Below are 144,179 nucleotides of genomic sequence, written 5' to 3' on the forward strand. Positions count from 1 at the left end.
AAATAAACATCTTGAATCTTGAATTGGCAATAGGTCATTAACATGACTGGGTATAAAAAGAGCATCTTGGAGTGGCAGCGGCTCTCAGAAGTAAAGATGGGAAGAGGATCACCAATCCCCCTAATTCTGCGCCGACAAATAGTGGAGCAATATCAGAAAGGAGTTCGACAGTGTAAAATTGCAAAGAGTTTGAACATATCATCATCTACAGTGCATAATATCATCAAAAGATTCAGAGAATCTGGAAGAATCTCTGTGCGTAAGGGTCAAGGCCGGAAAACCATACTGGGTGCCCGTGATCTTCGGGCCCTTAGACGGCACTGCATCACATACAGGCATGCTTCTGTATTGGAAATCACAAAATGGGCTCAGGAATATTTCCAGAGAACATTATCTGTGAACACAATTCACCGTACCATCCGCCGTTGCCAGTGAAAACTCTATAGTTCAAAGAAGAAGCCGTATCTAAACATGATCCAGAAGCGCAGACGTCTTCTCTGGGCCAAGGCTCATTTAAAATGGACTGTGGCAAAGTGGAAAACTGTTCTGTGGTCAGACAAATCAAAATTTGAAGTTCTTTATGGAAATCAGGGACGCCGTGTCATTCGGACTAAAGAGAAGGACAACCCAAGTTGTTATCAGTGCTCAGTTCAGAAGCCTGCATCTCTGATGGTATGGGGTTGCATTAGTGCATGTGGCATGGGCAGCTTACACATCTGGAAAGACACCATCAATGCTGAAAGGTATATCCAGGTTCTAGAGCAACATATGCTCCCATCCAGACGACGTCTCTTTCAGGGAAGACCTTGCATTTTCCAACATGACAATGCCAAACCACATACTGCATCAATTACAGCATCATGGCTGCGTAGAAGAAGGGTCCGGGTACTGAACTGGCCAGCCTGCAGTCCAGATCTTTCACCCATAGAAAACATTTGGCGCATCATAAAACGGAAGATACGACAAAAAAGACCTAAGACAGTTGAGCAACTAGAATCCTACATTAGACAAGAATGGGTTAACATTCCTATCCCTAAACTTGAGCAACTTGTCTCCTCAGTCCCCAGACGTTTACAGACTGTTGTAAAGAGAAAAGGGGATGTCTCACAGTGGGAAACATGGCCTTGTCCCAACTTTTTTGAGATGTGTTGTTGTCATGAAATTTAAAATCACCTAATTTTTCTCTTTAAATGATACATTTTCTCAATTTAAACATTTGATATGTCATCTATGTTCTATTCTGAATAAATGGAATTTTGAAAATTCCCCATCACTGCATTCTGTTTTTATTTACAATTTGTACTTTGTCCCAACTTTTTTGGAATCGGGGTTGTAGAAGTAGGGCGTGAGGATGGATTAGGCAGGTCTGAAAAGTAGAAGAGGTCAGCATCACTGGTGTCTCAAGATTGACATGTAACTCAACGGAGAAAGAGAAAAACACGGGTTGTTCGGTCCACCCATTGTCACCTAATGGTTAAGAACACTATACATTTTCTGCTGAGTGTAATCAGGGACTCTGGCAAAACCAACTATGACAGCATAACTAAAAGGGGTGAGCCAGAAGGTAACACAGTCATGAGGGAGCCCCGGAACATAAAGCAGCCAACCACCACACCGTCAACAAACCGAGGGATAGCATCCATACAGTGGTGCTTGAAAGTTTGTGAACCCTTTTGAATTTTCTATATTTCTGCATAAATATGACCTAAAACATCATCAGATTTTCACACAAGTCCTAAAAGTAGATAAAGAGAACCCAGTTAAACAAATGAGACAAAAATATTATACTTGGTCATTTATTTATTGAGAAAAATGATCCAATATTGCATATCTGTGAGTGGCAAAAGTATGTGAACCTTTGCTTTCAGTATCTGGTGCAGCAATAACTGCAACTAAATGTTTGATCAGTCCTGCACACCGGCTTGGAGGAATTTTAGCCCGTTCCTCCGTACAGAACAGCTTCAACTCTGGGATGTTGGTGGGTTTCCTCACATGAACTGCTCGCTTCAGGTCCTTCCACAACATTTTGATTGGATTAAGGTCAGGAATTTGACTTGGCCATTCCAAAACATTCACTTTATTCTTCTTTAACCATTCTTTGGTAGAATGACTTGTGTGCTTAGGGTCGTTGTCTTGCTGCATGACCCGCCTTCTCTTGAGATTCAGTTCATGAACAGATATCCTGACATTTTCCTTTAGAATTCACTGGTATAATTCAGAATTCATTGTTCCATCAATGATGGCAAGCCGTCCTGGCCCAGATGCAGCAAAACAGGCCCAAACCATGATACTACCACCACCATGTTTCACAGATGGGATAAGGTTCTTATGCTGAAATGCAGTGTTTTCCTTTCTCCAAACATAACGCTTCTCATTTAAACCAAAAAGTTCTATTTTGGTCTCATCCGTCCACAAAACATTTTTCCAATAACCTTCTGGCTTGTCCACGTGATCTTTAGCAAACTGCAGACGAGCAGCAATGTTCTTTTTGGAGAGCAGTGGCTTTCTCCTTGCAACCCTGCCATGCACACCATTGTTGTTCAGTGTTCTCCTGATGGTGGACTCATGAACATTAACATTAGCCAATGTGAGAGAGGCCTTCAGTTGCTTAGAAGTTACCCTGGGGTCCTTTGTGGCCTCGCCGACTATTACACGCCTTGCTCTTGGAGTGATCTTTATTGGTCGACCACTCCTAGGGAGGGTAACAATGGTCTTGAATTTCCTCCATTTGTACACAATCTGTCTGACTGTAGATTGGTGGAGTCCAAACTCTTTAAAGATGGTTTTGTAACCTTTTCCAGCCTGATGAGCATCAACAACGCTTTTTCTGAGGTCCTCAGAAATCTCCTTTGTTCGTGCCATGTTACACTTCCACAAACATGTGTTGTGAAGATCAGACTTTTATAGATCCCTGTTCTTTAAATAAAACAGGGCACCCACTCACACCTGATTGTCATCCCATTGATTGAAAACACCTGACTCTAATTTCACCTTCAAATTAACTGCTAATCCTAGAGGTTCACATACTTTTGCCACTCATAGATATGTAATAGTCGATCATTTTCCTCAATAAATAAATGACCAAGTATAATATTTTTGTCTCATTTGTTTAACTGGGTTCTCTTTATCTACTTTTAGGACTTATGTGAAAATCTGATGATGTTTTAGGTCATATTTATGCAGAAATATAGACAATTCTAAAGGGTTCACAAACTTTCAAGCACCACTGTACCGGTATATCCTAGTTTACCAAAACACTCTATCCCCAAGGACCCTCCAGATCTACTCCTTTACCTCATTAAAAACTATTAACAAAAGGCTTATGCATGGATTTGAATATACGGTGGAGTTTAACTTGCTTTCTTTTATTACGTTTACAGCACGGAGCCTAGCGGACACCCTGATCCAGAGCGACTGATAGAAAGTTTGGAGACTTGATCAAAAACACATCCTGGTGCTAGTTCACTAGGTCAGGGTGGAAATGTGAAATTGAGTGAAAATAGATTTTTGACAAGTTACATATCAAGCTCTTGGGAACACTGGGTGTGGTGGATAAAATTCAGCCTAAATGGGAAACCAGTCAACTGTAAGGCACAACACACACACAGAGTCACAAATAGGGGCAATTTAGTGTATCTGATCTGCCGAACAGCATGTGTGTGTGTGTGTGTGGGTGGGGGGGGGGGGCTTGGAAAACCCAGAGGAAACCAACATGAAATGGAAAAACCCTGAAAAAAAATCTGCATGGACTATAACCTGAGCTCAGGATTACACCGAGAACTCTGGAGCTGTACCGTCATGAACATACACCAAATTAAACTCGACATAACAAACTCTATTAATGTTTTGCTAGTGTAAACTTTGTCCTGAGCAGCAGTATGAACACATGTAATGGTGTTAAAACCACATCCAACCTGAAACCAAACTATCCTTTGTGTTCATTTTTTACAAAAATAGCTTCAAACAATAATGAACAAATATGACAAACCCAAGTACACGGTTTCATTTAGTTTCTTTTTGAATGGGTGACCAACCTCACAGAGGTAAAGTCAGACTAAGCACGATGGCACAGCGAGCAGCACTTATGAGCCTGTGCTTGGGTTACAGTCTGTGAGCAGTTTCCGTCTATGTTCTCACCATGTCCATTTGGGTTCCTTCCAAATTTTATGGCACATTTGTGCTGTGATGGACTGGCATTCCATCCAAGATGCACTGGATCTAGGGTTCGGGTTCCTGGAACAGATTCTGGACCCGTTGCAACCCATACCGGGATTAAACACGTACTGAAAATGCATGAATGAGAATACTGGATGTGCTGGTTTAGTTTTTGAGTCATCATGATGTCACAATGCTTTAATCTACATTTATATTCCAATCAAACCACAAATGTAACCTAAATGAAAACAGGCTGGGGCTGGTAGTTGACACCCACCGTGAATCCAGTGGGACACCAGTTTTAATGTGATGTTTTGAGATAATTATTACATGTCCAAATCAGTGTAGCTTCTTGGCTACCCATTGAAAGGAATTTCACTCTTCTTCTTCTTCTTCTTCCATCCATCCATTACCTATAGTTTTTTTTTTTAAAGATATTTTTTGGGCTTTTTTTCACCTTTATTGGATAGGACAGTGTAGAGACAGGACAGGAAATGAGTGGGAGAGAGAGACGGGGAGGGATCGGGAAATGACCTCGGGTCGGAATCGAACCCGGGTCCCCGGATTTATGGTATGGCGCCTTAGCCACCTGAGCCATGACGCCCCCGTACCTATAGTTTTTTGTAAAGGCTTTACCCCGTTTAAAACAAAACAAAACAAAAAACAAACAACAAAGAAAAAAACTCTCATCTATACTAACCCTGATTAACCTGTATACCCTGTATGCCCCCACATTTTGTATGCTGCTGAATCTGTCCTTTTTTCAGTAGCTTTGTATAAACAATAACCGCTAAATGTAATGCAATGTTATGTAAGGTGATCGCCGAGGCATTCTCATTGTGAAAAGTAAGTCACATGTACATGGACTGGCAGTTAATGTTGTATTTGTTCCTTTCTATTTGTTTTTTGTCTGTTCATATTCTTTTTGGGGGAGTAAAGTCGGTTTAAAAATGCCGTTAAATGCATAGGCCTATAGGCCAAGTTTAATGACCTTGAGGTTATCAGAGGTCATATGTTGTTTTACAAATGAAAAATGAATTCAGCACCCAAACATTTAACAAACAAGGCCATTTGCTAACGTCATTAATCATTTTAGTACATTTCATTCCTTAGAAAGCTGAGAAACTGGGTTCAGCTGAGGCGTTTACAGGCCCAAAGTTCAATGACCTCTAGAGGTCAGATAGAGCTCGGCATATTGCAGATTTGAATTCGGCACACCCAAATTGACAAAATAAGACTGTTTGCCGACTTTGTCTCAAAAATGCCTTTGGGTGTCACAATTCTGGATTTTGGTACCAGTCGATAGCCACTTATCCTGTCCTACAGGGCCGCAGGCAAGCTGGAGCCTATCCCAGCTGATTATGAGTGAGAGGCGGGGTACACCCTGGACAAGTCGCCAGTTTATCGCAGGGCTGAGACAAACAACCATTCACACTCACATTCACACCTACGGTCAATTTAGAGTCACCAGTTAACCTAACCTGCATGTCTTTGGACTGTGGGGGAAACCGGAGCACCCGGAGGAAACCCACGCGGACACGGGGAGAACATGCAAACTCCACACAGAAAGACCCTCGCCGGCCACGGGGCTTGAACCTAGACCTTCTTGCTGTGAGGTGACAGTGCTAACCACTACACCACTGTGCCACCCCTCTAATTTCATTCATTATCCATTATCCAACGCTTATCCATTGTGGGTTGGGAGGAGCTGGAGTCAATCTCAGCTGATATCAGGTGAGAGGCAGGGGGGGTTCATCCTGGGCAGTTTGTGGGCGGTATGGTGGTGTAGTGGTTAGCATGGTCGCCTCACAGCAAGAAGGTTCCGGGTTCGAGCCCCGTGGCCGGCGAGGGCCTTTCTGTGTGGAGTTTGCATGTTCTCCCCGTGTCTGCATGGGTTTCCTCCAGGTGCTCCGGTTTCCCCCACAATCCATAGACATGCAGTTAGGTTGACGTGGGGTGGTCTTGGGCTGAGGTGCCCTTGAGCAAGGTACCTAACCCCTGACTGCTCCCCGGGCACTCTGGTGTGGCTGCCCACTGCTCTGGGTGTGTGTGTGTGTGCATGTGTTCACTGCTTCAGATGGGTTAAATGCAGAGGATGAATTTCACTGTGCTTGAAGTGTGCATGTGACAAATAAAGGCTTCTTCTTCTTCGCCTACCACACTCATATTCACCCTCTGGGCAATTTTGTGTAGCCAGTTGACTTAATCCACATATCTTTGGACTGTCGGAGGAAACCGGATCACCCTGACAAAACTCACACAGGTACGATACGAAGAGAACATACAAATTCCACACAGAAACACCCCAGTCAGCTCTGAGGTTCGAACCCAGAACCCTCTTGCCATGAGACCGTTCTGACCAATAATTGCTTAACAGTAATCTTTACACCAATTATAAAACACACACAGTGGTGCTTCACTTCACTCTATGTGGTTGACCAACAAACCACGCAGACATGTCTGATAGGTGGCACGGTGGTGTAGTGGTTAGCACGGTCGCCTCACAGCAAGAAGGTTCTGGGTTTGAACCCAGCAGCCGGCGAGGGCCTTTCTGTGTGGAGTTTGCATGTTCTCCCCGTGTCTGCGTGGGTTTCCTCCAGGTGTTCCGGTTTCCCCCACAATCCAAAGACATGCAGTTAGGTTGATGTGGGGCGGCCTTGGGCTGAGGTGCCCTTGAGCAAGGTACCGAACCCCTGACTGCTCCCCGGGCGCTCTGGCGTGTGTGCGTGTGTTCACTGTTTCAGATGGGTTAAATGCAGAGGATGAATTTCACTGTGCTTGAACTGTGCATGTGACAAATAAAGGTTTCTTCTTCTTCTAGATCAGATTCCCGGATGGTGATTCAAATGAATCAAAACTCGCAGCTCGACTCACTCAAGCGCGTTTGTTCGAAAGAGTCGGTTCAGTGAAATGATTCATCATGGAGGGGTGCGGTAAACGGGAAGTGGTGCTGATTCACTTCGCAGTCATTTCCAGTGTGTGTGTGTGTGAGAGAGAGAGCTTTAGGGAAATTATTGCATGGGCTTGAAGTTTGTTTGATACTTATTCTAAAGTTTCTGCACAGTGTCGGTTCATTTTTACTGAGGGACTCGTTTGTTTTTGTTTTCTCCAGTAACATCACCTACATTAAAGTTCTCCACTTGGTGAGTTCAACTTTATTCCAGCTGCAGCTTTAAAGGCTTCTTAGTGATGTTCTGATGTGCTTGTGAATCATCTCTAAAGATTTATTCCTGAGATAAAACACATTCATTAATGAATCTTTTAAAAAGAAAAGAAGAAAGAGAGAGAGAGAGAGAGATACTTTGTATCCTTGTTTTTCCGGATGTAAAAGTTACAATGATGGGCGGAAGAGTAAAACTATTTCTCACTAATTATCAGGGCAGTTAAAGGTTCAAGTAATTCAGTGATGGAGCTCAGGCTTCTTCATCATCATCATCTTCATCATCATCATCATCCACGTGGCCCTCTTTCCTTATCTTCTTTGCCGTATGGTATCACGATTAATCGATTTTCAACACAATTAATCCAAGTCAAGACTTTTCAACAAGTTAAAATACCAAACAATATTCTTTCACACTTTTTAACCTACACTCTGCACTAATAATGCCGGCTGTGTCAGGAATAAAACGCACAATGTCGTGCTGTTTTAGAAAACTAACCAGTGATGTGTTTTGTGATGAAGCAGAGTTACTGAAGTTGATTAGTTTCCTCTAACAGCACACCTTAGAGGGTTTTATTCCCCTTATCGGTTATTTATGATGTCTTGGATATACTGTATAATTCTATCCACAATCACTGGATAGGAGCAATCGCGTGCTCTGATTGGCTACTCTGCTACTAGGATATCAGCTCATATACCATGAGTCGAGAAAAACAAAATGGTGGTGCGTCTTGCTGAACCAACCGAGGACAGAATGGATATATATATATATATATATATATATATATATATTAGGGCTGTCAAAAGATTAATTTTCTTGATCGCAACTAATCTCAGAAATTTCATAGTTAATCGCGATTAATCTTGATTTACTTTGCATGTGTAAAATTGATATTTTGCAGTAAGACCGTTCGAATCTAAAGTTAAACCCACAATGCAAAGTATTTCTGACCATTGTGTCTTAAATTGGAATAAAATGAAGACAGAGACAAAAGCAGAATTTATCTTTTGGCCTTTTTTTATTTCAAAAAGAGTGTAGAGAAAGGAAAACAAGTATTAAGAATGAATGACTGGCTACTGCTTGACACAGGATGCATTTTACTCTCGTCTTGTCGACTTGTCCATCTGGATGTTTTTTAAATTCAAACAAACCATTCAGAGGTCCAGAAAACCGTTGCTTATCCATCACAAAAGAGGACTAAACTGAAGACAACAGCGTGTCCTTCCATGCCAATGCCAACGACTCGATGGAAACCACACGCTTCCGCTCGAGCTGCCTACGGATGCGTAGAAGGAACAAAAGACTAGCAAACTTGAAATGGCGCGTTTAACCGAAAATGAGTTTAATTAATACAACCAGAGGAGCTGCATGTGGATGGTAGAAGTGCGGAAAATGCTGGTAAACTCTGATCGCGATTAAAAAAAAATATTCGCGATCACAATTTACATTAATCTAATCGCGATTAACGTGTTAATATTCCCAGCCCTAATATATATATACTGTACTATTCTATCCATAATCACTGGATAGGAGCAGTCACGTGCTCTGATTGCTACTAGGATATCCGCTCATATACCATGAGTAGAAAAAAACAAAATGGCGGTGCGTCTTGCTGAACCAACCGAGGACAGAATGGATATAGATATATATACTGTACTATTCTATCCACAATCACTGGATAGGAGCAGTCTCGTGCTCTGATTGGCTACTCTGCTACTAGGATATCAGCTCGTATACCATAAGTAGAGAAAAACAAAATGGCGGTGCGTCTTGCTGAACCAACCGAGGACAGAATGGATATAGATATATATACTGTACTATTTTATCCACAATCACTGGATAGGAGCAATCGTATGCTCTGATTGGCTACTCTGCTACTAGGATATCAGCTCATATACCATGAGTAGAGAAAAACAAAATGGCGGTGCGTCTTGCTGAACCAACCGAGGACAAACTAAAAACTACTCGAAAATAAAATCCCATAAAAATTAAGTATTTAAAAGAAACAGAAATGGCTAAAAGAATATAGTTTTGTTTGTTCCCCCCCCCCCCAATATCTCCTGTTCCACACTCCAGCCCAGTCGGTGGCAGTAATGCACCTTTAAGTTGGTTTGCCAACCACCAAAAGACCTTGAAGAAGAAGAAGAAAACCCCAAAAATACAAAAAAAGCAACGAAATCACTCACTTGTTCACTACTCCCTGCTCCCTATATAGGGAATTACTCTATAGAGGACTATATATTGAGCTCATTGGTAAAATGAACAAACGCTTTCGGACACTACTCCGTCGTGCTGGTATTTGCGTCATTACTGTCGCACAATTAAAACGTGCCAGATCAGTCGGCTGGTGGGTTTTAAAATAATAAATACATGCGTGTTTTTGAGATAAATCCATATTGTACTGAGCGCATTTCCAACATTAATCAACACAAAGTACCTGCAGCTTTCAGTTCTTTTAAATCAAGGCTGAATCCTTTCTTCTTCGCCGCTGCCTTTTATTAAATCACATTTCAGACTTTTAATTTGATTTCTTTCATCGCGACCACAATGCATGATGGGATATATTGCTTTGGTTAGTGACCGTCGTTGTACGCTACTTTTCCTGATGCATTGTGGGATACTTTGAGTGCAGTATACAGGGTGTAAATAATCCTCACTAAGGTTTCGGACAGCACTACAAAATGGCGTCCCCACTATATAGTGCCCTGTATAGTTTTCGTACACGGAATATGGAATAAAAGTATTTGATGGTAAAAGCGTTTTTTTTTTTTTCTTAAGAATTATTGCATTTTTCACAAATTACTCCTGTCATTTCGCCGGTTTGTTTACATTCTAAGCGGAAATGATTTTGTCGGACGTTTTGGATAAAGTTTTTATTTATTGAATTTGGAAAAAAAACGCTCGCTCAAAATCCAGTGAATGTGGATAGAATAAAACAGTTATTCCACTTAATCTCATCATACATACTCGGTGCTACGTGCCTTGTCGGATATCAGCTCACGTACGACTCGATTTCGTGGAATGACTGTTAAATATAGGCTCTCTACACTCGGGGAGAGTGGGGAGGCTTGGGACTGGGGCAAGTTTTCATCTTTTGTAGATTGTGTGAAATTCTTTGCAGGTCGTGTCACATTCATATTGTATTAGAGAGTATTTATGATACCCTTTTACCACTACGTTAGTTTCTCAGCTTGAGACATATACTGGCCTTGAAGCTTCACTTTTTCTGCCTTTATTTCTTGAGGAGAGATTTGAGACATTGAGGGGAGACATAGGACATTATTGGCCCTTTTCCACTACCCTTTTTCAGCTCGCTTCAGCTCACTTCAGCCCGACACAGCTCGCGTTTCGACTATCTAAGAACAGCACGACTCAGGTCGCTTCAGCCCTGCTCAGCCCCCAAAACTCGCACGGTTTTGGAGTGGGGCTGAAGCGAGCCAAACCGAGCCGAGTGGGGCTAGGGGCGTGAGCAGACACTCCCCTGTGCACTGATTGGTGAGGAGGAGTGTCCTCACATGCCCATACACGCCCCGCGAGCATTCTGGGATCTGTAAACACCGTAAACCCGGAAGAAGAATAATTACGAATTACGAGAATTATGAAGCCTTATGCGCCTCGCCTCATCTGTACGCTCTTGCCAGTATCTGTTGGCGTTGTCGGTGACAACAAGCCACAGCACCAAGACCAGCAACACTAACGACTCCATGTTTATTGTTTACTATCCGGGTCGTGAGACTACCGCTTAAAAGGTCACTGATGTCACTGTTTGCACCGCCTAACGACATCACGTGACGTCCACCCACTTTCGCTAACTCCACCCAATGTGTCCACCCACTTCCAGCCAGCACGGTTCAGCGCGGTTGTAGTTGAAATGCAACTCCAACAGCCCCGCTCAGCCCGACTCAGCCCAACTCAGCACGGCACGGCTCAGCCCAACTCGGCCGCGTTGGTAGTGGAAAAGCAGCATTAGTTGAGAGACGGAGACCAAAAATAAAACCCCTAGCTTAATCCTACATGTTAAATTTTTTATTCATCTTGTAAACTTGTCCCGTATGAACTGTGTGAACATGCAGTGCTGGTCCAGCGATAGAGAAATGTCAGTTTACCCAAAACCTGACTCAACAAAACAACAGTTCCATTTTCAAGAAGGAAGGAAATAAGATTAACCCTCATGTAGGGACACGCCCACATTTTTAAACCGTTTTGTATTTGTAAACCACAAGAAAAAAAAAAACCTGTAAAATGATGAACTGTCCCAACTCTCCCCATTTTGAAAAAGAAAAAAAAAATCCTTAAGTTTTTTTTCACCAGAATTTAAGTTTGATAAATAATACTATATCTGGTAACTTGAGCTACCTGTAATTCCTAACAAATCTCAAATTCACCAGTGTACATGACGCCATAGAATGGACATGGAGGCGAAGTAGAAAATACTTTTAAATTTTAGTTGATAAAATATCGAACCACACAAACCTTACTGCAATGTCCAGCTTCGGCTCCAAAGGTATGGAATCAATTTTGTGCCAAAATGTTCATACAATACTTTTGAAATATCAAACAAAAACGACAAATCAAAATACAAAAAAACAAAAAAAAAGTCAATTTTTTTAGACTGGCAAACAAATTATTCGTGTAATCGTGCAAAATATCAGTCTATTACTCTTCAGAAACCTTTTATTTTTGTTCCGCGTCTTTCTCAGTTTTGTTTGACGTAATTTATTTTGGTTGCGATTCCAGCTTTCTCGTTTGCGCTCCCTGACTTTTTGCTTGCAGTTTTGGCACAAACTTCCTGTGTGGGCGGGCTGTCCAGGAATGCATTCCCATTGGCTAACTTGTGTTTGACTGACAGCTACGCTCAGCCATTCCCTACTCGGATTCTGGCGGACTGTTTGACGAGTGACCGATCCATTGATGGTAAACAAGGATGGAGTGGACTTCAGTGGCGACTATGATATTGAATTTACACTTTGTTGAATTAATTCAATATCATAGTCGCCACTGAAGTCCACTCCATCCTTGTTTACCGTCAATGGATCGGTCACTCGTCAAACAGTCCGCCAGAATCCGAGTAGGGAATGGCTGAGCGTAGCTGTCAGTCAAACACAAGTTAGCCAATGGGAATGCATTCCTGGACAGCCCGCCCACACGTCAAGTTTGTGCCAAAACTGCAAGCAAAAAGTCAGGGAGCGCAAACGAGAAAACTGGAATCGCAACCAAAATAAATTACGGCAAACAAAACTGAGAAAGATGCGGAACAAAAATAAAAGGTTTCTGAAGAGTAATAGACTGATATTTTGCACGATTACACCAATAATTTGTTTGCCAGTCTAAAAAAAATTGACTTGTTTTTTTTGTATTTTTTGTCGTTTTTGTTTGATATTTCAAAAGTATTGTATGAACATTTTGGCACAAAATTGATTCCATACAAAGGCAGTCAATTACTCTTAACGGCAACATCGAACTCCTGATGTCATCGAAAACCTGATTGGGTGAAATTGATTTACAGGAATACAAACCGTCCTGAGTGTCCTCGCTCTCCCCTAATTACAAACAAGTTAGTTCCTGTTCTCGCTTACGTCATAGTAAGTTTAAAGTCACTCCCTCCACCATCAGCCTTTCTCTTTCTTTTCTCTTGCTCGAAGTTAATCAGACAAAGAAAATCCCAGCGTGTCATGATCTCAAGAAACACGTCTGTTCTGAATATGACAGGAAAAAAAAAATCCAGCTACACCTTTACCTCTGACAACGGAGACACGTTCCAGAAACGTCTCCTTACAGGAAACTTCACAGATTACGCATCGTTTTTAATCTGTTTATGTAGCACGTTTGCTGTGAGTGACGTAGAAACCGTAACGTATCAGGTTAACGTGCTGCTTTCGAAAACGAATCACCTTCTGACCAATCGGAATCCAGAATTCGACGGCTGTCCTGCTATAAGAAACCTAAACACTGTATTACTGAGTCGTTTTTATTTATTTATTGTACTTGTCACGTCTATATAAACTCACTGCCGCTACTTCTACTACGTAATAGATTAGCCTTTTTTCAGAAAGTAAGAGCTTCTTTGTGGTGTTGCTTTTCATTTTCCAAAATAAACATTGCTGCCTGATATCGCTAATTAGCTCAAATTAGCAATACGGGAATTTGTCTTGGTGCACACACTTAATAATTAAAAAAAAAAAACTTCATACAAGAGTAAAATTACTCAGTAAGCTTATAGCCACACTGTAAATCTGTTGCCATAGTGACCTGTGAGAATGAGACGGTTAAGATTAGCATTAGCTAGTCAGTTAGCATTGCTAAAACGCCCACTCCTCTGTAAATCAGCCCAAACTAACTGAGTTAAGCCAGTATCTCACTGGGCTGCGACAGCCTGCGAATGTCATTCTCGAGAGAGTTTCGAAAGTGTCTTGAAACATTCGCGGGGCTTCTCAGTTTCCTCGCACGAGTCGCAAAGTGCCGCTCCTTCGTCGCTGAAATTTCGAACGTGTTCAAAAAATTCGTGCGACAAAATTTCTCTCAAAATAGCCGCAAATGTGTCGCCGGTGTCGCAAAGCCGCCACGAACCCTTCTCAAGTCCGTTTCCATGAGACAGGAAGTGCGAGTGTATCTCACTGGGCTGCGACAGCCTGCGAACCTCATTCGCGAGAGAGTTTTGAAAGTGTCTTGAAACATTCGCGGGGCTTCTCAGTTTCCTCGCACGAGTCGCAAAGTGCCGCTCCTTCGTCGCTGAAATTTCGAACGTGTTCAAAAAATTCGTGCGACAAAATTTCTCTCAAAATAGCCGCAAATGTGTCGCCGGTGTCGCAAAGCCGCCACGAACCCTTCTCAAGTCCGTTTCCATGAGACAGGAAGTGCGAGTGTATCTCACTGGGCTGCGACAGCCTGCGAACCTCATTCGCGAGAGAGTTTTGAAAGTGTCTTGAAACATTCGCGGGGCTTCTCAGTTTCCTCGCACGAGTCGCGAAGTGTCGCTCCTTTGTCGCTGAAATTTCAAACGTTCAAAAAATTAGTGCGACAAAATTTCTCTCAAAATAGCCGCAAATGCGCCGCCGGTGTCGCAAAGCCGTCACGAACCCTTCTCAAGTCCGTTTCCGTGAGACAGGAAGTGCGAGTGTATCTCACTGGGCTGCGACAGCCTGCGAACGTCATTCTCGAGAGAGTTTCGAAAGTGTCTTGAAACATTCGCGGGGCTTCTCAGTTTCCTCGCACGAGTCGCAAAGTGCCGCTCCTTCGTCGCTGAAATTTCGAACATGTTCAAAAAATTAGTGCGACAAAATTTCTCTCAAAATAGCCGCAAATGCGTCGCCGGTGTCGCAAAGCCGTCGCGAACCCTTCTCAAGTCCGTTTCCGTGAGACAGGAAGTGCGAGTGTATCTCACTGGGCTGCGACAGCCTGCGACTAGTTGGAGGTTCAACAATTGTGATAAAATATGTGAATATCAATTCAGTGTGATTCCAAGTGAAAATTGTCGCTAATTCGCATGTTTTATCGCAATTGTTGTGTCTCCAACTTGTCGCAGGCTGTCGCAACCCAGTGAGATACTGGCTTTATAGCAGAACTCATTTAAACATGTTGTCCCAGGGCTATTTTCCAGCGTGTGCAGTGTGATTTAAAATAGCTCACTTGACTGAGGAAAGTGCTTAATCGCTTCATCTCCATTAGCATGCCAGCTTCCTGGAAGTGACAGACTTTTCTTTTGTGATGGTTCGTTCTTTCGTTCTTTCTTTCGTTCTTTCTTTCGTTCTTTCTTTCGTTCTTTCTTTCTTTCTTTCTTGTGTAACATGTTCAGGAAAGTGTTTTGAAGTTCTTGTGATGGATATTCACAAGATATATCTGCAAGATATTGATATCGCAAAGATTTTTTTCTTTAGGTTGTGCTTATCACATGGTTTTGCTTGCTCTTGTGATTTGAATGTTCTGGAAAAAGTGAGCAGATTCCGAATGAACTGTTTATAAAGGTCCTAAACTGGACGTTGTGTGTAAAATCGGCGTGCGTTTTTATGCACGTTAAGGCCTCTGCATGCTCTTGCGACAAGGCTTTCGCAGATAGCTTTTCGCAGACAGTTGTAATTTATCGTTGAGCGGGGAGTAATAGGCGTGCGCGATGTTATTCACCGCCACAACGCAAGGGGGCGCGAAGTCGCGAAATCGCTAGGAGTAGTTGGTGGGTGTGGTTAGTGGAGTGTTTATCCTCCGGTTACTTATAATGACTAGAACTGGAGTCGTATAGATGTCCGTACTTCCTCACTTCCTCGATCAACCGCTCTTCGTGCTGCTCCATCTTCGCTCGTGTTTTTAAAAATGGCGGTCGTGAACACAAACCAAACCGGGAAAGTTGGGAAGCGGAAGTGCGTGTACAGCGGATGTAGAGTGGACCAATCAGAGCCCTCTTGTCTGCGGCGCTGTCTGCGAGGCTTCTGCGGTGGTCACAATTTTTGGGAGGTGCGCGCAGAGCATCTGCGAAGGTGGGCGGGCTACGCAGACACTGTCTGCGACGCTATCTGCGAGGACTGGGTTGTCAGCATAAATTGGCCTTTACTTGTAACGTGATCCAAATTTCATGGGGTGAGGTTCAGCATCATCATCAGAACGAAAAGTGTTTGTGGGGGGAGGAGCTTTTTAAATGAATTTTTAATTATTAATGTCAGCAAAACGTTATCCGAGGTTGATTGATAAATGGATAACGCAAGAAAGGTTTTTGACCACATATTCGCCTGAGGTTCAGGAGCAAGTTAGCGAAAATGACGTGCAGTTTATCCATTGCAATTTAATGATCAATGTTAAAGCTTTAAAAAAAAAAAAAAAGTTTTCCTCTCAAATGTTCCACATCTTTGTTGAATATCCGAAGGAATAACCTATCACACACCGAGCTGACTTTACCCAGGTTAATTCCTGTCCTGCATCTGCCTCAAAATATTAGTAACTACTTGTTAAAGTTAGACTTCCTTTCAGGTTTTTCAAGTGTCGGTCATGTAAGAATTTTCCCGACACCCAATTATTTTTGTTTAGTGACTGAAAGCTACTGAATTCGAATCAGACTTCCAATTTTATTAGTTTAAAAAAAAATTAATCTCCACATGGCTCTAAATTCTCCGCTATTTTTTCCTGCTTCACCATGACGCAATACAAGATACTACGTCATGCATGACATCACATGGTGGGCTTTCCCCATTTACGCAAGGCATTGTGGGATACAAATTTGAAACAGGAGAGAAAAATGGAGGACGTGAGTGTGCGAACGAAACGTGAAAGACTGACTACAGTAACGGAAAGAAAGCGAGAAGAAAAGACGTTATGTTATATATGAAGGAAAGGAAACGCAGGACCAAACTAATAAATATGGGCGCTCAGCGAGCACCTCGGTGTGATCAGCTGTTCGTTTAGCGACAGAATGATGGAACTGTCAGTGCACGCTCAAAGGTAAACCTGTAGATGGCAGTAATGTAACACTGTGGATGCCAGCTGCTGTAAAACCCAAAAGGAGGTGGTAAACCCGCGCATGCTCACATGGACTTCCTCGGTCTGCTTGACTGCGCGAAGCGAGCGATTTCATTTCGTGCACGTTATTTGCTTTAATCTGCTCAAATTAAATAACTTCCCAGCCACAGAATGGCCTGATATTTTGAGATATTACAGAAATAAACATATATCACAAAGACCACATTTCACAGATTTTATGAAATCGAAAGGCCGTCTACTTTTAACTGAGTGCAAGGTCTTTACGGCAAAATATCAGATCGAAGTATTGACCGTACGGTCTGTACAAAAAGACCTCAGTCTGATATTTTCCCGTAAAGACGAGCAAGCGAGGTTAAACAGGAGTTTATTATCTGGCTTTTTTGTTTGTAAGATTAAAATGGACAGTTATTATAATGAGGTGTGACACTTCTTTCAGTCACGTCGTATTTGTAACGTCGTTGAGTCACGCATGCAAAATAAACGGCTAGCGGTTTCAAAACTGAATTGCGGTTAGCGGTTTCTGAATGATCTTTTTTGCTCATTTCTTGAGTGACTTGTTTTGTCTTTTTGTTTTTCAGTCGTTTTTTTCAGTTTTGCTTTCCAGTTCATCTGTTTTTTGTCATTTTGTTTGTTTTCTGCGATATTGAAAGCAGGCGCCTTGGAAAGAAAGTCCATCATCACCCACGGGCATTATGGGAAAATTCTGCCCGTCAAGGAACCAATCAGAGTGCATGATTTTACCGGAAGTAGCTTGTATCATATAATAATAATTTCTTTTTTCGGGATGTGGTTTCCATCAAATCCTGCGCTCTGATTGGCTGGCGAGTTACGGCCCTCTGGCGACTCGCTCGTTCACAACAACAACAAACACAGTAGAATTTTTTGTCAACATTTTCTTTAATAAGATTTATTTGTAAGTATCAAAAATCTTATAAATGTTTGCCAGCATTTCTCAGGAGAATAGCATTAATTTTACAGCGTGGATAGCGATAACGACAGTGTTCACAGTGAAAGCGAGTTTTACTACCCTGAGGAAGAAGAAATAAAAGAAAACATTTCAGGAGGAAGCTAAAAACCTGTAACTGTTGCTAACGCCGAGCAAAAACATGGCTGAATCCTGAATGACTCAGTTTTGTATAAATAGGGGACTACATAGGCGGCAAAATGTAGTTGTTTTCCTGCCATGGAAGTGCACTTGTATACCGAGGAGGAACCCATTTGCATTACAGCCGTGAATGAGGATTCAAAGTGGCGGCTCGGGTCGGTTTTCCCTTTCGGGCGCTCTCGTTTTCTGTTAGAATTTGGTAAAGAAAAAAATAAATATATTATTTACCAGCTTATGGTCGGTCCGTATGGTGAAATACCGTGACCTCGGCCTTGAATACTGACCTCGGCCCAGAGGGCCTCGCTCAGTACTTTCAAGACCTCGGTCACGGTATTTCACCATACGGACCTCCCAGCTGGTAAATAACATATATATTACCACATCCAACTTCATGAAATTAATTAAAATGCATAAAGTGAAAAGTTTCTCCTTGAATTCATCTCATCTCTAGCCGCTTTATCCTGTTCTACAGGGTCGCAGGCGAGCTGGAGCCTATCCCAGCTGACTACGGGCGAAAGGCGGGGTACACCCTGGACAAGTCGCCAGGTCATCACAGGGCTGACACATAGACACAGACAACCATTCACACTCACATTCACACCTACGCTCAATTTAGAGTCACCAGTTAACCTAACCTGCATGTCTTTGGACTGTGGGGGAAACCGGAGCACCCGGAGGAAACCCACGCGGACACGGGGAGAACATGCAAACTCCACACAGAAAGGCCCTCGCCGGCCACGGGGCTCGAACCCGGACCTTCTTGCTGTGAGGCGACAACGCTAACCACTACACCACCGTGCCGCCCTTCTCCTTGAACTATTAGAACTTTTTTCACCTGGAACACATCATGACTCACACAGACACTTGTGCAGATTCTGATAGTGAAAATAATCGTGCAAATGTTTACGCAGATATTATTCTGCTAAGAAACACAATATAAATTAACAATTTTAAAGATTCTGTTAAAAAAAAAAGTTTAACAGATCACCTGCTTCTAATCAGAGCTGTAATTGTTTTTATTTAAAAAATGTGAGAGAAATTTCATGACGATAATTGTAATTGCGGTATCACAACTGATCTGTTTATCACCGTATCTATTTTATAATCGTCATGCTGCCCAGCGGTTTTACAGGTAAATGTTTCAGTTTATAGAAAATCTCGCGCTCTGATTGGTCGAGAAATTCGGGCTATTTCTCGATAATCACGTCGAGCGACTCGGCAAAATGGCGGCCAATCGCTTTGTCACCGTAAGCGAGGAAGAATTACAAACGATGAAAGAAAATGCTGCTGTTAAACTAAAAAAGCGCTAAAGATGCTCCGAAGTTTGGTCTAAAACTATTCAGAGGTACGGTGGGATTGTGATTTATTTTATCGATTTCGAAACAAAGTATTTTATGTGACGCAAGTCTGCGCCGCAAAGTTTTTACATTCTGCTTTTGAAGTTTGAAATTATTTTTAACGCGATTTAAAAAATATATACTTTTTTTTTTTTAAAAGATATTTTTTGGGCTTTTTTCACCTTTTATTATTGGATAGGACAGTGTAGAGACAGGAAATGAGTGAGAGAGAGACGGGGAGGGCTCGGGAAATGACCTCGGGCTGGAATCGAACCCGGGTCCCTGGATTTATGGTATGGCGCCTTATCCACCTGAGCCACTACGTCCCCAAAATATATACATTTTTTAATAATCACGTGTGTTTATATTAAAACCGTTATCCGCCTCAGGCTCAGTGAATGAATATTAATCATTCCGATTGAACATTCAGTCAGGTTATTAGAACATGATGATTGTGAGGCTGTATGTAGAGGACGAGCGATGTGAAGAAAAAAATAATCATCTCTACGATACACGATAGGTATCACAACGAGACCGTCGATGACTGCGCAGCTCACTCCGGCCCCGTCTAGTCCAGAAGGAACGATCTAAAGTGGGCCACCTTGCACAGTTCTACTCTCAGCCAGTCCACTTTAGATCGTTCCTTCTGGACTTCACGGGGCCCGAGTGGGTAGAAATTATATGCACCCTAGGTTCCCGTACCTTCATGCTAGAAAGAATCAAAATCGGTGAAGAATTGACGAAGAAGCAGCGATTAGGAATTGATTAATTAGTCCATATCTTCATTATTAATTGCAGTTATGCAAATTTGGGTAGAAGCTATCTATATGCACCCCGGGCAGACTGACCTTCCTGCCAAAAAGAAATAAAAATCAGTGAAGATTTGAGAGAGAAGAAGCGATTTATATATATATATTTTTTTTTGGTGAAATGTAGACGACGACGACGCCGGTGGACAGACGATGGACAACGCATGATGGTATAAACTCATCACCTGTCGGCCGGATGAGCTAATAATGTTTCCTTAGACAGCAGTGTTGCAGTAGAGAGAGCCTGTTTGATGATCAGAACTTATTGGAAACAAAAAAAAGCAATGAAAAGGAGAAAATTTTAAAAATATATATATATATATATATATATATATATATATATATATATATATATAGATTAAGTGTAAAATTTTGACATCACATTGGCTACTCGTTATGACTTGGTAATTATTTTTTTTTTAAAATAGACACCACGATATCGACGATGTCTTTTAAAAGGAATATCATGTCATGATTAATCAGGGTATGGGCATCGAGCAGTTGTATTGCCCAGCCCTGTGTGCGTGTCGGCGTACAGTAGCTCGTGTTCCTCCAGGTGAAAACCAGTCTGCTGCTTTGACGTTTTCTGAAGCTAATTTTAGCTCCTGGCTTTCTGATGACGTTCTTATCTGCTGCTATTTCTCAGGTGTGAAACCTCCGTCACTTCATTTGTAAACTCCTATCAGATCTTCCCACGTTAGTCTTTTATTCCCCCTGTATTGTGTTGTAAATGTGCGTCTGAACCTTTTAGTCCTGAACGTTCGTCTTTGTTAGGAATCTCGGGTCACGTGACCCAGAGCACATGAGGAGCAGCTGAGGGATATTAAGACGCCAGAGCTTGGTTTATTGTGTTCGCGTTCTATCCCTGCCTAAGCACATTACGCCCTAAATGATCTGCTTGGAGAGGTTTTACACTGACCCGGTGTGTAATTTTACGCTGACGTTAATTCGCATGAAAACAGCAGCGAGGCATTGTGGGTAATCAGTGGGTCTGGATCGGTCACGCCACCAAGCAGGACATTATTAGAATAGATTAATAGGTAAAAATCCTAAACCTTTCTATTAAATAAGCAAACGTTGTGGGGTTTTTTTTGTGCATTTTGTTCACAATTTTTCTGATTTCCAGTTTTCTACTCACCCAAAATGCTCCGAGTAGAGCTGGGCTCACTGGCCACTTTATTAGGAACACCCATCCATCCACCTGCAGCGCTTCGATGCGGTTCTCTAATCAGCCGATTCCTCGACAGCAGCACGATGCGTCAAGTCACGCAGATACAAATCAAGAGCTTCAGCTAATTAATGTTCAGACATCCGAACGGGAACAATTGTGATCTCACGGTGAAGTGTGACTTAGGCTACGTTCACACTGCAGGCTGAAGTGACTCAAATCCGATCTTTTCGCCCATATGTGACCTGTATCCGATCTTTTATTGACAATATGAACGACACAGATCCGATTTTTTCAAATCCGACCCAGGCCGTTTGGATATGTGGTCCTAATTCCGATTCCTATCCGCTCTTTTCATATGCGACTTCAGTCTGAACCGCCAGGTCGCATTCATCCGACTTACACGTCATCAACAAGCCACAAACGTCACTATTCTGCGCTGAAGTAGGCGGCGGGTCTCTCAAAAAAAGTTACAACAACATGGCGCATAATCACGGGCGCAGATAGAGGGGGGGACGAGTCATATTTAAATTCACCTCGTTCGGTCCCCCCCACTTATAGGGAGGAAAAAACGTCTATGCTGTCTTTCTTTGCATAAGGCAAACCTCACGGAAAAATCAAAAGACTGATTACCATTCGGTTTATTGAGGTGCACAGCAGTGTATACATAGTTGCAACAACTCACATAAAACAAAACAAAGACTGATATTCGGTTGGTTGAGCTGCGCAGACTGCACAGGTTGCGAGCTCGAGCTTGGTTGCTATGGTTACTAACAACAAGTTTGACAGGCATATCGGGGTTGGGGTTGGTTTGCTGGTAGCTTTGTCCCCCCCAGTTCAAAAAACGTATCTGCGCCCCTGCGCATGACATCAGTGCGAGGGACGCTTCGGGCTGTGAAGGTTCTGAATCTTCTCAATGGAAGGACGCAGAGGTTAGGGAGCTGATTTCCATTTGGGGGGATGCAGCTATTCAAGCTAGATTGGATGAGTCATACCGCAACCGGGCGGTTTTACTTCCGTAAACACTGGCCATGCTCACTGCGTGTGACGTCGTCGTATCCTGCAGTGCGCATGCGGAACACTTTTAGGTCGCTTTTCGTTCATACTGAGGATCACATACAAGTCGCATATATTTGTTAATGTGAACGACCTCACAAAAAAATCGGATTTCACAAAAAAATCGGAATTGAGCATTAAGCCTTGCAGTGTGAACGTAGCGTTACTTTCGCTGCGGTACGGGTGTTGGCTTGAGCCGGATGAGCATGAAGGTTTGAGTATTTCAGAAACTGATGAACTCCTGGGGTTTTCACACACAACACTCTCTAGAGTTTACACGTGAGTGACAGTTCTGTCTTGATGAGAGAGGTCAGAGATCAGAAAATGGACAGATCTGAGGTGGTTCGAGCTTCTTTTTTAGCCAGGAAGGATATAGAATTCATATAATCACTCTTTACAGCCGTGGTGAGCAGAAAAGCATCTCGGCATGCAACAGAAAACAGAACACCACGCTGGGTTCCAGTCCTGCGAAGAACAGGGATTTTAGAATCAAGAACACGTTGCTGTTAAAGCGGCAGATTGAGATTTTAAATCTATATTATTCTCATTACTCGCCCGTATGGTTTCTGAAATGCATTACGCCTGTTTTACTGGCAGTTTGTTCACTGCGTGTCAGAAACGTCTTGTGGTGTGATATATTTTTGATGTTTCGCTCGCGTGTACAGCCTTGTTTCTGACGTTTGCTTGGTGGGTTTTGATCTGATAATGGAAGGCGATCTCACACTGAAATCTGGACTTCAAACCACATCCAGTTCATCAGTGATGTCGCACAGATGCGCCGATGTAGATTCGATTCGATTGAACTTTATTGATCCCTTTGGGAGGGTTCCCTCAGGGAAATTAAAATTCCAGGATAAACAGAGAATAGAAAATAGAACTTCTAGATAAATTAAATTAAGTATTTACATATACAAATATACAAAAGAACAAGATATGGGAGGGAAATGTAGTTTAAGAAAGCTAGAACTTCCTGTCATTTGTAAACGCAAACCAAACTTTTTATATTGCAGTTAAACGCTGGACCGAAGCGCAGTATCAAATCAAATCAAGTTTATTCGTATAGCGCTTTTAACAATAAACATTGTCGCAAAGCAGCTTTACAGAATTTGAACGACTTAAAACATGAGCTAATTTTATCCCTAATCTATCCCCAATGAGCAAGCCTGTGGCGATGGTGGCAAGGAAAAACTCCCTCAGACGACATGAGGAAGAAACCTCGAGAGGAACCAGACTCAAAAGGGAACCCATCCTCATTTGGGCACCAACAGACAGCCTGACTATAACATTAACAGTTTTAACAGGTATAACCATCAACTGTCCTCATGGGGCCGTCCTTCACAGGAGCGGTGTGATAAAACTCCGACCAGACACAGGGCACCAGGATGGATCAAGCAGGTCCGAGGGGCAGAAGAGGCCAGCATCTCAATCCCAGGATCAACATGTAACTCAGAGGGACAGATTGGGGGGGGAGGGGGAGAAAGAAAACACGTTGTTAGGTATGCCCTAAAAATGACACAAGTATTAAATCTGTGTGGTAGACTCGCAGAGACAAGTCTCTTGACATCAGGCATAACACACAACAATGGCATGTTAATATGGTAAAATATATCATGACCTGCTGTGGCTGGATGCTTGATTGGGTGATGGGAGCACACTCCTCAGCAATGATGAGATGCAGATGGGACCCTTAGGGCTGGCCAAGACAATTCAGTTACATTTCACCGGGTCTGGGACATGCGACAGAATGTCTGACGGCCGAGTCCCTGCAGGCTACGATAGCCAGTCGAGGTCTCCACCCTCTCCACCAAAAGATTTCCTGTTGACTCCATGTAACTCAGAGGGACAGATTTGGGGTGGGGGGGAGGGAAAGAAAACACAGGTTGTTAGGTATGCCCAATGTCACCTGAATAAGTAGGAACAGTATACATATTGCACCGAGTACAAGCAGGGACTCTGGCAACTAACTATGACAGCATAACTAAAAGGAGAGAGCCAGAAGGTAACACAGGCATGAGGGAGCCTGTACTCCTGCTTAAGAGAACTGGAACTCCTTTTTACCCCCTTTAGTGCAGTTTCATGTCCTATTCCCCCCATAGGCCCCAAAATGTCTGAAAGCTGGAAGTAGTTCCACTGTGAAACCTAAACTCTGTTATTAAAATTAAATTTGTCATATAAGGTCTAAAGGGTATGAGACAATGAGCGTCAAATCCCTGCGTCCGATATTAAACCTGTATTGTGTTCTTATATCTCTGATAAATGGCAATCTGAATGGGATGAATGTCTTAATAATGAATTTAATTTTTTTCGCGTTCCAAATCCTGCGCTCTGATTGGCTGGCAAGTGGGTCCGTATCCTACGGTACGGACCCCGGTTACGGACCTCTGGCAACTCGCTTGTTCACAGCAACAACAAACATCGTAGCATTTTTTTTTTTGTCAACGTTTATTTTTTTTTTAATAAGATTTATTTATAAGATTATCAAAAATCTTATAAATGTTTGCCAGCATTTCTCAGGAGAATAGCATTAATTTCACATCATGGATAGCGATAACGACAGTGTTCACAGCGAAAGTGAGTTTTACTACCCTGAGGAAGAAGAAATAAAAGAAAACATTTCAGGAGAAAGCTAAAAACCTGTAACTGTTGCTAACGCCGAGCAAAAACATGGCTGAATCCGGAATGACTCAATTTTGTATAAATAGGGGACTACATAGGCAGCAAAATGTAGTTTTTTTTTTTTCTTCCTGCCATGGAAGTGCACTTGTGTACCGAGGAGGAAACCATTTGCATTACAGCCGTGAATGAGGATTCAAAATGGCGGCTCGGCTCGGTTTTCCCTTTCAAGCGCTCTCGTTTTCTGTTAGAATTTGGTAAAGAAAAAAAAAATTATTTACCAGCTTAAGGTCGGTCCGTATGGTGAAATACTGTGACCTCGGCCTTGAATACTGACCTCGGCCCAGAGGGCCTCGCTCAGTACTTTCAGGACCTTGGTCACGGTATTTCACCATACGGACCTCCCAGCTGGTAAATAATATGAGAAATGTCACACTGTTAAGAAGAAACTAATATTTTCTTTTTCATCTAGACATGATCAAGTAGTCTATACAAGATGTAGAATTAGACATTCTAGACTCGCACGTTTTTTTGTTGACTGGAGGTGAACTTCCACTGTCGTTTTTGCAACAGGCCTTTATCAATTAAACACATTTTATCATCATGTTCTGTCCTGAGAATTAAAAGGCAGCAGTTTTATAAAGAAGCTAATGCTGTAAACATCTTTTCTAAGGTCCCACCTTTAAAATTTTTAAACTTTAACTTGTATTGATGTAAAAAAACTTATTTATTTGTTTGATTGTTTTTTTTTTTTTTTAAATTGTGTAATATTTATTTTTACCTGCTTTGGCCATAAAATAGCCACAGATGCTAAAATGGCCAATTAAAAAACCAATAAACAAAACATGAGACTGTGGGATAAACAGAGAAATATGTGTAGGAGTGTGAGGTGTAATGCTGACGGACGTGTGCTGTGTGGTAATATCATTTGGAATCTGCACCCTATTGTGTAAAGACACAGGGCTTTACCCGCATGGGCGTTTACTGCAATTCTGTTCCAACACTGGCACAAAGAGGGAAGTGGACTCAACTTCAACCTGCCAAGACGAGAGTGTGTGTGTCTCTCTCTCTCTCTCTCTGGTGTGTTATCGCACCCAGTTCAGTTGTGTGCTTGTTTAAGTTGTAGCAGGATCTGCATATCCACCTGCCTCATTGCCCGTCCTTCTGTGTTAGTTAGTTCTCTTGTGGGTTTTTTATGGATTGTGTCCCAACAAACTTTCAGAAGGATTTGGACATTCTTCTGCACCACTTTATCCATCTCGCTTCGATTTAGAGATGGCAGATTACAGCTGGCTGGAGAGGATGGTTTCCTATAAATCTGTTTTTATACACAGGCTGAAATGTTTGTATCCGGAGCAAATTCTAGCAAAGCAGCCCTGTTACAGTGTCAATTCTGTTACACTGTTCATTGTTCCTGTAGTAACATGACCGACCGGTGGTCATCCCTGTTACTAGTGTCTACACTGGTCAGCCCTGTTACACTAGTCAGCCCTGTTATAATGTCAGTTCTGTTACATTGTTCCTGTAGTAACATAACCAACCGGTGGTCAGCCCCATTACCAGTGTCTACACTGGTCAGCCCTGTTACAGTGTCAATTCTGTTTACACTGTTCATTGTTCCTATAGTAACGTGACCGACTGGTGGTCATCCCCGTTACTGGTGTCTACACTGGCCAGCCTTGTTACCAGTGTCAGTTCTGTTACACTGTTCCTGTAGTAACATAACCGACCGGTGGTCAGTCTTGTTACCGGTGTCTACACTGGTCAGCCCTGTTACAATGTCAGTTCTGTTACACTGTTCCTGTAGTAAAGCCTCGGTAACAACCGGCCGTACGTGCTCCTACGGCCGGTCTACGGTACTTGCAAAAAACGTGTGAAACGCACGGAGGGCGCGCGCGCGCGCGTGACGTGCTGATTTTCGAGCCGTAGACTGGCCGCAGAGGTTCTTTGTCATGTCAAACAAACTCTGCAGGCGCTTACGTTTTTTTTCAGGTTGCAAGACAAACTTAGGCCAACGCACGTCTTTCTCCATGAACAAAAAAAACGCAGTGATTTGGGAAGCGCCAAAAATCGCACGGCCAAAAAAATCGTACGTCCGGTTGTGACCTAGGCTTAACATAACCAACCGATGGTCATCCCCGTTACTGGTGTCTACGCTGGTCAGCCCTGTTACAGTGTCCGTTCTGTTACACTGTTCCTGTAGTAATATAACCGACTGGTGGTCAGTCTTGTTACCGGTGTCTACACTGGTCAGCCCTGTTACAGTGTCAGTTCTGTTACACTGTTCCTGTAGTAACATAACCAACTGGTGGTCATCCCCGTTACTGGTGTCTACACTGGTCAGCCCTGTTACAGTGTCAGTTCTGTTGCACTGTTCCTGTAGTAACATAACCAACCGGTGGTCAGACCCGTTACTGGTGTCTACACTGGTCAGCCTTGTTACCAGTGTCAGTTCTGTTACACTGTTCATTGTTCCTGTAGTAACATAACCGACCGGTGGTCAGTCTTGTTACCGGTGTCTACACTGGTCAGCCCTGTTACAATGTCAATTCTGTTACACTGTTCATTGTTCTTGTAGTAACGTAACCGACCGGTGGTCGGCCCTATTCCCAGTGTCTACGGTGGTCGGCCCTGTTACAATGTCAATTCTGTTACGTTGTTCATTGCTGATCCTGTAGTAACATAACTGTCCGGTGGTCAGCCCTGTTACTGGTGTCTACACTGGTCAGTCTTCTTGCTGGTGTCCACACGTGTCATCCCGTTACAATGTCAATTCTGTTAGATTTTTCATTGTTAATCTTGTAGTAACATAACCGACTGGTGCACAACATTATAAGCTGAACAGCGGAGTAAGATTGACACTATGGTACCTGTACTGACCAGTGTAACAGAGTTGACATTTTGTCAAAAAAAAGGTGTGTGTGTGTGTGGGGGCGGGGGTTGCACACTTGTCTCTAATAAGTCAATAATCTGAATTATGGTTTGTTAAGGAGTTGGTGTTACTTTAGCAAAAATTAAATTTTCGTAATTTTCTGTTTCTTTGAGGAAGTTTGATAATGGTAACCTTTAAAAATGAACCTCCGTCTGTTTGTTATTACTACTACTGCTACTACACATTGCATTGATCATTGTTATTGCGAAAGTGAAAATACCTTTTCATGGCTTGGTCCTCTGAAACTGCTTTTGTTTTCTCAGAACTCTGAGTGTTAAATGTGAGCGACCTTTTCAGTTTGAAAAGTTATAAAGCTGCTTTGACCATGTCTGTAGTAAAACCGTCTTTAGTGTGGGAGGAAATGGGCCTGCTTTGATTTTTAAAGGCTGGTGAAGGTGAGATGACCCAGATTGTACAAGATTACTTTACGGGCATTTATCAGACACTCTTATTCAGAGTGGCGTACAACAAGTTCAACAATTTTTACCTAATCTGCATGTCTTTGAAGTGGGAAGAAACTCCTGCAGACACGGGGAGAACACGCAGACTCCGTGCAGAAAGGCCCTCGTCGGCCGTGAGGTTCGAACCCAGAACCTTGCTGTGAGGCGACGGTGATGACCACTGCACCATTGTGTATCAAATAACGTACGATTGGATGAGGCAGTCCTAATAATCAAACATTAGATTAGCTAATGCAGTGTACTAGTTTAAGCTAGAGAGAAGTAAATGGTTAAAGATAATTGTAAAAAAATTACAATTATCTTTAACCATTTACTTCTCTCTAGTTTAAACTAGTACACTTGATTAGCTCATATCATCTCATTATCTCTAGCCGCTTTATCCTTCTACAGGGTCGCAGGCAAGCTGGAGCCTATCCCAGCTGACTACGGGCGAAAGGCGGGGTACACCCTGGACAAGTCGCCAGGTCATCACAGGGCTGACACATAGACACAGACAACCATTCACACTCACATTCACACCTACGCTCAATTTATGGCCCTTTTCCACTACCCTTTTTCAGCTCACTTCAGCCCGACACGGCTCGCGTTTCGACTACCTCAGAGCAGCACGACTCAGCTCGCTTCAGCCCTGCTCAGCCCCCAAAACTCGCACGGTTTTGGAGTGGGGCTGAAGCGAGCCAAACCGAGCCGAGTGGGGCTGGGGGCGTGAGCAGACACTCCCCTGTGCACTGATTGGTGAGGAGGAGTGTCCTCACATGCCCACACACGCCCCGCGAGCGCGCTGGGATCTGTAAACCCGGAAGAAGAATAATTACGAATTACGAGAATTTCTGAAGCCTTATGCGCCTCGCCTCATCTATACGCTCTTGCCAGTATCTGTTGGCGTTGTCGGTGACAACAAGCCACAGCACCAAGACCAGCAACACTAACAACTCCATGTTTATTGTTTACTATCCGGGTCGTGAGACTCCCGCTTAAAAGGTCACTGATGTCACTGTTTGCGCTGCTTAACGGCATCACGTGACGTCCACCCACTTTCGCTAACTCCACCCAATGTGTCCACCCACTTCCAGCCAGCACGGTTCAGCGCGGTTGTAGTCGAAATGCAACTCCAACAGCCCCACTCAGCTTGACTCAGCACCGCACGGCTCAGCCCAACTCAGCCGCGTTGGTAGTGGAAAAGCGGCATTAGAGTCACCAGTTAACCTAACCTGCATGTCTTTGGACTGTGGGGGAAACCGGAGCACCCGGAGGAAACCCACGCGGACACGGGGAGAACATGCAAACTCCACACAGAAAGGCCCTCGCCGGCCACGGGGCTCGAACCCAGGACCTTCTTGCTGTGAGGCGACAGCGCTAACCACTACACCACCGTGCCACCCATTAGCTAATCTAATGTTTGATAAAAAAATTACAGACATGAAATTGTCTCAGCTGTGTTTTGTGGCTTTTATTTTATCTCGTGCTACTGTCGGTCTTTCCTTCCAACTGTCGGAGATTTTCACAGTATCTCAAGTGAGTGGTTGGATGTTTGTAGCGTTTATAAGGAGTGATCAGTGAAACCGGCAGATGAACTGATTAGATTTTGGACTTGATCCAGACAGGGTCAAGGTCACAGCAAGGTCAGATGTGTGAAAGTTTTCTTTGAGGTGAAGTATATTTTCACGGTATCTAAAGCAGGTGTACAAATTAGCAATAAGACGGACCAGACATGTTAACGGCAAGGGTTGAACTTGTTGACACACTGTTGTCTCGTCAGAATATACCATGGCTGATTTTGCAAAGCGAGCGAGTCAGAATTCATCATTATGAAGATGAACAAAGACACGAGAAAGCGTCCCTGTAGTGCTTTAGTCGTGCTCTATGAGGAGCTCAGTACTGTGACCACTTTGGGCCAAACGCACATCATGTTTAAAGCGAGACGGCCTTTCGATTTCATAAAATCGGTGAAATTTAGTTCCGTCTTAAATGTGGTCACTGTGAGATCTGTTTATTTCTGTAATGTCTCACAAAATATCAGGCCGTTCTGTGGCTGGGAAGTTATTTAATTTGAGGGGATTAAAGCAAATAATGTGCATGAAATTGCGCAATCAAGCAGACCGAGGAAGTCCGTGTGCGCGCGCACAAGTTTACCTTTTTCTTTTGCGTTTTCCGGCAGCTGGCATCCACAGTGTCTCATTACTGCCATCTACAGGTTTCCCTTTGAGCGTGCACTGATGGTTCCATCATTCTGTCGCTAAACGAACAGCTGATCACACCGAGGTGCTCGCTGAGCGCTGATATTTATTAGGTTGGTCCTGCGTTTCCTTTCCTTCATATATAACATAACGTCTTTTATTTTTTTTGCGCGGTCCAAATCCTGCGCTCTGATTGGCTGGTGAGCGGGTCTGTATCCTACGGTACAGACCCCGGTTACAGACCTCTGGCGACTCGCTCGTTCACAACATTTTTTTTGTCAACATTTTTTTTTTTTTTATAAGATTCTCAAAAATCTTATAAATGTTTGCCAGCATTTCTCAGGAGAATAGCGTTAATTTTACAGCATGGATAGCGATAACGACAGTGTTCACAGCAAAAGCGAGTTTTACTACCCTGAGGAAGAAGAAATAAAAGAAAACATTTCAGGAGAAAGCTAAAAACCTCTAACTGTTGCTAACGCTGAGCAAAAACATGGCTGAATCCTGAATGACTCAATTTTGTATAAATAGGGGACTACATAGGCGGCAAAATGTAGTTTTTTTTTTTCCCCTGCCATGGAAGTGCACTTGTATACCGAGGAGGAAGCCATTTGCATTACAGCCGTGAATGAGGATTCAAAATGGCGGCTCGGCTCGGTTTTCCCTTTCGGGCGCTCTCGTTTTCTGTTAGAATTTGGTAAAGAAAAAAATAAATATATTATTTACCAGCTTAAAGTCAGTCTGTATGGTGAAATACCGTGACCTCGGCCTTGAATACTGACCTCGGCCCAGAGGGCCTCGCTCAGTACTTTCAAGACCTTGGTCACGGTATTTCACCATAGGGACCTTCCAGCCGGTACATAACATACATTTTTTTTCGCGGTCTGGTTTCCATCAAATCCTGTGCTCTGATTGGCTGGCGATCGGGTCTGTATCCTATGATACGAACCCGAGTTACGGACCTCTGGCGACTCACTCATTCAGAACAACAACAAACAACATGGTAGCAATTTTTGTCAACATTTATTTTCGCATTTCTCAGGAGAATAGCGTTAATTTTACAGCATGGATAGCGATAACGACAGTGTTCACAGCGAAAGCGAGTTTTACTACCCTGAGGAAGAAGAAATAAAAGAAAACATTTCAGGAGAAAGATAAAAACCTCTAACTGTTGCTAACGCCGAGCAAAAACATGGCTGAATCCTGAATGACTCCTATTTGTATAAATAGGGGACTACATAGGCGGCAAAATGTAGTTTTTTTTTTTTTTCCTGCCATGGAAGTGCACTTGTATACCGAGGAGGAAGCCATTTGCATTACAGCCATGAATGAGGATTCAAAATGGCGGCTCGGCTCGGTTTTCCCTTTCGGGCGCTCTCGTTTTCTGTTAGAATTTGGTAAAGAAAAAAATATATTATTTACCAGCTTAAGGTCGGTCCGTATGGTGAAATACCGTGACCTCGGCCTTGAATACTGACCTCGGCCCAGAGGGCCTCGCTCAGTACTTTCAAGACCTCGGTCACGGTATTTCACCATACGGACCTCCCAGCTGGTAAATAACACATACATTTCTTCTTGCTTTTCTTTCCGTTACTGTAGTCGGTCTTTGACGTTTCATTCGCACACTCGCGTCCTCCGTTTTTCTCTCCTGTTTCAAATTTGTATCCCACAATGCCTTGCGTGAACGGGGAAAGCCCATCACGTGATGTGATGCATGACGTAGTATCTTGAATTGGGTCATGGTGAAGCAGGAAAAAATAGCGGAGAATTTACAGCCATGTGGAGATAAATTCATTAATTTTTCTCTTAACTAATAAAATTGGAAGTCTGTGATTCGGATTCAGTAGCTTTCAGTCCCTAAACAAAAATAATTAGGTGTCGCGGGGGGATTCTTTTTATGACCTTCACTTGAAAAATCTGAAAGGCAGTACAGCTTTAATCTTTCGTTGCAAGAAAAGACCTGAGGCAAAAACACATCCTCGGAAATGGCACGTGTTTTGGTTTTGTGAAGATTTTTCTTTTTTAAAATGACCATAGCTCATTGTGTGACCTGTTATGTTAATGGTAATAAATTGAACTAACATTTCCGACTATTATTGTAGCTCTGTTCTCTTCAGTCGTCTGCTGGTGTTAAGCTCAACTCTGTGACCGCTCTCACGCTGCTGTATTTTGCTCAGTTTCATGAGGTGAACACGTCCACCGATTTTGCTTTTCTAGGCTTTATCTGTGTTAGTACAGCGTGCTGGAGTGTATGCACTCATTGTGTACGCTTTGACCTGATGCTGACTTTATAAACCTTGGTGTGCTTTTACATGTACAGGGTGTAGTGTGTCGGTTGGCGTGTGTTCCCGCGCGAGAACACCGCAATCGGGTTCAGAATCTCCTGAACGAGTCAAAATGATTCAGCTCGACAGCAGGAAGTGAATCAAACCTACCATCTGTCGTCTGTTTATTTATTTTTGAATTATGTATTACATATGAGGCCATTTATTAAAAAATGTTCTGTTTCCGGTCCACCGGCCGGGTGAGTGCCGTTTGTGCGGTTGAAATTTTTTTTAACGCCGTTTTTTTTTTTTTTTTTTACATTTTTTTTCGGGTTCGTAAATCTAAAATTGAACTTGACATTTCCGCATTCCCAGAGCTTTCCACTAAGGCTCATACTAGCCAGCCATGACAAATAAGTAGCCAGCCGGGGGGGAGTAAGCACAAAATAAACTCCTGTGCATGCAGTTCCCAGGATTAAATGCATTTTCCACAGACCATTTATTTATTCACTTTACTCAAATACAAAGTAAAATGGCAGCAAATCTTCTTTCTTTTCTTGCGTATTGCATCATGAGGCATTCCTGGCTTGTAAATCTCTTCTTTTCGGTGCATGACACATTCACGCAGCTGAGCATGCTATAAATTAACAACGACAACGGTCTGCAGTGCGGCTACACAAACACTCAGCAAACATTTCTCCATTTGTGTATGAAAATACACTCCAACCACTCAGTTTGGTTTCATTTACAACCAACGGTGTCTTTTGATGCCAGCACGTAATTGAACGAGAGAAGACTGGTTTATGGCGTACTAACACCTTCTGCGCGCTTCGACAGCGCATTGATACGGAGCTCAGATATCAATGCGCTGCCGAAGCGCACAGAAGGTGTTAGTACGCCTGTCATTATAGTGCGGACTTTCCATAGCATAGAAAATCGCCACGTTTCAATTTGTGTAACTGAACTTGTTTCATATCACTGGTCATGTAAACCTATGTAAACAGGAAAAACGCGGAAGAGTTTGGTCGCATCTAACTACAGCCCCAAAAAATACCATTGGCCATGCTGAGCCTAGCTACATTGCTAACTGAAGTAACAGCGCGTCTGACTGCCTGGGAGGTTGCACAAAGCTCGGAGAGGTACGGAGCAGCTCGTCTCAATTCAGATACCCTGGTGCAAATCCTGGCCAGGATCCTACCAGGATCCTAACCAAGATCTTGTACAGGATCTGAAATATAATCCTAAAGGATCTTGTCCAAGATCCTACAAGATCCTGTAGGATCCTACAGGATCTTGAACAGGATCCTGTAGGATCTTGGACAAGATCCTGTAGGATCCTAACCGGGATCTTGGACAAGATCCTGTAGGATCCTAACCAGGATCTTGTACAGGATCCTATAGGATCCTGGTAATATCCTACAGGATCTTGTACAGGATCCTACAATATCCTACAGGATCCTGTAGGATCTTGGACAAGATCCTTTAAGATTATATTTCAGATCCTGTACAAGATCCTGGTAAGATCCTGCTAGGATCCTGGCCAGGATTTGCACCAGGGCTTTTAGATGAATCACATTATTATGAAGGTTATTTTTCAACCAAACATGCGGTTGATTGTACTAGGTTTCATAGTTGAATAAATATGGAACACTGCTCTTTATAACTTTATTCAAGCAAACTCATGAAAACTGTAACTCTGAAATATCATGGAATAGTTAAAATTGTCTTCCATATTCACATTATTATGGTTTGTTGAAATAAAGGTCATCATATTTAGCTATATTTAAACCCTAAATCACATATAGTATGTGTGAGCCCTCTTCTGCTCTTGTACAGAAGAATATTTTATTTAAGTTTAAAAAAACGTCACAAAAAAACTTTAAATGCACCATCTATTCAAGAATTTAGGGCTAGCAAGCCTTGTTTCCATGTGTAACGTTCACTAGGTGTGGGTGGAGCACAGAGGACGGCAGGACAGAGACCGAGTCCGCAAAAACTCTTATTTTCACTTTTCAGTGGAATAGCTTTCTCTCTCAGCCACGCACGCGCACACATTCCAGTTTCTGGTTGTGGAGAGAGCTCTCCTCCGCTCTCGCTCTCCCTCCTTATATAGGGCGCGGTCACTGGGAAGACACACAAACAGGTTAATTGCTCTCAGGTGTAGTGATTCTGCCACTTACCTTCCCTGACTCCGCCCTCCTGTCACAGACCGGCGCTTGACCACACCCCCGCTGCCACACCATGCTACCCTGAGTTTGCTGAATCAGAGTACTGGGAATTCGTTTGGCAAGAACCTACTCAGGATCCTGTTGGTATCCAGTTAGGATCTTATTCAGGATCCTACTTAGGATCTTGTTAAGATCCTACAAGAACATACCCAGGATCCTGTTCGTATCCAGTTAGGATCCTGTTCAAGATCTTGTTTAAGATCCTACAAGATCCTACTCAGGATCCTGCTGCAGTTGAGTTAGGATCTTATTCAGGATCCTGTTCAAGATCTTGTTTAAGATCCTACAAGATCCTACTCAGGATCCTGAAGCATTCGAGTTAGGATCTTATTCAGGATTCTGTTCAAGGTCTTGTTTAAGATCCTACAAGATCCTACTCAGGATCCTGCTGCAGTTGAGTTAGGATCTTATTCAGGATTCTGTTCAAGGTCTTGTTTAAGATCCTACAAGATCCTACTCAGGATGCTGCTGCAATTGAGTTAGGATCTTATTCAGGATCCCACTCAAGATCTTGTTTAAGATCCTACAAGATCCTACTTAGGATCCTGAAGCATATGAGCTAGGATCTTATTCAGGATCCTACTTAGGATCTTTTACAGGATCCTGATACTTTTTCAAGATCTTATACAGGATCCTGTTCAAGATCCTATCACTTCCAAGATTTTGGCTCCTTCTAGGATCCTATTTAGGATCCTGCACAGGATCTTATATAGGATCCTATTTCTACTTAGGATCTTAAATAGGAATGTAATCCTGTGCAGGATCCTATTTCTACATAGGATCCTATTCAGGATCTTAAATAGGATCCTGTTCCTATTTAGGATCCTATTCAGGATCCCATTCCTAAATAAGATCCTACAGGATCTTACAGGATCCTGTGTAGGATTTGCACCAGGGTAAGAGCATATTTCATTATGGAAGTATGGTGGACTGTTCCTTTAAAATGCTAACTTAAAGTTTTTGTACAAGTTTCAGTTGATTAAACCGTCATGTTTTATTAAATGTGTCTGCTTTTGTAATAAAGTACTGAAAGAAAAAGCAAACACAGCATTGCGATTTCTTATCCATCCATATTGTAAAAAAAAAAAAAATCCCTCCCTCCCGACTGAAAATTTTTTTTGCTCACCCGGTGGACAGGAAACAGATTTTTTTTAAGGATGGCCTGAGCTGCTAAACTGAGCCAAAGGACAGAGCTGTAGTACTGCAGAACGAGAACTTAATACGCTGGATGGGACACATGGAAATGTTTTAATCAGCTGTAATTATTGATGATATTGCACGGAATTGTTTAAGTGCTTTCTCGATGCGTGGATGGTTTTTGTGAAGTGTTAGATATCACTAGGTTGGTTTATGAACTTCAGCGTTTTACAGAGGCGTCTAGAAGATTCCACCGCCCCGGGGTTGAGGTTGACTCGTGTGCGTCTGTGATATCTTGCTAGCTCGACTAGCTTTGGGCAATGTCGATGAATCATGAGTGAGTGCAGGTCCCAACAGCCTTCCTGAAAGAGACTCGGTGATGTGTTCTTGAGCTTTCCTGGCAGCTTTCATTAGCTGCTGTGAGGAAAGATGGCTGTCCTGCTTCAGCCTACTCTACATAATCTTAAAGGGGAACTGAAGTCATTTTTAAACTTGCTTTATTTCTTAATTAACGTGTTGTTCAATTACGTTTTCGCTTTTAGTAACCTTATATCGTGACTCGTATTGGCATATTACGTCACGCTTATCGGCCTGTTCGGTTTTTAGCCGTGTTGAATTTAGTTCGTTTGGTCCACGGCAGGCGTCGCTTATCTGCACGATCTTCACGAGACTTGTGCGAGACTTCGAAACGTGAAGAAGTGTCAGCCAGGTGTCGGCGCCGCCATTTTGAAAACTGTTTTCCAAACGAAATGTCGCACAAAAAACGAGTTTAAATGACGATTACCGCTGACTTTTTTCAAACTTTCCTGATCTCTGTCAAAGCAAACAAAACTTCCGGCTTGATTACGTCAGCATTCGAAAGAGGCCGTGCTCATCTTTTGACGACCCCTGCGTCTGAAATCGCTCCCTACTCACTATATAGCGAGGACGCCATTTTGTAGCGCTGTCCAAAACCTTAGTGAGGATTATTTACACCCTATATACTAGTGCACTCAAAGTATCCCACAATGCATCATGAAAAGAAGTGGACAACGATGGTCACTAGCCAAAGCAATTCTGAACCTTCACCAGCAATAAAACCCTCTCCGAAACCTAAGCTGCTTAGAGTGTGAGGGTAAATCCAAACACACACACACTTCAAACTGATCATATATCCAAAAATAAGGAACTTTCAAAGATATAACCTGGTCAACCAGGCAGCTTCCTCCCAAATGACACCACTTTAGATAGCAATATGTAGAAATATTAGGATATTTCCATAATTACAGATTAAACAATGAATTTAGGGATACACTCGGGGGGAACGCATCACAAACAAACAGTTCTTCAGTTCCCTCTTGAGAAACCCTTCAATAACGTTCAATCAAGAATCCCAGAACAGAGGGTTTAACTTTCTCACAAAAACGTGTGTTAAGTTTACATGCTAAAGCCTAGGTCACAACCGGACGTACGATTTTTTGGCCGTGCGATTTTTGGCGTTTCCCAAATCGCTGCGTTTTTTTTTTTTTTTGTTCATGGAGAAAGACGCACGTTGGCCGTAAGTTTGTCTTGCCACCTGAAAAAAACGTAAGCGCCTGTAGAGTTTGTTTGACATGACAAAGAACCTCTGTGGCCGGTCTACGGCTCGAAAATCAGCACGTCACGCGCGCCCTCCGTGTGTTTCTTGCACGTACGGCCGGTTGTGACCGAGGCTTAAAGGAGATTCGGCCCTGAGAGCTCGGTTAAAGAGGAACTGAAGGCAAACTTTTTTTTATTTTTATCATGAAAATTCTATTTCTCTCATTTTATTGAATACAAGTGTATTTTTGGTAGCTATTTTGTCACTGCTATTAGGCCATTGCTTTGACATATGGACCGATGTATTACATAGCATATTTCAAACACTCGTATCCCATCATGCATTGCGGTCGCACTGAAAGAAATCAAATTCAAGTCTCAAATTTGATTTAATAAAAGGCAGCGCCGGTGGCTGCACGGTGGTGTAGTGGTTAGCGCTGTCGCCTCACAGCAAGAAGGTCCGGGTTCGAGCCCCGTGGTCGGCGAGGGCCTTTCTGTGCGGAGTTTGCATGTGCTCCCCGTGTCCGCGTGGGTTTCCTCTGGGTGCTCCGGTTTCCCCCACAGTCCAAAGACATGCAGGTTAGGTTAACTGGTGACTCTAAATTGACCGTAGGTGTGAATGTGAGTGTGAATGGTTGTCTGTGTCTATGTGTCAGCCCTGTGATGATCTGGCGACTTGTCCAGGGTGTACCCCGCCTTTCGCCCGTAGTCAGCTGGGATAGGCTCCAGCTTGCCTGCGACCCTGTAGAACAGGATAAAACGGCTAGAGATAATGAGATGAGATGAGATGGGAGAAAAGGCAGCGGCAAAGAAGAGAGTATTCAGCCTTGATTAAAAAAAAAAAAAGAACTGAAAGGTGCAGGCACTTTGTATTGATTGTGGGAAATGCGCTCAGTATAATATGGATTTCTCTCAAAAACACATGCATGTATTTATTATTTTGAAACCCACCAGCCGACTGATCTGGCACGTTTTAATTGTGCGACAGTAATGACATAAATACCAGTACAACGGACTAATGTCCGAAAATGTTTTTTCATTTTACCAATGAGCTCAATGTATAGTCCTCTATAGAGTAATTCCCTATATAGTGAGTAGGGAGTAGCGAACGAGCGAGCGATTTCGGACACAGAACTTTGGCAGATGTTGATCGCTTTGATTTCCACTGTAAGTTTTACTTCCGTCCTACGATGTGTCGCACAGGTCTGAACGAATCTCGTTTACGGCCGTTGCTTTGACAATATTACAGAGCATATTTCAAACGCTCATGACTTGCTATAGCAGCAACAAAATAACGATCAAAAATACATTCCGATATTCAATAAAATGAGAGAAATAGAATTTTGATGATGATAAACTGAAGAAGTGTTTGTTTGTGATGCGTTCCCCCCCGAGTGTATCCCTAATTCATTGTTTAATCTGTAATTATGGAAATATCCTAATATTTCTACATATTGCTATCTAAAGTGGTGTCATTTGGGAGGAAGCTGCCTGTTTGACCAGGTTATATCTTTGAAAGTTCCTTATTTTTGGATATATGATCAGTTTGAAGTGTGTGCGTGTTTGGATTTACCCTCACACTCTAAGCAGCTTAGATTTCGGAGAGGGTTTTATTGCTGGTGAAGGTTCAGAATCACACCACAGTCATATGACTCTCTCTCAGGCTTAACATCGTTAAGAATCGGCCGAGGCCGCAGTCTCACTCCGCCGTCGCTCCGTACACATCACATCATATCGGAGTCGTGCTTCTGCCCGAGTTTCCCACACTTCCTGTGTCTCTTCTTGTCCTGACAGCACACTGGGGGCATAAAACCATCAAAGCATTATCGTGAGCAATAAACCCGTAACATACCCCCTCCCCCCGTTCTCCATGGATGAGCGAAATGTGTGATGAAACTCCTATTAAGTGTTCCAGGTGTCGGAGAAAAACAAGCCTGAACCAAAATGTAATGGTTCACATGCCTTCTAGACACACACCTTAAAAAAAAAAAAGTGAAACGCCACGCACAGTTTTAGTTCAACAAAAGTTGCGTTTGAATTTTAATTTGGCGTAAATGTTTTACTTCCACAGAGGAATATTGGCAGCACTTATACCATATTCATATTGTTTCATCAACCATAGAAGCCATGTTTGGGTTGTTTTACAATCAGGGTACGCAAGCTAAACATCACATTTAACGCTTATTATCTTCAATATCAAAAGGCTTGACTAAATAAGCTTGGTTGTTTATTGTAGCCCTGTGATAGCTCTATTTACCATGCAAAAAAAAAATTGGTGATAATGTTATTTTTGGTGAATGTATGGCAGTATATGTCATATATTTTTTTGTTTCTGTTTCCGGTTGAGAGTACGTTGTGCGCGTTCTGGCTGCCGCTTCTCACCGGAGCTCTTATTTTATTTCTTTTTCTATTTTTTTTCTGTGTGTTTGTGTAGTTTGGGGTTTGTTTGAGTGTTTTGTCCGCCGGTTGTGGTGTAGCTCCGGACCCAGTTTTGGGCGTCGGTTCCCTCCAGGCTTTGGTTCGCTGTGGGCGATGCCTGCGCTCCCAGCTATGGACTGCAGTGAGCCTGTTGCTCATTTTACATCGTGGTTGTCCAGCGCTCTGCGCTTTAACGCTTGGCGTGATGTTCCGAGCGATGTTGCTCGGTGGCGTCGCGGCGGCTGTGCAGGCGGTTTGGGACACACCAGCGCTCTGCGTGGCGGAGCTTCTCTGCTCGCTGTGTGGATCCACGGCGTGGTGTTCGAGCGATGTTGCTGACGGCGTCACGGCGGCGGTGCTGGAGATGTGGGACTTGTTTTCGTGCGCCTTTTGGTGGGACTGTGGCTGCTACACCACGGGAATTACATCCTGACCCCTACTTGGTGGACTTTTTATTATATTTTTATTTTCTTTTTTCTTTCCTTGTCTATAATTGTAAAGCGTCCTTGGGTTTTTTGAAAGGCGCTATATAAATTTAACTTATTATTATTATTATTATTATTATATTTAGCAAAATTACTCGTGTCATTTAGAAAAAGTGCTTTTTTGACCACAAGTAGCTCCAAAAGGGATGCACTTACATCATTCTTTATACCATAAAACACATATTTGGTTCCATATCATTGGAAACATAGTTAAGTTTTAATGTTGAATGCCAGTAAGTTTTCAGACTATTTTGATCAAATTAGTATGGAATTGTGTCAAAAAAATGTCCTCTGCGACACCCCTTTTCCACCAAATCAGTTCCAGGGCTGGTTCGGGGCCAGTGCTGGTGCTGGTTCACAACTCATTCAACTTGCGAGCCAGCTGAGAACCAGTTTGCTTTTCCATAGCTCGCGGTGCTAAGGGGAGCCACGTCATTACGTCGCTGTATACGTCAGTTACGTCGCTACGTTTGCATAAACCTTGGCGCGAACATCGAAGCAAAAACAACACGGAAGAAGCAGCAACAACAACAATAATAATGGATGACTAAGCGTTTGTACAGCTGCGGCTTCTCGTCACTTAAAAATGGCGATCTTTAGCGGTCTTGTTATTGTTGTTGGTCTTAACAACTCCGCCCCCCCGCTGACATAAGCGGTTCTTTCCTCTGGCCCAGCAGAGAGTTGGTGCTAGCCTGGAACCGGTTTTTCTGGCCCCAGAGCCAGTTCTTTGTCAGTGGAAACAGAAAACCCGGTTCCAAACTAAGCACTGGCCCCGAACCAGCCCTGGAACTGCTTTGGTGGAAAAGGGGCACGAGACAGCTAATTTTTCAATATAAAATAACATATCTAAAATGATTATTTTCATCCTAAAATGTGGTCAAGATATTGGGACATAAATATTAGAGACAACTAACACAAAGCTTACAGCCTTGTATTTAAAAGCTCTATGGAAGTAGTGGATTCTGAATTGTCCAAAAAAAAAAAAGTCCTCTCCGAGAATCACTTCATTTGTTTCTCCCAGCCCTGCTTAAAGCTACACTTCGTCTTCATCTTATAGCAGATTACACAAAACTACCATACACGCGTCAAAAAATTACCTGAAATCTGTTCTTTAACTTGTCCTTCACTTAAAAACTGGTACAAGAACCAGTTTGAATCAATTTGAATTTTGGACCCCTGCGACACAAACTTTGTACCCTGATTGTAAAACGACCCGTTATGAAGTCACCAAATCGTAAAGTTTTAAAAGACCACTTTGTAATTTCAGAGCCCCCTGCTGCCGGGAAAGTAAACTGCAACCTCAATCAATTTAAAAAAAAAAAATTAAATGAGAACTGAAGGCAAATTTTTTTTTTTTAATCATCAAAATTCTATTTATCTCATTTTATTAAATATAGGAAATATAGCTATTTTGTCGCTGCTATAGCGAGTTCTGAGTGTTTGAAATATGCTGTGTAATACATCAGTCCATATGTCAAAGCAATGGCCGTAAACGAGATTCGTTCAGACCTGTGTGAGACATCGTAAGACAGAAGTAAAACGTACAGCGGAAATCAAAGCGACCAGCATCTGCCAACGTTGTCAAAAGACGCGCGCACCCTCTTTCGAATGCTGACGTAATCAAGCCGGAAGTTTTCCCTGTGTCCGAAATCGCTCCCTACTCACTATATAGGGCACTATATAGTGGGGATGCCATTTTGTAGTGCTGTCCGTTACCTTAGTGAGGATTATGTGGGAAATGCGCTCCGTATAATATGGATTTATTACAAAAATACATGCATGTATTTATTATTTTGAAAACCCACCACCTGCCTAATTGTGCGACAGTAATGACGTAAATACCAGCGTGACGGACTGGTCCTTATCCGGTCGTCTTTCTAACTCTTCTCAGTTGGTTCGAAGTCGTATGGAATAATCTCCATGTCGTGTACGCGAGGGAGGCGGATGTATGTGCAGAAGTATACAGTTTAATAAAGTGCAGAATATATAGACAGTGAGGCAAAAGGTCCAAAACGGCAGGCGAGATAAAAAACGAGAAACAGGCAGAAGGATCGTGAAACAGGAAATCAAGACACCGGGTAGAAAGGCTTGGTAATGCATACATGCGTATCGTAATACTTCGCGATGCAAATGCATCAGTACAGTCCTTAAATGGAGCACTTGCATGTGATGTCACAGCCGATCCAGATTGTGACAGACGCCATCTTGTTGGTCAAACGCCATATTTCCGCCTTCTGGTTCTCCTTCTGCTTTTACTTCTACCTTTTCTTCTGGAAAACCCTACTATATACAATTCTACTACAACGGCTGCGGCTACAAGCTCTCCCTACCTGTGCACGTTTTTTGTGTGTATTTTTGTGTGTTGTTCGTCTGTACCGGACTTCAATATCCACTACAACCGTATGAACTTGCTGGACATTGGTTTCCAGCAGAAAATGACGGTTTGTAGCGATTTCCATCGCATGCACAACATTCCGGACGAGAGAAAAAAAAAATTCCGGACGAGATAGCAAGACCAGCGGGGTCTCCGTGGATTGTTATCGGAAGCAAAGCGAAGGAGGCGGCGTCGGGAGAGGAAGCAAAAGCGAGGCTGCAGAGCCGGCCTGTTGACTAAGCTCAGAAAACAGTTACTCAAATCTCCACTGCCAAGCCTCTACCTCTCCAACGCCAGATCCATGTAAACAAGACGGACGATTTGGAATTACAGCTGGAATTACCTTATTCTATTCTATAATCGGCTGGTCAGTGCTATACTCAATACTTAAGTGACTTACCCATCCAATGAGGATTCTTGTTTACAAGATGCCACATCTGAGTCGCTGACAAATCCTGAATTTCTGTAAAGATAACTGTCCAGAGATTTATAAGCATGCAGTGCTTCACCACTGAACAGCGAGGGAAAGTTAATGAGGTAATTATACACGTCCGGGTATTCCGCTGGCAGTTCAAAATCCGGTCGTGAAAACTCCGTCCGGTAAGCCATAAGGGTCACAAATCTGTAGATCGTTTATTTTAGACATATATCTAGTTATCTGTTCATTAGAAAAATGAGCCGTGTAGTCCGTCGGTTGAAATGGATCCATTCTGTACACGAGTGCAGCAGTATTCAGCGGTGTTTTTGACCGACAAGATGGCGGTTGTGTACTTTCCGGTCACGTGACTGCAAGATCTCTATAGGCAAACGCAGCTCCTTAATTGAGCTCCGGTGCGCCTTGTTCACGGTGCGCGTGCTGGAGTCCACTCAGCGCCTTCAGGTGCACGCGCTACACCGCACAGGACTGACACTCCATCACTGATGAAGCTGGCAAATCTCGAAATGAATCTAAATTGGAACGGGATGGCGAGCTGGCTGCTGTGTAAACAGTTTTCAAAATGGCGGCGCTGACACTTCACGTTTCAAGTCTCGTGAAGATCGCGCGGATACGGTAAGCGACGCCTGCCGTGGACCAAAAGAACTCCATTCGGCATGGTTAAAAACCGAAACGGCTGATAAATGTAATATAATATGCCAATACGAGTCACGATATAAGGTTAATAAAACGTTATATCAATATATAAGGTGAATAACATGTTAATTAAGAAATAAAGCAAGTTTAAAAATGACTGACTTCAGTTCCCCTTTAAAGCGCGTCAAGGAGCCAAACAAAACGTCAGCAAATAGTAAAATCCTAAATGAATGAATATCTAAAGTAGTTCTCCGTCTCAAATCTGCCTGGAGATTAACTCTCTCTTTTTCCTTCATTATCAATAAAGTTCGTTTTGCCAAAACGTTTCAGAATCGCATGTTTGCAAAGGGTACGAGAGTCGATTTTGAAGGCATTTCTACAGTGATATATTCAAGTTATTCCACGAAATCGAGTCGTACATGAGCTGATAGCTGACGAGGTGCGTAGCACTGAGTTGTCTATAATCCATGTACGACGAGATTGAGTGGAATAACTATTTTATTCTATCCACATTCACTGGATTTTGAGAAACGGAGCTTTTTTTTTTTGCAAATTCGATAAATAACTTCATGCAAAACGTCTAACAAAATCATTTCCGCCTAGAATGTAAACAAACCGGTGAAACGACAGGAGCAATTTGTGAAAAATGCAATGATAATTCTTGAAAAAAATGTTCTTTCCATCAAATACTTTCATTCCATATTTTGTTGCCTTTTTTTTTTTTTTTTTTAAGATTTTGTTTTTGATTACTGTGTTTATTTCATCTTCGGTTGGTTCAGCAACACGCTCCGCCATTTTCTTCTTTGTTTTGGTGGTTGGCAAACCAACTTAAAGGTGCATTACCGCCACTGACTGGGCTGGAGTGTGGAACAGGAGATACTTGGGGGGGGAATATATTCTTTTATTTAGCTATTTCCGTTTCTTATAAATATTTGATAAAGTGATTTATATCTGACCTGATGTGCGTCACCATTTTGTTTTCCTCTCCTCACGGTATATGAGTGGATATCTTAGTCGTAGGGTGTATTCAGACCAGGATAGTTTGATAGTTCACTTGCTTTGGTCCGAACCAAATGTTTTTATTTTTTCGTTTTGGTTTTAGTAAGCGGACCAAAATCTGTCAACAAAGCCACGCGGCCTGAGGTCGTTCAGCTATTGGTCAGAGACGACACGCGCACAAAGCGTTAAGTTCAAAAGTAGTCACGGAGGCTTTCCGTGCTGTTATTCTTTTTAATGTCATCAAAGCTATACGTTTTTTCCAGTTTTTACTGTTTTCACAATTGTGCGATTACTATGCTGTTGTACAAGTAATTTATCAACGACGACTTCAAAGGGCAAGGCGGCTACGGAGGATAGCGCTGATGAGCGCACAGCATGTTGTGACAGTTCTGGCTCTTCACGCAAGACGGAGGAGGTATGTGTCGGGATATTCGCCTTATCCATCGTAATAGCTGAATTTCTTTTTTGTGTCGCTAGTGCCGCCACTTTTTGAAAGAATGTCCCTGATTTTAATGTAGGTCTGACGGAGTTTCTTCACTTTTAGCCGACATTGTTCTGGGGAGCGCGTGAACCCCTTCTCCTTCATTTTCTCACTGAATACAGCAAACACGTCGGCATTTTTGTGTGTTCTCTCCAAAAGCTCAGATATGTGGACATCTGCCCATATATCCACAAGGGTGCGCGTTTCTTCCTCGGCCCACGTCTGCCCCTACTCATTTTTTGTACTCTGTAGTCTAGCCTACCACTGGTCTGAATGACTGAGCGACTGTTGTAAGGTTCCTTTGACAACCGAAACAGTGTTTGCACTTTGCGGTGGAGTGTCAAGACTCTGTTTCCCATAATGCTCGACAAACGACGGAAGCTCCCGAGGTACAAAAAAGCAAAACTGTCGGATTAGGTCCGGTCTGCTTTCACACCTCCAAAAGGTCCGCACCAGGGTTCCTTTGGTCCGGACCGAGTCCGACCTTGCAGCTCGGTCTCGGTCCGCTTGTTTGGTCCGGACCAGAGTTCGGTGGTTTGTATTCAGACCAACCCAAAAGGTCCGAGCCAAGGGAAATTTGGGTCGTTTGGTCGTTTGGTCCGGACCAAACAACGTAGGTGTGAATACGCCCTTAAATTGTCTTAAATTTCAAACCCCGTGGTCTTAAATTTTCAATCTTACATTTATGGAGATTTTACTCAGTCATATCGTTAAAGTGGTACACTTTGGATGGGGAAAAAAGTTTAATCGTTTTTGATGCTCACAATTATACCGCGCAGGCTCCGAATCCACCGGTTGCTAGACACGCGTGCTTGACAACCACTCAGTGCCTGATCTGTTGATGGAGGGTAGTCCGAGCCACAATGGGTAAATGTAAATTTAATGATAACTGGCTGCAAGATGCAAAATACTCGTGGTGGCTGAAAGCTGTACCCAAAGATGCCAACGAGGCATACTGTGTAGCATGCTGGAAGACTTTTAAGTTGGGCACAATGGGGATAAGCGCAGCAGACTCTCGTATGAAGAGCGCCAAGCATGTTGCTTTTGCTAAAGGCCGCGAGCATCAGCCTCGAATATCCGACTTCAGCGCTGCCACCACTAACGGTCGTGGAGAAGAGGATAGATCTGCGAGATGGAAGAGAATATTGTGTGTGTGTGAGAGAGAGAGAGAGAGAATATATTCTATTGCGTGCATGTGAGAGAATAGTATTGTTTGCGTGCGGGTATCGTTCCAAGTGTTTTAAGAAGTGCAAGTGAGCATACCTTTCAAGTGAGCGAGCCGGAGTTTCAGGTGTGTGTGCATTCACATTGTTTAACTGTTGTTGTCTGCATTGTTGTTTGACCAAAGATGGAATTGAACAATTCTGCTTACAATGTGACTCCCCAAGCAGAGAAAATAATCATTAAAAAAAAAACCTGTTGCATTGGATTCTGTATATGTGACTTCATTCACATTTTCACATTGGATTCAAACGTTGTGACCGCATTCTGATTGTCGCATAGTTAAAGTTTATCCGATCCTTATATTGCGTTCTGAGTGTGTGAATGCCTGTCAAGGAAAAGAAATGAAGTACTTCTACTAGAATAGTGTTTTCTGGTGAACGTTTACAAGAACAATAAGTTACATTAAATTATATAGTTTTTTTTTTTTTCCCCTCAAAAGAGTACGTTTTTGCATGACTTTAGATTTGGTCTTTAATTTTTTTTGGAACATGGTATGAAAAAGTCTTAAATTTAACTTGGACAAACCTGTAGACACCCTGATCAAAATCTAGCTTGTTGTGGTTGGTTTCTCCAAAATGACGACCTCTAGCTTTAAAGGACATGGGACATGAAACATAAAAGCACGCTATATCAGTTTCTTTCCATTAAAAATATGAATTAATTGCATCAACAAATACAAAATCATCTATTAAATTCAGCAAAATCGTTATATTCGTGATGATTATATGGCATTTCTGCCCGACTTCCGATATGCATTTTTTGCAACCGGAAGAGCCGCTGTCACGTGATCATACGTCACAAAAACTTTCGGGCACAGCACAAGCGGGTAGATGAATGGAGAAGTGGATGACAAGAAAATTGTTTTTATAGTCTTTAACGTACATTGGACAGCATACATTGGACATCATGGTGTATTGTGCTGCTTATGGTTGCAATAATTCCAATGGGAAATGCCCTGGAGTAAGTTTTTTTGCATTCCCCAAGGACCCGAAGCTGAGGAAAGTGTGGGCTCACCTGCGCATGCGCAGTAGGCTTCGCGCATGCGCAGTAGGCTTGGTAGGACAAATCCAAGAGGTAGGATAACTTTACAGAACACCTGTTGAAAAAACTTTGCACCTACTGTTTCCCACAAACTGTGTTCGGACCATTTCACTGAGGATTCTTTCAACATTAATACTCAGGTACTGAGCGATATTAATTCATGAAACAGGAAACATAAGGATGAGAAAAAAAAACAGTTCAAATCAGGAAGCCGCGCACACCTGCGCCAGGCTGCACAAATGCGCGCAGCTTCCCGACCCAAACCGCCTCTCTCTCATCCTTACACTTCATGCCTCATGAACCAACATCGCTATTTTTTTTTTAAAAATCGGATCTGCGCGATTCAGCCGTGAAAAAGGCGGCATCCGCCGAAAGGCGCGCTGTTTGCATCCCTGCACGGAGGCCAGGGGACAGGGCAGGAATATTTTTGTTGATATGAGTGATCCGGTGCGATTTCGCGACCCCCCTGTTGAAGACCTCTGCGCTAAGCGACTGAAAGCCGAGGTAAGGATTAGTATTATAATTTTGGGTGTATCAATTATTGATTATCATAATTCTGACTTGTTTCGCCATTTTGAATGTTTTCATCTCGGACTCTGGAAGCATTGTATCTCAATCAATCTCGAAAAATATCAGCAAAAAAAAAAAACTAGCTTGCAACGGACTTTAGCTAGATCTATGATGAACTTTCAACGTATGATACAAAAATAATACTTCTTTCAACAGATCATTAGCCTTTGAGCAGAATTGTTTTTAACTTACCAGGAAGTGTTATCGAGCCGACTGCTTTCAGTTTCATGGGGATTGAATGAACTCTCACTCTCAGAATCATCTGACCCGTCAGAGTAAAGACAAGATCCATGTTCATGTGAATTTCCAGCTATCGGTTCGAATTGATAGGGTCTAACTTCACACCTCTGTGAAACATCGGGAATGTCACTGTCAATGGTGTCCATTTCGGTAACCTGTTTACATTAGATTCCCAAGCGCTGGCTCCTTGGAAAGTTTTTGTTGCGTCATGGGTCACGTGACCACCTAGCTCATTAACGAATCCTTGTTTTACGCTGATGTATAAAAAAACTTGAATAATGTGGTGATTTTCACATTTTTGACGCCCTGCAGTGATTTAGATGGCATTTCTTATGTCCTTTATACATAATTATACCCAGGTAAAAATCCATGTCCCATATCCTTTAAGCCAGTACTTTCTCATGTTGTAAATGCGCTTCCACGTAACTTGTGCTAGAAAGAAATGTAAAAATGGACTATTGTACCTTTTTAAGATAGTTTTAACACTGAAAAGAAGAAACGTTTAGAAAAATGTTTTAATCCAATCAGTATGTAGTTGTTAGTAATGAATTGTTACTGCCGATACCAATATCACCTCTCAAAGTATTGTAGCATTATTTATCATGATACTAATACTATATACTGTCATTGCCCAGCTTTAATGTTCTCATACACTCCTGTTAAACAACTAAATTTAAAACATCTGATCGTAAACATTTATTTTTTTGCTCTAATGATGAATAGGATTAAATAATAAATCATTAATAGTATTTTAACAGGTATTTTTGTTCTGAGCTTCAGGGCTCCTGTCTCTGTACACAAAACAGTAAATTATTGATGGGCTGTTATTAAATATTCATATTGCGACAATCGCCATCCCTTTTCTCGCAGTTTTATGATTGAATCCCGTTTGTTTTAATGCATTAAATAAATGTCCTGACCTGGTAACCTGATGAAAAAGATGCGCTCCAGGTCGCTTTTAATTTAAATAAGCCAAAATTAAACTTAAAAAAAAATAGAACGATGGTGTCGTCAGGGATGGAGAACAGGTACGATCCTTTCCGTTCAGTTTCGAATCAAGTGTTCAGTAATTTCACTCATAATACTAGCGTGTTCATTTTTTCCTGGACAGGTTTTTTTTTTTTTTTTTAAATGAGGGCCTGAATGATCTGAGTAAAGCTTTAAATTGCTGTAATCATGCAGGGTTCCTGTCGAGGCATGACTGCACACAATTGCAGGAGACTAGTTGTGTCATTTTATTTCCTCATTCCTCCAGTTAACTCGCTGTTACACATAAGGACGGAGGGGGAAAAAAAAGCACAGCAACAAGTACGTACATGTAAAAACAAAAACCACAACAGCATTCTAAGACACTGCGTTTATTCTCATCACTAATCCTGATGTGTGTTCATGAGGAGTCTGTCTGTCTAGACAGGATTATTACAGTCAGAAAACGTTGGGACGGTATAGAAAATGCAAATAAAATAAAGAAACCAATGATTTCTAAATGCACTTTGATTTGTATTTCATTGCAGGTGGAACGAACCCAAGATATTTCAGATTTTGCTGGTCAGTTTCATTTGTTAATATATCGTACATCCATTCCTGCATTTCAGACCTGCAACACATTCCAAAACAACTGGTAACTAGACAGGGACACACTAACGAGTGCAAACCCCGCCTTTTCCCTATTAAAATACATTGGGCGAAAATTTCGAAGTTCTGCCATGACCTTGACCTTTGACCTCCAAAATTTAATGGTTTCCTTCCTGGGTGATTGGCAACACATGTACAAAATTTGGTCCAAATCGATCCATTGGTTCTTGAGATATCTTGCAGACAGACAGACAGATACACACACACACACAGACTGACGCAGGTGAAAATAATAACCCCTCCGACTACTGTCGGCGGGGTTAATTAAGGAAATTTAGGGCGACTAATGAGAACAATTAAATAATGATGTGATTTGAAACAGGTGAAGTCAACAGACGATTGACTGTAACCAATATTTGGTCCAAAATCAGTATCCAGGAAAGCCAGAGTCTTTGAGGAATAAAAATGGGCCGAGAATCTCCAGTTCGTCAACAAATGCGTGAGAAAATGATTTAAATATTTTCAAACAATGTTCCTCAACGAAAGACAGGAAGTGATTTTGGATATTTCACCCTCTATGGTGCAGAATACAGATCATTAAACAATTCAAGGAATCTGGAGGAGTTTTGGTGTGCAAAGGGCAAAGGGCTCAAGCCTAATCTGAACCCCCCGTGATCTATGATCCCTCACCGCATTAAGAATCACATGGGTTTGGGATTACTTTGGAAAACCTTTATCAAGCTACAATACAGAGTTACATCCACAAACACCAGTTAAAACTTTACTGTACAAAAAGGAAGCCTTGTGTTAACTGTGTCTAGAAGCGCCGTCAACTTCTCTAGGCTCGGAGGCGTCTGGGATGGACCCTCACACGGTGGAAACATGTATTGTGGTCAGATGAAACAGTATTCCAGGTCTTTTTTTTTTTTTTTGGAAAAAAATGGACCATCCAGACTGTTACCAGGAACAAGTCCGAAAGCTCTCTGATTTCAGTTCCGATCGATGTTTTGGGTCGATCTTCACTCGGGGAACAAAGTTTAGTCCTTTTGTTGATCCTGTAGTAAACAGTTTGTCGTGGAGGTTGGTCCTGTCGCATTTCAGTTCTGTTTGATGTTTTGGTCGCCATGGTTGTTTTGATGGCAGGCCAGATGAGTGACTACGTCCTTGACGTTCTGGTTGTGAAACTGCCTGGTTGAGGGGAAAGTTGTGGAAAGTGTCGTTCACGCTGCGGCGTGAATGGTGTAGGGAAATGAATCGGTCGCAAAAGGTTTCTCATGAATAAGAATGCGATTAACTTTTTGCCGTGGGGCTGAACGAGTTTTTCACTGCTGAATAGAGAGCAGAAAATATTCATGTCAAAGACTGTTGTTGCTCAGCGGTTGTTTCTCAAGCAAAGAAAATCCTAGTTGGCTGAGAGGGGGAAAAAAAAATTGTACCACAAAACCCCAAGCGCATATCTTGTATCTGTGGACGGCTCTGTGCCAAGCGCGTCGATGATAAAATGTGTGTTTATCTTTAAAGGAGAACTGAAGTCATTTTTAAACTTGCTTTATTTCTTAATTAACGTGTTATTCAATTACGCTTTCGGTTTTAGTAACCTTATATCGTGACTCGTATCGGCAACTAATCGCAATTAAGTATAATACTTACCGGCCTATTCTGTTTTTAGCCGTGTTGAATTTAGTTCGTTTGGTCAACGGCAGGCATCGCTTATCCGCGCGATCTTCACGAGACTTGCGCGAGACTTCGAAACGTGAAGAAGTGTCAGCCAGGTGTCAGTGCTGCCATTTTGAAAACTGTTTTCCAAACGAAGTATTGCACAAAAACGAGTTTAAATGGCGATTACTGCCGACTTTTTTCAAACTTTCCTGATCGCTATCAAAACAAACAAAACTTCCGGCTTGATTATGTCAGCATTCGAAAGAGGGCGTGTGCGTCTTTTGATAACGTTGGCAGATGTCGGTCACTTTGATTTCCGCTGTACGTTTTACTTCCGTCCTATGATGTCTCGCACAGGTCTCAACGAATCTCGTTTACGGCCGTTGCTTTGACATATGGACTGATGTATTACAGAGCATATTTCAAACACTCAGAACTCGCTATAGCAGCGACAAAATAGCGATCAGAAATGCATTCTGATATTTAATAAAATGAGAGGAATAGAATTTTGATGATAAAATTTGCCTTCAGTTCTCCTTTAATGAATGAATGTTGTGAACTTTAATACTGTTGGTCAGTTATTATCCCGTGCCCAAATGAAGTTTGGCGGGGGATATACTGTAGAAACGGGGTCCGTCCGGTCACGTTTTCACTTCCGGGCCATATCTTTAAAACTACTGAAGATATCTTCATGAAACTTTGTATACATATCAAGCAACATGTGACCTGGTACCTTTTGCTATTTTGGATTTTTTGAGGGGAAAAAGTGTTTTTTCAAATTTTTACATAAGAAATAGATTTTGATTTAGTTTCTAAGAGCAATGTTTGTTTCCGGAGCATATATCCAAAACTATTCATGATATGGATTTGAAACTTGGTAGACACGTTAACAAGGTGATGTAGATGTGCCTTTTCATACTAAGAAATTTGAGAAATTTAAATTTTCCATGTTTCCATGGAAACAATTTCAGACTCAGTCTCTCAGGTTAGTCTTTAGGGGTAGGTTTTGTTTCCGGAGCAGAACTTGAAAACTATGAGTGGTACGGTCTTGAAAGTTGGTATACGTGTTGATTACATTATGTATATTTGCCTTTTGATACTAAAATGTGAGATTTAAATTTTTAGCTCACCTGGACCAAAGGTCTGGTGGACTTATGCCATGGGCTGCTGAGGTCAGTGTAAAGAGGTTGGGTTGGTTTCCTGCAGCACAACTTGAAACATGTGACAGATAATATCTTGAAACTTGGTATAGAGTTGGTATATTGGGGGGGGGAGTATAGACGACGACTGTCTTCTGTGGTTAAAGTTTGTTCAGTTTGTTTTGCTTGTTCTATGTGATAAGACGTTTTCACAAATTCTGTGTTTTAGTGTTTCCTGTTACCATGTCAGCATCTTCACGCTTTTGCACAACACCTTTTTTTTTTTTCTCCATGTGTTTGTCTCTGGCCCGCTGTACATGCAACATGTAGAAGCGTGTGTGGCTCTAAACCGAGCTGCTCACATGCTTTAGTGATAAACACTAATTCCATCTTCAGCATGTTTTTCCAGCTTCGCTTTTAATTAGTTTTCTCTGTCCGTTTCAGGACAGGAGCTTTCCTCTGCTTCCTCTTCACATCTGTCAGTGATGTGTAATGTAATAATTACCACGAGGACTCTTCACCCAGCAGTGTAATGGCATTTAACTAAAATCCAATTAGAGTTATTTCATTTCAGTTCTCGCCATTGTGTCGTTCAGATCACTTTGTCCTTACGTTGCGTCGTATTGCACCCGACAGTCTCAGAACAAAAAAAAAAGCCTTCATCTATGGAATCAATTTTGTGCCAAAATGTTCATACAATACGTTTGAAATATCAAACAAAAACGACAAATCAAAATTAAAAAAAGTCAATTTTTTTTTTAGGCTGGCAAACAAATTATTCGTGTAATCGTGCAAAATATCAGTCTATTACTCTTCAGAAACCTTTTATTTTTGTTCCGTGTCTTTCTCGGTTTTGTTTGACGTAATTTATTTTGGTTGCGATTCCAGCTTTCTCGTTTGCGCTCCCTGACTTTTTGCTTGCAGTTTTGGCACAAACGTCCCGTGTGGGTGGGCTGTCCAGGAATGCATTCCCATTGGCTAACTTGTGTTTGACTGACAGCTACGCTCAGCCATTCCCTACTCGGATTCTGGCGGACTGTTTGGCGAGTGACCGATCCATTGACGGTAAACAAGGATGGAGTGGACTTCAGTGGCGACTATGATATTGAATTTACACTTTGTTGAATTAATTCAGTATCATAGTCGCCACTGAAGTCCACTCCATCCTTGTTTACCGTCAATGGATCGGTCACTCGTCAAACAGTCCGCCAGAATCCGAGTAGGGAATGGCTGAGCGTAGCTGTCAGTCAAACACAAGTTAGCCAATGGGAATGCGTTCCTGGACAGCCCACCCACACGTGACGTTTGTGCCAAAACTGCAAGCAAAAAGTCAGGGAGCGCAAACGAGAAAGCTGGAATCGCAACCAAAATAAATTACGCCAAACAAAACTGAGAAAGACGCGGAACAAAAATAAAAGGTTTCTGAAGAGTAATGGACTGATATTTTGCACGATTACACGAATAATTTGTTTGCCAGCCTAAAAAAATTGACTTTAAAAAAATTTTTTTTTGAATTTTGATTTATCGTTTTTGTTTGATATTTCAAAAGTATTGTATAAAGCACTCACCTTTAGAGTGCTTGGTCTAGACGCTGTTGAAAAATCCCGTCTTGGCTGCGGCTCAATAAAAATCGGGCAGGTTTGGAGGTGTAAACTAGACACAGGTGATGCATACTGAAAATGAGTTTAAGCCGGTGTGTAACCTGATTCTGAACACGCACAACTTTCCCTGTGTAAATGTTGTACCTGTTTTTTTTTTTTTTTTCTTCATTGTTTTTATTGCAGTTTTGTTTCCATTCAACAAACAGTGCCTACAAAACTAGACCCGACACGACACGACAGCTCTTACATGAGAGATAAACATATGGCATGATACAAGAGGTGGTGAATCAGTCTTGCAGTACACGAATGTCGTTCAAGTCCGCAGCAGTCCTTTTAATAGGGTGGAGGAAAGGTCTGGACCAATATAATCCAGAAATGGGCGCCATACTCTGTAGAACTGATCTACACTGTGATGTATGACGTTGGTAAGATATTCTAAAGGTATCAGCTCAAACGTTATTTTGCGCCAACCACAGACAGAAGGAACCTTGTCACGGACCCACTGCAAAAGAATATTTTTCCTAGCTGCAAACGTTAGAATATTATACGATCTTTTGTTGACTGCTGTTTTCAAATAGTCACTTGGAAGACCTAGAATCAGGGACACAGGGTCCATTTCTATATTAATATGAAAAATTCTCTCCATTTCATGTATAATTTCAACCTTTGAAGTTTATGACAAGACCAGAAACAATGCGTTCAAGTTCCCACATCCGTTTCTTCATCTATGGTCACAGACAACTCCTTCTCCCACACACCTCTGATCCCCTGCGCAGCAGTAGTAGAAAAACCATTAAGTACATCAGGGTTTTTTCTAGAAAAATTTAGTATGAGGGCGCTCACCATGGTGAGGGAGCGAAGCGGGGGGGAAGATGGTGCCGGTTGTCCCCCCCCGCCGTGCAAAGCCTTTGAAAAATGCTCCAATGGGACATTCTGAGGCTATCTGAGAGGGAAATTGTAACAAATTGTCTGTCAACATTGAAAAAGAAAGAAGTAATCATCTTCTGCCCCGGACAGTCTTTGGCTTTCTTCTGTTTCGTGCCGCGGGATGACATCTTTAAATGCCCAAGTGTCAACAAAAACAACTCGCGAGCTACTTCTGTCAAAAGCTCCCGCGCTGGTGGGTGAAAGGTCATTCAGTCTTGAGAAATCTTGCGCTACAAGTCAGCTGACCTTGTATGTAACCCATGTCAAATCTCGCGAGAGCAGCCGCGACAAGTAAACAACTAAACAACATGGCGCTTCCATCTGGAAACCGCCAATTCGGATTGTTTTTGCACCGTCTGGCGGTGTATCTGCTATGATTGGAATATTTTTGGAGCAATTATAACGTATTTGATGATCAGACACATTGTCACGTAGTGTTGCTGGGATGTTTTCACGGAGTCGGTAAGGGGGCACACGCCGAGAGTAAGAGGGCGCAGCGCCCCTGTTCCCCCGTTTAGACGAAAGCCTGTACATGGTAAAATGAGCTCAGAGATACTTTCAATTGTTGATGAAACAGAATTTTCTCAACAACGGATATTTCAGGGCGATCAATAAGGGTTGTGCTATGCCTTATTCGCAAAAAGCGAAAGAAATCTTGTTTGGACAATTTGTAATTGTTAGTAAGCTGTTCAAATGACATAAGCTTATCCTCTAAGAATAGGTCACTGAGGGATTTAATATTCTTATTAGACCATTGTCGAAAACCACGGTCCCAAGAACCTGGGGGAAAAGCAGGATTATTTATTATTGGGGTGAAAATGGATGTTATATTTGATCTTCCCTCAAGACAGCAGACAAGCCGCCATGCTTTTAGAGCAGGGCTTTTCAAAGTGTGGGGCGCGCCTCCCCTAGGGGGCGCCAGAGTTCTTCAGGGGGGGCGCAACGTGAGGAAAAATAAACCAGAATAAGTTACTATTGCGGACATTTAGCGAACTTCAGCTAGCCTTTGCCAGAGACAAAATGGATCGATTTTTAGTACCTAAAGCTACAGTGAGTGAGGAGACAGAGTCTGAGCCAAGTAAAAAAAAGAAGGAAGTATGAGCACGATTATTTAAAGTTTGGATTTTCATGGACTGGATCTGAAGATGCTCCACTGCCGCAGTGTGTTGTCTGCTAAGAGGTGCTAGCTAACGATGCTATGAGATGTTTAAAATGTGTAAAACAAGATGTTTTAAAAAGCACAGATGTATAAAATGTGTAAAAAAGAGGTTTTAAAAAGCACAGATGTTTAAAATGTGTAAAAAAGGTTTTAAAAAGCACAGATGTTTAAAATGTGTAAAAAGAGGTTTTAAAAAGCACAGATGTTTAAAATGTGTAAAAAAGGTTTTAAAAAAGCACAGATGTTTACAATGTGTAAAAAAGAGGTTTTAAAAAAGCACAGATGTTTAAAATGTGTAAAAAAGAGGTTTTAAAAAGCACAGATGTTTAAAATGTGTAAAAAAGGTTTTAAAAGCAGATATTTAAAATGTGTAAAAGAGGTTTTAAAAAGCACATGTATAAAATGTGTAAAAAGGAGGTTTTAAAAAAGCACAGATGTTTAAAATGTGTAAAAAAGAGGTTTTAAAAAGCACAGATGTTTAAAATGTGTAAAAAGAGGTTTTAAAAAGCACAGATGTTTAAAATGTGTAAAAAGAGGTTTTAAAAAGCACAGATGTTTAAAATGTGTAAAAAAGATGTTTTAAAAAAGCACAGATGTTTAAAATGTGTAAAAAAAAGCTTTTAAAAAAAGCTCATGTTTAAAATGTGTAAAAGAAAAAAATGTGTACAACAACCATTTTTTAAAAAATACGAATGGAACATGTATAGCAACAATAAAAATTGTAAGGGGGGGGGGGGGGGGGGTGCTGTTGTTTATTTGCTCTCGGGGGGGCGCGGACTCTCCCACACTTTGAAAACCCCCGTTTTATTGTATTGATTGTTACAGGATTTGCACAAAAAGCTTTATCTTTAAAATTATTTAAAAAATAATAGGTCACTTAGTCTGCACTGTGATGATGCTGTCTCAATATCCATCCAGATTGACGTTTTACCCTTAACCCAGTCGTTTACAAATCTTAAATGGTCACAAAGTTGGTAAATTTTAATATTAGGTAAGTCCAGGCCACCCATCGAACTTGGTAGATGTAATACTGCCATCTTAAGCCTGGGTCTACGCTTGTTCCAAATAAAAGCTGAGCCATCCATTTATATCCTTCAACACCCTTTTAGAAAACAAAACAGGAATCATTTGGATGGGATACAATAACCGAGGCAACACGTTCATTTTGACCAGGGCAATGCGTCCTAACCAGGAAACAGGAAGTGACATCCATCGCTCTAGGTCCTGCTTAATTTTACAAAATAAGGGTGCAAAGTTGGCTTGATATAGTTGATCAAAGGATGGGGTGATGAAGATTCCTAAATACACAAACCCATTGGGAGACCATTTGAAAGGAAAGGAAGGTACAGCAGTTGGTATTGTTGAAAGAGTACCAAGGGGCATAGCCTCTGATTTAGCCAGGTTGATCTTATAACCAGAGAAACAACTAAATCTGTCCATCACATCAGTAAGACCTGGTACAGATGTTTCAGGGTCGGTCAGAAGGATTAAAACATCCTCCGCGTATAAGGTTATTTTATGACACAGCTGTCCAATCTCTAAACCACGTATTGTGGGTGTCACTCTTATGGCCTCAGCAAGTGGCTCTATGGCCAAAGCGAATAGGAGGGCGATAAAGGGCAACCCTGCATCACCCCTCTTGGGCCTTTTCCACTACCCTTTTTCAGCTCACTTCAGCCCAACACAGCTTGCGTTTCGACTACCTCAGAGCAGCACGACTGAGCTCACTTCAGCCCTACTCAGCACCCAAAACTCGCACGGTTTTGCAGTGGAGCTGAAGTGAGCCCAACCGAGCCGAGTGGGGCTAGGGGCGTGAGGAGACACTCCCCTGTGCACTGATTGGTGAGGAGGCGTGTCCTCACATGCCCCGCGAGCACGCTGGGAACCACCATCTGTAAACACCGTAAACCCGGAAGAAGAAGAATTACGACAAATTATGCGCCTCGCCTCATCTATACGCTCTTGCCAGTATCTGTTGGCGTTGTCGGTGACAACAAGCCACAGCACCAAGACCAGCAACACTAACGACTCCATGTCCTCCATGTTTATTGTTTACTATCCGGGTCGTGAGACTACTGCTTAAAAGGTCACTGATGTCACTGTTTGCGCCGCCTAACGACATCACGTGACTCCACCCACTTTCACTAACTCCACCCAATGTGTCCACCCACTTCCAGCCAGCACGGTTCAGCGCGGTTGTAGTCGAAATGCAACTCCAACAGCCCCACTCAGCTCGACTCAGCCCAACTCAGCACGGCATGGCTCAGCCCAACTCGGCCGCGTTGGTAGTGGAAAAGCACCATCTGTGAATATTGAAGTATTCAGACCCGAGTCCATTAGTCAAGACTGCTGCCTGTGGTCTAGTGTATATATAATTTTGACCCATTTTATAAAGTTCTCCCCCAACCCAAATTTACCCAGGGTATACAGTAAGAAAGACCATTCAATTCGGTCGAATGCTTTCTCTGCGTCGAGAGAAAGCACCAGACCATTAATAGACTTTTGCTTAAAAACTAGGATAGAATTCAACAAACGTCTAACATTGGTAGCTGAATTCCGACCCCTTACAAAACCTGTCTGGTCTTCCTTCACCAGTATTGGTAAGAAATTTTCTAAACGAGAGGCCAAGATTTTAGAAAGCAGCTTCCTATCCAGATTTAGGAGGGCTATGGGCCTGTAGGATCCGCAAGAGTCCGAGCACTTCCCCTTCTTTAAAAAATTAAGGATATATTGGCCTCCTTCAGTGTCTGTGGGAATTCTCCTGTAGTGAAGGAGTGATTGAACATATCAAGAAGAGGATCGACAAGAATATTTTGGAACCGTTTATAAAATTCACAACAGAAGCCGTCAGGTCCTGGTGACTTTCCATTTTGTAATGTTTTAATAGCTTTGATCACTTCAGTTTTAGTTATGGGACTATTAAGGGCAGTCTTATGCTCTTTGGCAAATCCAGTTGAGCAAAGAAATTGTCCATTAGTTGCTCTCCCCTGGAGCTTGTTCGGAAGAGTACAGGTTTTTGTAAAAATTCTTAAAACAGTTAGGTGGCACGGTGGTGTAGTGGTTAGCGCTGTCTCCTCACAGCAAGAAGGTCCGGGTTCGAGCCCCGTGGCTGGCGAGGGCCTTTCTGTGTGGAGTTTGCATGTTCTCCCCGTGTCCGCGTGGGTTTCCTCCGGGTGCTCCGGTTTCCCCCACAGTCCAAAGACATGCAGGTTAGGTTAACTGGTGACTCTAAATTGACCGTAGGTGTGAATGTGAGTGTGAATGGTTGTCTGTGTCTATGTGTCAGCCCTGTGATGACCTGGCGACTTGTCCAGGGTGTACCCCGCCTTTCGCCTGTAGTCAGCTGGGATAGGCTCCAGCTTGCCTGCGACCGTGTAGAACAGGATAAAGTGGCTACAGATAACGAGATGAGATATTTATCGGTTTATTTTCGTATACCTTGTGGCCATCTTTATCAGATACAGCTGCAATAGTTTGGGATTCTGCACGCTTCTTAACATAATGGGGCCAGACATTTGCCTGCTTTATCTCCATGCTCATAAAACCTCTGTCTAGTATATTTCATTTTCTTCTCTGCATCCCTGGTAAGAAGGCAATTTAGAGCTGTTCTGATTGCCGTGATTTCTTGCCACAATGGTGGTGATGGAGCGGCAATATATGCTTTTTTCTTTATCCATCAATTCACTCTCTAAAGATTTTTGTTTCTCCTGTCTTTGTTGCAGAGTACGAAATAATTAATCCTCTGGCATAAGCTTTGCACGTTTCCCATAAGACGAAGGCGTTGCTGGCCGACGAAGTATTGATTTCCAGAAATGCTCCAAGTTCAGTCGAGAAGTTGGAAGTAAATTCTTCATCTGTAAGAATAATGGTATTAAGTCTCCAGTGACGAGACTGATGTAACGCTGTTTTGAGATTAAAGTCCATAATTACTCTTGCGTGGTCGGAGATAATTGTCACATGATAAAACTAAATACAAGTCAGTTCTTGGCAGAAAAAAATAATCAATCCTGGTTTGACACTTGTGCAGGGCCGAGAAAAATGTATATTGTTTATCAGAGGAGTGGGTGCACCTCCAAGCATCAATAAGCCCAAACTCCTCACATGGAGCATGGAGCGTGTTGGCCTGAGGAGAGGGGGGCGCGTTACTATGTGGAAATTTATCAATAAGCGGATTTAATATTAAGTTAAAATCACCGCCAACAATAACAGTTAGAAGGAGTTAGGAAGGAATGGAGCTAAGTCCAGAAACATTTTGGTAAGGAAGGTGACTGGGTGGGTAGGTGGAAAGTACACATTCATCATTCCAATATTTTGACCTTGCAAAATTCCTTTGATTATCACATAGCGACCATTCAGATCCTTAACGCAGTCCGATATTACAACCCCGATTCCAAAAAAGTTGGGACAAAGCACAAATTGTAAATAAAAACGGAACGCAATGATGTGGAAGTTTCAAAATTCCATATTTTATTCAGAATAGAACATAGATGACATATCAAATGTTTAAACTGAGAAAATGTATCATTTAAAGAGAAAAATTAGGTGATTTTTAAATTTCATGACAACACATCTCAAAAAAGTTGGGACAAGGCCATGTTTCCCACTGTGAGACATCCCCTTTTCTCTTTACAACAGTCTGTAAACGTCTGGGGACTGAGGAGACAAGTTGCTCAAGTTTAGGGATAGGAATGTTAACCCATTCTTGCCTAATGTAGGATTCTAGTTGCTCAACTGTCTTAGGTCTTTTTTGTCGTATCTTCTGTTTTATGATGCGCCAAATGTTTTCTATGGGTGAAAGATCTGGACTGCAGGCTGGCCAGTTCAGTACCCGGACCCTTCTTCTACGCAGCCATGATGCTGTAATTGATGCAGTATGTGGTTTGGCATTGTCATGTTGGAAAATGCAAGGTCTTCCCTGAAAGAGACGTCGTCTGGATGGGAGCATATGTTGCTCTAGAACCTGGATATACCTTTCAGCATTGATGGTGTCTTTCCAGATGTGTAAGCTGCCCATGCCACACGCACTAATGCAACCCCATACCATCAGAGATGCAGGCTTCTGAACTGAGCGCTGATAACAACTTGGGTCGTCCTTCTCCTCTTTAGTCCGAATGACACGGCGTCCCTGATTTCCATAAAGAACTTCAAATTTTGATTCGTCTGACCACAGAACAGTTTTCCACTTTGCCACGGTCCATTTTAAATGAGCCTTGGCCCAGAGAAGACGTCTGCGCTTCTGGATCATGTTTAGATACGGCTTCTTCTTTGAACTATAGAGTTTTAGCTGGCAACGGCGGATGGCACGGTGAATTGTGCTCACAGATAATGTTCTCTGGAAATATTCCTGAGCCCATTTTGTGATTTCCAATACAGAAGCATGCCTGTATGTGATGCAGTGCCGTCTAAGGGCCCGAAGATCACGGGCACCCAGTATGGTTTTCCGGCCTTGACCCTTACGCACAGAGATTCTTCCAGATTCTCTGAATCTTTTGATGATATTATGCACTGTAGATGATGATATGTTCAAACTCTTTGCAATTTTACACTGTCGAACTCCTTTCTGATATTGCTCCACTATTTGTTGGCGCAGAATTAGGGGGATTGGTGATCCTCTTCCCATCTTTACTTCTGAGAGCCGCTGCTACTCCAAGATGCTCTTTTTATACCCAGTCATGTTAATGACCTATTGCCAATTGACCTAATGAGTTGCAGTTTGGTCCTCCAGCTGTTCCTTTTTTGTACCTTTAACTTTTCCAGCCTCTTATTGCCCCTGTCCCAACTTTTTTGAGATGTGTTGTTGTCATGAAATTTCAAATGAGCCAATATTTGGCATGAAATTTCAAAATGTCTCACTTTTGACATTTGATATGTTGTCTATGTTCTATTGTGAATACAATATCAGTTTTTGAGATTTGTAAATTATTGCATTCCGTTTTTATTTACAATTTGTACTTTGTCCCAACTTTTTTGGAATCGGGGTTGTATAAAAGGCAGGCTTTTCCTAATCAACACTGCTACTCCCCTACTTCTTGTTGTGAAGGATGAGAAAAATACTTGTCCAAATGGCCCTTGTTGTAACTTTAAATGCTCTGCGTCATCAAGATGTGTCTCGTAAATGTTGTACCTGTTGGACTTGATGATAACACTCGTGATGCTACCTGCTCCACCATGTGCCTTCCACAGAACTGCTTCGTATTGTGTTCATTTAATTAAACACAGCCAGCAGCAATCCGTGTGTGTGTTTTTTTTCAGGTTTAGCAAGCAGCCTTCACTATGTCTGATGGGGACTACGATTACCTCATCAAGTTCCTAGCCCTGGGGGATTCTGGGGTGGGAAAAACCAGCTTCCTGTACCAGTACACAGATGGCAAGTTCAACTCTAAATTCATCACCACAGTGGGCATAGACTTCAGAGAAAAGCGTCTGGTAAGTCGTGTGTGCGCGCGAGAGCCCTTTGTGAGGACCAGATGTCCCCGTAATGATGGTAACACATGACAGTTTTAGCACCTTAAGGACAGTCAGCTGGTCCACACAAAGAAAAGAAAAGCTGAAAATATATGTTTTCACTAACTATCTAACTAACTAAAATAAATGAATTAATCATAAATTTGATTGTGAGTACTTCAGTTAGTTCTTACTTGGTGGTCTAATCTTATTCAGCTACATTAAAGGGGAACTGAAATCATTTTTAAACTTGCTTTATTTCTTAATTAGCGTGTTATTCAATTACGTTTTCGGTTTTAGTAACCTTATATCGTGACTCGTATCGGCAACTCATCTCATCTCATTATCTGTAGCCGCTTTATCCTGTTCTACAGGGTCGCAGGCGAGCTGGAGCCTATCCCAGCTGACTACGGGCGAAAGGCGGGGTACACCCTGGACAAGTCGCCAGGTCATCACAGGGCTGACACATAGACACAGACAACCATTCACACTCACATTCACACCTACGGCCAATTTAGAGTCACCAGTTAACCTAACCTGCATGTCTTTGGACTGTGGGGGAAACTGGAGCACCCGGAGGAAACCCACGCGGACACGGGGACAACATGCAAACTCCACACAGAAAGGCCCTCGCCGGCCACGGGGCTCGAACCCGGACCTTCTTGCTGTGAGGCGACAGCGCTAACCACTACACCACCGTGCCGCCCCGTATCGGCAACTAATTGCAGTTAAATATGATACTTATCGGCCTATTCGGTTTTTAGCCGTGTTGAATTTAGTTCGTTTGGTCCACGTCGCTTATCTGCGCGATCTTCACGAGACTTGTGCGAGACTTTGAACCGTGAAGTGTCAGTGCTGCCATTTTGAAAACTGTTTTCCAAACGAAGTATTGCACAAAAACGAGTTTAAATGACGACTACTGCCTACTTTTTTCACACTTTCCTGATTGCTATCAAAACAAACACAACTTCCGGCTTGATTGATTACGTCAGCATTCGAAAGAGGGCGCACACATCTTTTGACAACATTGGCAGATGTTGGTCACTTTTTGATTTCCGTCCTACGATGTCTCGCACAGGTCTCAACGAATCTCGTTTACGGCCATTGCTTTGACATATGGACTGATATATCACAGAGCATATTTCAAACACTCAGAACTTGCTATAGTCAAAAGTCAAAGTCCTTCCCGCACCATTCAATGGCGCGTTTGGCGGCGCCGAGCTCCGTTTCGTAGCACTCAGCCTCTCGCCTATATTACATAGCTAGGGTTACAGTGGGGGGCTGGTCTTCTGGTAACCATGACAGTTTGACTCCCCACTCGCATCTGTATTCATGCCTTGCCAGATGGCAGTAGGCACCATTTTTTTATGATGGTCTTTGGTATGATCGAACCGTGAGTAGAACTCGCAATCTCCCGATCGAGAGGTGGACACGCTAACCACTAGGCCACTCGGTGGTTGCTATAGCAGTGACAAAATAGCTATCGAAAAGGCATTCCTATATTTAATAAAATGAGAAATAGAATTTTGATTTAAAAAATTTGCCTTCAGTTCGCCTTTTAATACATGTAAGTCAATATAAATACAGCGGGGGGGAAATAAGTATTGAACGCGTCAACATTTTTCTCCGTAAATACATTTCTGATGGCGCTATTGACATGAAATTTTCACCAGATGTTGGTAACAGCCCAAGTAATTCACACGCACAAAGAAATCAAAACACATATCTCCATAAATGAAGTGGAATGACACTGGGAATAAGGATTGAACACGCTTACTGAAATGTATTCAATACTTGGTAGAAAAGCCTTTGTTGGTAATGACCGCTTCAAGACGCCTCCTGTATGGAGAAACTCGTCACATGCATTGCTCAGGTGTGATTTTTGGTCCGTTCTTCTACACAAGCTGTCTTCAAATCTTGAAGGTTCCAGGGGCCTCTTCTCTGAACTCTGATCTTCAGTTCTTTCCGTAGATTTTCAATTGGATTCAAGTCGGGTGATTGACTGGGCCGTTTGGGCAGCTTTTATTTTCTTTCTCTGAAACCAGTTGAGTTTCCTTGGCTGATCATTGTCTTGCTGAAACGTCCACCATCGTTTCTTCAGCATCCTGGTAGATGGCAGCAGATTCTTTATCAAGAATGTCTCAGTACATTTCTCCATTCATTGATATGAAGTCTGGCAGTACTATATGCTGAAAAACAGCCCCAACACCATGATGTTCCCACCTCCAAACGTCACTGTTGGTATGGTGTGTTTGGGGTGATGCGCAGTGCCATTTCTCCTCCAAACATGGTGGACATCCAAAGAGTTCAATTTTGGTCTCCTCTACCGTATATAGTCACCAGAATATATTCTCCCAGTATTTCATAGGCTTGTCAAAATGTTGTGCAGCAAACTTTAAACGAGCTTCAACATGCTTTTTTCTTCAGCGATGGAGTCTTGCGCGGTTGAGGCCATGGCAGTCGAGTGCATCACTTATTGTGTTCTTTGAAACAACTGTACCTGCTAATTCCAGGTCTTTCTGAAGCTCTCCGCGAGTGCTCCTTGGCTCTTGGGCAACTCTTCTGATTATCCTTTTGACTCCTCTGTCAGAACTTTTGCGAGGAGCACCTGGTCGTGGCCAGTTTATGGTGAAACAATGTTCTTTCCACTTCTGGACAACGGCCCCAACGGTGCTCACTGGAACATTCAGAAATTTAGAAATACGTCTGTAACCAATACCATGAGTACGTTGTGCAACAATAAGGTTGCAAAGGTCTTGAGAGAGCTCTTTGCTTTTACCTATTGTGAGAGACTTCGTGTGATACCTTGGTAATGAGAGACCTTTTATTGTATAGGCCATCAGTTCGGACTAAACCAGCTGATATTAATTTGCCCTGATAGGGGGCAGGATTGCTTTCTAAATTCAGCTGGTTTCTTGGCTTTCTCTGCCTTTTCGCACCTCTTTTTCTTCATGTGTTCAATCCTTATTCCCCGTGTCATTCCACTTTACACTTAATTTATGGACATGAAAGTTTTGAATGAATTACTTGGGTTGTTACTGACATCTGGTGAAAATTTCATGTCAGTAGCTCCATCAGAAATCTATTTACTGAGAAAAATGTTGACGCGTTCGATACTTACTTTCCCCGCTGTACATGACCTCACACAGATACAGAAAACATTGGGCCTCTTTTATCAAGCTGGACACCAATTTATATTTAACCATCACTTCCCGAAAGTGAAGTGAATATCGGTGATTTATTATCCTTACTGGACACTTTCGATGGAATAAAAACATGTTCTATTCCTTTCTAGCGGGTTTCATTCATTTGGTTTGATAGCATGCAATATTGTTAGCATATCGCTTATCCTACGTGTATTACGTCACTCTACCCAATAGAGAATGAGCGTTGAATACCGTTTACGATATTGCACGGTTGTCAAAACATGACGTCACACGTCGGAGACGTAAAACTTCCGCGCTAGCGAGCGACTAGGACAATTTGCAAACAAACATGGCTGACAGGTTTGCTTCGTTAAATACGGAAGATTTTGAGAGAATTTTACAAGAGAAAGACGCAGTGAACACCCAAAAGGAACATGTATGTATAATAATAATAATAATAATAATATTGTCTGGCTTTGTTTCATGGCCTGTTAGATATATTCCATTCAGCTACTCATCATCTACTCGGTCAGTATCATGCTCACTGAATGGAATATACTAGTGCATCTCAAAAAATTAGAATACCATGAAAAGTTCCTTTTTTTTCATAATTTAATTCAAAAAGGTAAACTTTCATATATTCTATATTCATTAAATGTAAAGTGAAATATTTAAAGCCTTTTTTGTTTTAATTTTGATGATTATGGCTTATAGCTCATGAAAATCAGAAATCCAGTATCTCAAATTATTAGAATATTCCCTAAGATCAATCAAAAAAAGGATTTACAATACAGAAATGTCCAACTTCTGAAAAGTATATTCATTTATACACTCAATACTTGGCTGGGGCTCCTTTACCATGAATTACTGTATCAATGCGGTGTGGCATGGAGGTGATCAGTCTGTGGCACTGCTGAGGTGTTACTGAAGCCCAGGTTGCTTTGATAGTGGCCTTCAGCGTATCTGTATTTCTGGGTCGGGTGTTTCTCATCTTCCTCTTGGGGTTCAGGTCAGGCAAGTTGGCTGGCCAATCAAACACAATAATATCATGGTCAGCAAACCATTTGGTAGTAGTTTTGGCACTGTGGGTAGGTGCTAAGTCCTGCTGGAAAAGGAAATCAGCATCTCCAAAAAGCTTGTCAACAGATGGAAGCATGAAGTGCTCTAAAATCTCCTGGTAGATGGCTGTGTTGACTTTGGACTTGATAAAATACAGTGGACCAACACCAGCAGATGACATGGCACCCCAAATCATCACAGACTGTGGAAACTTCACACTGGGCTTCAAACATCTTGGATTCTGTGCCTCTCCACTCTTCCTCCAGACTCTAGAACCGTGATTTCCAAATTAAATGCAAAATGTACTTTCATCTGAAAAGAGGACTTTGGACCACTGAGCAACAGTCCATTTCTTTCTCTCCTTAGCCCAGATAAGACACTTCTGATATTGTCTCTGGCTCAGGAGTAGCTTGATATTAGGAATGCGAAAGTTGTATCCCCTTTCTTGAAGATGTCTGTTCGTGATGGGTCTTGATACACTGACACCAGCCTCAGTCCACTCCTTGTGAAGCTCTCCCAAGTTCTTGAATCAACTTTTCTTGACAATCCTCTCAAGACTGCAGCCATCCCTGTTGCTTGTGCACCTTTTCCAGCCACCCTTTTCAGCAATGACCTTTTGTGGCTTACCCTCCTTGTGGAGGGCATCAGTGATCATCATCTGGACAACAGTCAAGTCAGCAGTCTTCCCCATGATTGTGGTTGTGTGTACTGAACTAGCCCGAGAGACACACTGTGTTCATACTGTTTTACTCAAACTCGAAATTAAATATTCTAATATTTTGAGGTTTTTTTTTTTTAATGTTTTTGTACTGTATGCCATACTGATTAAAATAGAAAAATGCTTGAAACGTTTTAGTTTGTGTAATGAGTCTATAATATATAACATTTTCACTTTCTTAAATAACTGATGGAAAATATTGAACTTTTTCACAATATTCTAATTTTTTGAGATGCACTAGTATATGATATACCACGAAACAAAGGCAGCCAATGTAATTTAAATAATAAATGAGACAAAGTCAAGGTTTATTATTCACCGATGTTCACTGAGCCTGAGGTGGATAATTGTTTTCGTATAAACACACAGGTGATTTATTTAAAAAAATATTAAAAAATAATTTATTTCAAACTACAAAAGCATCATGCAAGTGTAATAACTTTGCAGCACGGACTTGTCACTTATCTACGCCAAGTCACAAAATACTTTTGTTTTGAAATCGAGAAAATAAATCACAATCCCACCTTCCCTTTGAATAGTTTTAGACCAAACTTCGGAGCATCTTTCGTGCTTTTTAGTTTAGGAACAGCTTTTTTTTTTTTTTTTTTTTGGTAACCCTTCCTCACTTACGATGACGATGCGATCGGACGCCATTTTGCCGAGTCGCTCGAGGTGATTATCGAGAAATAATCTGAATTTCTCGACCAATCAGCGCGTGAGATTTTCTATAATCACCTGTGTATTTCTACTAAAAACATTTTATTTGTAGCTCTCAGGAGGATTTACACAAGAAATGTAAAGAAGTGTTTTATGGAAAGACAATTAGTTGGAAAAATGTTCCTATAACTCCTGTATTCCAGTTCTGAATTTTTTTTAAATGTAAAATTTACGTACTGGAAGTTGACTCGGTAACGTGAACCACATTTGATTGGCTTTAAAAAGCATAAAGAATTAAGTTATTGTAAAAATTATTATTATTTAATATATAAGGATTATACAGTCACTTGTTTTTCAAATACACACTAAGTTAAGGAACAATTTGTGAAATTTCCAGTTGCACACCTCGGAGAAATTCTTTTCTGCAAGCGTTAGCTTTTATGGAGTTTTGTGGGCGTCACTAAATGCAAACGTGCTAGGTGAATAGCATTTTAATTAACGTGCTCGGGAGTGTGAAGGAAATGAGCATGACTGAAAGTTTTGTAAGTGTGTGAGAGCTCTGTCCCTCCAGGTCCTTGTGAGTCTTTTGGAATTGCTGTTTAGTTTCCTTTATCCTAGCACGTGAGCTTATAAGCGTTTATAAATAACCAATCGGACACCCAGCCGGTCTGTTTAATCCCGTCACACGCGCTGTAGTTGGTGTTGCTCCGAGACATTAGATGCTGATGGGGAGAACCTCAGGAATTTCCTGTAAAAGTAAGAAACACAAAAATGTCGCAACGTTTCAGGTTCGTGTTTACGATCGTCACCACGCAGTTGCTAAACAAACAAACAAAAAATTGTACGTTGCTTATAAAATAAAATCGTGTCTTTACCCCCTTTTTTTTTTTTTTTTTTTTTTAAAGTGTGTGTGTATATAAGTCAATAAAATTCTCATATTGTGGACAATACTAAAGATGGCGTCATAATTATTGGCACCCTCGGTAAAGCTGGGTTTGAAAAAATGTCTGCGCTCGGTTTCTAGTAAATGCATTCTCGAAACCATAATTATTGCCACCCCTGCACAAAATCACCCAATCCTGGGATTGGAGATGAGTGAACTGTGTCAAAAGCTTGATTTAAGTGATTATTGAGCCATTTTTATGTGTTTGGATTATTGTCCTGCTGACAGACCCAACCATGACCGTTAAAACACCTGTACACACACACGATTTTGCAAAATTAACCAATCTAACTGGAGTCAGAGCTGCTTATGGAAAAACAGAAATACAACCCAGATTAGAAATGAGCCGTTTTGGGTATTATACATTGTAGTGTATTAAGGATTTAAGTGAGTTACGTTTATAAAATGTGGACCTCAGTAAGTTTGGATCCTAGTTATGGTAGTCGTGGCCACGCCCCCAGGAAGGTAGAACATAACCTAGTGTATGTCTTTTTGTCTTGTATTTCATTTGTTCACGATTACAACAGCGTCTCTAACCCGGTGTGGAGTGTGTTCACGCCCCTGCATGAACACACTCCTTGAACGCAGGAGAACATGAAGAGCTTTGACTGAGGACGTTTCTCAAGTTCATGTTTCAGAGCGGTATTCATTTACACCGTAAATTCCACCTGATGCCTAAATCCTCATCTAACAGCGAGGTCTGACATGAACAAAGAAAATTCGACCGGAATTGACTGACAGCTCTTTTTCTGGACCAGACCCAAGCAGTTCTTCCTTCCAAGGAGCTACACCTAAAGAACAAACACAGGCTGTTCCTACAAAACAAACAGGCGCACGGATCATTGCAACCCGGAGCAGCGTGAACTTACCATCGCAGTCGAAACTCTGTATTCACCAAGGCTTTGATTAAATCATATGCGCATGATGCTGCTGAATTCTGGATTGCGATTGGTCAAAATTGGTGGTTCATTTTCAACATGAGCAGCTCTGACAGTAGCGCAGCTGCAGTTCACAGCTTTATATTAATGCACTCAGTCAAATTGTTATCGTTTCTATAGTAACAGATCATTCCCAGGGACCTGTACCACGTAAACGTAGGGGGAAAAACCCTCTCATATTGTCATAAGCAAATAGTTTAACATTTAAGGAAGAAGTCTCCAGTGTTGGCCATTTGACACCAGTGCTTTGTGGTTTCTCAGGAGCGTAACGTACAGCGTTTTTGCATGCTGCTTGTCCTGAATGTAACTATAAATGGATAAAAAAAAACATTTCTTGAATAAATATAATCTTTTAATCGTGGGCAAATTGCTGTGGTGTAAGAGGAATAAAACATTTCAGGATGTGCTCTTATAGGAAAATAATCAGCTTTGGAATGGTAACAGTAATGCTGCTTTACCACACCACTCTGTTCATCATTTTCCTCGAACAGCGTGACACGGAGTGATTTATTCCTGACTGCTATTCCTTCCTTAATGGATCCGTGCTTGGTAACAGACCAACATTCCTCCACATTCTGGACTGATAACATTTTCAGACAAGGAAAAAACAGTGTTTATGGAACAAAGCTCCGATGCCGGCTCAGAGACCGGAGCAGTTAGAGTGAGGTAGAGAAGTCTGATTTGACAATGGAAATTTCTAGAATTGACTAAATAAGATGTATTTTAATGAGCTCATGGCTGCTAGCGCTCATTCATTGTTGGCCATGTTCAACTTTTATCACTTAATATGGAAGCGTGTGAGTGAAAGAGAGATTTATAGTTTATGTAAATATTGTCTTAAAGGTCTACAAGTCCAATGCGCCAGATGGTGCGACAGGGCGGGGCCAAAGGATACACCTTCAGCTGTGGGACACTGCTGGCCAAGAAAGGTGAGAACGTTAGTGTGGATTTCTCAGGATGAAAAATTGCAACATAAATTGTTTACTTGCGTTCTATTTATTTATTTATTTATTTATTTAAATTATCGTTTTTAAAAAATGCAACACAAAAGCATTCGCTCTGTCAGTGGGATATCACGATGAGTCCAGGCAAGCATGATTGGCTGTGCTGTCTGGGTGGGAGGGGCATACTCTGTCCTGTCAGTCCTTACATGGCATTTAGCACACACTCTTATCCAGAGCAACATACAACGAGTACAGAAGTCATTGACCCACAGTGCTGAACTTCTTCTTGACAAAGTTCTAGTGCCAACTGAACAAGTGACAGCGATACCAAGTGGAATATTCTGTTGAAGTACCAATACTCAAACAGCCAAGGAAACCAACCAACCAAATAAAGTACAACTAAATCGAGAACTCAAAACGGCTAACCCCAGGCGAGACCGTATACAGTCTGGGTTGGTCAAGACCGAAACGTAGTTATAGATGCCCCTTTTCCACCAAAGCAGTTCCAGGGCTGGTTCGGGGCCAGTGCTTAGTTTGGAACCGGGTTTTGTGTTTCCACTGACAAAGAACTGTCTCTGGGGCCAGAAAAAACAGTTCCAGGCTAGTCTGTGAAGATTCTCAATCATCCAGGTCATAGTAAACTGTGGGTGGTAGAAATGGGCAACTGGACTTGCTTGAAGATTCTTGAAAACGTTTCACCTCTTGTCCAAAAGGCTTCCTCAGTTCTGTCTGACTAATAGGGAGTGGTTAGTCACTAATCACTCCCTATTAGTCAGACAGAACTGAAGAAGCCTTTTGGACAAGAGGTGAAACGTTTTCAAGAATCTTCAAGCAAGTCCAGTTGCCCATTTCTACCACCCACAGTTCCAGGCTAGCACCAACTCTCTGCTGGGCCAGAGGAAAGAACCGCTTACATCAGCAGGGGGGGCGGAGTTGTTAAGACCAACAACAATAACAAGACCGCGAAAGATCGCCATTTTTAAGTGATGAGAAGCTGCAGCTGTACAAACGCTTAGTCATCCATTATTGTTGTTGTTGCTGCTGTTGCTGCTGCTTCTTCCGTGTTGCTTTTGCTTCGATATTCGTGCCAAGGTTTATGCAAACGTAGCGACGTAACTGACGTATACAGCGATGTAATGACGTGGCTTCCCTTAGCACCGCGAGCTATGGAAAAGCAAACTGGTTCTCAGCTGGCTCGCAAGTTGAATGAGTTGTGAACCAGCACTGGCCCCGAACCAGCCCTGGAACTGATTTGGTGGAAAAGAGGCAAGAGTGGGCAGGGAAGAAGGGGAGAGGTGCAACTTGAAGAGACGAGTCTTCAGGCTGCACTTGAAGGTAGTCAGGGAGTTGGTAGTTCTGACCTCAATGGGATTCCACCAATGGGGATCCAGGACAGACAACAGTCTTGAGTGGGCTGGGCAGGGCCGGTGAGGAGGAGGGGCCAGGCAACCAGTAGTAGCAGAGTGTAGGGATCAGACTCTGGAGGTATACTGGCCCTAACCCCTTGACAGCCTGGTAAGCTAGCACCAATGTCTTAAATTTGATACAAGCTGCATTAGGTAGCCAGTGCAGGTCAGCAAGCGGAGGGTTGACATGGGAAGAATGAAGGAGGTTGTAGACCAGGCGAGCTGCAGCGTGCTGGATGGCAGATGCTGGAAGGCCAGCAAGGGGAGAGTTGCAGTAGTCCAAGCGGAAGAGGATCAGCGTTTGGACCAGGAGCGGAGTAGAGTAGGTGGTGAGAAAAGGGCGGATCCTTCGGATGTTCCAAAGGCAGAATCTACACATCCGGGGTCACTGAAGCGATGTTCGCTGAGGAGGAGAGTTTGCTGAACACGACCCTTAGGTTCTTCGCACTGGGTGAAGGTGACCTAGAGATGTTCCCCAGGGAGATGACAATGTCCAGGGATGAAGAGGATGGAGCAGGAATGTAAATTACCTCCATCTTGCCTGGGTTTAGCTTCAGGTGATGGTTGTCCATCCAGCTCAGGATGTCACGCAGCCAAGCAGAGATGCGAACAGAGAGCAATCATGGGCGTCTGTGAGCTCATGTATGTGGAAGAGGGCAGATAGCGCTTTCCTTCATGTGTGTTACTCTGCCCTGTGATACAGCATGAACAGAAAAGATGTGAAGACTTTGTGTTTCACAGGAAGCATATGCTAGCTTTCATCTTCCCAAGTTGCTAGCTACAGTAGCTATTAACTAGCTAAAGGGAAAGAATTGGCAAAAACAACCAATTTACAAGAAAGTGCGGTACACGTAAAAGCTGATTAGTTTGATGTTTTATTAGCAAATTATTTTTATTTCTAAATTTGTGAATTAATTAAAATTCTTAAAGTAGAATTTAAAAGTAAAAGTAGATTTAATATTAATGATTCATTAATGATTCATATTAATGATTCATGACGCAGTAAACTCTCTACTAAGTCACTTTTTTTTGGTTGAAAATTGAACAGTGACTCGTTTGCGTGTCAGACTCAGGATCTACGTTGGTCTCCGTAACCTGTGTATGATGTTTGGGAAGTTTCTGGAATGTTCTCCTAAATCCACACTGGATCTTTTGGCATGTTCGATGTTTTTAGTCAGTGAGGGAGTAACAGGTGGGTGTGTCCTGAGTCTTTATTTCCATTTGCACAGGTTCAGGAGTCTGACGACGGCCTTCTTCAGGGATGCGATGGGTTTCCTCCTGCTGTTTGATCTGACGAATGAGCAGAGCTTCCTCAACGTCAGGAACTGGATGAGTATGTTCCACACGAGTGCAGTTTCAGGTTTCTGAGAGTGATTAATAGTTAAATCATAAACTGTAGGCGCTAAGCACAGATGTGTGTTTTTATTTGCAGGTCAGCTGCAGATGCACGCGTACTGCGAGAACCCGGACATCGTGCTGTGTGGGAACAAGTGTGATCTGGAGGACCAGCGATTCGTTAAGGAGGAGGAGGCTCGGGAGCTCGCCTCTAAATACGGGTGAGACAGAACACTGACTAGAGAGATGAGTCACTCAGAAATGCTAACACGGCTAATGCTAATGTGTTCCCCCCCCACAGGCGTCACCCTGTATAGACAGTGTGAGGTCATTATGATGGCTGCTGCTTCTAGGAGCTTTCATACAATTTCATTACAGAACTGTCTGTCTATCCACCCTTCTAACACTGACTGCCCATCCACCTGTCTATCCACCCAGTTAACCGTCTGTCTGTCTGTCCACCTGTCTATCCACCCTTCTAACTGTCTGTCTCTGTCCACCTGTCTATCCACCCTTCTGTCTGTCTCTGTCTACCTGTCTATCCACCCCCTAACTGTCTGTCTCTGTCCACCTGTCTATCCACCCTTCTAACTGACGGTCTCTGTCCACCCTTCTAACTCTGTCTGTCTGTCCACCCTTCTAACTCTGTCTGTCTGTCCACCCTTCTGTCTCTGTCCGTCTGTCCACCCTTCTGTCTCTGTCCGTCTGTCCACCCTTCTGTCTCTGTCCGTCTGTCCACCCTTCTGTCTCTGTCCGTCTGTCCACCCTTCTGTCTCTGTCCGTCCGTCTGTCCACCCTTCTGTCTGTCTCTGTCCGTCCGTCTGTCCACCCTTTTGTCTGTCTCTGTCCGTCCGTCTGTCCACCCTTTTGTCTGTCTCTGTCCGTCCGTCTGTCCACCCTTTTGTCTGTCTCTGTCCGTCCGTCTGTCCACCCTTTTTTCTGTCTCTGTCCGTCCATCTGTCCACCCTTTTGTCTGTCTCTGTCCGTCCGTCTGTCCACCCTTTTGTCTGTCTCTGTCCGTCTGTCTGTCCACCCTTTTGTCTGTCTCTGTCCGTCTGTCTGTCCACCCTTCTGACTGTCTCTGTCCTGTCTGTCTACCTGTCTATCCACTCGTCTAACTGTCTGTCCAGCCTTCTCTGTCTGTCTATCCACCCTTCTAACTGTCTCTCTGTCCACCTGTCTATCCACCCTTCTAACTGACTGTCTGTCTGTCTGTCTGTCTCTGTCCACCCTTCTAATTGTCTGTCCATCCACCTGTCTATCCACCCTTCTAACTGTCTGTATGTCTGTCTACCTGTCTATCCACTCGTCTAACTGTCTCTGTCCACCTGTCTATCCACCCTTCTAACTGTCTGTCCATCCACCTGTCTATCCACCCTTCTGTCTCTGTCCATCCACCTGTCTGTCCACCCTTCTAACTGTCTCTGTCCATCCACCTGTCTATCCACCCTTCTAACTGTCTGTCTGTCTGTCTGTCTACCTTTCTATCCACCCACCTCTCTATCCAACCAGCTGTCAGTCTATCTGTTTATCGAACTGTCAACCAACATCTGTCCATCTATTTAACCACCTGACTCTCAATCCTCCCTTCTAACTGTCTGTCTGTCCACTATTGTCTGTCAGACCACCAGTCTGTTACCCACAACACATCAAACTGTCTGTCAATCCATACGTGTGTCTGTCACTCAGTCCATCAGTCTATTCACCCATCTCCTAGTCTTTCAGTCTAACTGTCTGTCTGTCTGACAATCCACCATTTATTAGTTTGTCCCACCACCAGTCTGTCTATTGATCAACATGTATACATCAGTCCACCTGTCTGTCTGACCATCCGTCTGTTCATCCAGCCATGGAACCTCTTCTTTCTTTTCATCCACCTGTTTATCTGTCTGTCCATCGTTTTCCAGTTTTAACACTTCACATCAGTGCTGCGTTCATGGAATAAATAAGTACAGATTTATTCCTGCTTGCATGCTAGCGCCTTCATGGTGCCCTGTGTGTTGACCAAGTTGTCATATCGTTTGCTTAGGGTGTGTGTGTTTGTTTTTCAGCCAAGACCTGCTAATTCCACAAAACTTAAAGATGTCAAGTCAACTGCATAGTAAATATTGACCAAGTTGATATCAGGTGACTTGGTCATACCGTAGTCATGCATTTGGCAAGCTGGAGAGAGAGAGAGACCCTTCAGAGTGTTAGTATTTGCTAAGGAATGCTGTGTATTGTCAAACCAGACGGTGGTTATTTGCTCAGGGAATGACTTGGATTAGGTTATTGTGAACACATCTGCAGGCATCTCGAGTGAAATTCAGTTTGCACGAAATTGAATTCACTGCTGGTGCAGAAAAACACCACGTTATCGCCGATACGGGACAAGAACACAATGTTCTGCTTCATAAACACTTAAATGGGCATCGATGCTGTTGAGACACAGCGTGTTTTTTCCAGCTTTCACCACAGTACATGATGTTTATCAGTTAGCATGACCACCCACTGTTCGTTAGACTTCATCCTGTGCAGTTTGCCTCATCACCGTGAAAAGAGTGGTCAATATTATATAAAAAAAAAAAAAAGACTCGTATGCACAAGTGTAATGCGCTGTCGAGCTTAACTAAGAATGTTTGCTTTTGCCCTGGCAGGCTGGATATGAGTCATGCGAAATGACGTCACTTTGCTGATCTGAGCTGGTTGCTTTAGCTGGACCAGGCATGCCAAAGAAGGGGCCGTGCGATAACGTGCTACACACTCCAGTGTGGTGCTGCTGAATTCTGATTCGCCAGAACAGCAGCTCTGACTCAAATACGTTATCGTTTCTATAGTAACAATGTGTGGTCGCTGATATGGTGAAGTTTTCTGTAAGGAGGAACGCGTTTATGGAAGGCGTCTCCGTTTTTTAGCGCAGTGAAGCTGTAACATTTTACACTTTCTGACATCTTGGCAAATATTTCGTATTCTAATACCTAATTTGCATATTCAGTACCTTTTTGAAAGACTGTTGTAATGCAGCACAGTGTTTCTTTTAAAGGGAGTTAAAAAAACAACAGGAATTACTGTCAACCTTTATTTCATAATTCTTATTAAGAGGAAGAGGTTTGGCATTAAGAAATTTCTCAGCAGCTTCCTTTAACATAAAAAGGAGGAAGTTAAATAAATGCAAATGTTTTTGAAAGAACATACCGAACCTCTTTTTTTTTTTTTTTTCTTACCCTCCCTGTCAGGATCCCGTACTTCGAGACGAGTGCGGCGAACGGCGAGAACGTGGCCCAGGCCGTGGAGGTCCTGCTGGATCTGATCATGAAGCGCATGGAGAAGTGTGTGGACCGATCATGGATCCCTGATGGCACCATGCGCTCTAACGGGTACAGCGGCAGCGATATGGTCGAACCGCCAGCGCAGGAGAAGAGCAAGTGCGCCTGCTAGTGGCCAAACGGTGTCACTGTGCCATCTTATTATTGTAACAGCCACTTAGAATTTGTGTAAATGAGCAAGAGTGGCCACTAGTGGCCAAACAGCAGCATTACATATAACATCTTGCGGTGTTCTTGAACACCCGGCTGGATTTCTTCTTTGATTTATACAGTAATCAGGCCTGAGGTTTTCAAAAAAAAAAAAAAGAATTACAGTAGTAGATTTGCACCAATAGGAATAACTTTTACATCAGTCATGATCTTATCCTTTGAAGTTGGCCAACGGATGTAAGGTTCACATGCTCGGACGCGGATCTGAAGCCAGTAGCACTCGATAAAATCTCCCAAGTATTTCAGATTATTCATAACCGCTGGTCTCTCGGGTGAAGCCAGTCACTTTCCTCAACCTGCATTTGATAATGACTTCTGGAAAGTGCCAAGTATTTGGAATTGGTGTGTGTGTGTGTGCATTTTCTCACTAGATCTGATGCTGTGGATTGGACTGGGAGGGGTTACACGGAGAAAATCTGCATGGGTTTTATTTGCATCATTTTTTTTTTTTTTAATATCAGGGTGATGGGAGGGAAAAAAAGTATAAATATTTTGAAATTAAGAAAGAAATTTCACAAATGATATATTACAATTCCGATAGGCCGTGTTTCCAGACACAAGTTATACCATGGCGCTATATTATCACGCCGGCGCTAGCAGTGATCCTGCCTTTAAACATTTTTTTAAAGGAATAATTTAGAGACGTATACACTATTGTCACACATATTCATGATATTTAGTAATGGAAGTCTATCTCGAAAAAAAATCTTTGATGTAACTATTAACCTGAAACCACACCCACTTCTTTGATGTAGGACACGGTAGGATTTGAGGTGTACTTAATACAGAAACGACTTAACTGTCTTCACACGGTTTCGGATTGGTTGACACGTACGAGTTCTCCAGTCCAGCAGGTGGCGCTGTTGCAGTCTCATAATTTCCATGACTACATTACATTCCGTTAAGACGATTGGCGCTACTCATCATAAATCATCTCGGAATGAATTGGCTTGGGGACGCTTCGTTTGTAACGGCCTCGTAGCGTGTTCATCCGCGGGGTTCGCCTCCGAACGATGTCATTTAGTCATTACGTAATGACGTCAAGCAACGTGAGATCAAATTTTCCTGAAGTGTTTAGTGTCCTCTATGGATGTTGACTCTAGGATGTGACGTAGGCGGCCATTTTGGATTCTCAGCTCGGTTTGGGATTGCGGCACCTCTTTAGGCTCCACCCCTCAGTGTTTTGAAGGTGTAGCTGTTGTTGAGCTGCATGTGAATATCGTACGAAGTAAGAGCACGTTGTTAGGGAAAGATTTTGAGTGAAATAGACTTCCATTATTATCCAACGCGCCATTTGATTTTCCTTTAAAGCTAACTCTTGGCTCTGGTTCAGTCGTTGGCTGGAAATCGCTTAAAGTCAGGTTTTAGATTTGCGATGATCAGCGAGCCGCCTTTGTTCATGCTTTATTCATTTTAGTGCATTTCAGTTCTTCGACATCGATGTAATACTGTATAACGTGTACAATTTAGTTATCGGCGTCTCAACGCGAATGATGTCGTACGATGTTTTCTACATTCACAATAATCAGCAGGAATTTCCTGCAGCGCTTTAGTTAACCTGCTGTGACACTTTTTCGTTTTCATGACCGTTTGAATCGTATTCTTGTAGTCCAGGGCACATGACATGATTTGAGGTGAGATGATTGATTGATTGATTGATTGATTAATTTGTAAGCAATATCACGATCATGCAATGATGCATGTTTCTTTGGCACGTGTTGTTCCTTGTGTGGGTTTTTTTTTTTTTGTCTTTTTGTGATCCAACACCCAACCCATCATAGCGCTAATCGCAGGTTAAATCAGGAGCTCGGACCAGAGACAAAACACACACGAGGAATGTTGACTTGCTATACATTTCACTTTGAATGAACGTTCATGATGTTTTATAACTCGGGCGTGCCGATATGACCTAGCGTGTGTCGTTAGCTTTTAGGTCTTACATCTGTATAAATGAATGTGTGTGTGTTTGTGTGTGAACATTAATGCATTACAGCTCATTAACACCGACTCTATGGTGCACTAAGATTCACGCGATTCACACCTAAAGTGCCTAACCTAATGTATAGTCTTTAACACTGCATCCATGCCAAACACTGTCTCTATGCCAAACCTTTTTCAGAAAATAAATATATTTTATTATTTATTAAAATGGCTTCACAAAGCATTTTTGTCTGGGTTTTTTTTGGTGTACTTAAGCTGTTTCTTTCACGTGATAAATGGGTTTGAAAGTGATGTCGTACAGGAAGGAAGTCTTTGTCCAACTGGAACATTTTCCAGTCCTGGTGGACAGGAAATGATCTATGAGCTAAGAATACGGATATTTATTTTAAAAAAAATTCCAACAATGCTGTTCCTGTGGTTAAAGCTGTGATTACATCGTTTGTTTTTATATAAAATGAGGAAATATTGATGGAAAGTTGGGACCGAGGTGAACATTTTCACTCACGCGGATGTTGCATCTGTTAATATGACCAACGGAAACATCTGGAATATTAACGTTTACCTCAGACGTGTGTGAATCACTTATTGCAGACTTTTTTATATGACTAAAATAAGAGAAAAAAAAATTAATCACACTTGGCATCAACTGTGAACCAGGTTTCCAAGAATTTTATTTTGTGGAACGTCACACCATAAAATCAGAGCTGATAGAAAATCCCACATGACCGAGACAGTACAATTAATCAACATCCGATCAGCTAATTAATTAACCAATTATTCTAATGATTAACAAAGTAATTATCTTAATTATTTAAACAATTAACTAACAAATGAATGAATTAAGGCCTGCGTCAGCAACAGGACAAAATGGCGGAAACTAACCACAACAGTGTGCAAAAGTTTGCACAGAAAGAGGACAGCCGAATATGAGAGGAGGAGGTTGACTAGAAGGAAGAGAAGAGATCTGTGACTTTACCCGTCTGCGGGTTTCTGAGAGGCATATATTTTTCTTCTTACTAACTGCAATATTTATTCATTCATTTGCTGCCTAAACGAATACATCCTACCTGTGATAGCAAAACTTGGGCCCTAACAAATGCCCAAATGGAGATGCTAGCAGTGGCACAAAGAAAGCTGGAACACATTATCTCATCTCATCTCTAGCCGCTTTATCCTGTTCTACAGGGTCGCAGGCAAGCTGGAGCCTATCCCAGCTGACTACGGGCGAAAGGCGGGGTACACCCTGGACAAGTCGCCAGGTCATCACAGGGCTGACACATAGACACAGACAACCATTCACACTCACATTCACACCTACGCTCAATTTAGAGTCACCAGTTAACCTAACCTGCATGTCTTTGGACTGTGGGGGAAACCGGAGCACCCGGAGGAAACCCACGCGGACACGGGGAGAACATGCAAACTCCGCACAGAAAGGTCCTCGGCGGCCACAGGGCTCGAACCCGGACCTTCTTGCTGTGAGGCGACAGCGCTAACCACTACACCACCGTGCCGCCCTAATAAATAACATTTGTAATCAAATTGCTGACGAATAAGATGAATTAAACACTTTGGGACATGTTGTTATAGGAAAATAATCAACTTCAGCCAGGCTTCTGCTTCATCACACCACCTTGTCGTTGATTATTTTCCTCTGTGTCAGTGTATTAACCGGTTCGAAGGAGAGCGTCTCAGAATCTGGTGCTGTTCTGATAAAAGCTGATGTTTGGTCAAGAGACGGATGTTGGAAGGAAGAAAGCTAAATTTCCTTTATGAAAAAATATTGTTGTAGCTTATTTCAGGCACAAGAGGGCGACAGAGAGCCACCGTGTTCAGGATGGAGCAGTCACTGAAGAAGTGAGGATGAAGATAAAGTATGTGAGATGAATGAAAACTTGAAGCTGATTAATCATTCAGTCATTAAGAGTCACAGGAAAAGTAAAAAAAAAAAAAAAAAACGCCGCAAATAAAGTGTTAAAGCTGGTAAAGTTGTGGAGAACAGTGCAGTCCAACATCATCATCCTCACATCTAGAACTGATTTTAGATATTTTCCTGAAACAAGATTACACAATCTGTGAATCATCTTCCAAAACCAAACAATTACCTAAGCACCCAGTTCAGATTTAACAAAACTGAGCGAAAAACACGGACCGTGAAATTTCCATGAGTCTTTAAAGATGAAGATGAAGAGCTTGTAATTACTTTATCTTCAACTTGCAATTCGTGATTTCTTCAGTGACAGTTAGTTCACCGGGGGAAGTTCCATTGGTGTGCATTCTTATTTAAACTTATAATCGATGATGTGATGAAGTTTTCTGTAATATTTCTGGAAGGAGTCTCCAGCGTTAGCATTTTAAAGTGCATATCCTGGACCAATTTCATTTTTTTTTATATGAAAGAATGTCCCTTTACACACTCATCCAGAAGGGTAATTTTGCACAAGGCCATCTGTCTACAGCAGAAAAAAATAAAATAACAAAACGCGTCTGGAAAAATCCCAAGGGAGTCTGGAGCCAGATTCGTGACGTCACCTGCGGAAGCGCCAGCAGGCTGCGAGAGCTTGCACGGTTTCAGTGCACAGCCTGTGTAGACCAAGTTTAGCAGCGAGCGATTTTGCACTGAAATATGGAATTGTCACCTGAGCGCAATGTTACTTCACCTTTGGATGAAGAATATAATGAGATGTCAGAATTATTTCTTACCCTGGCAACAGTCAACTTGTGAATTGCCGATGTTCTTGGTCTTTTTCTCGGATCTGCTTGGTCCTCGGCTTCGAGGGCCTCGGTGGATGCGGCGCTTCGCTTTCTGTCAGGGGAGACGAACACGGCTGGCTCCTTTGGTGACGCTGACACAGATGGAGACGGTGTTGCTTTGGGCATTCTGACAGATGGAACTGCGTCTTTTTTCAGATCAAGTTGCTTCTTGAAGCCCATTTCTCACTGCAGATAGTTCTCAAAGTCGTCGGGCCTTGTGAAGTGAGCACCGCAAATAACGCTGTAGTCTGTAGCATGTAGCCAGTTTTTCCGGGTGCCTCGCACGAAGCGCTCCCATTTCTCTCTCGTTGTCCGGTCTTTTGGGAAACGATGAGTACTAATCCCATCAAGATTGGTGTTGCTACACCCTCCTACGATACATCTGTTAACCATTTTAATAATTACGTGATAACGTTGAAGAAATTTGCAGAAAACCACCAGGTCGTTTTCTCATAAACAAACCAGTGCTGACGTAGGATTCAGAAGGAGGCGTCCCGCCCGCGACGTCATGAAAATCGATGTTTGCCGGGAAATCCAAATGCCAAGTTTTTTCAGAGGCGGACCAGTTTGCCTCAAACGGCTTGATTTCAATGGAATTTTTCTGGTATTGCGCAAGGTAAAAAAAATTGTGCAAAATGTGACAGGTATTTGACCAAAGTTTAATATAAAATAGGAGAATTACATTGATCTCGCTCCTGAATTTACCCGTGATATGCACTTTAACAGTCAGAGGTGAAGCTGGAACTTTCTGACATCTTCAGGACTGAAGAGTTTATGCTTCTTTGCAGTTTCTTAGTAACATATCAGATAAGAAACTGGTCACGACTGAGAGTGAATATTTCACTGGTGATGAGGAGCGTTTTAAACCCTTGAATACTCAGCTCTCTGCTCCAGGCTTCAGATTCTGTCTGATAAATAAATATTTATAAATTAAACATGGAAAATGTTGATGCACTGACTCAGTGAGACTACAACGGCATTTTAGGGCTATTGTTAAAAAAAAAAAGTCAAGTAAAAATTACAAGATTTTGAGAATAGATGTAATACAACTATTCTGACCTTTCCCCCCTCAAACTATTGTGAATTTACAGTATGTTCATGAAATATTGTGATTTTTTTTCTCTTGTAATATCAGATATCACCACTTTGTTTGTCAAAATCAATAATTGTATGACATATTTTTTCCTTGAAATAAATCTGTCTCGAAATCTATTTTTATATTTTAAAATTATGGGCGCAAAACAGTATTAATGAGCCACAAACAAACAAAAATCATTGAAACTTGATTGTTTTATTGATAAAGGTGAGTGGAGTTTGGGGGGAAAAGCAGACATTAGTTTATACACCGTAAATGATTTTAAGTCCGGCTTCTTCACTCAGTCGGCTGCTTTATCACTGCTAAGTGGACAAGCGTCTGTCATCTATCTACTACATGCCAGTACACACATACACACACTCTCGTTCTTACACACAAACTTCAGTCTCTTTCTCCCTAGCCTCTTTTACACACGAAACCTGTTATGGTATGAGATAAAAACAACATGGAATAGATAAATTTTCATTCCTGCTCAGTCTTCCATAATGGATGTAGAAGGAACGGATATCATATATTTCCACCTGACTGACTGTGTTTAACAAAACGTGACAGAGCGTGAACACTGAGCTCTATATAAAATCTGGAGAGCTCATAGGCTCGTCAGAGTGAAGCCATCTGGCTGCCATCTTACCACCATCTTACCACTCACATCGCGTGTATTTGGTTTATGTGTTAAACCGTCGTATCCGATCAAATTTGCCCCAAGAAAAGTATCTCCTGACTTCCCCCCCTTTCATTACCTCCTCTTATTTTCTCAATTTTACCCCCCATTCCCACAACTTCACCCACAAAAGAGAAGGAGCAAAAACACATCAAGGAAGCACTTCAGAAGTGCAGGTATCCCAACTGGGCTTTCATCAAGACCAGAAAAAGAAACATAACGGACAGGGAAGAAAGCCACAACAAACGCAAGAATGTTGTCATTCCCGACATTTCTGGACTATCTGAGAAACTCAGGAGGATCTTCTACAAACACAGCATCCCTGTACACTTCAGACCCCGCAACACTCAGAGGCAGAAATCGGTCCACCCTAAGGACAGAATACCCAGACAGCGTAGTGTACGCAATTCAATGCAGTGAGGAATGCACAGATCTGTACATTGGGGAAATGAAACAACCGCTTCACAGGTGCATGGCTCAACACAGGAGAGCCTCAGGCCAGGACTCTGCAGTCTATCTTCATCTCAATAACAAAGGACACTCGTTTCAGGACTGCAATGTATGCATTCTAGCCAGAGAAGACTGATGGTTTGAAAGAGAAGTAAAAGAAGCCATCTTTGTCAACCTGGAATGACCATCACTGAACAGAGGAGGTGGTCTGAGACACCACTTATCAGCCACCTACAATGCAGTCCTTGGCACACTTCCCAGAAAACTGAATACACATCCACACCAAGACTCAGCTGACTTCAACGACTCACATGATGGCAGAGAGAGACAACAACCCACAGATCACCCTAACAACCCTCTAGGCCGCTAACACCATTCACACCCGGCCTCCAGTGACCCTAACACCTACAGGATGACCCAATGACCCATGTAACCTCAATGACTCTCCTTAGGGTTGTTTTTGATCCACTAGAGGATAAATACCTGTGGCTACATCCACACGACAATGGCAACGAGATTTTTTTTTTTAAATATCGCGTCCACATGGGCAACGGATCAGTAAAATATCAGGTACATATGGCAACGCAACGCTTGCTGAAAACGATGCAATACACATGCCACACCACTACGTGCGCTGTAAGACGGTCCCATCAGAGACATCAGAACAATAGAAGAAGTAGACGCATGCGCATAAACCCCTTCTTCTGTAGCATCAGCCACATAAAGTTTTGATTATTAATCAGTAGCGTAAAACAAAAGACGTGGAAAGAGGAATGAATGGGGGTAGATGGAAGCCGGTACGCCAACATTCTGATATCCTCCAGAATTCTTTAATGGTCCGGAATAAATTGAATGCTACACATTGATGGATTACTTTGTTCTTCTACGTCCTTTTTGAGGAATGTATTGTCGGACTTAAACCAACATCTGAAGAGGTGAGATCGCTCCTTTTTTCCCCCTATTTTTGCTGGCGGGATTGTTTTTGGAAAGCAGTGAAAATATTTTGTAAGCGCGTTTCATGAACCAAGTTATAAGATTTGTTGACAACTCGCATCGAGTTTGTTACACTTCTACCCGGCGTGAAGCACTGACAGTCATGTGGTTGTGACGTCATCATAAACAAATCCGTTCTACTCATCCAGACGACTTCACAACGGCGCCGTTGCCAGATTTTTCCACTCTGGAACCCGTTCTCAAAAGATTTCGTTTTGGGGCACCCAAAACGCCGGTGCCGTGTGGACGCCAGGCCGAAATGATAAACAATTTTATCAGATTCACCTGAATCCGTTGCCATGTAGACAGGGCCTGGAACTCCCCACTAGTCAGACAGAACTGAAGAAGCCTTTCGGATGAGAGGTGAAACATCTTCAAGGATTTCAAGCAAGTCCAGTTGCCTTCTTTAGCACCTAGGGTTTATGATGACCTGGATGACTGAGAACCTTCACAGACATATAATGATAATGATGTTGAATCTAAATTGTATCGTGCCATTCCATTGGTTCTCATTATGGTTCTGGCCAATCACTAATGAGCTCACATTACAACAAATCACACCAATAAAAACCAAACACACTCTGGTGATCACGAACAATGAAAACTCTGAAGAAAAAAAAGATTCACCATGACAAGAAGTTCAAGGTGACTTGGTCGTCAGATCATCCAGCATCAAAGCATCGAGGCAAGGTGAGAAGCAGCATCTTGTGAAGAAGTATGTTGGTCCGATCAATTTCTCAATCAATTTTCTTCAAATGTGGCTCAGAATGTAGGAGAATGCACCATTTTACACCATTTATTTCAAAATTTTCTGGAGGAGCATGCCCTCGGACCCCCCAAGAAGGGCACAATGGTATTACACAATCCGATCTACTGCTTCTCATTCTCTGGAGGTTGGCAAGTCTGTTATTGTGTAAAGCCCAATCTCTCAATAATCAATATTAACCCATTAGCAACACCACCAGATATCTGACCCGTACCGTTGGGATCACCACTTTGTGTGTTCCAGTGACCCCTAGGACTATGCTGGCCAGATTCTTAAGGCTCCTGGCAGGGACACCCATGCCGAACAGGTCGAAGGGTAGGGACCAGACAAAAGTGATCCCCTGGTCCTCCAGGTTGGAGGTTGGGCAGAGGGCTGATAACCCACTCCTGTAAAAAAAAAAACCCTCAAAAACATTATAGAAGCAGAGGAAACCCATTGAATTTCAGGGACACATTGGCCACTCATCCTAAGGGATGAGGTTTGAGTGGACAGGAAGAAGTGGAGGAACTCTGTGGAGGCCTTATGTGCTACTTGGCACTCAGGTAACAGGTAAGATACCAGATATCTGACGAGCGCGAGGGGCCAACAGTTCTTTGATTTTGGTGTTGTTCCATTTTCCAGCCTGATGTTTTCTTTGCTTTGTAGTTTTGAGTCATTTTACACTGAGGCAGGACGAGTGCTGTCGCAGGATTGTGACATTATCATTTACATCACCACCGTCACAACATGTAAATGGTAACTATGGTTACGATTCCCAGTGGAGCCATGACAAAAGAGTACTGTAAATGTTAGAAGGTTAACAGGGGGATAGATTAACGTTTTGACTTTATTAGTTTGCTCCTCTTCACACAGGACACCATTACAGCATGATAATGGGGAAGTCATAGCCTAATGGTTCAAGGAGCAGCTTTGGGACCAGAAGGTTGCTGGTTCAATTCCCTGGACCAGCAGGAATGGCTGAAGTGCCCTTGAGCAAGGCACCTAACCCCCAATTGCTCCCCAGGCTGCTCTGGATATGTTGTATGTTGCTCTAGATAAGAGCATCTGCTAAGTGCCTGTAATGTAATGATAATGGAAAATATATGGGTTTGACTGTGACTGGGGGGCGGCACGGTGGTGTAGTGGTTAGCGCTGTCGCCTCACAGCAAGAAGGTCCTGGGTTCGAGCCCCGGGAGCCCCGGGGCCGGCAAGGGCCTTTCTGTGTGGAGTTTGCATGTTCTCCCCGTGTCCGCGTGGGTTTCCTCCGTGTGCTCCGGTTTCCCCCACAATCCAAAGACATGCAGGTTAGGTTAACTGGTGACTCTAAATTGACCGTAGGTGTGAGTGTGAATGGTTGTCTGTGTCTATGTGTCAGCCCTGTGATGACCTGGCGACTTGTCCAGGGTGTACCCCGCCTTTCGCCCGTAGTCAGCTGGGATAGGCTCCAGCTTGCCTGCGACCCTGTAGAACAGGATAAAGCGGCTAGAGATAATGAGATGGGAGATGAGACTGTGACTGGAAACAGGGTGCATGTCTCACATTTACACATGGTCTCATTGATCTTCAGCTTGCATGCTCTCTCACACACAACACTGGAGTGATCATTTTCTCGTTTATTGTTCTCAAAAGTGCTGCACTAAAATAAACACACTCTCTCCAACACACTTCCTTGTTCTCAGAACTTGTTCCTCTCCCACTGCCTCCTCTCACTCCAACACTGACCACGATTTGATAAATGTCTATAAACTCTGCCACGTTATCTGGAAATTTATTGATCAGTGATAACCATGGTCTATATTTCCATCAGGAGATGTGATTACTGAGAGTCTAAAAGCTCAGAATTGTTATTTTTTAAATGGCGTTTACAGAGACGACTGTTTTAATGTTGAAGTCGGAGGGTGAAAGAAAATCTCATCTCATTATCTCTAGGCGCTTTATCCTGTTCTACAGGGTCGCAGGCAAGCTGGAGCCTATCCCAGCTGACTACGGGCGAAAGGCGGGGTACACCCTGGACAAGTCGCCAGGTCATCACAGGGCTGACACATAGACACAGACAACCATTCACACTCACATTCACACCTACGCTCAATTTAGAGTCACCAGTTAACCTAACCTGCATGTCTTTGGACTGTGGGGGAAACCGGAACACCCGGAGGAAACCCACGCGGACACGGGGAGAACATGCAAACTCCACACAGAAAGGCCCTCGCCGGCCACGGGGCTCGAACCCGGACCTTCTTGCTGTGAGGTAACAGTGCTAACCACTACACCACCCATGAAAGAAAATGATTCTTAAAATAATAATTACACCAAAAATATTTTGTTTTTCAAGCAGGAAATATACCTAGCTAATACTTTAGTGTGTGTGTGTGTGTGTGTGTGTGTGTGACCTCTATTCCATCTGTTAGATATTTTCACTGGAACTCACCTGCTTTCCAATCCAATTTAAACAGAATATTATGGAGCTCATTAGCATACAGCCAACATGGCACTAAATGGTAATGAGCTCACACTGGCACTGAACACACACACACACACACACACACACACACACACACACACACACACACAGAGCAAGGTTACAGAATGCAAGAGAGAGTGACAAATGTTAAAATCTCTGATGCTATTAAGGTAATTATGATGTAAATGTTTGAATGATTTAATTGTGATTATGAATTTCAAATGAAATATTGAATATTCAAAGTGACATTTGCATTTATTTATTAATTTCCAGATGCTTTCTTCCAGAGCGAAGTATAAAACCTGCGATTAAAGGTTCATGACATAAAGTGAGCTCAGTGCATCAGATAATGAGTGATATACAGTGGGGCAAAAAAGTATTTAGTCAGTCACCAATTGTGCAAGTTCTCCCACTTAAAAAGATGAGAGAGGCCTGTAATTTTCATCATAGGTACACTTCAACTATGAGAGACAGAATGAGAAAAAAAAATCCAGAAAATCACATTGTCTGATTTTTAAAGAATTTATTTGCAAATTATGGTGGAAAATAAGTATTTGGTCAATAACAAAAGTTCATCTCAATACTTTGTTATATACCCTTTGTTGGCAATGACAGAGGTCAAACGTTTTCTGTAAGTCTTCACAAGGTTTTCACACACTGTTGCTGGTATTTTGGCCCATTCCTCCATGCAGATCTCCTCTAGAGCAGTGACGTTTTGGGGCTGTCGCTGGGCAACACGGACTTTCAACTCCCTCCAAAGATTTTCTATGGGGTTGAGATCTGGAGACTGGCTAGGCCACTCCAGGACCTTGAAATGCTTCTTACGAAGCCACTCCTTCGTTGCCCGGGCGGTGTGTATGGGATCATTGTCATGCTGAAAGACCCAGCCACGTTTCATCTTCAATGCCCTTGCTGATGGAAGGAGGTTTTCACTCAAAATCTCACGATACATGGCACCATTCATTCCTTCCTTTACACGGATCAGTCGTCCTGGTCCCTTTGCAGAAAAACAGCCCCAAAGCATGATGTTTCCACCCCCATGCTTCACAGTAGGTATGGTGTTCTTTGGATGCAACTCAGCATTCTTTCTCCTCCAAACACGACGAGTTGAGTTTTTACCAAAAAGTTCTATTTTGGTTTCATCTGACCATATGACATTCTCCCAATCCTCTTCTGGATCATCCAAATGCTCTCTAGCAAACTTCAGATGGGCCTGGACATGTACTGGCTTAAGCAGGGGGACACGTCTGGCACTGCAGGATTTGAGTCCCTGGTGGCATAGTGTGTTACTGATGGTAGCCTTTGTTACTTTGGTCCCAGCTCTCTGCAGGTCATTCACTAGGTCCCCCCATGTGGTTCTGGGATTTTTGCTCACCGTTCGTGTGATCATTTTGACCCCACGGGGTGAGATCTTGCGTGGAGCCCCAGATCGAGGGAGATTATCAGTGGTCTTGTATGTCTTCCATTTTCCAGTGGTCTTGTATGTCTTCCATTGCTCCTACAGTTGATTTCTTCACACCAAGCTGCTTACCTATTGCAGATTCAGTCTTCCCAGCCTGGTGCAGGTCTACAATTTTGTTTCTGGTGTCCTTTGACAGCTCTTTGGTCTTGGCCATAGTGGAGTTTGGAGTGTGACTGTTTGAGGTTGTGGACAGGTGTCTTTTATACTGATAACGAGTTCAAACAGGTGCCATTAATACAGGTAACGAGTGGAGGACAGAGGAGCCTCTTAAAGAAGAAGTTACAGGTCTGTGAGAGCCAGAAATCTTGCTTGTTTGTAGGTGACCAAATACTTATTTTACCGAGGAATTTACCAATTAATTCATTAAAAATCCTACAATGTGATTTCCTGGATTCTTTCCCCCCATTTTGTCTCTCATAGTTGAAGTGTACCTATGATGAAAATTACAGGCCTCTCTCATCTTTTTAAGTGGGAGAACTTGCACAATTGGTGGCTGACTAAATACTTTTTTGCCACACTGTAAATAATGTGAAGAATATAAAGGTTTAGATTTGCTAGATTGGGATTTAAACCTGTAGTGGGTGTGGCCTAAACCACATGCACCTTGTAATGCTGATAAACGCTGAAGAAGTGCAGGTGTACAAACATCACCATGATGTTGATCCTGGCTCTGGCAGTTCCTCCTTCTCAGCTACATCACTCCAGTTCATCATCGGTGTGAACTACAGATGTGTGTGCGTATTTTTTGTTTTATCCCGCTCATACAATTATTATTTTTCTGATATTTTCTAACACATTTACTTGGTTGTCTTTCACAAAGAATATACACTCACCGGCCACTTTAATAGGAACTTGTTCTTGATTCTAAGATCCCTGTTCTTCACAGGAGCGGAACCCAATGTGTTCTTCTGCTGTTGCATGTGGAGATGCTTTTCTGCTCACCACGGTTGTAAAGAGTGATTATGTGAGTTACTATATCCTTCCTGGCAAAAAAGCTCAAACCACCTCCAGTCTGTCCATTTTCCTCTGACTTCTCATCATCAAGGCGTTTAACTGTCGCTCACTCACTTGATGTTTTTTGTTTTTCGCACCATTCTGTGTAAACTTTAGAGAGTGCTGTGTGTGAAAATCCCAGGAGATCAGCAGTTTCTGAAACACTCAAACCAAAAATTCTCATCTGGCTCAAACCAGCACCCATGCCACAGTGAAAGAAAGTCACACTTCACTGTGAGATCACAATTTTTCCCGTTCTGATGTTTGGACATTGTGAACATTAACTTAAGCTCTTGATTAGTATCTGCGTAATTTGATGCATCATGCTGCTGTCGAGGTATCGGCTGATTAGAGAATGGCATCAACCAGCAGGTGGATGGATGGGTGTTCCTAAAAAAGTGGCTGGTGAGCGTAAACAAACTATTATCCTAATTTAAACCACCAAAACCCTGACCAGGCAGTTACTAAAGATGAGTGAGTGAACGCTTTAAATACACCACACAGCGCGACACGTTCATGTTAGCTCACGTGATCTTCGTATCTGAACGTTTGCTCATGTCTGCAATTCAGGATCCCAGGCTCAATATGCACCTCTAGTCTCAGACACTCTCAGTTTCTGAGATTAAAAAGTTTCAAATTTGTGAGAAACAAACAAAAAATATAGCTGCAAGTGGCGATAAAGGACCCGAGCACCTCCGGGATACCAAATCTGGCATGAATTCAACAAACTGCCTCGGAGGAGAACGTCAAAACCAAAAATAACTCACTTCCTGTTGAGTATGGCTGATACAATGTACATTACAATTTTGTTCATCTTGGGGCACCCCACACACCTACCAAATTTGACATGGATAAGTGAAACTATATACCGGGCAAATGTCTCAATGACATGTGGGGGCGCTCTGGAGTCCCCTGGACACACCCGGGACCAAGCCTCTATCCCTGAGTAGCAGTGGCTAGAACTGATGTGTGTACCAAATTTCATGAGTTTTCACCCATGGGAACCACCTCAAAAATGGCCAAGTCTTGAAAATAACAAAAATAATAATAATAATAATAATAATAATAGGGGCGGCACGGTGGTGTAGTGGTTAGCGCTGTCACCTCACAGCAAGAAGGTCCTGGGTTCGAGCCCCGTGGCCGGCGAGGGCCTTTCTGTGTGGAGTTTGCATGTTCTCCCCGTGTCCGCGTGGGTTTCCTCCGGGTGCTCCGGTTTCCCCCACAGTCCAAAGACATGCAGGTTAGGTTAACTGGTGACTCTAAATTGACCGTAGGTGTGAATGTGAGTGTGAATGGTTGTCTGTGTCTATGTGTCAGCCCTGTGATGACCTGGCGACTTGTCCAGGGTGTACCCCGCCTTTCGCCCGTAGTCAGCTGGGATAGGCTCCAGCTTGCCTGCGACCCTGCAGAAGGATAAAGCGGCTAGAGATAATGAGATGAGAATAATAATAATAATAATAATAAAAGAATCCTGAAGAACCTCCGGTGCTCAGGCTCTTAAAAAAACCTGGAAAAATTGTGTGGTTTTTTTTGGTCTAGGAACTCGATTGCTTCTCTTTGCAAGGTTTGATCAACATCATCACACTACAGACACAATATAAAAGAATATTGCTCTCCTATGATGAACTAAATTTCATGATGAACTAAATTTAATTCTACATTTGTGCAGTGACAATAAAGACATTCTATTCGTCTATTCTATTTGTCTAAAGCGCTAAGAGATTTTTGACTACATTTCTCAGAATGCACTGCAGCCAGGAAGCATGATCATTATTTTCTCATACATTTGTGACACTTAATCTTAGAATTTCTGACTTTTTTTTTTTCAAAATCTCTGATGTTTTTTTCTCCCTCAGAATATTAACCCCTCCACCCAGCTCTGTTTTTTTTTAACCTGCAATGGCTCTAATATGCTATCGTATATATGAGGGTAAGTCAAAAAGTTCTAAGACAAATTGAAAAAAATCTTTATTTATGAAAATAAAGTTATTTCTCGACATATCCTCCATTTAAGTCTAAACACTTCTGCAAGCAGCGTTTCCATCGGAGAATTCCTTCTTTGTAGAATTCTGGGGGATGTCTTTCACACCTTTTGAAATTATAACATCTGTCTTAGAACTTTTTGACTTACCCTCGTATAAGACCTTCACAAGGTCTATTTTTAAAAAAATAAATCATTCCTCCAATTAAAAAAGGAGCGGAAACAAAATGTTTTCGAAGTCCGCTCTTGTTTCAAACATGCAACCCAAAATGAACAGAGATCAGTGTTGAACTTCTCTCGAGTCATGATGTTCGATCCTGAGCTCGGGTTTCGCTCTCACAGGGAGTTCTCAGAGTTCTTCTTCTTTATCTCTGGTTCCTCTCCTGAGAGCTTCATCTTTAGCTCTCTGTGTCTCCATCTGTGCAGGACGGTGAGTGTGTACAGCTGCTTTCACCTTTTCAGAATCACACACACATCACGAGCTGGAGAGACAGAGAAAGAGAGAGAGACAGAGAGAGAAAGAAAGCTCTAGATCACGAGTGATGCTTGTTCTTGGTTAAAAAAAAAGTGAAAACAAATCCACTTCAAGCTATTTATTCCGAGGTTTTGTGGCTGTCAAAACCTGAGCCTTTCTTCCTGCCAGCATAATGCTAATGCTGATAGCGATAATGCTAATGACAACGCTGTAATGAGCAGAACTGAAACATAAATGTACAGGATTTGTTTTCCAAATTTCCCTTAACAGCTCATCAGCTAATGTTCCCTCACCTTTAGAGGGAAAATAATAGCTGTCGTACTGTAATTACCTGCTGAGTTGCTATAAGGTGATTAGACACAGTGATTTGTGTGCCGCAGCGTTTTAACGGTTGCAGTTCCAAACACGTTCTGACTTCCGCAGCACAAACAGTGCAGAAAGATTCATTATTTTAGCAGCTGCTTATGTTTACGTGTGTGATTTAGAGTCTATTATGCAGATTTGCTTACTTTGTGTGTGTGTGTGTGTTACATTTACAAATCATAAACTTTACCATCAATACAGCATTATTAACTTTTACAAAGCAATGACTAATATATTCATATATTTTTCTCAATAATAAGCTGAATAATATCTCAACAAACACCTTTTAATCATGTCTTACAGGTGCCAATATTTATTTTCAGCCAGGCCTGAGTTCATCCATGTTAAACTTAATAACACGGATGAGAAATCGAACTCTCAGTGTCATGGTGTTATAGTAAAACAATCAATGACGCAGAGAAACTGATATCACCCAAACGCTGATTATTTTCCTACAACCGAACATCCTGAAGTGTTTTATTCCTCTTACACCACAGCGATCTGCCAATGATTACACTATTTATTTATTAATTAAAGAATGACACATTATACTTCCTTTCTTGGTACATTTAATGATGTGGAACGTCCAGGAAATGTAAGTTCCTGTTCTGACATACATTATAGCAGCTATAAACAGTCACTCGCTCACCAGCCTCGCTTTTTTCTAGCCAGGATCAATAGAGTGACACGACATAATGTCTGATTTATAGGGTTTATAAAGGAACTTGATGTGTACATCGTCATAACACACTGACGTATCGAGCAGGAAATGAGTTTTGTAGGGATATATGACGTGATGTGATTGTGAAGTGGGCGGAGCTTAAAGCTTTCTTTCAGTGTTGCTTCAGAGGTTTCAGATAATACAGAAGCTGTAAATGGACAAAAATAAAAACAATAGCCAAAAATAAGTATTATAGTATAGCAAGACATGTTCGATATCCAGTTGATCCAAAAAAAAAACCAAAACAAAAAACTAACCCCCCCCCCCCCCAACTTGTCACTTCTTGACTTACTTAATGCTAGTCTAAGGTAATCATTATTAGCTAATCCGGCTGACAGGTGATGAGTTTATGCCATCATGTGTTGTCCATTGGGCGTCGTCCACATTTCATGAAAATCACTTCTTCTCTCTCAATTCTTCACCAATTTTTATTCTTTTTGGCAGGAAGGTAGGTCTGCCTGGGGTGCATATAGCTTCTACCCAAATTTGCTTAATTACAATTATTAATGAAGTTATGGACTAATTAAGCCTTAATGCCTTAAGCAGTTCAACAAAAATCGCTTCTTCTCGGTCAATTCCTCGCCGTTTTGGATTCTTTCTGGCAAATAGGTCGGTATTCCTAGGATGGATATCGCTTCTATATATAGCTTGTATATAGTGTATATAGCTTGCAGCATTTATTGCATGAGGTGGCCCACTTTAGATCATTCCTTCTGGACTAGACAGGGCCGGAGTGAGCTACGTTGTCATTGACGGTCTCGTTTTATTTTAATGTAATTTTATTTTATTACTGTATGTTTTCAGTGCCGTTGGTTTGTATGGTTATTTGTCTAATTGTAAACAGGATTGCACAAAACCCACCAACCTGATTTCCATGAAACTTGGTGGAAGGGTGAAGCTTGGGTCAAGGAAGAACCCACTCAATTTTGGAGTGGATAAATTACATTACAGACATTCAGCAGATGCTCTTATCCAGAGCGACATACAACATACCCAGAACAGCCTGAGGAGCAGCTGGGGGTTAGGTGCCTTGCTCAAGGGCATTCCTGCTGGTCCAGGGAATCGAACCGGTGAACTTTTGGTCATGGGGAGTCATGGGGTGGATCTGCAAATTTATTTTCACTTGACTAACATTGCAAGATACAGCATTTAACAGCCATGCATCTTAAAATGCAGTAGATGGCAATAAAGTGCAGTAGTGAAAGACATAACCAGTGTAGAAACACGATGACTCCATATCACAATCCATTTTCACGGGTAACACTAATCTTCTAGGATGCACATATCGGAACATAATTCTAATAGTTTTGGAAATATATCCAGATATATGAAGTGGTCACAGTTGCAGATTTGCATATCATATAAAAATCGGCTGTTGTCCTTGGTGAAAGTCTGCGCTCTCCGAGTGCTGAGTTGAGGGCTGTTACAAGATGCCTTCGATTATAACTGGAAATGAATTTCAAGGTTTTACAAAATAAGTTGGGAAAAGTAATTCCAGTGTCAGAGAACTTCTTTTTTTCTAGCTTACAACCATCCTACAGAACAGCAGCCTTGCGAAGATATGTCTTTCGGCTGTATAAACACATCATCTGAAACACGGGCGGTAATGAAGACAACACGATGGCGAGGAGAAGCAGGCTGCTGGGCCTCATTAAAGCTCGTTATAAAACAGACAAATGAAAAGTTTCACTAGAGCTGTAATTCTGCTGCTCCTGTGTCGTAGTCATCCAAGGCAGGCTTTTGAGATGATGATTTTTGCACAGTACACAGAAGAGACCTTGCATTTTCATGCTCCTCATGATGTAGGCTGTGGATTTAAACCTACAGAGCATTTCTGTTCCTCATCGCTGTAATTGCTCTCAGAGTCGCTCAGCTTTTACTCAGTTTCATTAGATGTGATTATCTTTTTTACTCTTCCTGTTGTGTGACTGAATATGAAAGTATTCAGTATAAACAGCCTATCTGGGCAAGAGGCGGGGTACACCCTGGACAAGTCACCAGATCATCACAGGGCTGACACATAGAGACAAACAACCATTCACATTCACACCTACGGTCAATTTAGGGTGCCAATTAGCCTAACCTGCATGTCTTTGGACTGTGGGGGAAACCAGAGCACCCGGAGGAAACCCACGCAGACAACACACAGTGTCTAGTGCCCTTCCACACAGAAAGGCCCCTGTCAGCCACTGGGCTCAAACCCAGAACCTTCTTGCTGTGAGGCGACAGTGCTAACCACTACACCACCGTGCTGCCACCTTAAAGGTAGAATAGGTAATTTTTTGAGAGGTATTTTTTGTTATATTTCTTGAAATTCTCTTTACATCCTGACAGCAATGAATAAATCAAATGCTATGACAAATATAGCCACAAGCAGCAATGAAGGACCTGAGCACCTTTGATATACCAAATCTGGCATGAATCCAACAAACTGCCGAGGAGGAAAATGTCAAAATGTAACGTGTCAAAATGCACAAAACCAAAAATAACTCACTTCCTGTTGAGTATGGCTAATACATTGTACATTACAATTTTGTTCGTCTTGGGCCATGCCACACATCTACCAAATTTGACAAGGATAGGTGAAACTATATACTGGGCAAAAGTCTCAATGACATGTGGGGGCGCTCTGGAGTCCTCCGGATGTACCCGGGGCCAAGCCTCTATCCTTCACTTGAAGAAAAAAAATTATAATAATAAGGAGAGTAGTAATGATAATAACAATAATAATCCTTAGGAAGGGCGGCACGGTGGTGTAGTGGTTAGCACTGTCGCCTCACAGTAAGAAGGCCCGGTTTCGAGCCCCATGGCCGGTGAGGGCCTTTCTGTGCGGAGTTTGCATGTTCTCCCCGTGTCCGCGTGGGTTTCCTCCGGGTGCTCCGGTTTCCCCCACAGTCCAAAGACATGCAGGTTAGGTTAACTGGTGACTCTAAATTGAGCGTAGGTGTGAATGTGAGTGTGAATGGTTGTCTGTGTCTATGTGTCAGCCCTGTGATGACCTGGCGACTTGTCCAGGGTGTACCCTGCCTTTCACCCGTAGTCAGCTGGGATAGGCTCCAGCTTGCCTGCGACCCTGTAGAAGGATAAAGCGGCTAGAGATAATGAGATTAGATGATGTTTAATATTGTTCAAATACAGGACTTAACTGTGGCACACAAGTTTTGCTACCTCGGCGGCACAGTGAATGATGACTGTCAGCTTGACAAGGAGATCTGTCAACGCATGTCCAAAGCTAGCCAAGCATTCTACTCTCTTAGATCAAAGGTCTGGAACAGGAATAGCATCACCTTGAGCAGTGGCGGCTGGTAGTCTTTCAAACAGGGGAGGCTGGTTGGTTACGATACTTCCAGATTTTAAAAGAAAAAAGAAAAACACATCAATTTTGCCCATACTCTTGCCTCTGATCTGGCTGATTGTTGGCAGCGTCACAAACTGTGAAATAACAGGTTCTTTTGGCCCATTAGCCTACTGTCCAATATACATGATGGTGGTGTTGGGGGGGGTATATTTTAACATTTTATATTTTAAAATTGTGGCATGTCGTTTAAAAATTGATCATTATTGAAAGCAGCTCTTTGTCAGGAACCTCAGCAGTAACAGCAGAGTGTTCTGGAATAGGCACAAGCACTGACCTTGGGGAGCCAAACATAGAGCTGGGTGCCACACATTTCATTCAATGACACTTTCCCTATATTTTACTTATTTTGACTGAGAAATGTTTTATTGACAATTTTGATAACCCTTCACTTTTAATCCAGGTCTGTAGTGTGAAATGTTCTCGGCTGTGTTTTTGTTTAAAAATGTTTTCCAAATTGTAGCAGTGTTTAATTCATATCCAGAAAAATATATATTCCAATATAATATACTCAGCATAAACATTTTAAATAGATTCTATATTTTTATTCCATCCATGACATATTACTAAAGTAGCCTATTTACTGTTGTTGATGTGGGTCACTTGCTGTTAGCCAATTCACTTTCTCGTACCAGGAGAGCTGAAAGGAACAAGTATTATTCCCTACCTTTTTCACCAAGTCAATTTGAGGCGTTGGTCTACCCTGCTCTTTAATTTTAATTTTTTCCTCGAAAGGAAGACTGGCAAATGGCTTCGCCAGAATTAAATCAACAATGCTTGGCATCCATGCGCAGCTTTCTTGCTAGCTGACTAGCCCCCTCAAGTTCAAGTTCAGTCACTCAAATAAATGACATTTCTGGAACTAAGATAGCAAACTTGACAACACTATATTTACACTTTATTTACAATGAAAATATATACAAACTAAAAAAGCTGGTAGAAACCGTATGTAATGAATGATATCGAAATGTAAGCTGATCTCTTACAATACACAACACCACTTGCGAATCCGCATGGGACTGAACTGAGATTCACCGCTGCCTGTCTATAGTTGAAACGAGCTGTCAATCAAAGAAAATATCCGGCCGCTTTCACCAATCACCAGTCTCCTCGCGGAAACTGCCATGTCCCTCCTATGTGAGGCTCGGAGTCCGTAGGCAGGCATTTTCGCAGTATTTGTCCAATAACCGTCTTGCATTTTGAGATTGAAAAGCGCATAGCTCCCAAATGCCATTGAAGTCCACTGAGGCTGGGAGTCCGTGAGACTCTGTGGGCGGGCGTTTTCGCAGTATTTGTCCAATAACCGTCTTGCATTTTGATATTGAAAAGCGCATAGCTCCCAAATGCCATTGAAGTCCACTGAGGCTGGGCTGCATCGCGCTGTCACGAGGGGGAAAAACTCACGCACACATTAGGCGAACTGGGGAAAGTTATAACGGAATGATTTCGCACCGTAGTGGGTTGAGCACATATATTTCTATGATTCTGGATCTGAAATAGCAATGTTATAAGGTCAGCTATAACATAAGCCTAGCACAATTCATCCTACACGATGTTCGTCATTTTTAGAGGAGGCTGAGCCTCCCTCGTTGTCTTAGAGCAATCGCCCATGACCTTGAGAACAAAACTTCTTGTGTACCATTCAGTCATCACACCTACTCTGTTATACGGCAGTGAAACCTGGACAACATATGTTCGACACCTCCGCAAGATCGAGCATTTCCAGCAAAGGTGTCTACATACATGTCAACCTTTGGTCAATCAAACCTGTTTAACCAACCTCCAAAATCCGTATTTCCCTTATAAAATCCTTATAAGATGCAAATTAAAATAATTTATCTAAAATTTGAATGATAATTAACAATGACGAATCCCAGTTACTTTTTATTCAATATTAATAACAATAAACCTTCAGAATGAATACAAAGCTCCAATGTTTGACAAAAACACAAAGTGTCACTCTAATGTTCTGAATTGTACTCCATGACAGCTTTTTTAGCAGTCTGCACCAATACCTCACGAGGCTGCATGTCACAGCAAGTCTCTGTGTTGATCTTGCCGGAGTGCCCATTCAGAATCTTTTCAGTCGCTAGCGAAAGTCGCTCAGGTGGAAATACGCGTTTCAAACAAAATGTTACTTCCCGGTTGGCGGGATTCTCGCAATGTGGTGTGCGCATGATCAAAAGTGGAACGAAGTCTCGCTACCACAAGATAACGCGCGATTTCATAAGACTCTTTACTAGCTGTTTGTGCTTTCTGTGGTGTACAGTACGTTTGTAAATGTTATGCGCGCTTTTATCATCGTGGGAATTGATTATAGCTCTAAATAAATATTGAAGTTTTTTTTTTAAGAATCCGTATAACTTTATTTGTATGCCCGTATACTACGTTTATTGAATCAAATCCGTATAAAATACGGACATTCCGTATAGGTTGACATGTATGTGTCTACGTCAACTGCTAGGTATCAAGTGGCAGGACAAAATTTCCAATGTTGAGACACGAAAGAGAGCTCAGGCAGTTTCTACTGAAGTGGCAATTAGAAAGAACAGACTACGTTGGTTGGGCCACGTATGCCGCATGCCTGATCACCGTGCTCCAAAACAAGTTCTCTTCAGTGAGCTCACAAACGGCAACAGGAAATGAGGACAACCACACAAGCGATGGAAAGACTGTGCCAAAGAAGATCTAAAGCTCTTCCAAATGGGTGATGTCTGGCAGTCTTCTGTCCTTGACCGCAAGAAATGGAGGCGCCTCCTATACAACGGAGAAAAGGTGGCAGTGGCTGCCCTGGATGAGTGTGCTCGGCAACGGAGCATACGCCACCATGAGAGGAAGAAACAAGGTCCCCATCGTCAAACATGACGGGGATATCCAGATATCCAGAGATGATGTTTATTTTGGACGGTCATCAGCAATTAGAGAGGTTTGTGTATTTACAGCGTTGTTATGTTATCCAGAATGATATACGGAAGCTGCTTTATTATGTAATATTAAGTCTATTTAAAGGTAGAACGCTGGCTAATACACTTGTCACTTCAGTTTAGACTCCAAAACCAAGACAAATATTCATGAAAAAATTGATAAACATCAGAGAAATTACAGTAACGAGTTTTACTACAACCCAAGCCATGGGGTGAACCTTACAAAGCTTCCTATCAGCCATAGAGTGCACTCTCAGACACACTCTCAGAAAATAAACTACATTATTGTACCTTTGGGGACACAGCGGCTTGTCACTGTAGAGGCAGGACCCTCTAAGGTACTTATTTGTGCACTTTATATACTGTTTTGGAACATATATGGACCTTTTTGTCCCTAAAAAGGTACCCAGTTGGGGCATCATGGCTCAGGTGGCTAAGGCGCCATACCATAAATCCGGGGACCCGGGTTCGATTCCTGATCCGTCTCTCTCTCCCGCTCATTTCCTGTCCTGTCTCTACACTGTCCTATCCAATAAAGGTGAAAAAAGCCCAAAAAAAATCTTTAAAAAAAAAAAGGTACCCGTAGTTATGTTGAGGTCCAATGATGAGCCCTTGGGGATACATTAGTGTAGGTTATACCTTGGGGGACAGAAATGAACTCCTACTGTACCCCTATTTCTGACAGTGTAGGGAGTCGGAGGGCTGAAGGGAAGGGGTGGGATTTTTCTAAATCTAGTATATTCTTTCTGTTTTCTCCAAAATGACAGACCCTGCCTTTAATATTAAACCAGATTAAATAAGAAAGAACCATGTGAATCATTATGAACTGACACATCCATACTTCTACGCTAAATTACTCTCCAGCATCCAAACTGATCTTTATTAGAAAAGAAAAAAGGCGCTACAATCTCACAATGGGTTTGGCTTTGAAAATGTAGACAACAGTACGAAAAAGTATATATAATCTGAAAAACAAATGGATTAAAATAAAATATGGGGTGCTGTCAAATTCTGAATATTCAGGTGTTGATTAGTTTTCTATCACAGCAGCTTTGACAGTGGTGTAGCTGCAGATCAGAGGTTTATATTCATGCACATGTGATGACAACCCATGCATTTCATAGTCCAGCTGAAAAAAATTGTGTGTGTGTGTGTGTGTGTGTGTGTTCTGCGCTGTCTCTGTGCAATTCTTGTCTCCTCTTGAAGCAACAGAAAAAACTGGACAGTGCTGACAGAAAGCCTCCAAGTACAGCACACACACACACACACACACACACACCAGACCAGACCAGACCAGACCAGACCAGACAGCCACCTGCCAAAAACAGTTCAGAGACAGAAAGACTCCTCGACTGGGCTCAGGATCTCCTTCTATCTCACAGCAGGAATCTTCACCTGCCATCTCTCTCTCTCTCTTTTCCCCATCTCTCTCTCTCCCCCCTTCACCATCTCTCTCTCTCCCTTCTCTCTTTCTTCCCCCCCATCTTTCTCTCTGTCTGTCTTCCCCTTCTCTCTCTCTTTCCTCATCTCTCTCTCTCTCTCTCTCTCTCTCACTTTCTCTCTCTCCCTCTTCCCCGTCTGTTTCTCTCTCTTCCCCATCTCTCTCTCCCTCCCTCTTCCCCATCTCTCTCTCTTTTCCCCATCTCTCTCCCTTCTCTCTCTTTCTTCCCCTCCCCATCTTTCTCTCTGCCTGTCTTCCCCTTCTCTCTCTCTTTTCTCCGTCTCTCTCTTTCTCTCTCTTCCCCATCTCTCTCTCTTCCCCATCTTTCTCTCTGTCTGTCTTCCCCTTCTCTCTCTTTTCCTCATCTCTCTCTCTTCCCCATCTCTCTCTCCCCATCTTTCTCTCTGTCTGTCTTCCCCTTCTCTCTCTCTTCCTCATCTCTCTCTCTCTTCTCCATCTCTCTCTCTGTCTGTCTTCCCCTTCTCTCTCTTTTCCTCATCTCTCTCTCTTCCCCATCTCTCTCTCCCCATCTTTCTCTCTGTCTGTCTTCCCCTTCTCTCTCTCTTCCTCATCTCTCTCTCTCTTCTCCATCTCTCTCTCTTTCTCACTTTCTCTCTCTCCCCCGTTTGTTTCTCTCTCTTCCCCATCTCTCTCTCCCTCCCTCTTCCCTGTCTCTCTCTCTCTTTTCCCCATCTCTCTCTCCCCCTTCCCCATCTCTCTCTCCCTTCTCTCTCTTTCTTCCCCCTCTCCATCTTTCTCTGTCTGTCTTCCCCTTCTCTCTCTCTTTCCTCATCTCTCTCTCTCTTCTCCATCTCTCTCCCTCTTCCCCATCTTTCTCTCTGTCTGTCTTCCCCTTCTCTCTCTTTCCTCATCTCTCTCTCTCTTCTCCGTCTCTCTCTCCCTCTTCCCCATCTCTCTCTCTCCCCTCCCCATCTTTCTCTCTGTCTGTCTTCCCCTTCTCTCTCTCTTTCCTCATCTCTCTCTCCTCCGTCTCTCTCTCTCTCACTTTCTCTCACTCCCTCTTCCCCATCTGTTTCTCTCTCTTCCCCATCTCTCTCTCTCCCTCCCTCTTCCACATCTCTCTCTTTCGCTGTCTCTCCCCCTCTTCCCCATCTCTCTCTCACTCTTTCTCTCTCTCCATCTCTTTCCCCATCTCTCTCTCCGGCTTCCAGAAGCAGTACAGATCCACGTCCACACGCTGCACACCGTTTATTTCACACACTCTCTGTGAATCACAACTCGTTCAGTTTCAATTATTTTCTGGTTGCGTAAGAAAAAAAAATCAACAACACGATTGACCAACTTCGGTGTTAAAAATGAAGCTCGTCAAAAATGATCCAGCATTTCCTGCTAAAAGTAAACAATGAACAAAACATGAGATTATTAAGACATTTAATCTTATTTCTAGATGCGTTTCATTATTTTTAGAATTTGTTCCATCCGCACATTATTTTGCTGATTTTAAGGAAGAAATTGTAATTTCTAGAAAGAAGAAAATATTTTCTAGAAATTGGGTTAACAAGGGTGGCACAGTGGTGTAGTGGTTAGCGCTGTCGCCTCACAGCAAGAAGGTCCGGGTTCGAGCCCCGTGGCCGGCGAGGGCCTTTCTGTGCAGAGTTTGCATGTTCTCCCCGTGTCTGCGTGGGTTTCCTCCGGGTGCTCCGGTTTCCCCCACAGTCCAAAGACATGCAGGGTGACTCTAAATTGACCGTAGGTGTGAATGGTTGTCTGTGTCTATGTGTCAGCCCTGTGATGACCTGGCGACTTGTCCAGGGTGTAACGCTTTCTCCTTGTTTTGAATCCCTAAATCCTGCTGCACTACTCAGACTGGCGTCCACGGATCAGAATCGGGAGTCCGTATGTGGAAAAACTGAAACGACCAAAACAAATGAAGTGCAGCTCCTCAGCTGGAGAGTCAGTCTGATCCACCGTGCCGATTAACGCTTTAATGGAATGCTAGGAATTATGGGATTGCCAACACCAACATATTAAACCAAAATGAGAAAACTCAGCATGGAGTCTGAGAAGAGCGCGCATGCTGATTGTCGATTAGAGCCTCCGTTTCTCACACACACAATTTAGACATGTAATTTACTCATGAAGTACTGATTGGCTTCATATTATTAGTCAAATCAACCAACCATTATATATATCTGATAGATGAAGATCACTGTGTGTGTGTGTGTGTGTGAGAGAGAGAGAGAGAGAGAGAATGATCAAGAAAGAGAATGATGGAGAAAGACAATGACAGAGAGAGAGAGTGAGAGAGAGAATGATGGAGAAAGAGAGAGAATGACAGTGAGAGAGTGTGTGTGTGTGAGAGAGAGAATGATACAGAGTCAGAGAGAGAATGATGGAGAAAGAGAGAAAATGACAGACAGTGAGGGAGAGACAGTGAGAGAGACAATGACAGAGAAAGAGTGTGTGTGTGAGAGAGAATGATAGAGTGAGAGAGAGAATGATGGAGAAAGAGAGAAAATGACAGTGAGAGAGAGAGAGAGAGTGTGTGTGTGTGTGTGTGTGTGTGAGAGAGAGAGAATGATACAGAGTCAGAAAGAGAATGATGGAGAAAGAGAGAGAATGACAGAGACAGAATGACATAGTGAGAGAGAGAATGAGGGAGAGAGAGAATGAGAGAAAGCATGTGAAAGAGAATGACAGTGATAGACAGCATGACAGAGAGAGAGTGAGAGAGAATGATGGAGAGAGTGCGAGATAGAGATAGAGAGAATGATGGAGTGTGTGTGTGTGTGTGTGTGTGTGTGTGTGTGTGAGAGAGAGAGAGGATGACAGAGAGAAACCAAGTGTGAGAATAAGAGAGAAAGAAAGAAAGAAAGAAAGAAAGAAAGAAAGAGAGAAAGAAAGACTCATTGCTCATTCGACATTTTCATTATTGTCACCGGAAGTCACCCCTCCCCCACACCGGTCTGGTTCTGGTCTTGTCTTGGTCTCGATACACTCTGGTCTTGGTCATGACTTGGTCTCGGTTTAGATGGTCTCGACTACAACACTAACAGTACGTTCCACAATATTAAATGCAACTATAAATGGTTAAAAAGTACGACAGGTCTAACTTTAATAAATGACGCATTATAATCGTTGGCAGATTGCTGTGATTTTAGAGGAGAAACCACTTCAGGAGATGCTGCTGAATATTTTTCATCACATAATGAAAATTGGTTTAATGGTTTCCATTAAGGACCACCAGAACCCAACAGCGTGGTCTTTCCTGGGCAGATGATGACCATCAAAATGAAATAAGATAAGCAAATTGGAATTATTAAACTACTATTAATACAGTATTATTAAATGATTATGTATTTATACCATGACCACAAGCTCATTAGAAACCACTAATGTGAGCACGGGTGTGTGTTTCTGAGAGCGTGTTAACTGGTCTTCACTCGTGTGTATGATGTATATGGTGGTCTGTGGAGTTTCATCTCAGAGAGCAGCTAATTCTGGATAATGATCCTGATATCTACACAGTGCACTGGAGTCGGCACAAAACTACACATCACTGAACTCCAGACAAAAGACTGCACGTTCACACCAGCCTTATTAACTTCTGACAAATTAGCTTCTTTCAGACGCTTTTCTTTGAGTTCGGGGAGAGAAAATGGTTTCATGTACAGATAAAGGACCATATTCTTGGTGAATATCATTTTAAAACATTGTCACGATTTCTGATGAGACTGAAGAGAGATCAGAGATCAAAGCTTAGACCATAACTAACAACAGTCAACCAACATTGTTTATCATGCTGGACGTTTTCGTGTAGATACTTGATAACTAAAAGATTATGAATGGTTTAATTCAAGTCAAATTTATTTGATTGCGCTTTTAACAACAGACATTGTCGCAAAACAGCTTTACAGAAAATTAAAGACCCCAAACTTGAGCCAACCTTATCCCAATTTATCCCCAATGAGCAGGCCTGTGGCGACGGCGGCAAGGAAAAACTCCCTCAGATGACACGAGGAAGAAACCCCAAGAGGAACCAGACTCAAAAGGGAACCCAGCCCCACCTGGGTGACAACAGATAGCATGACAACAAACAACTTGCTTCTATAACAGTGTTCTTCTTTAAGGTAATATATACATTTAGACACTGCCTAAAAGCAGAGCTCCCATCTGTTTCTGGGTTGTAGAATTTTCTTATATCATAGCCAGCCTCTTTTGTTTTATTTCTGGTGTTTATTTATGTTTAGGACTGGTAATTACTAACACTGGCCACTAGGCGGTGTTTAGGACTGGCAATTACTAACACTGGCCACTAGGCGGTGTTTAGGACTGGCAATTACTAACACTGGCCACTAGGCGGTGTTTAGGACTGGCAATTACTAACACTGGCCACTAGGCGGTGTTTAGGACTGGTAATTACTAACACTGGCCACTAGGAGGTGTGTATGACTGGTAATTACTAACACTGGCCACTAGGCGGTGTTTAGGACTGGCAATTACTAACACTGGCCACTAGGAGGTGTGTATGACTGGTAATTACTAACACTGGCCACTAGGCGGTGTTTAGGACTGGCAATTACTAACACTGGCCACTAGGCGGTGTTTAGGACTGGCAATTACTAACACTGGCCACTAGGCGGTGTTTAGGACTGGTAATTACTAACACTGGCCACTAGGAGGTGTGTATGACTGGTAATTACTAACACTGGCCACTAGGAGGTGTTTAGGACTGGCAATTACTAACACTGGCCACTAGGCGGTGTTTAGGACTGGTAATTACTAACACTGGCCACTAGGAGGTGTGTATGACTGGTAATTACTAACACTGGCCACTAGGCGGTGTTTAGGACTGGCAGTTACTAACACTGGCCACTAGGCGGTGTGTATGACTAGCAATTACTAACACTGGCCACTAGGTGGTGTATATGACTGGCAATTACTAACACTGGCCACTAGGCGATGTGTATGACTGGCAATTACTAACACTGGCCACTAGGCGGTGTGTCTCATCTCATCTCATGACCTTTAGCCGCTTTATCCTCATCTCATTATCTCTAGCCGCTTTATCCTGTTCTACAGGGTTGCAGGCAAGCTGGAGCCTATCCCAGCTGACTACGGGCGAAAGGCGGGGTACACCCTGGACAAGTCGCCAGGTCATCACAGGGCTGACACATAGACACAGACAACCATTCACACTCACATTCACACCTACGCTCAATTTAGAGTCACCAGTTAACCTAACCTGCATGTCTTTGGACTGTGGGGGAAACCGGAGCACCCGGAGGAAACCCACGCGGACACGGGGAGAACATGCAAACTCCACACAGAAAGGCCCTCGCCGGCCACGGGGCTCGAACCCGGACCTTCTTGCTGTGAGGCGACAGCGCTAACCACTACACCACCATGCCGCCCTAGGAGGTGTGTATGACTAGCAATTACTAACACTGGTATGGTGGCACGCACAGGACCGAAACCATCAGAAAACAACTCTATGGGTTTCTTTATGTATCCACACTCTATGCCTATGGGGCTCCATTAATATTGGTACTATACTTGCCAGGTGATAACAGCGAGTTGACCTAGTGGTTAGCGTGTCCACCTCTTGACCAGGAGATTGTGAGACGTTTTGTGTGTGTTCGCAAACGTTTGCAGTGAACTCAAACACATGGAAAACTGAAAATGTTCATGAACGCTTGCCTTCGTTTGCTAATTTGAATACACCTCTGGTATCGTAGTAGTTCAAAAATAGTTTAAGCTAATATCAGTGCTTGCTAGCTCAATGTTTAAGAATGGTTTAAACCAATATTGTTCTTGCTAGCTAAAAGTGTAAATATGGTTTAACACAATGTTACTTATTTAAGTTAAATAATGGTCTAAACCAGGGGTGCCAGGGTGAAATTGGTAAGGGGGCCAGATTTTTTTCAAGTGGGACCTTGGGGGCCGAATTACACTTTTGGCCTGAAAAGACCAGACACTAACTCAACAAAAGGACATTATTTTATATGATTTTTGAAGGCCTATACGCCCAAAAGGAATTGTAAAGCTATAGCCTCAAAATGAGGCGCACAATAACATGGCAGACAAAAGCAATTTACCCTCTGAAAATGTAACAGTCTAAGCATGCAAGTAGCCTACATTTATAAAAAAAATGCGACAGAAATGGACTAAGACACAAATAACACAAGTGTAAACTGTAAATGACTTAGATCAGATTTATTGATCTTGCACATCAAAAACATGTCAGTGCATAGGCCTAATTAGGCCAATTAAAACGATTGGCAAGTAGGCCTAAACGAGTCAAAAGAAAGAAGAAGTGCCAGGGTAAATAATTCCACCAATAGGTCAAGTGACTAAATATCCAGTAGCATTAGTTTAAAAGAGCCAAATATGACTGAACATACCAATAAAAACAAACTACAGATGGCACATTAACTTTGCTGGTCAAGTCCCACATATATTTCCACACACCCATCCTGTTTATTCCCCCTCAAGCACACAGCAACATGGGGGAGAAATACCAGCTACATTTTACATGTGGAAGCCAGAAGTCTTTAACTTTTTACCAGCTTGTCGACATTGGGGGACAGACTCTGGGCAGTTGCTATTTTCATGACATCGTTGAGATGTCCATGGGTCAGACGACTACGCAGTTTCGATTTATTAATATTCATTACTGAAAATGCCTGTTCACATAAATATGTTGTCCCGAACATACAGAGTATTTTACCGGCAAAGGCCGTGATAATTGGGTACTCTGGTGGCAATGACTGATAGAAAGATTGGATTCCAACAGATGCGTATTTATCCTTGACGAATGCACCCTCCGAAAATGGCTTGGACACTTTTGCGATCTCCCACGCGATGATGTAGCTCGCCTTCACTGCCCCTAACATGAAATAAAATGTACAACAAAGATATTGAGACACCCCTCTTTGAAAACAGCCGCATTTAACATTAAAGGAGAACTGAAGATGATGTATGATATTAAAACGAACCTTCATGTGTCTCTCGAGACTTTGAGAAAGCTGCTTGCTGTTTTTGAAGGTTTGAGGCAAGCTCATTTAGCTTTTCAGTCCTGCGTTGCCCGGTGAATTGGCTGTATTTGTCGGCGTGGGTCTCGTAATGTCTTTTGACATTGTATTCCTTCGGTACAGCCACTTGTTGCGAACAAATCAGACAAACAGGTTTTCCCCCTACTTCCCAGAAAAAGTATTTCTCTCTCCATTTTTCCTGAAAGATGCGACCCTCAGAATCAACTTTTCTCTTTTTAGACTGTTGTTGCTTGTGAACGAGCAACAACTAGCCGACTCTACATTAAATCCGGGTCATTGCACCTGCGCGTGCTGCAGCAAGCAGAGAGCAGCTAAAAACGAACCGATGGATTACACGAAAATGGAATCAAATTGAAACATTAGATTTAAAATCATTACGAAAAAAAAAACACAAAACATTCGATTTTTATTAATTTATTATTTAAAAAAAAAAGTCTCATGAACCACCGGGCCGGATGTGATGACCAATCGGGCTGTATCCGGTCCGCGGGCCGTTACCATGGCACCCCAGGTCTAAACTATCATTTTTACTCTGTACTAGTTAATAAATGGTTTATGTTAATATGAGTAGTTACTAATGGTTTCAGATTGGTTCAAGCTAATTTTTGAAAATGAAAAAAAATCCTGAAAAGCAGTAATTCTTTGCATGATGATACCTTCTAACATCTCATCTCATCATCTCTAGCCACTTTATCCTGTTCTACAGGGTCGCAGGCAAGCTGGATCCTATCCCAGCTGACTACGGGCGAAAGGCGGGGTACACCCTGGACAAGTCGCCAGGTCATCACAGGGCTGACACATAGACACAGACAACCATTCACACTCACATTCACACCTACAGTCAATTTAGAGTCACCAGTTAACCTAACCTGCATGTCTTTGGACTGTGGGGGAAACTGGAGCACCTGGAGGAAACCCACGCAGACACGGGGAGAACATGCAAACTCCGCACAGAAAGGCCCTCGCTGGCCACGGGGCTCGAACCCGGACCTTCTTGCTGTGAGACGACAGCGCTAACCACTACACCACTGTGCTGCCCCTCACACAAATATGTACTATCCATAAAGAGCAGTAAACAGTAAGGGTAGTATATCACTAGGCTGCGACAGCTTGCGAACATTGTTCGTGAGAGAGTTTCAAAAGTGTCTTGAAACATTCACAGGGCTTCTCAATTTCCTTGCATGAGTCGCAAAGTGTCGCTCCTTCATCGCTGAAATTTTGAACATGTTCAAAAAATTTGTGCAACAAAATTTCTCTCAAAATAGCCGCAAATGCGTCGCAAAGCCGTCATGAACCCTTCTCAAGTTAGTTTCCGAGAGACAGGAAGTGCGAGTTGAGACAGGAAGCATGAGTCAGTATCTCACTGGGCTGCGACAGCCTGCGACTAGTTGGAGATGCAACAATTGTGGTAAAATATGCGAATATCAATTCAGTGTGAGTCCAAGTGAAAATTGTCACTAATTCGCATATTTTATCGCAATTGTTGTGTCTCCAACTAGTTGCAGGCTGTTGCAGACCAGAGACACTGGCTTAATCAACTAAACCGCTTGACTTGAATACACAGTCATGCAGAAGATATATGTAACCCAGGTCCCATGTAGGAAACAAAAGTCTAAAACTTTAGCACAGTGTGGTATGTGATCAAAATAGTCTCCACACATCAGTAATTGTAGCTAATGTTTAACGAATGGTTCGCAACAGGGTAAGATAATATCAGACGTGCTAGCTAATGAGTTAAGAATGTTTAAAGCTAATATTGGAATGAGATAGTTGATTAATTATTTGAACTAACATTGCAAGCTAAGGGTTTAAAATTTGGCCAAGCTATCATTGGTATGTGATCATTTTAGAATAGTTTAAGCTAATATTGGTACTTACAAACTGTTGCGGGCGGCACGGTGGTGTAGTGGTTAGCGCTGTCGCCTCACAGCAAGAAGGTCCTGGGTTCGAGCCCCGGGGCCGGCGAGGGCCTTTCTGTGCAGAGTTTGCATGTTCTCCCCGTGTCCGTGTGGGTTTCCTCCGGGTGCTCCAGTTTCCCCCACAGTCCAAAGACATGCAGGTTAGGTTAACTGGTGACTCTAAATTGAGCGTAGGTGTGAATGTGAGTGTGAATGGTTGTCTGTGTCTATGTGTCAGCCCTGTGATGACCTGGCGACTTGTCCAGGGTGTACCCCGCCTTTCACCCATCGTCAGCTGGGATAGGCTCCAGCTTGCCTGCGACCCTGTAGAAGGATAAAGCGGCTAGAGATAATGAGATGAGATGAGACAAACTGTTGCTATGGGCAAGAAACAGAAGCAATACTACAGCCAAACATTTTATGTTTTTCTTTGGCAGCCATATTGGTCCATTTTTTTTCCATTCTGTGCTGTTTAATGCGACGTTAGTGCAAAAAGCATTGTCTTTTAGTTTATATTTCTCAGTGACAACACAATATCTTGAACAGATATCTAGAACCTAGAACAATACAGAAATATGCATTATAAGAAGAAGAGACAGCTCTTATATCATCATAATATAGATTTTCCCTTAATGAGCAGTTCCCCAGTTGGCCAATGGAGGGCAGTAGACCCCTGTAGATTTAAGACTGGTTGAAAATGCTGAAAAGAGAGTAAAAATCTTCCACCCCTCCCCCACCCCCCAAGCTCATCATAATGTGCCAGTGTTTTATTAAGAAGCCATGTTTGTGTTCCGCGGTGCAGAATTTATGCCTTATGATTTTTGAGCTCTAAGAATATACTGTCTTACATAATGTGCTAATTCATGAGTTTAACATTCACAGTGGTTCAGATTTCTTCTATCTCTGGTAATAATTTGATTTTCACTACCGTGAGACAAAGACAGAAAGGTTGATTACACTGAGGTTATCTTGGTACGCAAATCATAGATGAAATCGCTTCATGCATATCTGTAGTTTTCTATTTTAAATTTGCTCCTTCCTCTGTGAATGGTCACTTGTGTGATGCAGGTGTTACACACTTCCAAGTCATAAAGAGAAGTCAGCTGTTACATCATTGCCTGCTTCCTCGCCTCTCAAATTTCCAAGCAAACTACATCTCCAGCACAGCACCATGACAGATGCATGCAACCAGAAGATGAGCAACCAACCTCCAGATTTTAATCATGCACAACAGAATGCTATCAACTTGCACCTATTAAACAGACTGACCAGTTCATTAACACCATCCAAAGTCTTGTTTCAAACATCTCTGCAATCTTACTGAGCCTCTATTTTTAATTATCTGCTATTTCTGGATCCTGCTTGATTCTGCAGAAAGTTTGACCAAACCCCCCCGCTCCCACACTGGTTTGACCAACCCCTCCTTCTCCCATAAAAGCTTTTGACCAATCCCTCCTACTCCCACACAGTTTTGACCAACCCATCCTGCTCCCACACTGATTTGACCAACCCCTCCTTCTCCCATAAAAGGTTTGACCAACCCCTCCTACTCCCACACAGTTTTGACCAACCCCTTCTGCTCCCACTCTGGTTTGACCAACCTCTCCTTCTCCCATAAAAGTTTTTGACCAACCCCTCCTACTCCCACACAGTTTTGACCAACCCATCCTGCTCCCACACTTGGTTTGACCAACCCCTCCTTCTCCCATAAAAGGTTTGACCAACCCCTTCTACTCCCACACTGGTTTAACCAACCCTTCCTTCTCCCATGAAAGGTTTGACCAACCCCTCCTTCTCCCACAAAAGGTTTGACCAACCCCTCCTTCTCCCACACAGTTTTGACCAACCACTTCTTCTCCCACAAAAGGTTTGACCAACCCCTCCTACTCCCACACAGTTTTGACCAACCCCTTCCGTTCCCACTCTGGTTTGACCAACCCCTCCTTCTCCCATAAAAGGTTTGACCAACCCCTCCTTCTCCCACAAAAGGTTTGACCAACCCTTCCTTCTCTCACACAGTTTTGACCAACCCTTCCTGCTCCCACACTTGGTTTGACCAACCCCTCCTTCTCCCACAATGGTTTGACCAGCCCCTCCTGCTCTCACAATAGGTTTGACCAACCCCTCCTGGTCCCACACAGGTTTGACCAACCCCTCCTGCTCCCACAAAAGTTTTGACCAATCCGATCAATCCTGCTCATTCCTTAAAGAATTCTGACCAGTCTTACCTGCCTCTGCAGTCAGTTGAACCAATCCTGCCAGCTTCCAGAGGTATTATGAGCAATCCGAGCTTCTCTTGCAGAAAGTTTGATTGAGCCCCCTTACCCCTTACTTCAAAACATTTGACCAATTCTGTCCACTCCTGCAGGAATTCTGACCAATCCCACTTGCTCCTGCAGAAAGTTTGAAAGAAAGTCTAATGAATCTGACCAGTTCCCAAAGGAATTCGAACAAATCCTGCTCACTCTTGTGGAAAATTTGACCAATCTGGATAGTCTGACCAATCCAATCTACTCCCACAAAAATCCTGACCAATTCTTTCTGCTTTTGCAGAAGTTTTGATCAATTCTGTTGACCTCTACCTGCTCTCACACATACCTGGATCCCACTTACTTCCAGAGGAATTATGACAAATCCCAGTTCATTCTGCAGAAAGTTCAGTCAGTCTTGCCTGCTCCTGTTGAAAGGTTGACCAATTCCTTTTGAAGTAAATGTGATGAAACTGTTGACTAAGTTGGTTCTATTCCCAAAATACACAAATGAGTCATTTAAACCACAGTAACCATGATTAGGAAAAAGCATTTACTGAAGATGAATGATTGAATTCTGCACACCTGATGCAACCTGCCATGTCCAACGTGCTCCTGTTAATGACCTAGTGAAATTTATGTTGAATTTTATTCCATTCCTGATGCATTGCCTCTAATTTAACCCTTGTTTTGTGCTCAGTAACCCCGTGTGTGCTCCCGTCTGCTATTCATAACATCATCAGGGGCATTTTATTGAAATTATACATTATTGAAGTGATGGAAAAAATAAAAAATATCATTATTTTATATTGCACTTTATGCAATTCCTGCCTAATAAAAAGTTTTGTTCTTGTGCAGTTTTAACTGTGCAATAAAGTTGTTGAAACAAAATCAGGCAGTTTGTGAAGATTCCAGTTCAACCTGAGCCAGTTTATTTATTTATTTATTTATTTATTTATTTATTTATAGCATTATCCTTAAAGACAGAGCTGATGAAAGACACAAAGAGAAAATAAAGCCATAAGCACTACTGTAAGGCATTCCCAACCTGCCAGAAAGAAAATAAAAGCTTTCGTCCCTCTCTGCAGGCTGTGATCGCATGGTGGCTCTCGCACAGCAAGATGTGGATCAGATGTGACCTTCAACAAAGCATTACAGCTCTGTGAGTTCAGGGCTTTTAGACATCCTTGTTTGAAAGATAGTAAAGTGGCTGAGTTTTGAGGAAAAAGAATTTTCTTGACTGAAGACGACAGAAAGAAATAAGGAGATACTTATGGAGTCTTGCTTTTAAAGCTGGCCGTTTTTCTCTGTATCACTTTAATTGCCTCTTTAGTGTCTGTCATTCTTTCTTATTGAGTAAAAAAAAAGACAAGGACTGGGTGACTTCAGGAGCTGCAGTCTCATTGTGTCTTCTGGTCTTTTAGAGAAATTTTTTCATGCACACAGTGTTAAATCTATTCCACCACAAATGAGACGGTTCTCGGACAGTAAATTGGGGTTCATCTGGAACCAGTGGGTTTGTTTTGTTTTATTTATTTTTTTATTTAAACCTTTAATTTAACTACACTCACCGGCCGCTTTAATAGGAACTTATTCTTGATGCTAAGATCCCTGTTCTTGGCTGCAGGAGTGGAACCCAAAGTGGTCTTCTGCTGTTGCATGCTGAGATGCTTTTCTGCTCACCACGGTTGTAAAGAGTGATTGTACGTATGAGTAACTATATCATTCCTCAAACCAGTCTGACCATTTTCCTCTGACCTCTCTTATCAACAAGTTAGCTAACACTTTTTTTTTTAACCCAGGTCAGTTTCCAGGAGACTAAAACATGGCAGCATGGCAAGCTTTTAATCAATCTCAGGGACTTGTACAGGAGATGCTGCACATACAGTGGTGCTTGAAAGTTTGTAAACTCTTTAAAATTTTCTATATTTCTGCATAAATATGACCTAAAACATCATCAGATTTTCACACACATCCTGAAAGTAGATAAAGAGAACCCAGTTAAACAAATGAGACAAAAATATTATACTTGGTCATTTATTTATTGAGGAAAATGATCCAATATTACATATCTGTGAGTGGCAAAAGTATGTGAACCTCAAGGATTAGCAGTTAATTTGAAGGTGAAATTAGAGTCATGTGTTTCACTCAATAGGATGACAATCAGGTGTGAGTGGGCACCCTGTTTTATTTAAAGAACAGGGATCTATCAAAGTCTGATCTTCACAACACATGTTTGTGGAAGTGTATCATGGCACGAACAAAGGAGATTTCTGAGGACCTCAGAAAAAGCGTTGTTGATGCTCATCAGGCTGGAAAAGGTTACAAAACCATCTCTAAAGAGTTTGGACTCCACCAATCCACAGTCAGACAGATTGTGTACAAATGGAGGAAATTCAAGACCATTGTTACCCTCCTCAGGAGTGGGCGACCAATAAAGATCACTCCAAGATCAAGGCGTGTAATAGTTGGCGAGGTCACAAAGGATCCCAGGGTAACTTCTAAGCAACTGAAGACCTCTCTCACATTGGCTAATGTTCATGAGTCCACCATCAGGAGAACACTGAACAGCAATGGTGTGCATGGCAGGGTTGCAAGGAGAAAGTCACTGCTCTCCAAAAAAAACATTGCTGCTCATCTGTAGTTTGCTAAAGATCACGTGGACAAGCCAGAAGGCTTGTAATTTAAACTTTTTGGTTTAAATGAGAAGCGTTATGTTTGGAAAACACTGCATTCCAGCATAAGAACCTTATCCCATCTGTGAAACATGGTGGTGGTAGTATCATGGTTTGGGCCTGTTTTGCTGCATCTGGGCCAGGACGGCTTGCCATCATTGAAGGAACAATGAATTCTGAATTATACCAGCGAATTCTAAAGGAAAATGTCAGGACATCTGTCCATGAACTGAATCTCAAGAGAAGGTGGGTCATGCAGCAAGACAACGACCCTAAGCACACAAGTCATTCTACCAAAGAATGGTTAAAGAAGAATAAAGTTAATGTTTTGGAATGGCCAAGTCAAAGTCCTGACCTTAATCCAATAGAAATGTTGTGGAAGGACCTGAAGTGAGCAGTTCATGTGAGGAAACCCACCAACATCCCAGAGTTGAAGCTGTTCTATACGGAGGAACGGGCTAAAATTCCTCCAAGCCGGTGTGCAGGACTGATCAACAGTTACGACAAACGTTTAGTTGCAGTTATTGCTGCACAAGGGGGTCACACCAGATACTGAAAGCAAAGGTTCGCATACTTTTGCCACTCACAGATATGTAATATTGGATCATTTTCCTCACTAAATAAATGACCAAGTATAATATTTTTGTCTCATTTGTTTAACTGGGTTCTCGTGATCTACTTTTAGGACTTGTGTGAAAATCTGATGATGTTTTAGGTCATATTTATGCAGAAATATAGAAAATTCTAAAGGGTTCGCAAATTTTCAAGCACCACTGTAAACCGGCTAAAAAACACATCACCTTATGGTGAAGCTGTGATGTGTGTTTAGCATTGATGGAATGAGTCTCCAGTGTGAGGGCTTTGTAACAGTCAGAAGTAAAGTTGATTCAGTTTTTTATCTTCAGGATAGAGACATTTACACTTTGTGGCTTCTTGGTAACACAACAAGCTGCATTGTTTTTACTTATTAACTTAAAAGGAGAGAAGAAAAGAGGGGATGAATGGAAGAGAGGGAGCAACTTTTTATAGTGGAATATGATTGTAAAGTGATATTATACAGTGTGTTATACTGTACATGTCAAATTGTAATCTTGTCAAATTGCTGGTTGCTGTAGTATAAGAGGAATAAAAGACTTGTGGAGGTGCTGGCATTGGAAAATAATCAACTTCAGGAAAGTAGCTCTGATTCATCACACGACCCGGTTGTTGATTCGTTTACTATAATCCTTAATCTTTAATTTTTAGTTAGTATTATCTGATTTACAAATAGGTCACCTTTTTAAAAATCCTTCAAATCTGCTTTCTTTTGGCATTATGGACAGGCAGCGTGACAGGACTGACGTTCACACAGCCATGCTGTGACACTGAGGGACTCGGGTTTTAGCAGTAATTACCATGACAGTGATCCTGCTGAGAAGCAGTCAGCTGCCCAGGTTGCTCTCCAGTGGAAATGTGCCAGGGTTCTTCATCTCAATTCAAATTCTCCTTGCTTGGGCTAATAGCAGGAAAGTTTTTAGTGCTTTGAAGCAGCTTTGACTAAATGTTATGATTTATGATCAGGCTTGACCAGATTTAATGCCTCGGAACATTTCTGCTGAAAATACAATTCGCCGTTTTTATTCTGTCTGTATTAATTTTAAGAAACTATTGGGTAGAGGAAACTAAGAGATAAAAAAGAATAAAAAAAGACCTACCACAGAACGTCCTGTTGTAGGGTTTCACCCAGATTGTGCAATTATGTTTTATTCTGACTCAACTTGGCCTTAAAGAAAACTTTACAAATAATGAATGAAGGCGAACATGAGCTGGGGTTAGCATTATGTAAATTACATTATCCTAACTTTATGGAGGGAATTTGTTTTTGATAATCATTTACACCATTTACAATTCAGCTGCAGTAAAAGAGGTACATAAGGAGAATGTTTATTTTATACATTTATATATTATTCAACTAATGATCAAGTTTGAAAATACAATATTCATAAGAATCAGGCTACAGATTGAAACCATATACCATGCTGACAGGAAGTACTCGTAAATGTGCATGATATTTCTTTTTTCTGCTCTTCATTATATCAAAGTAGATTATTTTGTAATAAATCTTAGGCTACAGTGCGGAGTGTTCTCTTTAATTTGAAGCATGATTATTGTGTGAATCCGATTTATAGTCCTTTATTTAGGACAGTGATTTAATGATTAATATCCTGCAGTGATGATTCGACAGTTTTGAGGTCAAATTCTGAGGACCTTTAACCCTCAGCTACTCAGTTCTATGCTCTGTTTGTAATCTGCTTAGTGTTGAATGAAATATAAGTGAAATGCAATGACATACAGGGTAATTTTTTTTAAATATAAGTCTCAAAACATAGTCCTCAAACTTCAGCATTGTGCTCTTGGTTTTGCCTCAACCCTTAGTTAGGTTACTTTCATCTCCAAGATCCGAGAAAAGGTAGTGATCTTAGCAGCAAAGGTCATACTTGCATAAGAATCACATATACTCCTGGGTAAAAAAGGGCCAAACCCAATGTTTTTCAATTGGGGTTTGGTCCATTTTTATTGCCTAGGAGTGTATATTAAATAAATATTCCCATCAGAATCTTTCAGTATTGAAAACAGCGTTGGTTAAAGTAGTAAATGACCAACTACTGACCTCTGATGAGAGTTGTGCCTTTTTGCTTGTGTTGCTACTAATGTATACATCTAATTAATATGATATAGGGTATTGAAGAATAATATGAAGTAATGTGAAGAAAATGCTCCATATCTTTTAACATTCCGGACATATTTAAAGATTGGAACCACAACATGATGCACCATTAAACACTGCCTTAGCGGTAAAAATCACATTTTTGGATTCAAATTCTGAATGTGAGGTTGAGAATTCATTCACAAAAATGATTGATTCTACAATGAGAGTTACAAGACTCTGTTCTGAGGTTACTACTTGTTTCCCTATATATACTACCTCCAGGTACAATTATTTGTAAAAAAAAAAATAGTATATGTTTAGTATATATTTCAGCAAGGGTGGCACGGTGGTGTAGTGGTTAGCACTGTTGCCTCACAGCAAGAAGGTCCTGGGTTCGAGCCCAGCAGCTGACGAGGGCCTTTCTGTGTGGAGTTTGCATGTTCTCCCCGTGTCTATGTGGGTTTCCTCCGGGTGCTCCGGTTTCCCCCACAGTCCAAAGACATACAGGTTAGGATAATTGGTGGCTCTAAATTGACCGTAGGTGTGAATGGTTGTTTGTCTATGTGTCAGCCCTGCGATGACCTGGCGACTTGTCCAGGATGAATCTCGCCCATAGACAGCTGGGAGAGGCTCCAGCTTGCCTGTGACCCTGCAGGACAGGATAAGTGGCTACAGATAATGGATGGATGGATGCTTCAGCAAAGCAACATGACTTGCACCTGCTTGATAAAGTTAAGGATGCTGACTTTCATTTATCTTTCCTCTTTTACTTAATTCCTCCAAGAAAGAAACGACCTTGGTCTTTGAATTCCTAGCTTCTTTTTTGTCATGCTTTTATGCTGTGTTCAAATGCAGATCATACGTACCACATGTTTATACGTTTGCCCACAAAACAGGAAACATATCTACTGTATACATTATCTACCTCCAGTAAATATGCCGACAAAACAGGAAAAAGATTCCTAGGATACTCTTCCTGTTTAGTCCTTGCGATATATATATATATATATATATATATATATATATATATATATATATATATATATATGCACTTGTGCAATTAGGAGAAAACAAGAAATTAACTTGATCAGATGTTTTTTTCATGTTTAGACATTACTTTTATTGTTGTCTATAGTGTGACACACTAACTTAGAAAGGTGAAAAGTCACATTTTATGTCACATATTATAAATTCATATATTCCAACTTGTAAACATAATTACATTGGGTGTTTGAGTGTAATTTCCAAGTAGGAAAATTGATATTTCCCGGTTTTCTGAATACAAAGTTTGAGTCAAGTATTTTCTTGGTTTCTGTGCAATATTAGATAGACAGATATTTTTCTCTCTCAATACAGGGGAAAGTGGATTAATTTACTCCCTTCTGAAAATAAAATATTCATGTTTATTTGATTGGAAAGCTTTGTTTTTCTGCATTTTCTTCACTTTATATTCCTTGCTGATTTCAAAATATATATTTTCTACAATTTTAGGAATTCCTGTGTACAGTTCTGAAGCGGTGAGAGTGAGAGCAGGTCAGGACACATGATCTCCGTGTTCTCTCGACTTTATCGATAAGATGTAGTGAGTCCTCCTGAGTTCTGGAGACTGCTGTGAATAAAGATGAGGTGATTTATTTCCCCCAAGAAGCAGGAGTGAGAAAGACAAAGGTCATCTCGGGACACAGTGACACTATTTACATGAGCCGAATAATCTGATTACGGTCAGTTAGGAAAATTAATATAGAAGTCTGATCAATAGTCCAAGTGTAACTGTTACACTCACAATGCACAGTATTTTATTTTACAGTATCTTCATCTCAGTGATGATCAGGACGATGAAAATGGAAACCCAAAAGCAGTAATGGTGATGATACACGGGGCAACTTTTTGGGCAATGTTGCCGAGCAATGTTGCTGGCAACGGGCAACTAGGTGAGACACAGGGCAACTTTTCAGGGCAACTAACAATGGGCAACAACAGTTAGCAACGGCAGTTTACAGTTAGCTAAAAAAAAATCGATGTCTTAATTTTTGCTGTGACCATTTAATCAAGCTGTCTGTTGTTTTCTAGAGCTTTGGTGAGGTAAATTCCTCCATATAGAATATTAAAATAACAACTTACCGGCGTAAAAACAGATGAAGAGTCTCTTCACTCCACTGACACTGAGCAGCCGCCATATTTGTTTGAAATTTCTGATCCGAACCTCACCGGAGGTCACATGACTCGATACTCGCGTTCTGATTGGCTTATCTCAAAAAGTTGCCAGAGATTATCAAAACCATTCAGAAAGAAATGGTGATGATACACGAGGCAACTTTTTGGGCAATGTTGCTGAGCAATGTTGCAGGGCAATTGCGTTTTGACTCTTTTCGATTGAGATTGGGCAACATTGTTTCTTTCTGAATGGTTTTGATAATCTCTGGCAACTTTTTGAGATAAGCCAATCAGAACGCGAGTATCGAGTCATGTGACCTCCGGTGAGGTTCGGATCAGAAATTTCAAACAAATATGGCAGCTGCTCAGTGTCAGTGGAGTGAAGAGATGGAGAGACTCCTCATCTGTTTTTACGCCGGTAAGTTGTTATTTTAATATTCTATATGGAGGAATTTACCTCACCAAAGCTCTAAAAAACAACAGACAGCTTGATTAAATGGTCACAGCAAAAATTAAGACATCGATTTTTTTTAGCTAACTGTAAACTGCCGTTGCTAACTGTTGTTGCCCATTGTTAGTTGCCCTGAAAAGTTGCCCTGTGTCTCACCTAGTTGCCCGTTGCCAGCAACATTGCTCGGCAACATTGCCCAAAAAGCTGCCCCGTGTATCATCACCAAAACAATGTTGCCCAATCTCAGTAGAAAAGAGTCAAAACGCAATTGCCCAGCAACATTGCTCGGCAACATTGCCCAAAAAGTTGCCCCGTGTATCATCACCATAAGATCAGTGAAGTCACTTTTAAAACTTCAAGAATGTTTCTCCTTCAAGTGTAAAAAAGAGGTAGCTAATAATTAGCATTTTAAATCAAATTATTATTTTAAATCTAATTTGGCCTTTTTTTTTTTTAAAGTGTCCTTCCCAACTCATATGGAACTGATGCTAATTTATTAGAACAGTGGTTCTCAAACTTTTTTCACCAAGTACCACCTCAGAAAATACTTGGCTCTCCAAGTACCACCATAATGACCAACATTAAAATACAGTAGCGTAGTAGGTCTGAGTATTCATTAAAAACAAGGCGGAGGTTTTATTTAACAAGTATATTTAATATTGTTGGCCACTGTAACATTACACACAGTACTTTGAACAGTAACTGTATTTAAATATAGGAAAATAAAACACTGTCCTTAAATAATGAATCAAATAAAATTAATTGCACATAAAAGTTTAACTCTGGCAGCTTTCTCTCCACACATGACACGTGTCATCTCTCTGGCTAATGGTAAACACAGCAGTTCCCCGATTGTGTGCGGCTCACCGGCTCTGGCGATCAGGAGGCTGCCACGATATGAAGCTCCCTGTGCTTTGGCTACGGGTGTACCATAGGACAGAATGGTGGACTTGGACTGCTTCAGTTCGTCATGTTTTCGTAAACAAAATCCATTGGTTTGTCCTTTAGTGCTGTGTGTTTGGTTGTAAGATGCCGTTTGAGATGCGATGGTTTCATGGACTCATTGCTCAGAACGTCCCCGCATACAACACACTGCGGCCTGGGCAGCTCCTCTGTCCTGCTCCAAATGAATCCCAGTTTTATGTATTTTTCCTCATACTTCCTCCTCACTGGTTTCTGCCGTTTGCTAGCAGTTCTGGGGCTGGTTTTGCCACTGTCGTTAGCATCTGCGCTCGGCTCACACACGTCCTCTTCAGTTCTCCCTCTCTCCTGATCCACGCTCCCATTCGCGGATTTAAACCACGACAGTAATTTTGTCGTACTCATCATAATTAGCAAAGCCACCTCCACCTTTTCCCATCACAGTCTAGTCTACCAATGGCGGATAACCGTCTGTCAGCGGAACCGGCGGGAATGCGTACGTACGCTACGTATGGCTACCCAGAAGCACTTGCAAACTTTTTTAAATTATTAACTTAATTTGTATCTCCTTTCATTTTCTTGTCATCGGTTGATAAGATATTTTCATCCATTCGGATATTATGGATAGTATTTCACTTTTTTTAAAATTTATGTTTAATTAAGTGATTCTTTGGCGTACCACTAGAATGGAGCCCGCGTACCACAGTTTGAGAATCTCTGTATTAGAAAAAGCAAAACCACTTGTGAAAAAAATTTTTTGACAGTATTTACTTTCTGTCGGTGGATGTAACGCTACATTTTCTCATCAACACTGAGCTCACCTTCACATTCATACGGGTAGAGATGAGGATAAGGTCATGTACAGTTTGAAATATTAGATATTGTGTAAGAAAGAAAGAAAGAAAGAAAGAAAGAAAGAAAGAAAGAATGGATAAAGAGAAAAAGAACAATGAAATTAATAGAAAAAGGAAAGAATAAAAATTAAGTTAAAGAAAGAAAGAAAAAAGAAACGAATAGCTAAACAGGAAAAAGTCAAAGAAAGAAACAAAAGGGAGTGGATGAAAGAAAGAAAGAGAAAAAGAGAAAAAAAGTGAAAAAAGAATGGATAAAGGAAATTGAGCAAGAACAGTGAAATGAATAGAAAAAGGAAATGTGAAATAAATAAATAAATAAATAAATAAAGAGAAAGAAAGAAAGAAAGTGGATAAAAGAAAGAAAGAGAGAAAGAAAAAGAATAGAAAAAAGGAAGAAAGTGAAAAAAAGAATGGATAAAGGAAATTGAGCAAGAACATGAAATGAATAGAAAAAGGAAATGTGAAATAAATAAAGAAAGAAAGAAAGAAAGGGAGTGGATAAAAGAAAGAAAGAAAAAGAGAGAAAAAGAATAGAAAAAAGGAAGAAAGTGAAAAAAAGAATGGATAAAGGAAATTGAGCAAGAACATGAAATGAATAGAAAAAGGAAATGTGAAATAAATAAATAAATAAATAAATAAATAAAGAAAGAAAGAAAGAAAGGGAGTGGATAAAAGAAAGAAAGAAAAAGAGAGAAAAAGAATAGAAAAAAGGAAGAAAGTGAAAAAAAGAATGGATAAAGGAAATTGAGCAAGAACATGAAATGAATAGAAAAAGGAAATGTGAAATAAATAAATAAATAAAGAAAGAAAGAAAGAAAGAAAGAAAGAAAGGGAGTGGATAAAAGAAAGAAAGAAAAAGAGAGAAAAAGAATAGAAAAAAGGAAGAAAGTGAAAAAAAGAATGGATAAAGGAAATTGAGCAAGAACATGAAATGAATAGAAAAAGGAAATGTGAAAGAAAGAAAGAAAGAAAGAAAGAAAGAAAGAAAGAAAGAAAAGGGAGTGGACAAAAGAAAGATGTTTGGTTTTCTCACATTTTCTGTCAACAATGTGAGTGACACAAGCAGAGCAGACAAATCTGAAGGCAATGATCATTTGTTTGTTTGTTTGTTTGTTTGTTTGTTGTTTGATCGTTTGTTTTCAGCTCATTCTGTGCTTCTGGGTCACATGACCAGGATAACTGTGTTGAGGAATTTTGCTTATTAACACATTTACAGAAGAAACACAATGAGAACAAACCCCAAGCGCTTCTGTTAATGTGTGTGTGTGTGTGTGTGTACACAATACTCTGTTCCACATCAGCGAATTGTGGCACCTCTCCAAATCCCTGCAGACCGAACGACCCACATTCTCTCTCTCTATAGATAGATAGATCTGTCTCTCTTTGTATCTGTGTATATATATATATATATATATATATATATATATATATATATATATATATACTATCTATCTATCTATCTATCTATCTATCTATCTATCTATCTATCTATCTATCTATCTATCTATCTATCTATCTATCTGTGTTCTCTCTCCCCCCCTGTTTTTACCTTCTTCACCTCTTTCTTATTCATTACTCCATCTTTCTTCCACTCTCCTTTGTCTCTCTCCTTTTCTTCCCTCCTCGTCTTCTCCCATCACCTCTCCTTTATTCTTTTCCTTTTCTCTTTCATTTCATGACATCTCTCTCCCTTCTTCCTTCTAATTTTCCTTTTCCCCTTACTTTCTCTTATTCTTTTCACATCCCCCGTTCTCCCACCTGCACTCTCTTTTCCACCTCTCTTTTTCCTTCACTCCTCTTCCTTTGCACTTCTCCCTTTCTCTGCCTTCCTCTCTCTCTCTCTCTCTCTCTTTATTCTGTCTCTTTTATCTTTCACCATATTCCTTTTTCTTTCTCTGTATTTCTTTCCACCCATCTCTCTCTCCATCCCTCCTTTGTGCTCTTTATATCTTTCTCTCTTTATTCAGCAGCTCAGCTGTGTAAACCGGGAGGCTGTAAAACACACAAAAGCTTGGATGAATACAAATTCTGATAAACACACACACTGATGTTGGGGATGTTTCACCCTGAAGCTGATTGGATTTTTTTCTTTCCTTTTGTAAAACACAAAGCTACGGTTGCTCCGATCCCACATTTTCTTTTACTGCATTTTACTGCTTATTATCATGTGAGGAACGTTCTGGCACGAGCACTCGTTCTGATACGTTATGGTTTCCATAGTAACTCATGGAGCAGTTTTCTGTAAGGAGAAGTTCATTTAGAGACCCTGTATGGAAGGAGTCTCCAGCGTCAGTCAGAGGTAAAGCTTTAACTTTAAAGTGTGTGTGTGTGTGTGTGTGTGTTTAGCATGACATGACAGCTTACCATGATGCAGTACTTAATCACCACCTTCTAAACCTGGTCTTTTGTACCCTCGCCACAGCAGAGCAGCGAACTGCTGATTGTGAGGAGAATCGTTCAAATGATGATACAAGCAGAAAACTTGGCAAGAACATTCATATAGAGATCTTGCAGTCACGTGACCGGAAAGTTAACAGCTGCCATCTTGTCGGTAAAAAACACCGCTGAATACTGCTGCACTCGTGTACAGAATGGATCGATTTCAACCGACGGACTACACGGCTCATTTTTCTAATGAACAGATAACTAGATATGTCTAAAATAAACGATCTACAGATTAGTGACCCTTATGGCTTACCGGACGGAGTTTTCACGACCGTGTCAGTGGATATTGAACTGCCAGAGGTGGAATACCCAGACGTGTATAATTACCTCATTAACTTTCCCTCGCTGTTCAGTGGTGAAGCACTGCGTGCTTATAAATCTCTGGACAGTTATCTTTACAGAAATTCAGGATTTGTCAGCCACCCTCAGATGTGGCATCTTGTAAACAAGAAAATAACAATCCTCATTGGACGAGTAAGTCACTTAAGTATTGAGTACTAGTACTGATACTAGATATATCAGTAGTATCTAGTATAGCACTGACCAGCCGATTATGGTTGAATATTTTATATTATCAGTTAGATCAAGTATCAGTAGTCTATCACTATTACTGTATACCTGCTTTATGAAATAAAAACGTATTTGTAGAATGTCGCACCACTAAAGACCCAATCCACCCCCCCCGCCCCAACCCTTTTCTCAGGTTCCCACTTCCCGGAATTTTTTATTAGAGCAAGTCATAAACTTATGTTGCAAATAACCACATGGATATACTGAAATAAATACATGGCGAACCTGAGATGAAATGGTCACTGCACAGGCACCAGTGATCGTTCTTTCCAGTCGGTACCCACAGCGGCGCGGGAAGACATTGTCGGCAGGGGGTGCTGTGACGTGACCTGGGACATTTTTTTGAAGGGGGGTCTGGGGGTCCTCCCCCAGAAAATTTTGTATTTCTTAGATGCAATTTCCTGCATTTTAACCAATCAGGCGTCCGAAATCCTTTTAAGCTTGCAATTGCAATATTTCATTAAACTGCCTACTACTTATAGGCCTAATCCGTAAAAACGACTTTTTTTTTTTTGAGTGATGACGGAAGAATCTGAAGCCTGTCTGTCAATGACAATTCTCAGTTAACACGATTACGAAGGACAGGTTATTTTAGAAGCAGAAGCGCACAGCTGTGGTTTAACAGTCGCAGGTTTTACATCTGCTCTAGATAAACTGAAGGAGACGCGGATTCCACCCGATTACAGCCTTACGTACCCAGATCCAGTCAAGCGAGTGTGCATTTCAAATACAGTAGTTAGTCGCACGCACGCACACACACACGAAACAGAACAACACAAACACCATGGTTCTCTCAATCAACAGACCGAAATCCATGAACCCACTCATCCTACTACTATGGGTTAGTGACACTAACTTAGTGTTCTATTGCAAAAATCACTCATAAAAGTGATGCAGCGGTATTTCACACTCTCCATTAAGAAAAGTAAAAGTAAAACATGATGAGCACGGACACGCCGTTTTAAACGAACATTTTTTAAGACTGTAGTTACATCTGAGTCAACTTCAAAGCACGATGCTAGCAACACCTGCACTTGTTCAAGGCATACCAAATAGGCTCAAGTGAACACGACACAGCGGGCAAAATTAATAACCAAATGGCCTTACCTTAAAACGCTGTCTTGATCATATGACTTCTCGCAATTATTCCACTTAAATCCACACGGTTTAACACACCCAACGCAGATACCAAGCTGGAAATGTGCTAACATTGTATTTCTCTACAGACGGTCGACTCGTACTCGCTTCCTGTTGTAATTTCGCGCGCTGAAAAGCTGAATGTCAACGTCACGACAAAAAAAATTCTGATGGTCCACTAGGCTACATATTAAGTTATAAGTTTTAATTAAATCCTTTTTTAAATAACTAAAATGTAGCCCTCATCATCGTACATCTAAAACATGACATATAAAATCAGCAGAGCCAAATGAAAACAAATAAATAAACAAATATATTTTCACGTAAGTTTTGTTTTATGTTCATGTCAGTTTTGAGGGTCCACCACCAGGGGGTGCTGCCGCACCCCCCGCACCCCCGGTTCCCGCGCCGGTGGGTACCCATGCCTTGTTCTTGTTGTTTGGATCGGCCCGGCTGATAGCAGCAATCCATTTTGCACGCCTGTCAGGGTCCCGTGGCAGCCTATGAAACTTTCTTCCCGATTTCTGACCTCTCCTGTTGTGGCATTTATATGCCATACAACTCTCCGGCATTGTGGCACGGTAATATTTGAAGATTTCGGTGAAAAATAACGAAAGTCAGTGTCGGTAAGACAGCAGAAATATGGCGTTTTACCGACAAGATGGCGTCTGTCTACAATCTGGAGCGTATGTGACGTCACATGCAAGTGCTCCAAGTGCTTCAAAATTAGCTGATGAGCCAAGCAAAAATCCAAGATGGCTGCCATTTTTCCAAGATGGCTGCCTCAGCAATGGCGAAAATCAAAATTTGACACATCATATGAATGAAACAACATATTTGAATGATTGCTGTTTCTATTTATGTGTTTTTTAGAATTCTGAAACAGATGTTACCCATAAAAATCTTCTTTGGCATCAGCTTAGTCCCTAAATTTAAATTTTTATATTGATGCCGTCCATGTGCCATAAGCCCATCAACGACATTTACATTTTCATTTAACATTTTCATGATTAAAACTGTTTCACAAGTTAATGGTTTAAATGGATTTAAAAGTTTTGTTTTACTTTATCGTTACACTTTTACATATGTTTTGTTTTTTTATATTAAAAAATAATGAAAGATGAATAAATCACGTCATATTTATGTATGTAACCAGTCAGTGATTGAACAGTGAAACTGTCCAAATACCACAAGCTGAAATGTATATTACAAGTTCTCGTCCAATAAATTTATTGTATTGTATATTCTGACAATGAATGAAGATTAACTCGTCATGTTAAAATGAAAATGGATCCTGTGTTGTATTTGTTGCCCAATTTTAATGCCAACTATTAATTTAGCTTATTACTGCACATACAATATTTTGTGCCTGTCCTTTGAGAGAAAATTAAATGTTAATTTATGCTGAAAAAGTGGTACGCCATATGAATATTTACAGATAATAATAATAAATAGAGACACAAAAGGTGTCGAGTGATAATTAATGGCAAAATCAGGTTAAGGATTTAAAGGAAATTATTAACAGACCCAATATTCACTCAAATCCATCAGTAATATTTAGAAATACGGGAAAAATGGAATTTTGGCTAGAAATTTGGCGGCAGTCTTGAAATATGGTGGCTGTCCTGGATTTTCAACTGGCTCATCAGGAAAATGTGAAGAGTACCTCAGTGTGAATGTTTCTGCCAAGTTTCATGCTTGCATCATCATTTGAAGGATTTTTCCGTTATTTCCTCCACTAACAGTTCCGCCTCTTCCTGTGATCTCTGGATGTGATCTGATGGAGGAAACGCAGGTAAAGCGGCGCTGATGAAAACAGCGTAACTCATGGAGTCTGAGTTTTGCATCAGCTGAAACACCAACGCGACGGGCTGGAAATGAAGCTCAGAGAAACAAACAGTGTTTCTCAGTGTGAAGCTGCACCGAGCCAGAAACAACAACAACAACAACAACAACGTAATAATGTTCCTGTTACTCATAGCAAGGAGGAGGACAGTGTTTCTTTGAATTTCTGTGTATCTGTAGTTTGTTTATCTTAGCACATCTCTCTCTCTCTCTCTCTCTCTGTTCCCCCCTCTCTCTTTCACTCTCTGTTCTCTCTCTCGGTGTTCTCTCTCTCTCTGTTCCCTCTCTCTGTTCTCTCTCTCGGTGTTCTCTCTCTCTCTGTTCCCTCTCTCTGTTCTCTCTCTCGGTGTTCTCTCTCTCTCTGTTCCCTCTCTCTCTCTCTCTCTCTCTCTCTGTTCCCTGTCCTCTCACTTTTCTCTCTCTCTCTGTTCCCTCTCTCTGTGTTCTCTCTCTCTCTCTCTCTCTGTTCCCTCTCCTCTCTCTCTTCCCTCTCCTCTGTTACCTCTCCTCTCTCTGTTTTCCCCTCTCTGTTCCCTCATCCTCTCTCTCTCTGTTCCCTCTCCTCTGTTCCCTCTCCTCCCTCTGTTCCCTCTCCTCTCTCTGTTCCCTCTCCTCTCTCTGTTCCCTCTCCTCTCTCTGTTCCCCCCTCTCTCTGTTCCCTCTCCTCTCTCTGTTCCCTCTCCTCTCTCTGTTCCCCCCTCTCTCTGTTCCCTCATCCTCTCTCTCTCTGTTCCCTCTCCTCTGTTCCCCCCTCTCTCTGTTCCCTCATCCTCTCTCTCTGTTCACCCCCTCTGTGTTCCCTCTCCTCTCTCTTTTCTCTCTCTCTCTGTTCACTCTCTGTGTTCCCTCTCTCTCTTGCTCTCTGTTCCCTCTCTCTTTCTCTCTGTTCCCTCTCTCTCTCTGTTCCCTCTCCTCTGTTCCCTCTCCTCTCTCTGTTTCCCCCTCTCTGTTCCCTCTCCTCTCTCTTTCTGTTCCCTCTCTCTCTGTTGCCTCTCCTCTCTCTTTTCTCTCCCTCTGTTCCCCCCCTCTGTTCCCTCATCCCCTCTCTCTCCCTGTTCACCCCCCCTCTGTGTTCCCTCTCCTCTCTCTTTTCTCTCTCTCTGTTCCCCCTCTCTCTTTGTTTCCCCCTCTCTGTTCCCTCGCTCTCTCTCTGATCTCCCCTCTCTCTCTCTGTTCCCCCCTCGGTTCCCTCTCCTCTCTCTTTTCTCTCTCTGTTCCCTCTCCTCTCTCTTTTCTCTCTCTCTGTTCCCTCTCCTCTCTCTTTTCTCTCTCCATTCCCTCTCCTCTCTCTGTTCCCCCCTCTCTCTCTGTTCACCCCCCTCTGTGTTCCCTCTCCTCTCTCTTTTCTCTCTCTCTGTTCCCTCTCCTCTCTCTGTTCCCCCCTCTCTTTCTGTTCACCCCCTCTGTGTTCCCTCTCCTCTCTCTTTTCTCTCTCTCTGTTTCCCCCTCTCTGTTCCCTCATCCTCTCTCTCTCTGTTCACCCCGTGTTCCCTCTCCTTTCTTTTCTCTCTCTGTTCACTCTCCTCTCTGTTTCCCCCTCTCTGTTCCCTCGCTCTCTCTCCCTGATCTCCCCTCTCTCTCTCTGTTTCCCCCTCTGTTCCCTCTCCTCTCTCTTTTCTCTCTCTCTGTTCCCTCTCCTCTCTGTTCCCTCATCCTCTCTCTCTTGTTCACCCCGTGTTCCCTCTCCTTTCTTTTCTCTCTCTGTTCACTCTCCTCTCTGTTTCCCCCTCTCTGTTCCCTCGCTCTCTCTCCCTGATCTCCCCTCTCTCTCTCTGTTTCCCCCTCTGTTCCCTCTCCTCTCTCTTTTCTCTCTCTCTGTTCCCTCTCCTCTCTCTTTTCTCTCTCTCTGTTCCCTCTCCTCTCTCTTTCTTTTCTGTCTCTCTGTTCCCTCTCCTCTCTCTTTCTTTTCTGTCTCTCTGTTCCCTCTCCTCTCTCTTTCTTTTCTGTCTCTCTGTTCCCTCTCCTCTCTCTTTTCTGTCTCTCTGTTCCCTCTCCTCTCTCTTTTTTTCTGTCTCTCTGTTCCCTCTCCTCTCTCTTTTCCCTCTCCTCTCTCTTTTCTCTCTCTCTGTTCCCCCTCTCTCACTCTGTCCCCCGTTCACTCTCCTCTCTGTTTCCCCCTCTCTGTTCCCTCTCTCTGTTCCCCCTCTCTCACTCTGTCTCTCTCTCTGTGTTCCCTCTCTCTCTCTGTTCCCCTCTCTCGCTCTCTCTGATCTCCCCTCTCTCTCTCTCTGTTTCCCCCTCTGTTCCCTCTCCTCTCTCTTTTCTGTCTCTCTGTTCCCTCTCCTCTCTCTTTTCTCTCTCTCTGTTCCCTCTCCTCTCTCTTTTCTCTCTCTCTGTTCCCTCTCCTCTCTCTTTTCTCTCTCTCTGTTCCCTCTCTTCTCTCTTTTCTCTCTCTCTGTTCCCCCTCTCTCACTCTGTCCCCCCGTTCACTCTCCTCTGTTTCCCCCTCTCTGTTCCCTCTCCTCTCTCTTTTCTCTCTCTCTGTTCCCCCTCTCTCACTCTGTCCCCCCGTTCACTCTCCTCTGTTTCCCCCTCTCTGTTCCCTCTCCTCTCTCTTTTCTCTCTCTGTTCCCTCTCCTCTCTCTTCTCTCTCTCTGTTCCCCCTCTCTCACTCTGTCCCCCGTTCACTCTCCTCTGTTTCCCCCTCTCTGTTCCCTCTCTCTGTTCCCCCTCTCTCACTGTCTCTCTCTCTGTGTTCCCTCTCTCTCTGTTCCCCTCTCTCGCTCTCTCTGTTCCCCCTCTCACTCTGTCCCCCGTTCACTCTCCTCTGTTTCCCCCTCTCTGTTCCCTCTCTCTGTTCCCCCTCTCTCACTCTGTCTCTCTCTCTGTGTTCCCTCTCTCTCTGTTCCCCTCTCTCGCTCTCTCTGTTCCCCCTCTCACTCTGTCCCCCCTCTGTTCTCTCTCTCTCTGTGTTCTCTCTCTCTCTGTGTTCTCTCTCTCTCTCTGTTCTCTCTCTCTCTCTCTGTGTGTTCATGTTTTCCTTCATCCCTGGTTCAATCCATCCCTGTGGGTTTCCCCCATGTTACCAGGTTTCTTCCCATCTGCCAAAAACATTCACTACCCTAAATTGCTCTTGGTGTGAATGAGTGTGTGAAAGTGTGTGTGTGTGTGTGTGTGTGTGTGTGAAGCCTTGTGATGCTGATCCAAATTGAGTTCCTGTCCGACACCCAGTGTTTCCTGGATAGACTCCAGATTCACCAAGACCCTGACCCGGATAAATTCCTTCCTGAAGATGAGTGAATAATAAATATAGGTGGTGGCCTGCGGGGTCCAGGCAGAAACGCCTGCTGAAATCAGACTGAATGATGGCCATGTTGTTTCAAAGTAATACAATCTAGAAATGATTAGAATACTAGAATTTGAGCTTGTTTGGACTTACACTTCATGAGAAAAGACGATTTGAGCAAAACTCCGCCCCTTATGGATGACTACAACCCAACTTTCATGCCCCCCCACTTGTTGTCAAACAGACTTTTAAGTTTGGTGCCAATCCACACAACCAATCACAAGGTACAGCTGTTTAAGTAAACTAAGCTCCGCCCAAAAGGATTAGCATGTGGCAGCCATATTGTTTCAAAATCTCAAGTTTTTGACAATTATTAAGTTTTTGACTCCACTGAATACTGTGACACCAAATTTACAAAGATGCATCAAAAACCTTCGGACTAGTTCACAACAACATTATGCAAATTAACTACATTTGGAGTGGGCGGAGCTAAATTGTCCTTTTGTTGTTTAGGGGTGAAGGAATCAGGAGATAAATAATCTTTTTTGTGATAATGTATTTAAGATTTAAAATGATAGAAGTTTACCTCTGATTTAGAGATATTTGAAAGTGAAAAGGATTTCAGTTCAGTGAAATGTTTCGAGTGATATAAAGTAGAAAATGTTCAACATTTCACTCAGTGATGGTTTTCTCAGCCTGCAGTACAGTTTATATCGTCTCTCTCGCCACGCTGTTTTCTCTCAGCAGCTGGATCTCCAGCTGTTTTTTGTCTGAGGGTCTGAAAGAGGCCACTGACCTCAATCTCTGCATCTCTCTCTCTCTCTCTCTCTCTCTGGCAGTGCTGACATTCGGGTTAGAACTAATAGAAAAGAGCCTGTTTTGTAACTCCTTACATTCGGTCACTTTAGTAGTCCAAGCAGTTTTTATTTAAAAATCCGTCTCACTGTCCTGAATATGGGCACAAAAGTAGACGTATTAAATCCTTCAAAATCAAACTACAATAAAATGGTGAATAAAAATATATACAGTGACAGGGATAAACAGAGAAAATAAAAATGTACAAGCACAAAATACAATCACAATACTTTAAACATTCATTTTCTCTTCCTTTTATTCCCATTTCCTTTCCTTCACTTTCATTTCCTTTCCTTCCTTCTCCTCTCCTTTCATTTTCTTTCCTTCCTTCCTTTTCTTTCCTTCACTTTCCTTTCCTGCCTTTTCATTTCCTTTCCTTTCATTTCCTCCCTTTTTCTTTCCTTTCCTTCCTTTTCCTTTCCTTCTTTTTCCTTTCCTCCCCTTCCTTTTCCTTTCTTTTCCTTTCATTTCCTCCCTTTTTCTTTCCTTCCTTTTCCTTTCCTTCTCTTCCTTTTCCTTTCTTTTCATTTCCTTTCCTTTTCTCCCTTTTTTTCCCCTTCCTTTTCCTTTCATTTCCTCCCCTTCCTTTTCCTTTCTTTTCCTTTCATTTCCTCCCTTTTTCTTTCCTTTCTTCCTTTTCCTTTCCTTCCCTTTCTTTTCATTTCCTTTCCTCCCCTTCCTTTTCCTTTCCTCCTTTTTTCTTTCCTTTCCTGCCTTTTCCTTTCCTTCCTTTTCCTTTCCTCTTTTCCTTTCCTTTACTTTCATTTCCTCCACTTCCTTTTATTTCTTTTCATTTCCTTTCCTTTCCTCCCTTTTTCTTTCCTTTCCTTCCTTTTCATTTCCTTTCCTTCACTTTCATTTCCTCTCCTTCCCTCCCTTTCCTTTCCTTTAATTTCCTCCCTTTTCCTTTCCTCTCCACTCCTTTCATTTCCTCTCCTTTCCTCTCTTTCCTTTCTTTTCCTCTCCTTTCCTTTCCTCTATTTTCCTTTCCTTTCTTTTCCTCTCTTCTTCTTTCTTTCCCTCTCCTTTCCTCTCTTTTCCTTTCCTTTCTGTTCATTTCCTTTCCTCTCCTCTCCTTCCGGTATGATCACAGTGAAAGACTTTACACCCCACATGTAAAAGCAGTATTTTATCAAAATATATTTGGAGATTACATGGAAATAATTGAAATTGTCCCATTTTTAAATAAAAACACACTCTGATGTATATTTCAGATAAAGTGAATTGCAGTATAAATGATGTGTTTCATTTTGATTGTGGAAAACATCTCCTTTATAATGAACCGTCACTGTGGGTGTAATGGACTGCAGTGTACTGGAGGATTGTGTAAAGCTGTGTTTAATAAACACACAGCTGTCTGATATGCCAGTGTTCATTTCTATTCAGCTCTTTTCCTCTTAAATTAATTCAGGAAAGCTGCAAAGTCTGCAAAGCTGGGCGTGAATTTACAATCCCATCCTGTCGTTTATGACACCGTTCTTGGGAATTCGCGCCTATATTAAACTCAAACTCAGGTGTCAGTTGTGCATTTTAATGGCTGTTCTTCTGAACTGGTCTGAGAAAACCAGTCCTCACTTCGGGAAGTGTGTCTCATACACAAGACTCAAACCTGCAGTGTGAGACTGATTTAAACACAAGAGCCGTGTAAAGGCTGGAGCTGTTGAGCTTTTCTTCCTGCAGGCAAGAGCACCTTTTCCTCTGCACTGAAAGGGTTAAATGTCATGCATATTCTCCACCACGCTGTATGGATGTGACTTTGGGTCATGAATTTTACACTGAGGAAGCACATAAGAGTGGGAAGTGTTCTCATCTCACTGACATTTGTAAATGACTCTTCAAGTGATTCACTTATATTTGTAAACTAATCTAGTTTGAGTATTTCAGAAACTGCTGATCTCCTGGGGTTTTCACACACAACAGTCTCTAGAGTTTACACAGAATGGTGCGAAAAACAAAAAATATTGAGTTGAGTGAGTGAGCGACAGTTCTGTGGGTGGAAACAAACGCCTTGTTGATAAGAGAGGGGCAGAGATCAGAAAATGGACAGATCTGAGGTGGTTTGAGCTTTTTTTTCTGCCAGGAAGGATACAGTAACTCATATAATCACTCTTTACAACCGTGGTGAGCAGAAAAGCATCTCAGCATGTAACAGAAACCAGAACACCACATTGGGTTCCACTCCTGTGAAGAACAGGAATCTTAGGCTGGGTTGTACCGTCTCACCTCATCTCATTATCTCTAGCCGCTTTATCCTGTTCTACAGGGTTGCAGGCAAGCTGGAGCCTATCCCAGCTGACTACGGGCGAAAGGCGGGGTACACCCTGGACAAGTCGCTAGGTCATCACAGGGCTGAGACAGACACACACTCACATTCACACCTAAGGTCATTTTAGAGTCACCAGTTAGCCTAACCTGCATGTCTTTGGACTGTGGGGGAAACCGGAGCACCCGGAGGAGACCCACGCGGACACAGGGAGAACATGCAAACTCCACACAGAAAGGCCCTCGCCGGCCACGGGGCTCGAACCCGGACCTTCTTGCTGTGAGGCGACAGCGCTAACCACTACACCACCGTGCCGCCCTGGGTTGCACCAACGTAACTTAAATTAAACCTACAACCCCGATTCCAAAAAAGTTGTGACAAAGTACAAATTGTAAATAAAAACGGAATGCAATGATGTGGAAGTTTCAAAATTCCATATTTTATTCAGAATAGAACATAGATGACATATCAAATGTTTAAACTGAGAAAATGTATCATTTAAAGAGAAAAATTAGGCGATTTTAAATTTCATGACAACAACACATCTCAAAAAAGTTGGGACAAGGCCATGTTTCCCACTGTGAGACATCCCCTTTTCTCTTTACAACAGTCTGTAAACGTCTGGGGACTGAGGAGACAAGTTGCTCAAGTTTAGGGATAGGAATGTTAACCCATTCTTGTCTAATGTAGGATTCTAGTTGCTCAACTGTCTTAGGTCTTTTTTGTCGTATCTTCCGTTTTATGATGCGCCAAATGTTTTCTATGGGTGAAAGATCTGGACTGCAGGCTGGCCAGCTCAGTACCCGGACCCTTCTTCTATGCGGCCATGATGCTGTAATTGATGCAGTATGTGGTTTGGCATTGTCATGTTGGAAAATGCAAGGTCTTCCCTGAAAGAGACGTCATCTGGATGGGAGCATATGTTGCTCTAGAACCTGGATATACCTTTCAGCATTGATGGTGTCTTTCCAGATGTGTAAGCTGCCCATGCCACACACACTCATGGCTCTTTCCCCGTCGTCGAGGATCTCTGGGAAGTACTGGTAGTCCTGCAGGCTCTCAGGTGGCTGAATAGGCCTATCTTCGACCTGCATACTCTGTTGCACTGCTGATAGGTAAACTGGGTTGGAGACACGTTCTGGTCAGCTGCCTCCTATCTTCAGCATGATCATGTCAGATTTTCTCAAGGGCCTCAGTGCCTCGCCTTGTCAAAGTTCTCCAGCTTGCTCTGTTAGCAGCTGTTTTCCCAATCAGCTTCAGGGATGCCAGCCACTCTGAGCTGTTGTTTTAACTGGTCTTTGTAGCGCTTTCTTGGTGCACCTCTGGCACGTTTACCTTGGCAGAGTTCACCGTAGAAAATGGCCTTTGGCATTCTGGTGTCTTCCATCTGTGCCAGGTGGCCTGCCCAGCATAGTTGTCTGGACAGGAGCATGGCCTCAATGCTGCAGATGTCAGCTCGCTTCAGGACCTCGTTGTTCATTGTAAAATCCTACCATTTGATGTCCATGATGGAGCGAAGGCTTCGCTGATGGAATCGTTCCAGGAGCTTTACTTGTCTCCGGTACAGAACCCAGGCCTCAGATCCATAGAGAAGGGTGGTAACAACAATTGCTTTGTAGACCAGGATTTTGGTAGCCAGCCGCAGGTTGTGGTTCTTCCAGACATGTTTCTGTAGTCGACCAAAGGCAATGCTGGCTTTGGAGAGTCTGTTGTCCACTTCTTTGTCAACTGAAGCATTGTTGGAAATACTGTAACACTCCCAAGGTATGTGAAGTGCTCTACTGTGTTGAGCTATGTACTGTCAATACTCATGTGGGGTGACTGGTAGCTCCCATGAGGTGACTTCTGGTGCAGCACTTCTGTTTTCTTGAGGCTTATGGTGAGGCCAAAGGCCTTTGCTGCATCAGCAAAATGGTTAACAGCTCTCTGAAGGGCTTCTTCTGTATGAGCAAGAAGGGCACAGTCGTCTGCGAACAGCAGCTCTAGTATCAGTGCTTCAAGGGCTTTGGTGCAAGCCAGGAGTCTTTGCAGGTTAAAAACACTCCCATCCATTCGGAATCGTATGTAAATTCCATCTGTGAGGTCCTCCTTGGCTTCCCTAATCATCATGCTGAAGTATATGGCGAATAGTGTGGGTGCCAAAACACATCCTTGCTTAACCCCATTTTCAATGGGGAATGGGTCTGATAGCTCACCTTTGTGCTTAACTTGTCCCATTTGGCCTTTATGTAGCTGTTGCAGGATTTGAAGAAGTTTTGGTGGGCAGCCCAATCTTACTAGAATCCTCCAGAGCCCATCACGGCTAACGGTATCGAAGGCCTTTGTAAGATCTATGAAGGCAGCATACAGTCCTACATTTTGTTCTCTATACATTTCCTGAATCTGCTTGAGAACAAAAGTCATGTCTGTTGTGCTCCTGTTTGCCCTAAATCCACACTGACTTTCTGGAAGGTTCTCCTCAGCAACTATTGGGATAAGCCGGTCCAGGATAACCCTTGCTAGGATCTTCCCAGCAATAGCCAGTAGTGTCACACCCCTGTAGTTTGAGCAGTCAGACTTCTCCCCTTTGTTTTTGTAGAGGGATACAATAACAGCGTCACGGAGATCTTGCGGTACAACTCCTCTCTCCCAGCAGTCCCTAAACAGGTCAGTAAGCACTGTGAGCAGGGTGTCGTCCCCCAGCTTATACACTTCAGCTGGTACGCCGTCAACTCCGGGAGCCTTGTGGCACTTCAACTTGGCAACTGCTGCTTTCACTTCCTCTAGGGAAGGGGGGATGTCAAGCTCTGTCTTTATTGCTTGCTGTGGTATCCTCCTGATTGCCTCCTCCTGCACTTGTCATTTGTCTCCAAACAGACTTCCATAGTGCTCTGCCCAATGATGTAGTATGGACTCCTTGTCAGTGAGAAGCCTTCTACCATCTGATGAGCGTAAGGGGGCTTGTAACTGGATGGTTGGGCCATATACTGTTCATAGTGCTTCGTAGAAAGCATGGGTGTTTCCTGAGTCAGTATAACTCTGGGTTTCTACTGCTAATGCTGTCCACCACTTGTTTTGCAATTCCCTCAGTTTTCTACATGCAGTGTGGCATGAATTCCTGTAAGCTGTTTTAGCTGACTGGTTGTCTGGCCTTGCAAGGACTCTCTCATAACAGGAGCGTTTCCTTTGCAGTAGGTTTTGAATCTCAGTATCATTCTCATCAAACCAGTCTCTATGCTTCCTGGATTCATAGCCTGCTACCTCTGCCGTTGTGTCCTGAAGGATTGTTTTCAACCTCTGCCACTGGGTTTCTGGGTCTGGGTTCTCCTCACTTGTGTTACCTTTGATGGTGTTCAGATGCTCTTCCAGTTTGGCTTGAAATTCCACCTTGTGTTCTGAGAGCCTGTCAATGTGTAGCTTCTTTACTTGTAGGCCTCTCCTCTTTACTGGGGGTTTGATAAATAGCCTGAGTTTAGCTCTGACCAACCGGTGGTCTGTGTAGCAGTCTGCACTGGGCATGACTTGGGTGTATAGTACGTCCTGGACATCCTTCTGGCGCACCAGTATGTAATCCAGGAGGTGCCAATGTTTGAAGCACGGATGTCGCCATGTTGTCTTGAACCGTGCTTTCTGTTGAAAGAGGGTGTTGGTGATGCTTAGACCATGTTCTCCACACAGTTCAAGAAGCAGTCATCCATTATCGTTACAGTTGCCCACCCCGTGTTGTCCAAGTACACCTGGCCATACATCTGAGTCTCTACCCTGTGGCAGCGGGGGCGTCGCCAAGCAGCAGTCTGTGAATGGAGGGCGGAGTCAGGGAAGGTAAGTGGCTAGGTCATTATACCTGATGTCAATTTGTGTGTGCGTGTATGTGTGTGTGTGTTTGTTGCAGGGATGGAGTATAAAGGGAGGGGGAGAGGAGAGAAGGCGGCCCCTGACCACAGCACTTGTGTGAATGAGTGTGTGAGCGAGTGAAAGAAAGAAAGAAAGAAAGAAAGAAAGAAAGAAAGAAAGAAAGCTGAAAAGCTCAATAAAAGTGCGTTTGTGTAAACACGAACTCTCGCCTGCCGTGCTTCTGTGCTCCACCCACATCGGGGATTACTACATACCCACTCTGGCGTTGAAGTCTCCCATGACAACAACCTTATCTGCTACGTTGATTTTGCTGAGGAGGTTCCTCAGCTCTGCGTAGAACACTTCTTTTGTGAGAGGATCTGCTTGGAGTGTAGGAGCGTAGGCACTGATCAGGGTGACAAACTTGTCTTCATGTAGTGGTAGACGGAGGGACATAAGATGGTCGGAATGTTTGAATGGGAGATTTTGAAGCTTGTTGGCAATGGAAGTCTTTACCATGAAGCCCACACCAGATAGCCGTCTTTCATCTTTCCCTTTCCCAGACCAATAGAGCATGTACCCTGCACCATGTTCTGTCAGACAGCCCTGTTCTGCAAAATGAACTTCACTAACTGCTGCAATGTCAATGTCCAGTCTGGCTAGTTCTCTGGCGACAAGAGCTGTGCATCTCTGTGGATGGTTGCTGTCATTTGAGTCCTGCATTGTGCGAACATTCCAGCAGGCCACTTTAAGCATAGAACTACTCTTCATGCTTTTGTTTTACCGCTTTAGAGAGATGCCTGTTGGTCGCAGCGAGCCAACCCAGCTATAGTGAGACAAGCGATTTTTAGACCACCTTTTCTAGGTCCTTCTCTATTCAGACCTGCTCTATTCAGCAGCGCTGTCCCAAAAAAGGGCTGCTTGGTCACTCAGGATGCTGCCAAGTGTTGCTGTTGTCTCAGGTCAGCAGACAGACGACCATCACGTATGAGCCGCCTACATGCGGAGTTGAGACTGCGACTCCCAGTGCCATCTAACACCTGTCGTTTCGCCTCTTCTCCATCGCTGCAGGACTTTCCTTTCTTTCCTTCCTGCCTGCACTTGGTAGGTTTATAGTGACGGTTGGTTCGTGCAACCAACTTCTGTTGGAACCAACTTCACTCCTTAGGCTCAGTATCCTTCCACAGTGGCTCAGCAGACTAAGACGGTTGTGGTGACCACAGAGCTGTAGGTTTTACGGACTGTCCATGTCCCTGTCCCTTCACGTGGTTTAGCCCGCCTGCTGAAGTGATGTACCGGGGTGTGGCACTTGGAGCCAGCACGTGAGAGTTTAGGGGATGAGTGAGGGCCGAGGTGCATGTCCACCCTACTGATGGTCGGTTCGGGCGCAGCAGACATCAACCAAGTGACTACCCCTCTACTCAGAGCCTCCTACAGCCCCACACATGCACTAATGCAACCCCATACCATCAGAGATGCAGGCTTCTGAACTGAGCGCTGATAACAACTCGGGTCGTCCTTCTCCTCTTTAGTCCGAACGACACGGCGTCCCTGATTTCCATAAAGAACTTCAAATTTTGATTCGTCTGACCACAGAACAGTTTTCCACTTTGCCACAGTCCATTTTAAATGAGCCTTGGCCCAGAGAAGACGTCTGCGCTTCTGGATCATGTTTAGATATGGCTTATTCTTTGAACTATAGAGTTTTAGCTGGCAACGGCGGATGGCACGGTGAATTGTGTTCACAGATAATGTTCTCTGGAAATATTCCTGAGCCCATTTTGTGATTTCCAATACAGAAGCATGCCTGTATGTGATGCAGTGCCGTCTAAGGGCCCGAAGATCACGGGCACCCAGTATGGTTTTCTGGCCTTGACCCTTACGCACAGAGATTCTTCCAGATTCTCTGAATCTTTTGATGATATTATGCACTGTAGATGATGATCTGTTCAAACTCTTTGCAATTTTACACTGTCGAACTCCTTTCTGATATTGCTCCACTATTTGTCGGCGCAGAATTAGGGGGATTGGTGATCCTCTTCCCATCTTTACTTCTGAGAGCCGCTGCCACTCCAAGATGCTCTTTTTATACCCAGTCATGTTAATGACCTATTGCCAATTGACATAATGAGTTGCAATTTGGTCCTCCAGCTGTTCCTTTTTTGTACCTTTAACTTTTCCAGCCTCTTATTGCCCCTGTCCCAACTTTTTTGAGATGTGTTGCTGTCATGAAATTTCAAATGAGCCAATATTTGGCATGTAATTTCAAAATGTCTCACTTTCGACATTTGATATGCTGTCTATGTTCTATTGTGAATACAATATCAGTTTTTGAGATTTGTAAATTATTGCATTCCGTTTTTATTTACAATTTGTACTTTGTCCCAACTTTTTTGGAATCGGGGTTGTAGTTTAGGCCTAAACTAGGTTAAGTAAATCTATGTTTAAATCGGGTTTAAATTAATCAGAGATATGTTGCACATCTTAATTTTAACCTTGTATTAGTTAAACCATTTTAAACTAGGATTAAAATAAAATTAATCTGTTTATTGTCCACCATGATGGATTCTGACAAGATGTAAATTAATACATAGCCTAATAAATGACACCAAAATAATGATACAAGGAGTAGAACATTTACTACTTTTTAAACAAATGTCTCGTGAGTACCGTTACATTGTATTATTATTATCACTAATGCTTAAATGGTTATAATAAGTAACAGCCTGTGATCTTTTACCATCATGGCACCATGACACAGAGGCTCAAATTTTTCATCACTTGAAAAAAACTTGCTGGCTGAGCTCATGGAGGAGTTTGGTAAAGTGATTAAGGACAAGAAAACAGACAGTGTCACATCTGAAAAGAAGGAGCAGGTGTGGTTGGAGTTAACGGAGAGGTTCAATGCATCAGCTGGAGTCAAGGGACAAGGCTCAACTTAAAGGCTGCTGGAAAAATCTGAAGAGCAAGGCGAAAGGGGATGCGGCTGAAGACAGACGAGAGAGATTTAAAACTGGAGGGGGAAGACAAAAAGAAAACACCGACCCGTTGTCTGCTAAAGTCACTGAGATTATCCCACAGCAGATTGCTCCCCTCCCCAACCCTTACAACGACGACGGAGGTCTGGATAAAACAACAGATTTCGGTAAGTTGCTAACGATGCTAACGCTAGATTCATCTATACACAGTAGGCTAATGTAGCTGCTTAAAGTTACTCACCATAAGGATAACATTCTTGTTAGACACATCTCTCCTATAATCCAATGAAGATTCTGCTTAAGTTCATCTCATCTCATTATCTCTAGCCGCTTTATCCTGTTCTACAGGGTCGCAGGCAAGCTGGAGCCTATCCCAGCTGACTACGGGCGAAAGGCGGGGTACACCCTGGACAAGTCGCCAGGTCATCACAGGGCTGACACATAGACACAGACAACCATTCACACTCACATTCACACCTACGCTCAATTTAGAGTCACCAGTTAACCTAACCTGCATGTCTTTGGACTGTGGGGGAAACCGGAGCACCCGGAGGAAACCCACGCGGACACGGGGAGAACATGCAAACTCCACACAGAAAGGCCCTCGCCGGCCACGGGGCTCGAACCCGGACCTTCTTGCTGTGAGGCGACAGCGCTAACCACTACACCACCGTGCCGCCCGGCATACACTTGTTAATTTTTAAATTATATTCTAAATAACAATTTGTTATATTTGTTTTTTATTTTGTTCTGATTTGTCTTGGCTTGGAAAATAATGGCCAGTTAGGAGAGGGCAATAAAAGCTGAGGATGATGCCTCTCTGGTCTAATGATTACTCCTTTGTGTGTTTGTGTTTTGGGTTAATAGATGACACCGTCATTGTCCTGGAACCTGTGAACGATGTCATCGGAGCAACAGTACCATCTCTTAGACCACCTCCTGAGAAGCGCACCAAGCTGACCCATCATGAAATTATAGAACTTGAGAAAGAGTGGTGTCTTCTGGACACTGAAAATGCAAAGCTTTTCAAAGAAGTACTTTTACTTAAAAAGGAAGTTTTAACACTTCAAAAGCAAAAATTGGAGATGAGCCAGCCACCCGAGGCCTCCCTCGGGGCTCTGTTGAATGAAATGATGTAATCGCATTTTTGTTTTAATGAGTTTGTTTTTTCATTGCATATGCTTTAAATGTTTCATGTGTATTTAAATTGTTACATTGTGTAAATAAAGTTCCATCATGGTTCCTCCCTGTATGGATGACAAAAAAATATTTTGTATACTAGTTGGGTCATAACAAATTTAAATCATAGCTCTGGAATTACTGATTTACCTTGATTAGACTGCAAAGTGGTTTTCAATCAGTGTTCTCCTCACAGCATTTCCATTGATATTTACAGCATTTTGTAGGCCTGCTTGCACATCCTCATCCTCATGTGGGTCCTCGTTCTCCTCTGGCAGCTCGTCTCTGACTCTCTTCCCAAAGTTGTAAAGCACAGCCACTGCTACTATTACTGTTAGGATAGTGTCCAGTTTGGTGCGTAGTCCCAATCTCAAACATGGAAATCTTCGCTTCCACATCCCAAATGCTCTCTCAACAACTGCTCTTGTTTGAATGTGAGAGTTGTTGTAGTTCC

The 144,179-nt window shown here is 42.4% G+C and overlaps 1 protein-coding gene across 1 annotated transcript; it reads left to right on the forward strand.

The window, feature by feature from the left end:
• The first annotated feature begins 7,099 nt into the window (after nucleotides 1-7,099).
• rab27a (RAB27A, member RAS oncogene family) lies at nucleotides 7,100-79,853 on the forward strand. The gene is made up of 6 exons (XM_060924214.1): nucleotides 7,100-7,298; nucleotides 62,839-63,012; nucleotides 71,335-71,420; nucleotides 74,071-74,174; nucleotides 74,274-74,397; nucleotides 77,392-79,853. The coding sequence occupies exons 2-6, from the start codon at nucleotides 62,860-62,862 to the stop codon at nucleotides 77,591-77,593; spliced, it is 669 nt and encodes a 222-aa protein (XP_060780197.1). The 5' UTR covers nucleotides 7,100-7,298; nucleotides 62,839-62,859; the 3' UTR covers nucleotides 77,594-79,853.
• Nucleotides 79,854-144,179: the final 64,326 nt, after the last annotated feature.

The sequence above is a fragment of the Neoarius graeffei genome, chromosome 6, assembly GCF_027579695.1.
Source record: "Neoarius graeffei isolate fNeoGra1 chromosome 6, fNeoGra1.pri, whole genome shotgun sequence".
Classification (NCBI taxonomy): domain Eukaryota; kingdom Metazoa; phylum Chordata; class Actinopteri; order Siluriformes; family Ariidae; genus Neoarius; species Neoarius graeffei.

Excerpts from the sequence above, each read along its gene's own strand:
- rab27a (XM_060924214.1), top strand. The coding sequence starts at position 62,860 with ATGTCTGATGGGGACTACGATTACCTCATCAAGTTCCTAGCCCTGGGG. Across the intron at positions 71,421-74,070 it reads GACACTGCTGGCCAAGAAAG|GTTCAGGAGTCTGACGACGG; the intron begins GTGAGAACGTTA and ends CCATTTGCACAG. Across the intron at positions 74,398-77,391 it reads GAGCTCGCCTCTAAATACGG|GATCCCGTACTTCGAGACGA; the intron begins GTGAGACAGAAC and ends CCTCCCTGTCAG.